The sequence below is a fragment of the Coenobita brevimanus genome, chromosome 53 (assembly GCF_032717465.1).
Source record: "Coenobita brevimanus isolate Jiangsu-jjx chromosome 53, ASM3271746v2, whole genome shotgun sequence".
In the NCBI taxonomy this organism is placed as follows: Eukaryota; Metazoa; Arthropoda; class Malacostraca; order Decapoda; family Coenobitidae; genus Coenobita; species Coenobita brevimanus.
Window position 1 is genome coordinate 12,045,989 of NC_137006.1, and position 144,179 is coordinate 12,190,167.

The following is a 144,179-nucleotide window of genomic DNA, read 5'->3' on the forward strand; positions in this document are numbered from 1 at the left end:
GTATATATGCATTGATGCGTATATATATATATATATATATATATATATATATATATATATATATATATGACTAGGTTTGTAAATATATATATCTTTGACTAAATGACCAGGGGCCTCGGCCTCAATGGTCGATAGAAAAAAAAAAAAAAAAAAAGGGAAAGTCAGTTCAGGGCTGAAATTTACGTGAGCAAGGTCTGTTAAGAGAGTATCTTAATAATTATTTGTTTTCCTGTTATGTAAGCTCCACTGTCGAACCGCATCCACACCCACACACCCGTATACTCGTAATCCAGATAAGTCTTAGTTCGTGTATCATAGTTAGTAATTATTATTATTGTTATTATTATTATTATTATTATTATTATTATTATTAGTGTTTTTATGGGTTTGAAACCCCTTGTGCCCCGCCCAGCACTGTATCTATTGTTTACTTATTTTTAGGATTTCAGGGTATTATCGTGCATAAAATATTTAATTTGTTTTGATAATCTTTCTTTTTTCTGACATTTCTAGTATTATTATTCTAAATTAATTGTTCATTATTGTCCAATTTTTATCCCTTTGTAAAGTTTAATTTGTTATTGTATTAAGTATTTTTTCTTGTTTTTATTCCCCCTAGTTCCCCATGATTTTATTTATGTTATTGATCGTGGGATGAGAATCTGAGCTATTGCTCTTCAATGTGTCTTGCTTTGCTTCAAATTTGGAGGGTGAAATGCCTGAAAGGGTACAGCAGGGAAGAAAGGTTGCTGGTTCTTTGAAAGCGGTGATAAGAAACAGGGAAGTGAGCATGGAAGTGAAAAAGTTACTACATGACAGTATTGTGATACCAACTCCAACGTACGGAAGTGAAGCTTGGACATTGTTGGAAGGACTCAAGTCAAGAGTGAGAGCAGTGGAAATGAGTTATTTAAGAGGAGCCTGTGGAGTCACGTGGAGAGACAGGCTGACGAATGAGGATATAAAGATGCGTTGTGGTGTGGATGTGGATGTGATAGGATGTGTTATGAGGAACACACTGAGGTGGTTTGGCCATGTGGAGAGGATGGAGGGTGAAAGACTGACGAAGAGAGTGTATGTGAGTGAGGTGGAGGGGGGAAGAGGGAGGGGGAGGCCGAGGATGAGATGGAGGGATAGGGTGGAGAGGTATATAAGAGAGGGGGGTGTGAGTTGGGAGCAGGGCAGTGAAATAGCGGGGGACAGGGCGACTTGGAGGCGATTTGTTTGTGGCCACCCCAAACGGGATTGAGGCGTCTGGCAATAGATAGATAGACATATATATTTCTTATTTTATGACAGCTCATCATAAATAATATCGCTTGCGCCACTTCAGAGTCGTAACACTGTACATGCGATAACGAAAGAGAAATATGAATAGGCATGAACACAGTATGAAGATACAATACTGAAATATACGGATAAAACTTGGCAAAAAAAAGTATGCATTTATAGCAAACATGCAAATGAACGAACAAGTGACTGTACACAAAATAACAAGAGCGAAAGACATGAATAAGTTCGAATACAATAAATATAATACAAAGATACATGTAAATTCTGAAACACAAGAGTAAGACTTAGCAAAACAGGGTAACACTCGCGAGCTAAGACACTGACTTCAAGTATCAGTTATGTACAACAGTGTGTTCTTTAGGCTACATGGCTACTTCGACCCAACTGAGGGTTCGACTCTGGTACTAGGTGTTTGTTCTCGGATTAGACCTCTCTCTGACATGCCTCATCCTCTGCGACCCGCGTGACGTTGTGAAGGTGGTACTGGCTTAATATCCTGTTTCTGAGGATGCTACGTTGCTGATGCCATTTATGTGGTTTATTCTAGCACTGATCGGGGGTCTGTGATAAAGCGGGATAATTTATGTCAAGTTAGCTTGGATGTTGATAGCAGGTGTTTGTACTTTGATAAAAACTGCTTCCATTGTCTGTAAATTCCACAGATTATTGCAGTGAACGATTATCTTAGTTCTGTTCGCAAAGGTTCCACGCTGGATTCCGGATCCATGTTCTCGTAAGTTGTGGTTCTTGATCCCTAATTGTTGTAGATGGCAAGTGTGGTGACAACTGAGCATGCTAATTGTGTAGCCTATTTAGGTCACCTTACGATCGCACAGTCTTCAATGTTACAGTTATATTCTTGCCAGCTCGCCTGTCTTTGCATTCATATTGTTTTCATTAACAGGGAGGATGTTCTGGAACTTCTGTGGTAAATCTGAGTGTTGGTAGGCTTGCAGTTCCTGTGCACTATGTCGTGGACAACTTTCTCATCTTCCTTGTAGGCATTAGTGTAGGTGCTTCTGTAGTATACATTGATGTCTTCCGATCAAGCTACATTTTCATTCTTCTTATTACGTACTGAGTAATCAGTTTATCTACACCACTGTCAGTATCTGCATTTGAGTATGAGTTGCGAATTTCCCCAAATCTGTGGGTTTGTTATATACATCCAAAGTAATGTCATGTTGCATTGCCTAGTACGTCCAGAAACGGGATACGCCGTCTCACTCAGGGCTGCAATTAACCTGAGTCCTGATAGTTCCCGTAGGAGTGTACGTAGTCTATCATGGATAGTTTCATTATGTACTATGGGTAAAAAAGTATTGATAAGGTGACCAGATTTTCATCATTCATTCATTGCCAGACGCCATGTATCCCAGACAGGGTGGCCAAGGGCTTAGAGCTAATTGTTTTACAGGGAGGGGCACTAATCCTCCACCAACCCCACTTGACGTAGGGATGCGAATTTCATAAAAGAAGGTCATGTTATATCTAATGCAATAGCAATTTTCTAAAAGCAGGACAATTAAGATAATTTGCTAAAAAAACGGGACATTCTAGTCACAATTAAAAAGGCGGAACGGACGTCCAAAAAGCGGGACTATCCCACGTAAAAGCGGAACTCTGGTCACCATATTAGTGCACAGGGAGTCCGATGCCTACCGAAAACATTCGTTCAATACCAACGTCTCATTATGTATGAACAATGTTTATATAAATATAACATTTGTTACATGTGTTTATATATATATAACATTTGTTACATGTTTGCAAGAGGATATTGGTTGTTGGTGATATATGACACCTCCCAACATTTGGGCTACCCACGTTTGGTAAGTCGGACACTAATATTTCCGTGACCTTGGTTCTGTGGTCCCAGATGTTTCATGCATATAGTGCACGGATACTTTTATTTACCTATACTACACTTACAAAAATGTCATCAGTATAACTGCAGTATACCTGGGGAGACACCTCTTCCACTGTACTTGCATCCACATGAGCCATGAAGGCCAGGGCAAACACACACACACACACACACACACACACACACACACACATATATATATATATATATATATATATATATATATATATATATATATATATATATATATATATATATATATGAGAGAGAGGGGTGTGAATTGGGAGCAGGGCAGTGAAATGGCGGGGGACAGGGCGACGTGGAGGCGATTTGTTTGTGGCCACCCCAAAGGAGATTGAGGCGTCTGGCAAAATATATATATATATATATATATATATATATATATATATATATATATATATATATACATCTATCTATCTATCTATCTATATATCTACACATATCTATATCTATATCTATCGATCTATCTATCTATGTATGTATCTATCTATCTATCATATCTATCTACCCACCTATCTAATCTATCTATCTATATACACATATATCTATATCTGTATCTATCTATCTATATATCATGATCATCATCATCATCAGCCATTACATGTCCACTGCTGAACAAAGGCTTCCCCCAACTTTCTCCATGAATTCCGTGACTGAGCCAATCTTTGCCACGTTTTCCCTGCAAATTTCTCTATCTCATCCCTCCACCTCCTGTCTGGCCTTTTTCTGCTACGCTTACAAACTCTTGCTGTCCAGTCAGTCAACCTCTTGCTCCATCGATTATCCCTTATTCTTCCTACATGGCCTGCCCACTTCATTTCTGTTCTTTTATAACTTCTGTAGTATCTTTGACTTCAGTCTGGTCTCTCACTCAAGTTGATCTTTTCCTGTCTCTTAAAGATTTTCCCAACAATGACCTTTCCATTGCTCTTTGAGAACGAATTAGTTTATTTTCCATCGATTTTGTCAATTTCCAAGTCTCACAACCATACGTCATAGCTAGAATTATACATTCGTTATATACTTTTCGTTTCATACAAACTGGCAAGCTACTTTTCATAATGTCCATATGTTTACCGAAAGCTTTCCATCCAATTGTAATGCGTCTTTTTATTTCGCTATCATTATCTTTCGTAAATTTTAGTATTTGTCCCAGATAATTGTATTCCTCGACTTCTTCAAGAATATCTCCACTTATTCTGATGACGCTCTTTGGTGCTTGAGGATTAAACATTAGTTTAACTCCGGTTCATCTTCAGCCCTACTTTGAGACTTTCTCTGTTCAGGACATTTAACATTTCTTGCAATGTCTCTGCTGTTTCTGAGATTAGGACAATGTCATCTGCAAATCTTAAATGGTTTAGCTTTTTTCCATCTTTGTTCACTCCTTTGTTTTCCCAGTCTAACTTTCTGAAAAAAAAACTTTCTAGGCATGCTGTAAATAACTTTGGTGAAATTGTATCTCCCTGACGCACGCCCTTTTCAATCTTAATTTTTTCCGAGTCCTTATGTAATTTAACTGTAGCAGTTCCCTCATTATATATGTTTTGGAGCGGTTTTACAATGTTCTCATTCACTCCTTGTTCTCGCAGTAAATTTATCGCTATGTGCTCCCCTGAACCAAAAGCCTTTTCATAATCAACAAAACCTAAGCACAGTGTTTTATTATATTCTGTGGTGTTCTCAGTTAGTTGATTCATTGTGTGTAGATGATCGGTGGTTGAATACCCGCTTTGGAATCCTGCCTGTTCACGAGGTTGGGTCTCATCCAAAATTGTTGTCATTCTGTTCTTAAGGACTTTAGTGAAGAGTTTGTAAATGACTGATAATAAGCTAATGGGTCGATAGTTACTAAGATCTTTTGAGTCACCCTTTTTGCAGAGTAAAATAACTATTGCATTACACCATGTTTTGGGAATTTTCTTCTGTTTTATACAGTGGGTAAACAAGTGAGCAAGCCTAATTTGTACTTCTACTCCTGCATCCAACAGTAACTCTGGTACTATTGCATATTCTCCCGGAGCCTTCCCTCTTTTCATATTTTTAAGAGAAATATTTACTTCGTCTGGTGTTACCTCAGGTATTTCACTTGTGTCATCTGAAAAGTTAGCTATTGGTACTACTGTCTTTGATGCATACAGTTCTTTGTAAAATTCTTCAACTCTCTTCACCATCTTATCTCGGCATTTAATTTCACCGTTTGTTTCTTTCACTGATGTCATTTGTTGCTTTCCTAGTGCCATTTTACGTCGGACCTGTTTCAGACTTTTTGCATTTTTGATGGTTTCTTTGATCTTATCCATGCTTCTCTTTCTTTTTTCTTCTCTTTGCCTTTTGTTGATAAGCTTATTTAATCCCGCTCGTTCTATTTCGTCTTTCTTTGTTTTTACTTTCCTTTCCTTTCGTGTTCTCATAAGCTCGAGTGCCTTTACTGAATATTTCTTGGCTTGGGTTGTATTAGGTTATCCTACTACCTCCGCTGATTCTTTTAGCACTTTTGTTAGTCTGTCATTCAGCTCATCAATGTCACGTTCAGCATTACTTAAAGCCTGAAATCTGCTCCTTATTTCTAACTGAAAGTCTGCTTCGTTTTCATTTACTTTTACTGGGCATATCTTTTTATCTTTAATCATCTTCTTTCTTTCATTTCTGAAATTGAAGCTGGCTGTGCAACCCACCATTCTATGATCACTACCTATATTTACATTGTTGATAACTGTGACATTTGTGATCGTGTTATTCTTATCTGCTATAATGAAGTCGATTTTATTCTTTGTCTCTCCATTTGGGCTTCTTCAGGTCCATTTTCTCCCTGTTCTTTTGTGGAAGAAAGTGTTCATTATTCTAATGTTAAACATTTCAGCAAAATTTACCAGCATTTCTCCTCTTTCATTCCTTTCTCCCACTCCAAATTTTCCCATACATGCTTCTCCATTTTTCGACTTCCCAACTTTTGCATTGAAGTCTCCCATGAGTATAGTATATGTTGTCTTTTCTTCTTCCATAATCTGGGAGATGTCATCATAGAATGTTTCTATTTCTTCATCTGAGCTTTGAGAAGTTGGTGCATATACCTGTATTATTTTCAGGATATATTTTTTGCACAGTGTGATGACAACAAATCCTGCTCTGTCAGATACACTGCTGAATTTAACAATGTTGTCTGCAAGATTTCTGTCAATTAGAATTCCTACACCACTAACTCTTTCATTTTCCCTTCCCCTATAGTAAAATAGGTGGTTGCTGTCTTTGAGCTGAATTACTTTTTCTTCTTTTCTGTGGATCTCACTCAAACCTACAATATCCCAACTAACGTTTTCCAGTTCAGCCATTAGGTTATCAAGTTTGTAATCTTCTGCGAGGCTTCTTACATTGTATTCGTAGATCTTCATGGATTTCAGGTTGTTTAATATCCAAGAGTCTAATTTTCCAACACAGTGCTTACTCACTTTCAGTGGCACACTGCCCATAATCACAGGAGGCAGTGCGGTTGGACCTTTAGTAGACGATGATCCAATAGGAACGCCCGTCAAATCATTTGCAATAGAACTCATGTTTGGTTGGAAGGATTGTTGCAAATGGTCTCATCTCCCTGCACGTATCTACAAGGGCTTCCCCTCTCCGCCACCCGGGGATGCGCCAGGTAGCAGTAGGATCCTGCCCCTGGATATATATATGTGTATGTGTGTAAATCATCATCCTGTGGGGGTAAACGCTGCATTGCTCCTAGCCTCACTCATCCTTTGACTCCACCCACAATGTCCGTTCTTGCATCCCTCCAGACAGAGGCTCTTCCTCCTCTAAACATCTCCCAGCAGGAACTGTTGACCGATTCCTTGGTCTCATCCACTCCAGGTAGTCTCTTAGAGATCACCGTGTGAGTAGGACCAACCTGCGAAAATGGGTCACGTGCCCATATAACTGTAGTTGGCACTGACCTATTTTGTGGGTATTAGGCTTTGATTCAGTCTCATGGAGCAGTCGCTCATTAAATACCCAGTCGTGCCAGTGACATTCCATGATCCTGTGAAAGCACCTAGTATGAACGGTGTCAGTTTGACACTTCAGGCAGCAGTTTAGAGTCTACGTCTCACAGCATTAGAGTAAGACAGGGAACATCAGTGCACTGAGTGTGCGATTTTCGTACTTTGACACATGATGACAATGCCTAATACCAGAGTTGAGTGAATTTATAACTCCCTGGGCCAGACCAGTGAGATGAGAAATTTCATAGCCTGACGAACCATCGTTAGGTACCACGCTACCAAGATTTTCTAAGACTTCCTCATTTTCACCACATGCTTGGACAGACTGAACCGCAACGTGCAGCAAGCTACCTAATGCCTGGACCTTGGTCTTGGCCCAAGAGATCTTTATTCCCAGTGTCATCACTTTCTTGTGAAATTCTTGAGGGCACTTAGTAATATCTCCAGTGACTCTTTTAGGAGAACTGCATCATCATCATAATCGAGGTCAGTAACCCAGATGTTGCCAATTGAAACTCCACAATGACTTTGGGTCACACCCCGGCCAAGTACCCAATCGATCCACATGTTGAAAAGCGTGGGAACAAGGACACATTACTGTTTTACACCAGTATATACCGAGGAGAGGTCGAATGCACCTTTTTGATACATGATAGCACTCACATAGTTTGATTACAAGCCAACAGTCAGCCAGATTATCCCTGTGGGTATCCCACAGTGTAGCAGTTCCCATTCTACCTCCTGATCAGCTAAGTCAGGTATCATCTTGAGATCCAGATTGGCTGCTAGCAGACTTGCCAGTACTGAGGGAAGTGTTCCACACAAACTCAAAGGGCTAGGATATGGCCAATTGTAGACTTCTAGAACGTGAATCGGAATTGTTTTTGTCTCTGAAAGTATAGCAGATGGTCCCGAGTATGCATGAAAAGCATGTGAGCAAGAACCTTGCCTGGCACACCAAGCACCGTAACAGCACAATAGTTACTAAGGCCACGCTGGTCTCCATTTTCATTTGAGAGAGGGGTGATGAAACACTTTGCCCAATCAGGAAGAATGATGCCAGTCTGCCAATTGCCTTCCATGACTGCATGTAATGCCCTGATCATGGTTTCATCCTCAGCTATAATCCATTCCACGGGAATGCCACAAACACCACCGTTCTACCACATGTCAACCTATGCACTGAGTTCTTGATTACTCTTAGAGATGGCACAGCATTATTGGTTGGTGGGGAAAGCAGTCTATGGTTGTACAACAGCTGATGGAAGCTCTCCACTAGAAGGTTCAGCCATATATTCATACATCTGCTCAAAGTACCTAGGCCAACGAGCCATTCTTATATATTTGCTCATCCTCGAAACGAGCTGTCCATTTTCAGTCTGAACAGAGTTATGTATGAGGAGGGTCTGGAGTAGCGGTCTTCAGGGCTTGGTAAGTGGGTCAATGGTCATTTGCATGGAATTGGCCCTCCACTTCTCCAGTGATTTCCTTGACATACCTCTTCTTGTCCTTTCTTAGCGAAACTTACACACATCGAGACAGAAGTCAGTACTGCTCCCTATCTCAAGCCAGTTTGGCAGCACATCTCTCCTCAGTTGTGGCTAATATTCCCAAAGAGATAAAACTTTTCTTCATCTCAGGTGCTCTTCAGTGCACTCACCAGCTACTGCCAGGGAAACATGCTTAAAGGTATCCCATCGGTCAACAGGGTCATTGAGAATACTGAGCACTTCAGGCTGATTTGAGAATGACACTGCATACTCATAAACACACTTATACCCGAGTTGCTCACGATAGAACTGTTTTTGGTAGCATCTTGAGCTTCTTTCAGTTTTTATCTGTGGCCTCAGAGAAGCAGTGCAAAGTCTGTGATCAGTATCAAAGGAATCTGCACTTCCGAAAGCCCTGCAGTTCTTAACGATAATCTATCTATCTATCTATTGCCAGACTCCACAATCCCGCAAGGGGTGGCCATTTGACTTTGAGTTATTTGTTTTACGGGGAGGGGCACTAACCCTCCATCAACCCACTTGTCGACACGTAGGGAGCACGCATGGTTTGGTTATATGGTTACCACCCGGCGTTGTAAATTGTTTCTTGGCTTACAGGAAACAATTTGGCTTGTCACTCAATGTAAAGCCACCTGTAAAGGAAAGAAAAGCAATAAGAAGTGACAGGAAAGATAGGAGAAATAGGAAGAAAGCAGGGCAGGCACAGAAAAAGAATGATAAAGGCTAAGGAAGAAGTAGGCAGCACTACATCAAGTGAGTGGATGATGGTCGCCACCACCTACCACAAAGGCATTAAATATAGTTTTCAATTTCTTCTTGATCTTCGTCTTGGTCTTGATCTTCTTTAGAACACACCAACAACAGAAACTGGTGTGTGTGAGGAGAAAACATACCAATAGGAACTGGTGTGCGAGGAACTTTAGCTAAATAAATAAGAAAGACGCTTGTAGCATTTTCATATTGGGTTACAAGCATAAAGAACTGAACGAAGTGACATTTGCGCTATTGTTTAAGAAAACCACACGTGGAATCACTCACCGTTCGCGCTTCAGAACTGAAGTTTATGTGAGTCAAGATAGGATACCAGATATTATCCCTTCAGCGGCCACAGACTCCCTTAAGAGGAGCATTTTACTTAGAATGAGACCAGTTTAATGTTATTAATTGTATTAGTAGTAGTAGTAGTATTGTTGTTGTTGTTGTTGTTTTTAAAATTGTGGTTGTTCTTGTTCTTGTTGTTTAGCCTTATGTCAGTCAGTGGTTTAATCAAGTTTGTTTTCACCATTTTGCAAGAGTATAAGAAATTCTATCAGTCCGATGGTCAGTTGAAAAACTTATTTACCAATTAACTAGGACACTTTTTCTCTGGTGAACGTTGTCTGCTTGTAGCATCAGTAGGTTCATATATCGACAACTGTAAGATGGCTGATATTATACCTTTACTCAGAACAGATTCAGCCTGTTTTATTTTTATCTTCCGCCTCTAGCAAGGCAATGTTATATATATATATATATATATATATATATATATATATATATATATATATATATATATATATATATATATATATAGTGTGTCTGTGTGTTTTGCCAAAATATCTCGAAACTCTGTGGGCGAATTTCCATCAAACCTTCAGGAAACGGGAACTATGTGGATGTACAGATGCGTATTACTCTTGGTGAGGATTTAGTTGAAGACGACCGAATTTCTGCCGCCATAATAAGGCTTGGCTTTTGTGAAACGTGGTGAATGAAGTTCGTTGAATTTAGCGATTCTTATTTTCAAATTTGGTTTGTGGTTACCTTGTACTATGCCTTAGCCAACAATATATTTTGACGGGCGATTAGCATCCGGCCCCCGAATGCTTTTGTTTCATTGTTATTGTTGTTGTTGTTATTATTATTATTATTATTATTATTATTATTATTATTATTATACTTGGTAGGTGGTGGCGACCATCATCCATTCAGTTGATGTAGTGCTACCTACTTCTTCCTTAGTCTTATCGTTCTTTTTCTGTGCCTGCCCTCCTCTCTTCCTATTTCTCCCATCTTTCCTGTCACTTCTTATTGCGTTTCTTTCCTTTACAGGTAGCTTTATGTTGAGTGACAAGCCTAATGGTTTCCTGTAAGCCAAGAAACCATTTACAAGGCTGGGTGGTAACCATATAACCAAACCATACGTGCTGCCTACGTGTCAATAAGTGGGTTGATGGAGAGTTAGTGCCTCTCCCCGTAAAACAACTAAAAGTCAAATGGCCACCCCTTACAGGATTATGGCGTCTGGCAATAGATAGATAGATTATTATTACTATTATTATTACACTTCCTCGCAGCTGAAGAAAATCACCTTGTGGAAGCGTAAGTAAAATATGTTAAGGCATTTTGGGTAGCAAAACAATTAGTTAACCCATTTGCAACCAGATTAATATGATGGTGTCTGCTTGTTCTAATTAGAGCAACATCAGGTGGCTGTAGCAATGGCCATTATCGTTGCTATTATGCCAGGATGCATTTGAATGAAGCATTTCTGGGTAATTATAATCTGCCTGATTAATTACCTCAGTTGGTTAATGTGCTGATATACTGTAGGCTTCGATTATTTCTGCTACATCCAGACAATATTACATTAAGAGAGACTTTTCAGACTTGATAAGTTTGATAAAGTCTCTTTCACCCACTGGATGGAAAAGGCCTTTCCAAAATGAGCAAAACCGAAAATTACTGGCTATAATAAAGTATGGAAATCGCAGTGATGAAGCTAACCACTTAACTCTGATGGTCTTATATACAGTATTTAATTCTTGATATTACTGGTCGGTTTTATGAAGATTAATGAGGCGTCTTGTAATGAAGGGACTAATGAAGGCCATAATAACCTAACCTCTCAAATTCAGTAAGTTTTTCCCAAGCTTAATAATATAATCTGAAATTAGCAAGAGTAACATGAAATACATTTGTGGTGAAGTGGCTGGTGCTGGCAGTTATCAGCACTGCTACACCAGTACATTAAAGCTTGCTTGGGTATTAATGTCTGTTCATTGCCCAATTATACTCTCCTTTTTCACTTAAAAATTTTCTAACATTGCCATAAGTAGATAATGGATGTAGAAATGTAACAACAAATCAACATTAGAATATCATGGCAGTAAAAAAAAATAATAATAAATAAATAAAAAAAAGGCATCGAAGGTATAGAGAACCAAAGATTTTTTTTTTTTTAAACTAAGCTGCGTATAATATACTGTTAATGGCACGAAATCCTGAGCCAGATAAAAGTGGAAATAGAGTAGTATATTTAAAAGGGTCATTCCTGACAATAGCGTGATAATCTATATTACTTCCTTTAGACAGGTGACGTTTTTTATACTGTATTCTTGTTTCTACTACTCGACTAAAATCATTAGAAAACAGACTCTGAAAGGTAGAGAAGGTGTTAGACAGTCTTCGTCAACTGCTTCACAACGAATGGTTCTCCAAGACTGCATATGATCATGTGACGTTATCCAAAATAGAACTAAAACTGCGTAATGTTAATAATAACAGACTAATGAGGCTCGTCGTGTTATTACGTTTGGTTCAGTAACAAGTTTAGTTCTTTCACCTTCACTTGCCCAAATTTTTCTTTCGTTTGCAGCTTATTTTACGTAATCAAAACAAATCTACGACTAGACGTATTTTTCATACCACGTGTTAGTGATCAGTACCATATTCAGTGTTAAGCTATTGTTACAACTCTGTATTTATGATGGAGAAGTGGTAGTTTTAGGCTAAATTAGAGCATAAGAAGTATAGATAATAGATTAAAATTGGATATACATTGGACATCATCGAGTATTTTCAAAGACTGATTACTAAATTTCACTGAGTACAGTCGATCAGTAAACTTCTCGGTCCTCTCACTTCTCCAGTATATCATCCCACCTTGTTGTTGAAATAATTCTCTCTCTCTCTCTCTCTCTCTCTCTCTCTCTCTCTCTGATGACTACAGCAAAAATACTAGCACAAGATAACCAGTATAATCTTTAAACTCACTTTGTAATATCCATACGTGGAAAATGGGGTAATGATGATGATAACGATGGTGATGATGATGATGATGATAAGGAGGCTGTGCTCCCATTTGTTCTCGATCTGTTTTTCCATCTTCCTACCTTTTCGTCTTCCTCTCCTCACTCTTTCGGGAACTTGAAAAAGCTAACGGAACTAATGACATATAAACATTATGTATGTATATATGTATGTAAGAAAAGTCAGAGAAAATACATTTTTCACGAAACTCTTCACACGCCAACATTGGGAGTCCAGGGAAAGATATTCTTAGTGCTGTCAAGACTGATGTCCTATCATGGGGATGTTTGGGCCGCTTTTGTGCTCGTACTACAGTTTCTTTGGTATATATATATATATATATATATATATATATATATATATATATATCTATATATATATATATATTGCCAGACGCCTCAATCCTGTTTGGGGTGGCCACAAACAAATCGCCCCCAAGTCGCCCTGTCCCCCGCCATTTCACTGCCCTGCTCCCAGGCTTCATTTGCGCGTCTCTCTCATATACCTCTCCACCCCAACCCACCATCTCATCCTCGGCCTCCCCCTCCCTCTTCCCCCCTCCACCTCACTCACATACACTCTCTTCGTCAGTCTTTCACCCTCCACCCTCTCCACATGGCCAAACCATCTCAGCGTGTTCCTCATAACGCTTCCTATCACATCCACATCCACACCACAACGCTCCTTTATATCCTCATTCGTCAGCCTGTCTCTCCACGTGACTCCACAGGCTCCTCTTAAATAACTCATTTCCACTGCTCTCACTCTTGACTTGTGTCCTTCCAACAATGTCCAAGCTTCACTTCCGTACGTTAGAGTTGGTATCACAATACTGTCATGTAGTAACTTTTTCACTTCCATGCTCACTTCCCTGTTTCTTATCACTGCTTTCAAAGAACCAGCAACCTTTCTTCCCTGCTGTACCCTTTCAAGCACTTCACCCTCCAAACCTCCATCCTTACTCATCACACTACCCAAGTACTTAAACGTACTCACATTTTCCAATTCCTCACCATCCAACCTCGCTGTACATTCACTGACTTCACCTCTCTCAAAGACCATCACTTTACTCTTCCCTACATTCACCTTTAGATACCGTTTCTTACACACTCTCTCAAACTCATCCATAAATATATATATATATATATATATATATATATATATATATATATATATATATATATATATATATATATATATATATATATATATAAAGTATTCAGTCTATGCATACGTATTTTCTCATTCCTTAATTCTTGGAAAGAAGCCAATATCTACACAGTTCCGAGAAAAGGAAGTTCCTCTGATATCCACTAATGAAAGACCAGTAGCTATCACCTCTCTTAGGAAAATATTTAAGGCTGTAGATAATAAGCACACTCTCAAACATCTTGAATCCAACAGCTTCATTAGTGACCGATCGTACAGCTTTCGCCACAACAGATCCACTGTTGATACTTTCAATCTCTTAACTCATACCATCCATCACCCTATTGACCAGAGTGGAGAAATCCATGCAGTAGTCCTTGATATTTCTAAAGCTTTTGACAGAGTGTGGTACCGTTCCTTTTTATCCAAACTCCTTTGCTATGGCCTATCATCTTTTGTTCAACTGATTTCCTCACACCTCAGCATCAGAAAGATAAATGTTGGAAGTAGATTATGTATATTCCAATTTTCACTTGATTAATGCCTGTGTGCCACATGGATCAATCCTTGCTCCAACCCTATGCCTATTCATAATAATGGTCTCTTATTCTATCACCTATAGTCCCATTCACTCATATGCAGTTGACTCAGTTCTTCACAGTTCATTCATACCTAAAGACCCATTCACATGAAACTCCTCTAACACGCAGATTAGTGCAGAAATCTCCATAAATCAAGAGTTATTTAATATCGTTCAGTGAGGACAAAATAAACCTGACTCATTAAATGCTAGGAAAATCAATTTTACAGTTTACTAAATGCTAGGAAAATCAATTTTATACAGTTTACTAAAGGACAGACACATATTGCATAATTCCTGTACTGCATACCTTCACTGATGCGAATATTCCTATGTCTAAAAGCATTGAAACTGTCGATGTTTCACTCAGTAATCTCCTCAGGTGAACCTCTCATATTAGATCGGTCGCTAAAACCTCTTCAGCGAAACTTACATTACTATACAGAATGTGTAACTTCTTCACAGACTAGCAGTTAGCTACAGTCTACGAGAGTCATGTGCACTCTCACCTGAAATATTGCTTACCCTTCTGGAGTGGATGTGGAGAGGTTGGACTAAAAGATCTAGAAAATTGTCAAAACAAAGCTGTTTGAATTATTAATAACCCTCCAATTACAAATGAATTACCTCCTCTACAAATGAGAAGGAATGCTGCCTTCCTTGCATTACTTTACAGATACTTTTATCGCAAATGATCAAGCAAGGTTGCATTCATTGTGCCACCTCTCCACGCCTTCTCCCTGTGCCACTCAGGCATCTGCTAGCGCTCATGACTAGTCTGTCACACTGCCATATTGGAGAACTTCTGCCTATAAGAATAAAAAAAAAAAAATGGAACTGCATCTTTTTAGAATTCGCTTCCCGGTAATAGTTTAACCCCAAACTTCAACCTACAGCAATTCAGGTCCAACTGTTTCAGAATTTTAATGAATGGAGGACTCCTGCATTGTGGTGCATGGACTATTTTTTATATTTTTAATTAGTTTTCCTATCTACCTACCTATTGCCGGACGCCTTAATCCCATACGGGGTTGCCACAAACAAATCGCCTCCACGTCGCCCTGTCCCCTGCCATTTCACTGCCCCGCTCCTAAATCACACTCCCCTCTCTCATATACCTCTCCACTCCATCCCTCCATCTCATCCTTGGCCTTCCCCTCCCTCTCTCCCCCTTCACCTCACCCACTCTCCTCGTGAGTCTCTCACTCTCCGTCCTCTCCACATGGCCAAACCATCTCAGTGTGTTTCTCTTAATGCATCCTATCACATCCACATCCGCACCACAACGCTCCTTCACATCCTCATTTGTCAGTCTGTCTCTCCATGTGACTCCACAGGCTCCTCTAAAATAACTCATTTCCACTGCTGTCACTCTTGACTTGTGTCCCTCCAACAACGTCCAAGTTTCACTTCGGTATGTGAAAGTTGGTATCACAATACTGTCATGTAATAACTTTTCACTTCCATGCTCACTTCACTGTTTCTTATCACTGCCTTCAAGGAACCAGCAACCTTTCTTCTTTGTTGTACCCTTTGAAGCACATCACCCTCCAGACTTCAATCCTTACTCATGACACTACCCAAGTACTCAAACGTACTAACATTTTCCATTTCCTCATCATCCAACCTCACTGTACATTCACTGACTTCACCTCTCCCCAACCCATGACTCTACTCTTCGCTACATTCACCTTTAGAGTTCGTTTCTTACACACTCTCCCAAACTCATCCACCAAGCCTTGCAGCTCCCCTTCGTCTTCACTTAACAACACAGAATCATCCGCAAACAACAGTACAGGGAGTTTCCAAACACTGTCCTCTCTCATTAGGGCCACTCCAACATCTACTGCCCTACCTTGTATCTCTTTTATAAGCCCATCCATATATAGATTGAACAACCATGGAGACATGACACATCCCTGTTTCAACCCAACCTTCAAATTGAAAAATTCACTCGGTTCACTATCCACACGCACTGCAGCCTTAGCACTCTCATACATACTCTTCACAGCATTCAACAACTTCTCATCTACTCCATATATTCTTAATACTTTCCACAATCCTTTTCTATCCACCCTGTCATATTCTTTCTCCAAGTCCATGAAGGCCGCATACAACTTCTTTCCCTTCTTTAGAAACTTTTCCATTACTGATCTAAGGATGAATATCTGATTACACAACCTCTTCCCTTCCTAAAGCCTCCCTGTTCTTCTCCAACTAATTCCTCTGTTATTTCCCTAACTCTGTCAATAAGTATCCTACCATATATATTTCCTAATACACTAAGAAGACAAATGCCCCCATAATTAACACACAGTTCTTTTTCCCTTTTCCCTTTGTACAAGGGAATAATTATACCTGACTTCCAATCCTCCGGGACTCTCCCTTCCTCCCAGGCCAATCTGCACATCTTCCACATCCATTCTACCACTATCTCTCCCCCATGCTTCAGCGTTTCACCAAACACTCCATCAATTCCTAGGGCTTTCCCCTTTTTGACTTTCTTCATTGCTTCCACAACTTCCATCATACTGATTTCATTCCTGTTTTCTCACCTCCCTATTCTCTCAGCCATTCCCCAGCCACTTATACTCGCATTACTTTCATTCTCTATGTTCAACAATTTTTTAAAGTGTTCTCTCCATCTGCTCACTTTTTCTCCCTTCTCAACTAGTAATCTACCATTTTTATCTTTCACTCCCCTACTAACTTCATTGCCACCCTGTCTGACTCTCTTTACATCTTTCGAGAACATTTTCTTACATTCCCTCCACTTGACACTCAAATTCCTTCCAAATTCCTCATCCACTCCCTTCTTTCTCTTACTAATCTTTTCACCTATCTCTTCCTGTCTACATATAACTCTCTCTTAGGTCCCGCAACTGCTTCCATGCCGCTATTTCTCATCCATTCATTATATGTTTTCTTCTCTTGTGCCACAGCCTGTCTTACTTCGTTCCACCATGGTGTTCCTTGCACCCCTTTTCTTCTTCTCTTCACCCCACACACCACCTCACATGCTGCACATATTTCTTCTGTGAATATCCTGCACACACCTTCCACGTCCATCATCTGCTCCAAATTCATATTTACCCAATCGTTCCTCCAGTTCTCTCTTATATTCTCCCTTTTTCTCATCCTCTTGTAACCTTTCCACTCTCCTTGCATCTACTCCTTCCTCCCGTCCTTCCCTTCATCTATTTCTCCATTTTACTTGGACCTTGATTCTGACCACCACCAAGTGATGGTCAGAAAGTCCACTTCCCCAACTTCTATGCATCCATTACACATCTTCGCATCCTTTCATCCACTCACACAAAATCAATCATTGCCTTCCTTTCATTCAGTTCACCATCCACCCTTCTCATCAGTCGCCATATATACCTGTGGATCATTTTGTGCCTGAAGAGGGTATTGGCTATCACCAACCCTCTCCCGGCACAAATGTCCACTAAAGCACTGCCATTCTCATCTATCTCAGCAGGCACACCCCACTCACTAGCTACTCCATCAACCTTCACATTCCCTACTTTACCAGTCATATCACCAATCAAAAACACTCTCATTCCTTTCAAACTTTTCCATGCACATTCCACATTTGTCCAGAACTCTTCTCTCACTTTGCTTGCACGATCTTGCACTGGCGCATGCACGTACACAATCGCCCACATTTTGAGTCCAACATTCAGTCTTACCCACACAATCCTTGAGCCAACTGATCCATACTCTCTTATGTTCTCCTTCCATCTGTTACTCACAACAATACACACTCCTTCTTTTGTCCTCTCATTCTCACCCACTCCTTCACATATACCCCATCCATACGCCCATTCTCGCTCTCCTTTCCATTTAATTTCGGTTAATCCACATACATCCACTTTTGCACCCTCAAGCACCTGGACAAACTCTCTCTCTTTCACCTCATCATTTGCACCTCTTACATTCCACGTCGCTATCCGTATCATGTCCTTTTTCGGTCCTTAGTCGTCATCCTTAGGTCAGTACTGGTCCGAGGCTTCTTGTTCGTATTTTTTGTTGAGTACACCACTTCCCATGCGATCAGCGAAGTTAAGCAACGTTGGGTCTGGTTAGTACTTGGATGGGTGACCGCCTGGGAACACCAGATGCTGTTGGCATCCCTACGTGTCAAGTGGGGTTGGTGGAGGATTAGTGCTCCTCCCTGTAAAAACAATTAACTCTAAGCCCTTGGCCACCCCGTTGGGATACATGGCGTCTGGCAATGAATGAATGAATGAATGAATGTTTTCCGGGAAGGGGCCCTAACCCTCCGCCAATCCACTTGGTGTCACGTAGGAACACGTGCCGGTTGGGTATAAGGTTACCACCTATCGTTGTAAATGATTTCCTGGTTTACAGGAAATCATTTGGTTTGCCACTCGATGTAGAGCTACCCTAAAAACAGGGTACCACCACAGCAAACTCTCATCCCTTTTCTGTCCAGCTCTCTAATGCAAGAGTTAACCGTTACTCCCAGTCTTTCATTTATGCAACAGGTCAACTCTGGAACTGTCTCCCTCTGTCTGTATTTCCTGCTGCCTATGATCTTCAGTCTTTCAAACGCAGTGTGTTCAGGCATCTCAAAATGATCGGATCTTGAATTTGGCTCTCTATTGTATTTTGTTTCTCTCTTGGAGGGAACTGTTACTGCGGGCTCATGGCCTTTGGTTCCTTCTTCCTCGCATTAAAAAAAAAAAAAAACTAAGTGGGTGGATGATCGGTGCCCCCACCTATCATCCTTTTCTCTTCCTCTGTTCATCTTTTGTAATATATATATATATACTGTATATATATATATATATATATATATATATATATATATATATATATATATATATATATATATACAGAGAGAGAGAGAGAGAGAGAGTGGATGGATATGACAGACGCCAGAAGTTTTCTTTAAATTATTTTCCTCCAATTTTCCGGACACTTCACTTGGCAATCATCAGGGAACAGATATGGGATCCTAGTAAGGAGCATATGCCCGTTATTTTACTCCAGTTATGGATCTAAGGTTTACTACTTTTCTACTATATTTATGTCCCAGACATTGTTAAGATCGTCAACAAAGAATACAGAATAATATAAACGAAAATCACCAAATCAATAGTCTTCGTTTAATTTTAATACAAAATTAAATGCCACAAAAAATATAAATATTCATAAAATGCCCATAAAACATTGAACAATAATAAAACTCATCAAAAAAAAAAAAAAAAAAAAAAAAACTAATCTGACTGGACTAAAGCTCAATAATGATGAGGACTCGAAAAGGAACAGGTCAAACAACAATGTACAGGTCAAACATCGACAACGGAACGCAGAGTAATAAACACTGAATCATAAACAAACCCCAACAAACCACTGTGTATTGACTGCAAGCTTTAATTCTGGATTAGGCATTTTGATTAACAGTTTTTCTCCCAGTAACTCCTCCTCGTGATTCCAAAACCCACCAATAATTTGAAAATATCTATCTATCTTTCTGTCTGTCTGTCTGTCTATCTATCTATGTCTATCTATCTATCTATATCTAACTATCTATCTATCTATGTGTGTGTGTGTGTGTGTGTGTGTGTGTGTGTGTGTGTGTGTAGTCAGGGAGTACCACCAGTCGAGCATGGCAGTACTACCAAGTTGGATGGACAGCTGATGAATTTCGTCAGCCCTCGGGACTAATTCCTGACCATCCCCCTTTTCTCTACTTATTCAGTGCTTCAGTAACACAGATACTAGGCCAGCATCATCTACAAGTTTCTCTGTCAACACCAAACTACACGCATATTACACAATACACGGCGTACTCAAAATTTAAACCAAAATGACGTCTAATAATCAACCCTTGAAATCCCTAGGGGGGGGGGACCATAAATGTCCCCACTATCCGCCCCTATCCCAGTGACGATTGGACTAGTTACCCGGAACCACTGCCTGGCTTACCTCTTCTTCATATCTGCAGCATTTGCTACCTTTCCTCTAAATTTCTCTCTGTTGAGCACCACCTCTCCTCCTCTATACCTTACCTTCTCTTCCTTACTGAGACTCAGCTGTCTGAGGCAACTGACAGCAAACTCTTCTCTGTATCCTCCTACTTTCTCTATACTCATTTCAAAACCAAAGATGACCTATCTTGCTGTCATGTTATAAAACTTGATTCTTCTGAATTCCCTACTCTCTGGCTTCGTCTTTCCTGTCATTCTCTGACTAAATATATCTGTGCTGTTTACTTATCCTTTCTACTGCCTATGAAAAATTCTTCAACCATCTTACTTTTACGATGTTTCTCTTTTCTCTGAAATCTCCATTCTAGGATATTTTAATGTTCACCACCACCTTTGGCTTTCCTCTCCTCTCACTCATCTACCTGGTGAACAAGCCTACATCATTTCTATCCTCAGTGACCTAGTGCAGCTTGTACAGCACCCTACCTGTAGAGAGTTCCAAGATACTTGACTATTCCTTCTGCTTATGCTGTTACTATTTCCTCTCCACTGGGCTCCTCTGATCACAACGTTATTACACTAACCTGTCCTGTCGCTCCAGTACAGCCCGTGGACGACCCTCCAAAGAAACTTCGGTTGGGGCAGTTTGAAGCTGCTGATTGGAAGGCTCTCAGGCAGTACTTCTTTGATTTTCCCTGGAATGATTATTGCTTCCATGGCCGAGAGTTATGTGAGTGTGCGATGTGCATTACGGAGTTTATTCTCTCAGGAATGGAAGCATACATTCCTTTCTCTCATCATTTGACTAATGCAAAGAAACCTTGGTTTAATCACGCTTGTTCTAATGCTGTCCACAACAAGGAGAGGGCCAATAAAAGGTACCAGAGCCAACCAACCCATGAATCACGTCTTTTGTATGTTTTTATGCCCGGAATCATGCTGTCTTTTTCTTCGCTCTGATAAAAATAATTTCATCTGTATTAAATGCTCTGAACTCCCCAACTTGATTTTTTCCCGCTTTTTCCGACACCTTGACAAAAACCTTTCTAACAACATTACCACATCATTCTTCCCTCCTTTTTTCCACTCTGATGGCTCTGTAACTATTTCTTCTACTGATAAAACAGGTCTCTTCGCCCAGATATTCTCTTCCAGTTCCACTTTAGACGATTCCTGTGCTGTTTGTCCATCACTTCCCCTCTCTGACTTCCTCATGGCTGACACAAACATTCCTTCAACTGGTGTATTTTCTGGTATCCGTGGCCTCAGTGCCAACAAGGCATGTGGGCCTGATGGGGTCCCTCCTGTTCTCCTCAAGAACTGTGCTTCTGTGTTTACGCCTTGCCTTTGTCTATCACGTTGTTGCTTTCATTTTTGCTGCAGGTTTGCTTTCATTCATCTTTAAAGACATGAGAATCATCTTTAAACATATGTGGGGTTTCATTCTCTCGGGATTTATCTTGGAAAGATCATAGTACCCCTCTTGTAAAATTTGCTTCCAAGAGATTAGTTGTGCTACGCCGACTCCACACCCTCTTTACGCCTGAACAGTTGTTAACTTTATATATGGGTTTTACTCACCCCTCTGTAGAGTACAACTCTCACGTGTGTGGAAGCTCCCCACATACTGCTCCTCTCAACAAAATGGAGTCAAAGGCTTTTCTTCATATTACCTAGTCTCCACTTACTGGCCCCCTTCAACCTCTGTGTCCTTGTCACACTTTTTCATCTTTATCTCTTTTCTATCATTACATCAATTATCACTGCTCCTCTGAACTATCTGTTTGCACCCCTCCACCACTACAACAGGCAAACAGCACCTGTCTAGCAACAAACTCTCTCTCAACCCTTTTCTGTCCAACTCTCTAATGCAAAAATTAACCATTACTCTCAGTCCTTCATTTATGCAACAGGTCAACTCTGGAACTCTCTCCGTCTGTCTGTATTTCCTACTTCCAACGACCACCAGTCCTTCAAATGCAGTGTGTCCAGGCATTCCGAAATGAATGGATCTTGAATTTGACTCTCTGTGGTATTGTTTTTGTTTTTTTCTTGGAAGGAATGGTTTGTGGGCTCCTGGCCTTTGTTTCCTTCTTCATTGCACACACACACACACACACACACACACACACACACACACACACACACACAGACTGGAGATGGCTTTTCAGAATGAGATTGATGAAATAAAGAAGCAGATTCACTTGCAAAAGGAAGAAATAGAAAAACTGGGAAGGGAGATCAACAAGAAAGACACAACCATATGTGAACTAACAGTGGAAGTGAGTACACTTAGGAGGAAAATGAGTGAAATGGCGAGTACAGTAGTCAACCACGAGAGTATTATGGAAGAGTTCAAAAATGATACGGAGACAATTAGGCAAGTAAGCAGTCTGATAGACCACAGCAGTGATATTGAGGAGAAGATAACACAGGTGAATGAAGCTGTACAAAGCTACAAAAATGATGTGGAAACCACGTATGCTGAAATGGTGAAAGTAAAGAAAGGCTTAGAAACAAGGGTGGAAGAAAAAAGCATCAAAAAGGAAGTGAAAAGAATAATCCAAAACAATCCAAAGTTAGTCAGAGATTCAGTAGATATCAACAAATCTATAGTAATCACTGGTGTAGAAGAGGAAGAAGTAAAAAACAAGATCTCAAGAGACAAAAAGGAGATTCAAATGTAATGAGCTTATTGAAAGAAGTATCAGAGGAAATCTGTAGTAAAGACATAGAGGAACACAAAAGGTTAGGGAAATACGAGAAAAGCAAGTCAAGACCTCTAAAGGTAACCTTCCAGAGTGTAAACACCGTGGAGGAGAACTAAAAAATGCAAAGAATCTTATGGAAAAAGAGGAGTTCAAAAATGTATGGATAAAAAGATGCCTGACACAAGAGGAACTGGAATTACTGAAAGAGAAGAGGGAGGAAGCAAAAACAAAAAATGAAGGAAGATCAGAAGAGGAGAAGAATACATTTTTTTTACAAAGTAATAGGATTGCAGGTACGAAAGTGGTACATAAACAGGAGGGAATAAAAAGGAGGAAGGTAGTAGAACCATGTCATGACAAGTATATAAACAGATTGATTAAGTTGATGTACTCAAATGTGGATGGAATGGTATCTAAATTATTAGAGATGAATGATTGTCAGAGAAAATGAACCACATATAATATGCCTAACTGAAACAAAATTAACACCAAGGATATCATATGACATACTAAACTTAGAGGAATATAATATATGGAGAAGAGATAGGAATTTTAAAAAAGGAGGAGGAATTATAATATTAACTAAGAAAAATCTAAAAGTCAAAGAAATAGAACTCACAAGTAGAACTGATTGCAGTAGAGATCAACACATCTGAAGGGAAAGTAATTGTAGTCAATTTGTACATGCCACCCAGATCAAACACATGGGAAAGAGACGAATATGAGGACCTAGCAAAGAGTACAATTCAGAGTTTAAGAGCATTACTAAATAAAATGGAAGAGAAATCGGAAAGAATTATACTAACTGGAGATTTTAATACAAATATAAATTGGAATACTCTAGATATAATAAGCCAAGAAAGCTGTTGCGACCAAAAGCTCCTGGATCTCGTGCAAGAGTTTTTCCTAACGCAAAATGTGAGGGAAACCACCAGAAAAAGAGGACTCGATGTACCGCCAGTGCTAGATCTCATATTTACTGGGCAAGAAAATGATATTGACAAATATATCACCCTCCACTCAGCAAAAGCGACCATGCAGTACTAAATTGCAACTTCAGGATAGCATATGACATACTTAACAGCAATGAAAGTTACAAAAAGAGCCTAAACTATAAAAAGGGAAATTATCATGACCTAAAGAAGTATTTCTTAGAAACTGATTGGGAAAATCAGCTTAGAGGACAAGATATAAATGCTGTATATAAAAAATTCTGTGAATTTTATGAAATAGGAGTCCAGAAGTACATCCAACAGCACAACGAAGCAGAAAAGAAAATAAAGAAATGGTTTAATACAGAATGTAAAAAATCAAAAGAAAGAAGAGATTTGTTGTGGAATAGATACAGAAGACACAATAGTGAAAGGGCATATAATAATTACAAACAGGCAAGAAATGTTTATACAAGAATAAGGAGGGAAGCCCAAAAACAGTTTGATGAGGATATAATAAACAAAAGTAGTGATCAACCGAAGCTATTTTACAGCTACATCAGAAGCAAAACCAAAGTAAAAGATAAAATACAATCCATTACGGACGAGGGAATCACCTATACACAAGAGAAAGATATTTGTGAAGCACTAAATAAGAATTTCCAATCAGTTTTTCAGAAGAAAAAAAATTTGAGAGGGACTATGTGGAACATGAATGCCCACACATACTACCAGATATACAAATATCAGAAAAGAGTAATACAGGAGGAGTGAAGTAAAATAGACAGAGGAAAAGCAAATGGTCCTGATGAAATTTCATTTTGGGTGCTACGAGAATGTGCAAAGGAGTTAAGTAAACCATTATTTTTAATTTTCAAGAAATCCTTGAGTCAAGGTAAACTACCTGATATTTGGAAAAAAGCAAATATTGTCCCCTTATTCAAGAAAGGATATAGACAAAATCCACTCAATTACCGACCAGTATCACTGACCAGTGTTGTAAGCAAGGTATTAGAAAAGCTTATAAGAAAAGCTTGGGTAAATCATCTAGAAGAACACAATATAACAGAAAGACAGTTTGGTTTCAGAAAAGGAAAATCATGTGTTACTAATCTGTTGAGCTACTATGACAGTAACAGACACAATACAGGAAAGAAAAGGATGTGAAAACTGTACCATCAAGGAGGAATTCGAGGCAAACTGTTTTTTTGGATGCAAGATTTTCTCATGAAAAGAGAAATGAGAACAGCACTAAGGGGAAATTACTCATCATGGAAAGAAGTGACTAGTGGAGTACCACAGGTCTTAGTGCTGGCACCAATCATGTTTTTAGTGTATATAAATGATATAAACAGTAACAATGGAAATGAAAGCTATCTAAATATGTTTGCAGATGATGCAAAAATACAAAGGAAAATTACTAACACAGACTCTTGTAAAGAGCTACAAGAAGAATTAAATAAACTTCATGAATGAAGTAATACATGGCAAATGGAATTCAATGTGGACAAGTGTCATGTAATCAAGTTTGGTAAAAGTGGAAAAAGACCTGATTGGGATTATACGTTAGGAAATAAAACCGTAGAAAGAGAGAAGGACCTAGGTGTGATTATCAATAACAGACTATCTCCGGCTGACCACATCAGTGAGAAGGTACGGAACATGTATACACTGCTTGCAAATATGAGAATAGCATTCACATATATAAATGAAGACATGCTAAGAAGGATAATAACATCATTCATCAGACCAACCCTGGAGTATGCATCAGCAGTCTGGAGTCGTCATCTCAAAAAACACATAGACAAGATTGAAAAAGTTCAAAGGGCCGCTACAAGATGGATACCAAGCTTAAGGGATCTAAGCTACGAAGAAAGACTAAATAAACTGAATCTACCAACACTACAGGAGAGAAGGAAAAGAGGTGACATGATAATGCTATATAAATGCATATCAGGGAAGGAGAAACTAAACATAAATGATTACTTAACATATGGGGAAGCATCAGCAAGAGGACACTGCAAAAAACTGCATAAGAAGAGAGGTGATAAAGATGTAAGGAAATTTAGTTTCCCAAACAGAGCAATTGATCAGTGGAATGCACTACCGAATGAAATAGTGTGTGCCAAAACAATTCACAAATTTAAGGATATGTACGATAAATATGGTTTAAGACACGAGACAGTATGAGCTTGACTCATTCCTGTAAAGATACTATTAGGTAAGAACAATTAGGTAAGAACACACACACATACATATCATGATCATCATCATCTGGACCTCCTTTCCCACCCAAAGGCAGGGTGAGGACATATATATATATATATATATATATATATATATATATATATATATATATATATATAAGTAGAATCTTGCCAATAACGATTTTGACAATAACGTTTTCAGCAATAATGGTAAGTTAGAATAGATACCCAGTTTCCATAAAAACGTTTGAGTTCACTTGATTAACAGTTATTTTGTGGGCAATGTTAGGGCGCATCTTGGATAGTGTTAGTTGGCCACCATCTTGATGATGTTGCTGCTCCCTCAGGTAAAGGTACATTTTACTTGAAGCAGAAGAAGGACCTTACCAACTCAATTCACATTCCTCCAGTTCATTTTCTGTATATTTCTGACTATTTTCGGGGTGGTAATTTATCTTTTCCTGATGAATGATTTCTATGGAAAATTCTTTTCCCCAAGAGCAGTTGCGCTCTTTACCTTTTAAAATAGTCGTCCCTGGTTAAAGGCAGAGGAAAACCTGGAGAGCATTAATAACTCTTCAAGAGGTTTTATAACCCAGAGATTACGTTCCCTTTAATAATCCTTATTATTAACCCACAGCGTCCCGTTGACGTATATGTACATCAGAACGTTTTGTCACTGTGAGTCCTGTTGATGTATATAAACGCGCCACAATTGCAAGGTCTGTCATTTGCGCATTTTTCAAATTTCGTGCGTGATTTTTGGTACGTATACACGAGACATCTTCCTCTACAAGATGCCAGACAGGGACAATGCCTTACCCTGCATGACCTCCCCCCCCCATGCCATTGTCTCGGCAATTCACCTGTTACCAGTGACCCAGCCAGTAAAGACATGTTGTGCCATGGTACGAAACTCAAGGCCAGAGTGATTCCCCAATCGATGACAATATGGAGAACAAAGTTTACGTAGCATTAACGGAAAAAACAGTCAGAAATGATGATCAGGTAATGTCGCCAAAAAAGGTCAGGTATGTTGATGTGTTTGGTGAGTGAAACAATGCTTATATTGTCTATATTACTGTGTGAAAACCAAAATACTCTCGTACTACATATAATTTCATACCAAATAAATAAATAAATACCGTTTATGAGTGGTGTGGAATAGTTACCCTCCCATAGAACTCGTTCTCTTTGGAGCCAGCCTGATAGAAAACCCAGTAAGATAAGGGGTACTGCTACCTGTACTTAGTATTTTAAATCTCAGGTGAGTGATTTCTCTATGAATTTTCGATGTTTCTCACCAAAAGTGGAGGTTTGAGCCAAAAAAATTTTTTTTCCAAAATTGGTCTGGACTGGGGGGAGTCAGTGGTGGGATATCGGTCAGGATGGGGCGGCTTAATAAATTAAATGCTACTGCGTTTAACCCTTGTGGACAACTATATTGTAAATACATGTAAATACTTTGGAAATTTCCATTGACCTCACTGTGCTTGCGTCATGAGTATGAAATGCATCACGTGAAAAATGAATGAGGGTTTAATACATATTTACATAGATAAAGAGAATATTTGGCTTGGCTTTAGTTTAAGTAAAACTAAGATTAATTTTAGTTACATTCACCTTGTATATATCATGAAGTAATCTGGCTGTACTTAGCATTGTAATTAATAAATAGTTGGCACCTCATCAAACCCAATGTGGGAGAAGATGCTCGCCATATTCACTCACTCTGCAACAAACCCCATTGAGTTAGCACGTTGTAAATACGCACCTCAAGGACGCTTGGAAGCCCAGGCAACTGACCGTAACATCAGGCTCGTCATCATCTGCTGTCCGACTCTTTCTAGCTAAGTAACCTTTACGATTTGGCCAAATCAGTGGGGAATTAGCTAGGAGATAGGAGAATTATAACTTAGGTGAGTTGGAATATCAATTACACCTTATCCTCCTAAGGGACATATGTGAATTTACTTAAGGTCATGTTAGACTAGCACTCGTCAGACAAAGGAGTGTATAAAAATTTCTGACATATTTTTTGGTGCCCCAAGTGAGGATAACAGATGTGTGCTGAAGCACTGAATGATTTTAAGGTTGCGTTTCTTGGGCACAGCCTACTCCCACGTTCTGTAAAAGTGGATGCCGTGGAAATGCTTATATACAGAGCTCCGGGTGGAAGGGCAAGTACTTTTTTGATGATGCGAGGCTGAGTGCCGTATTAGATTGGGAGCATGACCGCACTATCCTTTTCCTGGGAGGAAATGATATTTATGAAGATGTGGAAGTTAATGAAACTGTGGAAAACATTTTAGCCGTGGTAGGAGCCATAGAAGGTTCATGTAAATCATCGGTAACCATAACCCTTCTTGAGCCTAGAAACCTACCATACGGTTCACCAGTTTGCTATGGTACGTATAAATTAATTAGCAGAGCCGTGAATAGGAAATTGCAGAGAATTAGGAAAGGGAAGGATTTTATCCACTTTAATGCAAAGCCTTTCCAAGCAACTCTAAAAGCCGATGGTATACATTGGAATCATCATGGCAGAGAAGCAGTTCCGCAGAAATTTATAAATTACATAGAATTGAAGAAAGGACAGTTCTATGCTATACGAGCTATGGGTGAGCCTATGTTATACTAAGATGTTAATAGTCCTGAGCTCTGGGAAATATGGGTAATTTGGAAACTGAGTGTGGAGATAAGGTATAACCCTAGAGGTTTAACAAACCAGGGAGACAGGTTTAATACCATAAACCCAATCCCTACACTCCTCAAATTTTAAAATAATTAGATAACTACTGACCTGGGGTAAATTTTTGGTTGAAATTAATAGTTCATTCATTCATTCATTGCCAGACGCCATGTATCCCAGATGGGGTGGCCAATGGCTTAGAGTTAATTGTTTTACAGGGAGGGGCACTAATCCTCCACCAACCCCACTTGACATGTAGTTAATCTAGTAAATTAGAAATCAGACAACATGTCTATTTCCTTGTTAAGGAGATCCTCAAGTAGAAAGGCAGGATGGGTAACGAGAACCATAAATGATTGCAGACAATCAGATGAAACACCTCTGTTAAGGGAAAAATTAAATAATCTCCTGAATAAATTAAAGGATAGATGGACTAAGTATGAAGAAGGTTATGTAAATTTAGAAACAGCCATAGTAAAAGCTGATGATAAAGATCTCTTAGAGTTGGAGACTACCAAAATTGAGAGTAAATTAGAGGAATATTTAACCTTAGTTAAGCTATTAAAGTCAAAATTGGTCGAGACTGCCGTGGACATACAAGTTGTGGAACAGCGGAGTAAAGCTGTACTACCACAAATTACTGTTCCAGAGTTTGATGGGGAGCAAAATTGGAAATCCTTTTGGAATCAATTTAAATACTTAGTTCATGGTAGAACTGATCTCCTGATGCGAGTAAACTCACGTACAGTATCTGTTAGGACAGGTCAAGGGGACGCCTTAAAAGCTGATAAAAGAATTACCAGTGGAAGAAAACAGTTATTATGAGGTGGCATTGACTATCCTTTGACAGAATGACGAAGACAGGGAGCAGATTATCACCCAATTACTGAGGGCTCTAATTGAATTACTCATACCTAAACATAATTTTGATTCCTTGCAATATTTTCGAATTGCAGTGAGTCGTAATTTAAGGGCTTTAGGTACTTCCGGAGGTATTAAAGCAGCAGATTGGGTGCTTCCTGGAATTGTGTCCTTAACCTGCGGCGTCCTGTCGACGTTCTTTAACGTCCTCACATTTTGTCACTGCCAATCCTGTCGACGTACTTTAATGCGCCGCAATTGCAAGGTCCATAATTTGCACAATTTTCAAAATTCGCGCGAGATTTTTGATTCGCCCACCTAGGCAAGCCTCTCTTACCTGCCACCAGGCGGGCAGCCTCCCAGACCCTGCGTGACCCATGCGCGCCCTTGTCTCGGTCACTCACCTGTTAGCAGTGACCCAGGCCAGACACGGAGCGTAAAGGTCTCTCTGAGGACGAATACAATCCGCCCTGGATGCCTTCACTGGAGATTGACGATGTGGAGGATCGGGATTATGTGCAGCCTGAGAAGGAAATAACCAGCAGTGATGAGGAGGTCCCTTCGCCGAGGAAAAAGCAGTATGTTATGTATCGAAAGGCGATGGAAGGTCAGCCTGGACCCCATACACATGCACGGACCTCTCTCCAGCCCCTAGAGAGAGATTCTGATGAGGACGAGGAAGAGGACGAGGATGGCAGCGTAGGTGGAGTAGACTGTAGCACCAGTCGAGCAGGGCAGTACTCCCGAGGTGGATGGAAAGCTGATGACAGGGAGTGCTAGAGCTCCCGTTTCATCAGCCCTCAGGACTAGTTCCTGACCATCCCCCTTTGCTGAACTTTTTCAGTGTCTCAGTTACACAGAGAGTAGGCCAGCATGCTCTCCTGTATAAATTTCTCTAACTATCTTCACCAAACTATATGCACAGTACACACTACACTTCCTATTCAAAATTACCAAAAATGGCATCGATTAATCAAGCCTCGGAGTCCCCAGGGGGGGGGGGACCATAAATGCCCCCGCCATCTGCCCCTCTCCCGGTGACGACTCGAGGTGCCTGGAACCACTGTCTGACTCTCTTCTTCTTCATTTCTGCAACATTCGCGGCCTTTCATCTAACTTTCGCTCTGTTGAGCACCACCTCTCCTCCTCTAAACCTCACCTTCTTTTTCTAACGGAGACTCAGCTGCCTGAGGCAACCGACAGCAAACCCTTTTCTGTATCCTCCTACTTTCTCTATACTCATTTCAAAGCCAAAGGTGGCTGATGTGTATATATACGCAACGACTTATCTTGCTCTTGTGTTCCTGAACTTGATTCTTCTGAATTCTCCACACTCTGGCTTCGGCTTTCCTGTCATTCTCTGGCTAAATATATCTGTGCTGTTTACTTATCCCCTAATTCTACTGACTATCAAAAATTCTTCGACTATCTTACTTCTGTGATGGAACACATTCTGTCCATTTCTCCTTTCTCTGAAATCTCCATTCCTGGAGATTTCAATGTTCACCACCACCTTTGGCTCTCCTCTCCTTTCACGGATCCACCTGGTGAACAAGCCTACATCTTTTCTATCCTTAATGACCTAGAGCAGCTTGTACAGCACCCTACCCGTATCCCTGACCACCTTGGAGAGAGCTCCAACATACTTGACCTCTTCCTCACAACTAATCCTTCTGCTTACTCTGTTAATCTTTTCTCTCCGTTGGGCTCCTCTGATCACAACCTTATTACCTTAACCTGTCCTATCACTCCGGTACGGCCTGTGGACCCTCCAGGGAAACGTCGACTGTGGCATTTTGGAGCCGCGGACTGGGAGGCCCTCAGGCTGTACTTCTTTGATTTTCCCTGGAATGATTATTGCTTCCATGGCCGTGAGCCATCTGAGTGTGCCTTGCGCATTACGGAGGTTATTCTCTCGGGCATGGAAGCATACATTCCTTTCTCATATCCTTTGACTAACGCAAGAAAGCCTTGGTTTAATCACGCTTGTTCTAATGCTGTCCGCAACAAGGAGGGGGCCTACAATAGGTACCGGAGCCAACCCACCCCTGAATCACATCATCTTTACGTTTCTGCCCGGAATCGTGCTAAGTCTGTTCTTCGCTCTACTAAAAATAATTTCATCCATTCTAAATGCTCTCAACTCTCCAACTCGAATTCTTCCCGCTCCTTCTGGTGCCTTGCCAAAAATCTTTCTAACAACTTTACCTCATCATCCTTCCCTCCTCTTTTCTACTCTGATGGTTCTGTAGCTATTTCTTCTACTGATAAAGCATATCTCTTCGCACAGACTTTCTCCTCCAATTCCACCTTAGACGATTCCGGTGCTGTTCCTCCATCACTTCCCCCCTCTGACTTCCTCATGGCTGACATTAAAATTTCTTCAGCTGATGTATTTTCTGCCATCACTGGCCTCAGTACTAACAAGGCATATGGGCCTGATGGGGTCCCTCCTGTTGTTCTCAAGAACTGTGCTTCTGTGCTTACACCCTGTCTAGGCAAACTCTTTCGCCTTTGTCTGTCAACTTGTACCTTTCCTTCTTGCTGGAAGTTTGCTCTCATTCAGCCACTCCCAAAGAAGGGTGACCACTCCCAACCCTCCAACTATCGTCCAATTGCTTTAACGTCCTGTATTTCAAAAGTTTTCGAGTCAATTCTTAATAGAAAAATTTTAAGGCATCTTTCCTATCACAACCTTCTTTCCGATCATCAGTATGGGTTCCGTCAGGGACGCTCCACTGGCGATCTTCTCACCTACCTTTCAGACTCCTGGTCATCCTCCTTTCGGGACTTTGGCGAAAGCTTTGCCATTGCACTTGACATCTCAAAGGCTTTCGATCGAGTCTGGCATAAATCTTTAATTTCCAAACTGCCCTCCTACTGTTTCTATCCTTCTATCTGTGCCTTCATCGCTAGCTTCCTTTCTGGTCGTTCTATAGCCGCTGTTGTAGACGGCCATCGTTCTTCTCCCAGGTCTGTCAACAGTGGTGTTCCTCAGGGCTCTGTCCTATCACCAACTCTCTTCCTTTTATTCATCAATGATCTTCTAAGCTGTACATCTAACCCTATCCACTCATACGCTGATGACTCCACCCTTCACCTTTCCATTCGGTTCCCGCAATGCCCATCTCAACAGTTACTTCAAGAAACAAGGGATGAGGCTATGGCACACCTAATGTCTGACTTGGCTCGTATCTCTGACTGGGGTAAAAATAATATGGTTGTCTTTAATGCATCTAAGACTCAGTTCTGACACCTATCAACCCGACAAAATCTTCCACAGGTATACCCATTAATGTTTAATAATATTCAGCTTAATCCTGCATCATCCTTGAACATGCTTGGGGTTTCATTTACTCGGGACTTATCTTGAAAAGATCATATTACATCTCTTGTAAAATCTGCTTCCAAGAGATTGGGTGTGCTAAGCCGACTCCGCTCTTTCTTTACCCCTGCACAATTGTTGACTCTATACAGGGGTTTTATCCGCCCCTGTGTGGAGTACAACTCTCATGTGTGGGGAGGCTCCCCACATACAGCTCTTCTCAATAGGGTGGAGTCAAAGGCTTTTCATCTCATTAACTCTCCTCCTCTTACTGACTCCCTTCAACCTCTGTCTCTTCGCCGCACTGTTGCATCTTTATCTCTTTTCTATCGCTACTTTAATGGTCACTGCTCCTCTGAACTGTCTGCTTGCATTCCTCCACCTCTACGACGGGCGCGTAGCACCCGTCTGGCAGCAAACTCTCATCCCTTTTCTGTCCAACTCTCTAATGCAAGAGTTAACCGTTACTCCCAGTCTTTCATTTATGCAACAGGTCAGCTCTGGAACTGTCTCCCTCTATCTGTATTTCCTGCTGCCTATGATCTCCAGTCTTTCAAACGCAGTGTGTCCAGGCATCTCAAAATGATCGGATCTTGAATTTGGCTCTCTATTGTATTTTGTTTTTCTCTTGGAGGGAACTGTTACTGCGGGCTCATGGCCTTTGGTTCCTTCTTCCTCGCATAAAAAAAAAAAAAAAAGGACGTGATGTTGCCTCGTGGTTGGGGAAGGAGAAAATTTCACCTCGAGGATCAAAATGTGCGGCAAGAAGGCAAATCTGGTATGGTCCTTCTTTATTGTCTGGGGAAGGCGAAAGTGGTGTGGCAGAAGTGAGGGGTGAAAGGGAAAGTGGTGTGGCGGGAGTGCGGGGTGAAAGGGAAAGTGGTGTGGCGGGAGTGAGCGGTGAAAGGGAAAGTGGTGTGAGGGAGGCAGCACGAGCACGTGGTGTACATGGGCATAGGTGAGGCGAGGTGGAGCCGGTCCCCACCACGTCTTTCACCCCACAATATTCCCTCACTTCTTCCCCACAGCCCCAGGATGTGGGGAAAGGAAGGAAAGGGAAGGGAAAGGGGAAAGGAAAAGGAAGAGGGAAGAGAAGTGTGAGTGATGAAGGGCGCCGGTCTCCACCTCCCCAACCTCTCCCACCACCCTCCCCTCCCCAACCTGACGAAGGCGATGATGGGGACGAGGCTGGAGACGGTAGTGTGTCATGGAACTGGGAAGATGGGAGTAATTTTACTCCCAGCATTCACCCTTTCACTGAGGAGTGGCGGTCTGGTTGCATGGCTCGAGGTGTGCATGCGGGCTCCACTAGAGTGGATTTCTTCCAACTGTTCTTTGGGGAGGTGTTTGTGGGCCACATAGTGGAGCAGACGAACCTCTTTGCAAGAAGCCAGCACCATGAAAGTGAATGTCTGGGTACAACCAGCAGGCACCCCCAGCAATATGACTACCCTGTTACCCTTGCTGAGATGTTCTTATTTTTTGCCCTGGTTCTCTTGATGGGTGTTGTCAGGAAAAATCAAATTCCGGCATACTGGACCACTGACCCAATGACCAGCACACCTTTCTTTGGAAAGGTAATGGGTCGTAATAGATTTCAGCAGATTCTCGGCCGCTCCACTTTTTTTATGCAGACGACCCAGCTAATGCAAATAACACTGATAGAATAAGGAGAATTAGGCTTGTTTTTGATCACCTACAGGAAATGTTCCACTCCCCATTTTATCCTTACAGAGACCTCGTCATAGACGAGAGTCTTGCGTTGAGGAGAGGCAATATTTCCTTTCGCCAGTACATACCCAGCAAGAGACACCGTTTCAGGTTCAAGATCTTTGTTATGTGTGACTGTAAGACTGGTTATGTGCAAGACATAGTCTTGTATACGGGCGCACAGACAGACATAACAGAAGATAGTAGTATTGGACTCTCAGGGGCCATGGTGAAGACAGTGATAGAGGAGTACCTTCATTGTGGTCATGTGTTGTACCTGGACAACTGGTACACTAGCCCTCTTCTCGCTCGGTTCCTCCACCAACATGACACCGGAGTCTGTGGTACAGTAAAGAGAAACCGTCACCATATGGTCAAGGTAGGGAGGAAACTTGACAAGAACGTGGTGGTTTTCTTCCAGGCAAATAACATCCTTGCCACCCTGTGAAACCACAACAGGGAAGTTTGCCTCCTGTCGACTGTACACAGCCCCCTGATGCACCGCACAGACTCCGTTGATCACTGTAGCGAGAGGAGGCGCCACGTCTGGAAACCTGAGTCGGTACTTGACTATAATCTCAACATGAGGCAAGTGGATCAGTCAGACTCCATGATTTCCAGTGTGGACTGTGCCAGGACCACGATGAAGTGGTACAAAAAGCTCTTTTTCCACTTACTCGACATCACGGTCCTCAACGCACACTACCTCCGAGCCATGACAATGGGAAACTCTGAGACCTTTGAGGGGTTTGTGAAGGAGCTGTCCTGTGAAATTATCACCAGGTACGCACAGGACAGGCCCACACACCGCACACGCACCCCCATGGCTGCCCAGACTCCCCTACACCTCGCAGGACGCCACTACCCAAGCACTATCCCTTGCCAACCAAACCATCGTAAACCCCAGCGCCGCTGCCATGTATGCAAGCACTCGACAGTAAGACCAGCCACTCAGAGAAAAGACACAAAGTACGAGTGTGCAGAGTGCAATGTTGCGTTGTGCCTTCAGCCCTGTTTCAAAGAGTATCATAACTACCTACACTACTGATACTGTGTGGGATGGCAATATGACGCTCAGTATAATGGTAAGCCCAGTAAGTATGTGATAAGATTTATATAAAGTTGAAACGTGGGTAATGTTTGTGGTAAAATATTGTATAAGTTGAGAAATAGTGTAAGTTGAAAGAAGTGATATCACAACTACACCCACTGTGTAAATCTGCGAAAATATGACGCTCAGTATAACAGTCTGGTCTGTAAATATGTGATAGCAATAATATAAAGTAGAAACGGGTGTAATGTTAGTAGGAAAGTAATGTATAAGTTGAAAAATAGTGTAAGTTGTAACAATTGATATCACGAGTACACCCACTGTGTAAATCTGCGAAAATATTACGCTCAGTAGAACAGTCGGGTCTGTAAATATGTGATAGCAATGATATAAAGTGGAAAAGGGTGTAATGTTAGTGGGAAAGTAATTTATAAGTTGAAAAATAGTGTAAGCTGAAACAAATGATATCGCGATTACACTCACTGTGTAAATATGTGATAATATGACGCTCAGTAGAATAGTAAGGTCTCCAATTATGTGATAGCAATGATATGAAGTGGAAACATGTGTAATGTTAGTAGAGAAGTATTATATAAGTACAAAAATAAGTTGTAAGTTGAAATAATAGTCATAGCGACTTCACCCGCTGTGTTATTATGCGCTATTATTACGCTAAATATTATCGTAAGTCCTGAAACTATCTCAAAACAGTTCTCTAAAGTGGAAAAGAGTATAATGTTATTAGGAAAGTATTATGTAAGTTGAAAAAACACAATGCAAGTTGAAACAACAGTCACAGTGAGTTCACTCACTACGTAAATATGCGCTAACATTAAGCTAAATGTTATCGAAAGGCCTGTGAATACGTAAAAACAGTTCTCTAAAGTGGAAAATGGTATAATGTTATTGGAGATGTATTATGTAAGTTGAAAAAATGATATGTATGATGAATCAGCAATGTTAGCAATTCATCAGTGAACAGTTTGGCCGATTTCGCTTGGTTCACCCGTTGGAACAATGCTTATTTCACCTCTATTTTTGTATAAAGTCCAATTTACTCTTGTACCACATGTTTTTTTGTTTGTAATAAATACATATCTACCTACTTTTATTGGTTTCCCAGACTTCTAATACCATAGAAAACGTGAGAGCCACAGACCACCTCCACAGAACACGGTACCAGGTGTAACGAAAGTATACCTGTTTAGGCCACTTATGGACCCTGGTGAACACTTTCTTTGTGATTGACCATTGTTTCTCACCAAAGCGGAAGTTTGAGCCAAAAAAATTTTGGTCCAAAAATGGTCGGGATTGGGGGGTGTCAGTGGTGGAAAAGTGGTCGGGATAGGGCAGGTTAACCCGTCACATCCCGAGCTATTTCGCACCTCTGACACCCCCCAATCCTGAGGTATTTTCGGAAAATTTTTTTTTGGCTAAAACCTCCGCTTTTGGTGAGAAATATCAAAAATTCATAGAGAAATCGCTCACCTGAGGTTTAAAATACTTGATCCAGGTACCAGTACCTACTTACCTGACTGGGTTTTCTAACAGGCTGGCACCAAAGCAAACGAGCTCTATGGGAGGGTAACTATTTCACACCATTCATAAACGGTATTTATTTATTTAGTTGGTACGAATTTATACATAGTACGAGAGTATATTGGTTTTCAAACAGTAATATAGGCATTATAAGCATTGTTTCACTCACTAACTCATCACCATACCTGACCTTCTTTTGCCACATTACCTGATCATTATTTCTGACTGTTTCTTCCTCTAATGCTATGTAAACTTTATCCTCCACATTGACATTGATTGGGGAATCACTCTGGCCTTGAATGTCTTTACTGGCCAGGTCACTGGTAACGGGTGAATTGCCCAGACAATGGCGTGAGGGGGGGAGGGGGGAAGTTATGTGGTGTAAGGAATTGTCTCTGCTTGGCATCTTGTAGAGGAATAGAGGAAGGTGTCCCGTGTATACATACGAAAAATCACCCGCAAAAATTGAAAATTGTGCAAATTAGGGACCTTGCAATTGCACGACGTACCAGTACGTCGTCGGGACTGGCAAATGCAAAATGTTGCAACGTACCAATACGTCAAAGGGACGGGGCGGGTTAAAGCTTCTATCAAGAACCAAGGATTCCCTGTATGGTAGGTACCAAAAGGATTATTTCTCCTGTGAGGAAATTGAGGAAGACTTAATGCAACTCTGTAAACATTTGCAATGAACATTAAAGCCTGCTGAGATTAAACCAAAGGCTGAAATAAAGAAAAAACCTGTAACCAACTGGTTGGGAAATCTAAGTCAGAGAAGGCTAAGTCTGTACCTAAGGCAGAGATAGGTACTTTCCTAAGCTCTTTTAAGGCTGAGGATAAAATATTAAAGACAAGAAATAGACAAGATGATGAAAATAAGGAGGTATAAATTTCCATGGTAAGGGACAGGAAAGTTTGTGCATTTTGTGGTAAGCAACATTCCAGTGCATCTTGTAAACATTATCCTGATTATGCTTCTCGAGCAGGAAAGCATCAGGAATTGGGGTATTGTTTAATTTGTATGAATTCCGAACACACTTCCATAGACTGCAGAACTAAACTCAATCTTTGTGTTAAATGTTAAAGGGATCATCATCATAGTGCTTTATGCCCAAGGAAGAAAGATGAGGTTCCTAAACCTGCAAGTGTCATTATGACAACTGCTAAGGGAAATACGCCAGTAGTAATGCCAGCTGCAGTTCCAATAGCAAATGTGTAGGTAGTGATTGAGAATAGAAACCTATTAGCATGTACTCTTTTTGATAAGGGTGCTCAGAAAACCTTAGTTTCTGCAGACACTATGAAGAAATTAAAGTTACCTATTATTGGCAAGGTAAATCTAGCCATTACAGGATTCTTAACTAGGCAGATATTAATGCCGTATAACAGCAGCTGTAGTGGATAATATGGAGAAATCATCATCATCATCCGGACCTCCTTTCCCACCCAAGGGCTGGGTGAGGAGAAGAAATGTCTAGACAGCACAAAACTTGCCCAATCCAAATAGGCCACATTTCCCTTCACTCATCATTCAAGCCCCCAGAATCCTGGCTCTACCGGATACGCCAAAAAACATTCACCACATTCTGCAGCTTCACACAAACATATCCGGTTGAGCGGTTCAGTTAATATGGAGACAAGTATATATATAGCGGCTGAGTTAATATGGAGAGAAGTATATATATATATATATATATATATATATATATATATAACAGGACTGAAGGCAACCTCTGATCATCTACAAAGCTCAGGGATAAGGTTGGCTAAAGAGAATGTGGAATCAGGTACTGTGGGCCCCATAAAAATGATAATTGGTTCTGATTACTGTGGAAGATTCCTACATAGGACTTTCAAGAAGAATAAGGTACACTTGTTCAAGAGTGCAGAAGGTAACCTTATTATGGGTCAGTTGCCTTTTCCAAAACAAGTTAAAGGAGAGGCTAAACTAGTAGACTCAGTGTTTGTTACCCTCACACAGTCATTAATGATAGCTTTAGGTGCAGAACTAGAACCTACTCAGATAAATGACTTGCTGGATGAAAAAATTGAACCTGTACACAATTGTGGGACGTGGACAGTGTAGGAATGCATTCTGAAGAACCAACCCCTGAAGATAAAATAACTTTGGATTTGTATAACCAGTCAGTGGAATTTAAGGATGAACAGTACTGGGTAGGATTACCATGGAAATTAAACCATTCGAAGTTACCAACAAAATACCAAGCAGCTAAGGCTCAGTTAAATAATCTTCTAAGAAAGTTGAGAGACAAACCAGAACATCTAACCATATATGATAATATTATAAAAGATCAATTGAAGAATAAATTTATGGAAGAGGTAGAATTCCCTGTTAACCATAAGGAGGGACATTATTTACTACATCATGCTGTAAGCAAGGATTCAGTAACTACACCCATAAACATAGTTTTCAATTGTTGTAGTAAAGCGTCCAAAGGATCAGCTAGCTTGAACGATTGCCTATACTCTGGACCTACTCTAACAGAGAAGTTAGGGAATGTGTTACTAAGATTTAGAGAGAAACCTTATGTTTATACGGCAGACATTAGTTAGGCTTTTCTCAGAATAGGATTGAGAGAGGAGGATAGGAAATTTACAAAATTTGTCTGGTCTCAAGATCCTCAAAATGAGGATAGTCCATTGAAAACTCACTGTTTCTGATCAATGCTCTTTGGCTCCTGTGCTACTCCTTTCCTACTTTGCAACACCTTAAAGTACCATTTTGAAAGTGCCAAATGCCCAGAATAGGGCAGGCTTTTTACATGGATAATTTGCAAGGTGTTGCTGGCACAAAGTCGGAAGCATTGAAAGCTTATGATGTAACCAATGCCGAATGTGGAAAAGAAAATTTACCATTACAGAGCTGGAATACAAATTCACTGCTTTTGAAGAATAAAATACAAGAGGACTGTCCAAATATTGACATTCCCAAAACTCAAAATGTGTTGGGTCTTAACTGGGATACAACAGCTGATGTAATAAGTTTGAAACCAGTTAATTTTTTTTTATGTCACTCTCACCAAGAGGGCCTTGTTAAGTCAGGTCTCCATGTTATTTGACCCATTAGGATTAGTCAGTCCTATAGTTATTAGGGGCAAATGTTTACTGCAGGGGGCTTAGTGAGAAAAGTTAGACTGGGACACTGAATTAGGTGAGACATATGCGGAACAATGGGAACAGATCAGAAAGGAGTTTGAAACCACATCAAGCATATGTGTTCCCAGGAAAATATCAGTAATGAGAAGTCGCACTTACCCATTTTTTGTGATGCTTCTCAAAGGGCATATGGAGCAGTACCTTACTGCGCTCAACAGGAGAGGATAGTAAGCTTATTATGTCCAAAGACAAAGTTGCGCCAGTTAAAAGAAGAACCCTACCCCAAATGGAATTTTCTTCCATACAAGTAGGAACTAAATTGGCCAGGTATTTGACTGCTACTCTTGATACTCAGTTTGAGGATATCTATATATGGACTGACCGTGAGATTTGTCTTTACTGGATAGGGAAGGAAGACGTAAAATTCTTTCGTCCACAATAGAGTGAAGACTATTGAAGACCTGTCTTCTAAATTTAAATTTATGCATGTATCCTCCAAACAAAACCCAGCTGATCTGCTCTCAAGAGGTTCGACTGTAAAGAGACTGATCAAGGATAACCTGTGGTCTAAAGGTCCTAAATGGTTACTCACTAAAGATTGGCCGGAGCAGAAACAGTATAGTATTGCTGAGGTTGGTGTAGTAAACTTGTATCCTGTAGTACCTGAGCCAGAAGTAACAGACATTAGCAGATTCTCGTCACTAAGACAACTTATTAACACTACTAAAGTAGTTGTTAAATTTTTGAATAAGAAAGTGGGGTTTCAGAAGTTTGATCCCATGGAATATTGGCTGAAAAGGATACAAAGGATTTATTACGGAGAGATATATGACCATTTTGGCAAAGACACTGGGAACAAGAATAAGCTGATAAGAGATTTAGGCTTGTTCTTAGACGGAAAGGGTCTAATTAGATGCCGGGGCCGAATAATAAAGGCTGATTTGCCTCTCCAAACTAGACATCCCATATTATTACCTAAGAGCGATTATTTTGTGCAGTTAAATGTAAAGGAAACCCATGACTCTTCCCGGAGGTGTGCTGCAGACTTTGGCCCGAATCCAGGAAAGGTATTGGATCCTTAAGGGCAGACAGGTCATAAAGAAATATTTCAAAGGTTGGATTACATGTAGGAGGTATGATCAACGACCATATGACTATCCAGGACCACCTGCCTTACCAGGGGATAGGGTATGTGTAAGTCGGCCCTTCAAGGTAACTGGAGTTGAGTACACTGGGGCTATAACTGTTACGGGTGAGGGAACTTCCTATAAGGTGTAAATATTTCTGTTTAGTTGCATCTATTCAAGGGCAGTCCATCTAGAAATGGCAGAAGATTTAAGTTCAGAGACATTCCTGAATGTATTTAGAAGATTTGTCGCTAGAAGGTCTTGTCCTAATAAATTAACCCCTTAACCGCAGGGCGTCACTTTCGTGACGCTCGGGTGCAGTGGATCATACTGTGGGGCGTTGCTTTTGTGATTCTGTGTTATTTTGGATTCTCCTGGGCTTACAAGTGGTGGCTTGTATTATCTATCAGTACTGCCAATGTCCAGCGCTAGTCACCACTCCTAATCTCACCTGTACTCCCATCCATTATTGACAATTTAGCCATTTTTCCCTGTTCTGGACTCTCCTCCCTACCTCCCCTCCATTACCCTCTCCTCTTGCCTGCCTGACCGTGCTGCGCTAAGCAAATCTTCCCTGGAATTTTCCACTGATTTCATCCATTGAAATAAGCCCTATGACCATTTCTTATACAAAATAATATACACAAAAAAGAAATAAGGTAAGTGATAGTGCCATACACCTGGAATTGGCTAATTATCACCTGACAACACCTCACGTGCACTCGTTTGCTAATTTCTCCCGGTAATTTCCCCTTGAAATATGCCGTATAATCTATTCTTGTAATAAAAATATATATATGAAAGGAAGGGAGAAGCCTAAGTGATATTTACATTCACCTGGAACTACCTATTTTTGTAATGTATTGTCAAGATTTCCTACCAATCATTTCATAGCATGTAAATTAGCAGCTGTCACCATATTGACCTTGTCAACCTTTGCCTGCCCATATACGCCACGGGAATCAGTTCCTTGTCATCCTCTAAGGTGAAACCATGTCGCACTCGTGCCCCTCCATTTCCGCCGCTTCTGCGCCCATTGCAAAGGGCCGTGACCTCTACCCCTAGAAAAACTCGTGTAGGAAGCAGTAAAGGACTTAGTGACTCGGCAGTGGAACGTGAACTGGCAGAATTATCTGTGATAATAACGGATAGTGACTCTGATCCTGCCCTTCTCTAACAACGATGTACCTTCCCAAACCGACCCACTCTGGAAGATCCGGGAGATTCTGAGCAGAATGAAGGATAAGTTTATGTCATTCTTCCACCCCTTTCAGAAGGTTGTCATAGACGAATCCTTGGCTTTGTTCAGAGGACATCTTAGGTCTGTACAGTACATTCCAAGCAAACTCCATCACTTTGGAATCAAGTTCTTTGTACTGTACTGTGCGACTGTAAGACGGGGTACATCCTTGACTTCGTCATCTATTCAGCCAGCACTGTCGATATGGACGAAACACACCCCCTTGGCTTCTCAGGCTGTGTAGTGAAAGTGCTGCTTGAAAGGTATTTTGGTGAGAATCATGTGCTGTATACTGACAATTATTGAACAGCACCAAATCTTGCTAAATATCTTTCAGAGCACGGCATCGGCTCCTGTGGCACTGTGAAGAGCAATCGTGCCCACTTTCCCAAATTCCCAGAGGCAGGAAACTCTTAGCGAGGAGACGTGCACCTACGCAAGTCTCAGAAGATGCTGGCAATACGGTGGCATGACAAGAGGGTCGTGCACATCTTCACCACCGTACACAAGAGGGAAATGAAAGACAGTGGGAAGGTCGACCGTAGGACAGGCGAACCTGCAAGGAAACCTGATGCTGTCATAGACTATAATATCAACATGTGGCTGGTGGACAAGTCCGACATGATAGTTGAAGAGATCGACTGCCTCAGGAAGTACACTAGGTGGTACAGGAAAGTTTTTCTGCATCTCATAGACATGACGATGCTGAACGCCTTCATCCTGTACAAGATGAAGGTCAAGCCACCCAAGTCCTTCTCCCTGAGGTTGTTCGCCAGGACTTGTGTTCAGCAGCTGCTTGAGAGATATGGTAGGGTGACAGCAGCAACTCCAAGGCGCCATGCAGTAAGACTTCCCAACAGACTTGAGCAGAGGGCGTACATGGATCAGCACAGACTGGTGCAAATGCCTGCCGCAACCAAGAGGAAGGCTGCGATCCGCAGGTGCCAGGTGTGTGCACATACCACCCGACGCACATCTGAGCACAAACGCACCTCTTGGCAGTGCGCTGAGTACCAGGTTCCCCTCTGCATTACCTGCTTCTTTGATTACCACAGCCTGAAGCAGTTCTAAATGTGCAAGTGGAAAATGTAAATAATGTGTAAATAATATGTAAATAGCAAGTGAAAGCAATGGATGTAAATATGATGGAACCGTGTAATATAGTTTTATACGTTACTGCAAGTGACAGTGCATTACATGGTGTAAGTAAAACAGAAATGTAAAGATTGAAAATACAACAGAAAATGTAAATAGAAATGTAAATAATTAGTAATAAAAGAATATGAGTACAAATACTTGAAGTTATGACATTGAAAGTGAAACCGTGGCTCTCTATGTATTTTACTGAAAGAGAAATTGAATGCCTACAGTGACAATAAACTACTATTACTGAAGGAAACTTATGGATAAAGACTGAAGATATATGTGTTATATAGTAATAGGAATATAAAGTGTAAGTGTTTTTATGAATAATAAATGACAGAATACCAGCAGCGAAGGAGCGCAAGTGGGAAGGTCATACGTGCCATTAATTTTCATTGCTTTCAGTGTTTTTTTTGGAGTATGGATTGGATTCCAAACTATTTGAAAATCATAGAATAGTGTTTCTAGTGATAATATAAGGCTGTGGTAATCATATTACGGGTTGTCGGGAAGTGTAAAATGGAGACTTCGTTACCCAACTTCAGAGGTCTCCACAAGTCCTACGGTACTCGACGAAGACTAAACAAACATCCCAGGAGAAAGCTGAAAGTATCTGCCATAAGCATAACTAATTTTAATGTTCTACGACTAATAACTGATTTTTGGCAAATATTTTTAGAAAGTCTGTCGGAGCGCAAATATCCCTGCAGGACACGCAAGTCGAGCGAAAACAACCCCGCTGTTTCGGGGTTAATAAGGGACAACGGAACCAATTTTGTTGGAGCAACACCTCTATTTTTAAATTTAATGAATGACCCAAAGGTTAAGTCGGCACTGGGAATCCGAAATTGTACCTGGCAGTTCATAGCTCCAAGAGCACCACGGCAAAATGGATTTATCGAAAAATGATTGATATTGTGAAGAATTGCCTAAGGAAAACCTTACACAGAACTAAGATCACAAGAGAGGAGCTGAGAACAGTGATAACTGAAACTGAAGCTAGGATTAATGATAGACCCCTAACCTATCTAGATGACACTAGCATTTTGACTGAGGCATTGACACTGGCTCATATGTTATATGGCAGAAAGCTCTATCCGGTGCCTTGTGTGGATATCCAAGAGGAAACAGATGATCCTACCACAGAAAATAATGAATTAAGACAACATCTGCAGGAGGGATATCAACATCTGAAAAAAGTATTAGACACTTAGAATTGACATTGGAGCAAAAAATATCTTTTGAGCCTACATGAAAGATTTTATATAAAGGAGCTCAGGCTGCCAGCAACAAGTCTGTTATAAACATATGAAGTGTGGTCTTAGTAAAAACAGAACAACCAAGATCCCATTGGCCATTATCTAAAGTGATCTCCATGCACCCAGATTCAGAGGGGGTGCTGAGACTCATAAAAATAAAAAGTAGGGGACATACCAGCATAAAAACTATTGATAAACTGGTACCCCTTGAGTTAACAACTACCCCAGAGACAGTGGATGATGGAGAGCAATAGGGTCAAGAAGCGTGACCTAGAAGGGCCACGGCACAGGGTTCTCGAGACCTATGGTGAGAGCTCCTGGCTAAGGGTCACATTACATGATACAGCGTAGCATTTTCCGCATTCCCCCCAAAACTGTGGAAAATATTTTCCCAAGAGCGGTTGCACTCTTTACCTTTTAAAATAGTCGTCCCTGGTTAAAAGCAGAGGAAAACTTGGAGAGCGTTAATAACTGTTCATGAGGTTTTATAACCTAGAGATTACATTCTCTTTAATAATTCTTATTATTAATAAATTAAATGCTACTGTGTTGAACCCTCGTGGACGACTATATTGTAAATACATGTAAATACTTTGGAAATTTCCATTGACCTCACGGCGCTTGCGTCATGAGTATGAAATGCGTCACGTGAAAAATGAATGAGGGTTTAATACATATTTACATAGATAAAGGGATATTTGGCTTGGCTTTAGTTTAAGTAAAACTAAGATTAATTTTAGTTAGATTCACCTTGTATATATTATGATGTTATCTAACTGTGTTTAGCATTGTAAGTAATAAATAGTTGGCACCTCTTCAAATCCTGTGAGGGAGAAAATGCTCGCCACGTCACTCTGCTGCCAAACCCCATTGAGTTAGCACGTTGTAAATACGCACCTCAAGGACGCTTGGAAGCCCAGGCAACCGACCGAAACATCAGGCTCGTCTTCATCTGTTGTCCGACTCTTTCTAGCTAAGTAACCTTTACAATTTGGCCAAATCAATGGGGAATTAGCTAGGAGATAGAATAATAACTTAGGTGAGTTGGAATACCAATTACACCTAATCATTACGGTCCTTAAGCCATACCTACGGTTGTTTGTTGATGGTGTAATGGAAGAATTTTTCTCAGGGTACTGAAATGTGAATTTTGTTTCCCAACTTCCCAACTGAATGCTAGGTTAGGTTAGGTTAGGTTATTAGGTACAGTGATGCTAGGTTAGATAAGGTTTAGATAAATGCTTAGGTTAGGGCAGTCCCTTCCTGGCATTACGATTTAAAACTCAAATAAGTTGACACAGTGGATTATTGCTAAAAACGGGGGAAATAAATTTCAATAGAAACGTTTATCTACCACCCGAGAAATAATGAGAAAAATATAACGGACTATCATGGAGAAGAAGAACTGATTTCACATGGTGCTTCTATTGCTTCAAATAATGCATACCTTTACTCTCCTTTTGCTCAAACGATTACACAGCCCACACAGAGTCACACATGCAGCACAAGTTTACTGGGCTCAGTGGAGTACAACCGTACTGTGCAGAGATGCGTGTATTACTTTCGCCTCTACAGTATAACCAGTGGTTGCAAGGGTTGGTGGTCGATAATGGCCTCTGCTATACTGTACCTGTGGGGACTGGGGGTGGGGGTGGACGAAATGATCAGCCGTCAGAACACCCGGGAACTTCTAAAGCGACTGCCAAAAAAGAACTCAAAGGTAAAAGACAATGCCACAAGAAGCGTGCATATTCGGTCAAGGATAAGGAAAAGGTTGTTGAATTGATTGAATGTGGTGCACAAAACATTGACACTGTGAAAAAATTGAACTGTACTGAGTCTGCGGTGTGAAATATAAGGAGAAACTTAGAGGAGACAAAGAAGAGTATTGCACTGGCTAAGAAATATTACAATAGTGATGGAAATGCCAGGTGAGCTATGAATAACAAAGGTGATAGAAACAGGTTGTTAGAGATAACCAAGTATTATCCAATGAAATGGTTAGTGCAAAGAATGAGGGAAAATGCAAGTGTTAGTGGCCCTCAGATATGAGATCAGCCAAGGGCCTTGTACGCTGCAGTTGCACAAAAAAACAAACATAAATTCTCCCCCTCCTTTCAATGCCTCAGTAGGGTGGCTCCACAAATTTAAGGATAGAAATGGCACAAAACATGCAATATATCAAGGTGAGGTTTCGTCAGCTGACTAGGTGGCCGCAGATTCTTTCCTTGCAGTTGCCACTCAAAATATTATGAAGGGAGGTTATACCCTAGATCAGATTTTTAACTGTGATGTGACAGGATTATATTGGAAAAAATCACCCAGATCAACATTTATTTCAAAGAAAAAACAAGCAAAAGGTGTGAAAATGACCAAGGATCGATTTAGTCTCCTCTTAACATGCAAGCATCGTGTGACTGTCTCATAAAGCCTATGGTGATTTACAAACATATAAGGCCAAGGGCATACAAAGGATGAGATACGGCAAAACTTAATGTCTATTGGGAGCAGACAGAGAAAGGCTACATGTGCACTGAGTTGTCGAGAAAGTAGTTTGATGAGTCTTTTGTTAAAGATCCTAGAGAGTACTGTCGGAAGAAGAATCTAGACTTCAAAGTGGTGCTATTTCTAGACATTGCCCCCAGTCATGCACGATTTCCAGTACGATGACACCCTGGAGTTGAGGTTGTTTTTCTTTCCCCTAATACAACCTCCAAATTACAACTGTTAGACCAAGAAATTATAGCTAAGGCCAAGTTGTATTACAAATACGTCCATGACAACATGAGGAATGAAACAGACAAATAAGAGGAGATGAAGGAAATTGCCGAAAAAATGAGCAGTAGCGAGGAGATGGAGGATCCTCCCCTCACTGCCAACTCCTCCACCTCCACTACCCACCTGATTCACCTGCCGCCTGCTCCTCCACCTCCACAGCCCCACCTGACTCACCTACTCTATCTGGCATACCTGCAACCCCCCCATAATGACTGTTGCAGCATTCTGGAAGAATTTTTACATTCGACAGGCCGTAAATTTCTTCATCAAAGCCTGGAATAATACAACAATGGCAACTGTTAAACACGCCTGGTCGGCACTCCTGCCACAACTCGTGTCCGGTGAGACGGAGAGAGAGCGGCCATCAAAATTAATGATTCAAGTCTTAGAAGTTGTCCACAATATCTCAGCTCCAGGATTTGAAGAAGTGACTCGCGAAGAATTGGGAGAAGTGCTATACGATGGCAATGCTGACAACATCAAGGATCTAGTGCAGGGGTCGGCAACCCTAGGCACGCGTGCCAGACTTGGCACATGAAGTGCTATACTATGGCACTCAATGTGATCCAGTGTAACAAAGAAAATATTGAAAATGCAAAGAGAGAGAGAGAGAGAGAGAGAGAGAGAGAGAGGTGGGCACATCCTTTCTTACTAAATCAGTTAACACTGTCACTACAGTGTTAAAAAATCTTACCTGACACGCAAAGTGGCGAAAAAATTGGCATTAATTATAAATTGGCACACCATGTTCAAAACGTTGCAGACCCCTGATCTAGTGGATGAAGAAGGTGGTGATAGTTGTGAAGCAGTGAGTGATTCAGAAGAGCCTGAGCAGAGAAAAGTGACGACACAGAAGCTGTCACTCCTACTGGGTGTCTGCTCCAGCCTTCAAGAGATGATTCAAGACACTGAGAGTGACTCAAGCGAAAGGGAGCAAATGATTGGACTTGTAAATCAGATTTCAAGCAAATACCAGAAACGGTATTACGACCGAGTTAATGTCCATCAGCAGTTACTCATCACTTGCATTCCTTCACAACGACAGCCAGCCGAGGAAGAACAACAGAGGGGGGTTGAAATAGATGAAGACATTGATGACACTGGGGACTTTGCTGAAGATTTCAACTTTGTGGGGTTTGACGAAGTATTGACGGAAGTGGGTGACCCTGGCACGAGAGGCAGGAGTGGGGACGAGACCAGCAAGGGGTCATGGGCACAGTCTAAGTAATATACAGCCGTCTCACACGCAGGTTGATGATGTCATGAGGATGACGTCACCCAGCCTTCCAGATAGAAAACGAAAAGTAAAGGGATATTTCAAGTGACAAATAGTGGTAGTGATAGAATGCAAGACTTAAAAATAGTACTCTCTCTCTCTCCTGTGCCACTGATGCACTGTATATATCAGCTAATTTGTAGTGACTGAAAATTTGAGGCAATACATAAATTGCCAAAAAAAATTTCAGCCATTTTGCAAATTACCTTCAAATTGCAGGGTGTTCAGGTACAATATATACAGTAATCCCTCTACTTTCCGGATGCCCACTTTCCGGACATCCTCACTTACGGGACATAATCGTCCTGGGATCAAATATTCCCAAAATGGTTCAAAAACTGCAAAAATTCGAAAAATAAATTTTTTTTTTTCCTGTCTGTAATTTGAACTTGGCGTGCGCAGTGCAGAACAGCTTTGTTGTGGTGCATCATTCCTCCGACATCCGCTAGAGCGCCCCTGCATCCTCCCCACTGTTCACCCGTCTCTTGTCGTAAGTGAACGCTCGTCATCATGGCTGCCCACTTGCTCGCTTTTGTGGTGGTGCCTTACCTGCTGCAGGCACTCCTGCTGCTCTCGTGCCTCTCCTTCGTGTGTGTGATGATGGCCCCACCGCCTGAGAAGAGGAAGAGACTGGTGTTGACTTTGGAGAAGAAGTGGGAGATATTGGAGAAAGTAGATGCGGGATGGTCTTCGTCACGCATCCTTCGTGAGTTCAACTTGGCCCGATCTACTTTGTTTTATATTAAGAGATCCCGAGACAAACTCATGCAGTACACAGCTGACGTCTTGTCGAAAAGCAAACACAACGTGGAGAGGAAGATGTTTACTCCCAAGTTTGCTGAAGTTGACTGCTCCACGTTGATTTGGTATCGACAGCAACGTGCTGCTGGTGTGATTGTACGTGGTACGGAGCTGAAGGCTGCTGCTGAGAAGTTCGCAAGGCTTCACGATGCCCTAGACGTCAAGGCATCTGAGGGTTGGCTCTTGCGTTCAAGTTACGAGATATCCTTACAAACTGTAAGTCTCATGGCGAAGCTTTGGATGCTGCTAACGAGGATGGAGTAGAGGAGTTTCGGCACAAGGTGAAGGGCTTGATCGACAGGGAGGGCCTAATTCTCGGTCAGGTCTACAACACTGATGAAACTGGTTTATTCTATCGCTCTTTGCCTACGAACACTCTAGCCGAGGAGACGGAGAAATTTTGTAAATGGCCGCAAGCTCTCCAAGCAACGGCTATCTGCTTTGTGTTGTGCCAATGCTTACGGCATGCACCGGCTAAGCCCATTATTGTTGGCCGTGCAAAGCAGCCTCGGTTTCTTCGTGGGGTGATGGATGTCCTTCCTGTCATCTGGTACCATTCCTTGAAGGCATGGTTCACAGCCCACATCTTTAAAGACTGGTTCCACCACCATTTCGTCAAGGAGGACATGCATTACCAGACGGAGAAACTGGGAATCCCACGCGACCAGGTAAAGGCCCTCCTTCTCCTCGACAATGCACCTGCCCACCCTTGCAACAAGGACTTGGTGGCCGAGAATGGCCACATTAGGTACATGTTTCTTCCACCTAATACTACTGCTTTCATCCAACCAATGGACCAAGGAGTGATCGTGGCAACGAAGCGCCTATACCGACGGAAGTTCCTGGACGAGGTGATGGTTGTTCTCGAGGACGAGGATGAGCGCAGAGAGGGACGGGACATGCGAGGCCAGCGGACTTTGGAAAAACTTTGCCGCTACAACATCAAGTCTGCCATTTACAACTGGGCCAATGCATGGAAGGAAATCCCTGTCAAGACTCTAGAAAATGGTTGGTCTCGTCTGCTTCTCGGAACGGATGTGGAGCACGATTTCCTAGGTTTCGATGTGAATGACTTCCATGCATGTCAACGTGCACATGGCGACGATGTTGAAGTGGACGAAGTGCGTGAGTGGTTGGATGACGACAAGGGCGATCCTGGGTAACAGACTCTGTCTGATATCGAGATCGCATCTTCAGTTGCAGGTGTCAGTACCCAGCTTGAAGATTCCGACGAGGATGGCGACAATGATGCGGACTCCTCTCAGCATGACACAATTCCAGCCAACCCCAAGCTGAGCGGACTCCGGGAACACCTAGAGTTCGTTCTGGACTACCTGGAACACCCGGACTGCGACAGGGAGATGGGGCCCTTGGGACTTGTGGAGGAAGTGCGTGCTTTCAGGCAGTGCATCATAAATCGTCAGAATCGTCGTTCCTTGCGTCAATCAACAATTGACAGCTTTTTCAGGCCCGTGACCCCCGCTGTGCCCAGCCCTGGCTCCACTCCGTTGCCTCCTCAAGACAGGCCCTCATGCTCTGAGCCACAGCCCAGCACATCAGCCACGGTGGAGTCACCGCTCGACATGAGTTTGCATCTATCTTCAGAGTCGTCTGCAGTGGGTACGCCATCACCACGACCCAGCGACACACCCCTAGGTCACCTGCCAGTGATACTCTCAGACTCTGACAGTGATTAAACGGCAAGAACTTCTCCACTAGACCACACGGGAATTTAGTATTGTGCAGTGAAAGAAAAACAGTGCATACAGTATTGTTAAGAAATTAGAAATTTGAGTGAAAAGACAAACAATTTTTGGACTAAATTTAACATAAACTTGTGTGATTTGTTTTAAAATTGGTTTTATGAGTGGAAAGACTTAAAGTGCAGAGTGCAACACTTATTAAGTTACAATGGAGCATACAGTAAGTAAGACAAGAGTGCGCAGTGTGAAGAGAATGGACTTTGAGTGCGAATGACTAAGTTAACTGCAAGACTTCATGAACAGTGTACTGCAAGTGCTTCAGGAAATCCTTCTTACTGTCAGAGTCTGAGAGGAGGCGGTTATTCATCGAGATGGCCATGGACTTGCTGTAAGTAGGCAGAATGTTTCATACTGTACTATACTGTATTTTCCATACTGTACTTACCTCAAACACCTCCTTTTGCTCTTTTATGTCCCTTATTGGTGTGAATATGTAGTGTCTTAGGTGCTATGCATGTGCAGAAGGGAGGTGTTTTTCTGAGTTAGGCTAGGTTAGGGTCCATAACTACCAGTCCAGGAGCCAGGGACTTGTAAGTTCCCAGAACGTTTAATATTGTATAAACCTACCTCAAAAACTTAATTTTATGGTTCTTTTGCATTTATTTCAGTCTTTTATGTCCCTTATTGGTGTGATTTCGGTCTTAAATAGGTGTTATGCATGTCCAGAGGGAGTTGTATAGGTGTTTTTCTGAGTTAGGGTTCATAAGTACAAGTCCAGGAGACTGGTGCCCACTATCCGGACAGGACCACTTTCCGGACATGCCTTTGGCTCTGTTACGTCAGATAGTGGAGGGATTACTTATATATATATATATATATATATATATATATATATATATATATATATATATCAGTAGGATAGAAGTTGTGGAAGCAATGAAGAAAGTTAAATCGGGGAAAGCCCCAGGAATTGATGGAGTGTGTGGTGAAATGCTGAAGCATGGGGGAGAGATAGTAGTAGAATGGATGTGGAATTTGTGCAGATTGGCCTGGGAGGAAGATAAAGTCCCGGAGGATTGGAAGTCAGGTATAATTATTCCCTTGTACAAAGGAAAAGGGGAAAAAGAAGTGTGTGGTAATCATAGGGGCATTTGTCTTCTTAGTATAATAGGAAAAGTGTATGGTAGGATACTTATTGACAGAGTTAGAGAAAGAACAAAGAAATCAGTTGGAGAAGAACAGAGAGGCTTTAGGAAGGGAAGAGGTTGTGTAGAGCAGATATTCATTCTTAGATCTTTAGTGGAAAAGTTTCTAGAGAAGGGAAAGAAGTTGTATGCGGCTTTCATGGATTTGGAGAAAGCATATGACAGGGTGGATAGACAAGGATTGTGGAAAGTGTTAAGAATATATGGAGTAGATGGGAAGTTGTTGAATGCTGTGATGAGTATGTACGATGGTGTGAAGGCTGCAGTGCGTTTGGATGGTGAACTAAGTGAATTTTTCTCTTTGAAAGTTGGGTTGAAACAGGGATGTGTCATGTCTCCATGGTTGTTCAATCTGTACATGGATGGGGTAATAAAAGAGGTACAAGGTACGGTAGTGGATGTTGGAGTGGCCCTGGTGAGAGAGGATAGTGTTTGGAAACTCCCTGTACTGTTGTTTGCAGATGATACTGTGTTGTTGAGTGAAGACGAAGGGGAGCTGCAAGGCTTGGTGGATGAGTTTGGGAGAGTGTGTAAGAAACGGAATCTAAAGGTGAATGTAGGAAAGAGTAAAGTGATGGTCTTTGAGAGAGGTGAAGTCAGTGAATGTACAGCAAGGTTGGATGGTGAGGAATTGGAAAATGTGAGTACGTTTAAGTACTTGGGTAGTGTGATGAGTGAGGATGGAGGTTTGGAGGGTGAATTGCTTGAAAGGGTACAGCAGGGAAGAAAGGTTGCTGGTTCTTTGAAAGCAGTGATAAGAAACAGGGAAGTGAGCAAGGAAGTGAAAACGTTACTACATGACAGTATTGTGATACCAACTCTAACGTATGGAAGTGAAGCTTGGACGTTGTTGGAAGGACACAAGTTAAGAGTGAGAGCAGTGGAAATGAGTTATTTAAGAGGAGCCTGTGGAGTCACATGGAGAGACAGGGTGACGAATGAGGATATAAAGGTGTGGATGTGAATGTGATAGGAAGCGTTATGAGGAACACACTGAGGTGGTTTGGCCATGTGGAGAGGATGGAGGGTGAAAGACTGACGAAGAGAGTGTATGTGAGTGAGGTGGAGGGGGGAAGAGGGAGGGGGAGGCCGAGGATGAGATGGAGGGATGGGGTGGAGAGGTATTTGAGAGAGGGGTGTGTGAGTTGGGAGCAGAGCAGTGAAATGGCGGGGGACAGGGCGACTTCGAGGCGATTTGTTTGAGGCCATCCCAAACGGGATTGAGGCGTAATATATATATTATATATATATATATATATATATATATATATATATATACTGGTATATATATATACATCCATCCATCCATCATCCAATCCTACATTGCCCCAATATATATATATACTGTATATATATATATATATATATATATATATATATATATATATATCCATCATCCAATCCTACATTACCCCAAGAGGACCGTAGGAGCTCGGGGCTTGGCAGTTGGCCTCAACATTTAAGATGAGAGTGACCAGCCTTACTCATCCCTGAGTGGCATTACATGAGCAATCAACCACAACCATCTCTTGGATATAAACCTTCACCAGCTCAATCCGATTGGAGTGCAATAATTAACCACTAAACCACCAGGTGCCAAAATTTGGTTATATGGTTACCACCCAGGATAGTAAATGGTTTCCTGTTGTACAGGAAACCATTTGGCTTGTCACTCAGTCTAGAGTCACCCACAGGCAGAAGGAAGAGGAAAGAATGAAGGAAAGAAAGACAGAAGAGGGAGTGTAAAGTCACCCGTAGGAAGAAGGAAGAGGAAAGACTGAAGGAAAGAAAGACAGAAGAGGATGGAAGGAAAGAAAGATGGAAGAGAGGAAAGGGCAGACACCCGAGAGCAGCAATACATCGAGTTAGTGGATGGTGAGCGCCCCCACCTCCTACCACTATATATATATATATATATATATATATATATATATATATATATATATATATATATATATATATTCACAAAAACCACACCAACAAAACCAGCACCAGCACCGGCACCAGTAACAGGCCAAAGAACAGGAGCTTCAGACATCACAGCAACACCTGCCAAATCATTATCAAGGGGACAACAACATGAGCAGGAGCAGTAACAAAAGAAACACCTTCAGTTGCAAGCAGGACCACAACAGGAATGACAGGTGCAAAATCAACATAAGCCACAACAACCCCAACAACAATACTTGCAGCTACAAGAGGGGTGGCGGCAGAGACAGCAGCAGCAACAACAACAGGGAAAACATCAGCAGCTACCAATGCAACAGAGAGTTGAACAACAACTATACCAACAACAACAAGAGCACCTTGGGCAAGAGACTCAGCATTAACAGCAACAGCAATCATCAGATCATCCACAGCACCAGTAATAACAGTCACAAGAACTTCCAGGGTTAGGGCCAGGACAACAAGAGACACATTAAAGACTGTCCAGTACAGTTACAGCTACAGTGACAATGGAAGCTGCCAGCAATCATGAGGAGGAAGCAGTGGCCGACTCAGACCCATGGTTGATCAAAGCCAAAGTCAACACCAAATCGCACATTGTCAAAGAGGGTGAACAAATCCACCAGAGCCCCAAGAGATAACTGGGCATCATGGCAAGGGCAAAGCAACCGGCCTAACTACTGTTAGAAGTATTCCCAAACTCCATTAAGCCCATCGTATCCAATCTAATCTGGTGTTTGGGGGTACTGACTGAGATAGGACAGGGGAAATTTGCTATTTGTGTGTACCTACCTTATCACTGTGTTGAATATTAAGATAAATACATACACAACCTTGGAGAACTCGGAGCCCTAATTCCTGAGCTGGATGTGACATGTTTCTCTGTAACTGGAGACTAGAATCCAACCCCACATGAATTAGGAGGGTCTATGTACTCTGGACCCATGCTAAATTTTTGTCACAAATATAACCTAACCCATACTTCATAATTTCATAATCTATACTGCCAGCGGACTCACAGACTTACATCAATGCAGCCCGGAAAACTAAATCCTAGCTAGATTCTATAACAGATATATTATAGTACAGATGAAGATCACATACCACAGTCAATAACAGTTCAACTTGACGGAGCACCAGAAATCACAAATACCATCAACAGTGAGTCCTAAGCGTCAATGGAATGTACTTTCAGATACTGGGTAGTACATCTAACACATATGACACTGGCCACGGCGCAAATGACTGGTAGTGGTGCAGCGCAATGTACATACCGTAACTGTTGTAACCCTAAGCACAGAATAGACACGGCAAAATTCTACAATAGCATCATCGACAGTCTCATTAAATGTGATGAGTCAGTATTTGGGAATCATAGACATAAAAGCCCCTTTAACAGGCCAAGGTGTACAGATTATGTGGCTGACTTATATCAGGCCTCTAGAGATGCCAGAGTAGTATGGCTGAATACTGGTCAGTCCAGGCAGAGGCGTCTATTTGAACACCACAAGAGAGCAAAAGCACAATGTAAATATGCTGTGAGGTTATTCAAAATACAGTAAGTGAAAATCAACTTAGGCGGGAGGGTCTTGCTAAGAGCCTAGCAATCACAGACACTGACAGTTCCTGAAAAGAAATTACAGCCATGCAGAATTGTAACACACAACTGCCTGTCAGTGTAAAGGGCGTCACTGAGAAAGAAAATATTGCAAATCTATGGAGATCCCATTTCAAAGAACTGATGAATTGTAAAGATCATCCAGCACCTAGTATACTAGAGTAATGTGATCCACAAAGTACAATTGATGATACATGTGTAATGTCAAGGGACACTGAGGTTGTAATAAGAAAACTGGACTCAAACAAAGCTTGTGGGCTGGATATCATATATGTTGAACATCTCAAATTTGCATCTAAAATCTTGTTACATAAACACAATACTTCCACAAGTTTATATATACATGGATAAATTTGTACATGATATTTGTTATATTGGTGAGAATAATAAAAGATAAGACTGTCAAAATAATATCTAAAAAGTTAACTACAGACCAGTAGCACTTGCCAGCAAAGTTCTGCAAATAGTATTACTTGATAGAATGACAGCTTATATTACAGCCATTAGCAACCTGTTTAAGTTCACGAAAAACCATGGTACTGACCAATGCATATCTATATTAAAAGATGTAATTGATTCATGTAACAGGATAAAGAGCTTTTCCTGTATTCTCCTGCCTTCTGGATGGAAGTAAGGCCTTTGACAGAGATGTTATTTGAGAAATTGGTGAACAGGGGAATACCTGACAACATTATCAGGCTACTTAAATTCTGGTACACCAAACAAACAATTGGCATAAGATGGGACAGTCCCCTCTACATCCTTTACTGTTACGAATGGTGTAAGGCAAGGGGGGATACTGCCTCCATACCTGTTTAATATGTACATGGATGACATCAGCATGGAACTGAACATGAGTCAAAGTGGCTGTTGCTACAGTGGGTCGGTGATAAATCATCTCATGTATGCTGACAGCCTAATTTTAATTGCATCCTCTGCAGCGGGACTCACCAGCTTATTAAAGATGTGTGAAAACTTTGGCAGTAAACATTCAAACATATTTAATCCTCAGAAAAGTGCTGTAATGATCGTCAAGTCTATCTATATACCTAGGCTGCTTCCCCCAAGGAAAGGGAGGTAGCCGAGACAGGACGACACATTCATTCGCATCTTGGCTCCATATGGGAGAACAGACAGATCCTCACCGCACCACACCGCACAAGGGTCAACTGTGCAATGCAATCAGTGACATCCGCAGCAGGGCCCGACAACAGAGCTGGTTTACCCCTGCCACATCATAATAGGCTCATCCCCTTACCTGCACCACACCTGACTAGCTAATCAGACCAAATGCGGGAGAATATCCCCTCAGGGCTGCGTCATCACTTATTCACAATTTCTCTCCATCTATTTCTGTCACGCACAGCCATTCTTCCTTGCTCAACAGACATCCCTCTCGCATCCAGCGCTCTCTTCACACTGTCCATCCATCCTATTCGTGGTCTTCCTCTCAGCCTTACACCTCTCACATCAGATCTAGTTATCTTTTTCACCAATCGCTCATTATCCATTCTCCCCATATGCCCAAACCATCGCAACACCCTCTGCTCAACTCTACCAGCCATCTCCTGAACAACTCAAGTTCTCCTTCGCACTTCATCATTTCGCACTTGATCCATACGCGTCACTCCACACATACTCCTCAGACACCTCATCTCCATTACATTCAAACTTTTCCTCTCTGCTACACCCATATTCCATGTTTCAGCCCCATATAATGCAGTCGATACCACAACACCCTCATACAGCCTTCTCTTTACATCCATTCTAAGTGAACGACGTCGAAACACTTTTTTCATTCCTCCCAGCACCTTTCCTACTTCATTTATTCTAAACTTCACTTCTGCATCTATTTTTCCATCCACAGCAACATGTGACCCTAGATATTTAAAACACTCTACCTCCTCAAGCAATTTGCCATTCAAAACTATATTCATCCCCCTACCATCTACCAACCTCGTACACTTCATCACTTTACTCTTATTCTCATTTACTTTCAATTTCCTCCTTTCACACACCCTTCCAAACTCCTCTACCAACTGTCTCAATCTCTCCTCTGAATCAGCCACCAGTGCAGTATCATCTGCAAACAGCAGCTGCTTCAGATTTCACTCTCCACCATCAACATTCACCAGACTCAGACCTCCACCTAAAACTCCTGCATTCACCTCCCTTACAACACCATCCATGCAAATATTAAACAACCAAGGCGACATCACACATCCCTGTCGCAGCCCCACTCACACAGGAAACCAATCATTCACAGCATTTCCCACTCTTACACATGCTGTACTATTTACATGAAAACTTTTCACCCCTTTTAGTAACCTACCATCAAGTCCATACAATCTTAAAACAGTCCACAAAGCCTCCCTATCAATTCTATCATACGCTTTCTCTAAATCCATAAATGCCCAAATACATCCTTGCCTTTTGCTAAATACTTTTCACACACTTGTCTCACCGCAAACACCTGATCCACGCATCCCCTCCCTCTCCTAAAGCCACACTGCTCATCACCAATCACTCCCTCTGTACCATCTCTTACTCTCATAATTAACACTACCATACACCTTACCTACAACACTCAACAGACTTATACCCCTAAAGCTAGAACATTCATACTTATCACCCTTGCCTTTATACAACGGGACCACACAAGCACTTGCCCAGTCAGTTGGCACAATACCTTTCACAAAGCACACATTCAACAATCTTACTAACCAGTCAACGATAGTCACTCCACAACCCTTCAGGCATTCCACAGCACACCCATCCATACCTGCAGCTTTCCCTGTTTTCATCTCCTTTACTGCCTTCTCCACTTCCTCCTTCGTGATCAAAGAATCATTCAACTCTCCCAACACATTTATTCCTTGCACCCTTCCATCTACCACAATCTCAGCCACCCTTTTCTCCTCTACATTTAACAATCTTTCAAAATACTCTGACCATCTCTTCCTTACTGCATCCATCTCAGTTAACATCCTTCCATCCTCTGCTTTTACTCGTTCTTCCTTCCCAGACTCTCCCTTTCGCACCCTTTTCACCTCCTTCCAAAACATTTTCTTATTCTTTTGAAAATTCTGTCAGCCGCCTACCCCACCTCTCATCTGCTGCCACTTTAGCATCACGCACTGCCCTTCTCGCCCTATTCCTCTTTTCCTTATACCTTTCATATGACATCTCATCCTTCCTCTGCAGCCACACTTAATATGCACGTCTCTTCTCAGCCACAGCCATACTTCCTCGCACTACCATTCACTTCCTTTTCTTACACCACCACCCACACGTCTCACACCACACACCTCTTCTGCATGCCCCACCACAGCATTCTTAAATAACTGCCATTCCTCCTCCACACTGCCATTTTCCCAATCTTTCACTGTGTTCCACTCATCTTTCAGTTTCTCCTGATACTCTATCTTTTTCTCTTTTATCCAACTCACTCACTTTCAAAACCTCCCTGCCACACCTAACCCTCCTAGCTCTCACCCATCTCTTACCTACTCTTAACTTTCCCTCCACCAGGTAGTGGTCAGAGATACCTCCACCCTCCCCTCTTAGAACTCTCACATCCAACAATCTTCCTATTACATTCCTAGACACAACCACATAGTCCATCAAAGCTCTATCAACAACCCTTCTACCCTCTTGTCTTACCCATGTATACTTATAAATATCTTTCTTCTCAAACAGCGTATTTCCAATCACCATCTCTCGCTCAACATACACAGCTATCATTCGTTCCTCATTTTCATTTCTTCCAGGCACACCATGCATACCAACTACACCTTCAACTGCTACATTTCCCACTCTAGCATTCAGATCTCCCATCATTACCACATTCACATTCGCTCCAAAACTCTGCAGGCACTCATCAACATCATTCCAGAAAGACTCCCTCTCTTCTTCATCCCTTTCACTACCAGGCCCATATGCACTCACAAACACCCACAACTCACTTTCAAATTTCGCTTTCACCCACGTCAGTCTCGATGACACCTCCTTCCATTCAATCACACACTGCTCTACTTCCGGACTCACTAACAAGACCACACCTTCTCTTGCCCTTCCTCTATCAACACCTGACAATCTTCCATTCACACTTCCAAACATAGACTCACCCTTCCCTTTCATCTTCGTTTCACTCAAAGCTAACACATCCAAATTCCTTCTCACAAACATTCTCCCAGTCTCCTCCCTTTTAGCCTCAATTGTACTACATCCACGCACATTCATAGACCCAATCTTCAGGGTACGGGGATAACTCAATCCCCCATCCCTTTCTCTGGCCTGTCTCTTTTTAGGAACTAAAAAAGCAGAGGAGGGGGTCCCTAGTCCCCTCACCCCGCCTCTTTTAGTCGCCTTTTACGACACGCAGGGAATACGGTGGCAGTATTCTTCCTAACACAACCTGGCTGCAGGGTAGTAGTACCACCCCATAGTGCCGCCAGATTGTGTCCCCCCCGCCACATGGGGGGGGACACGATCTGTCACGTCCCGACAGATTTTGCACGTCCGATACCCCCCAATCCCAAGCTATTTTGGTTTTTTTTTTTTTTTTGGCTAAAACCTTCGCTTTTGGTAAGAAACAAAGGAAAATCACCAAGAAAGGGCTTACCGGGGTCCATAAGTGGTTGGAACAGGTGAGGTACCCCATGCCAGGTATCATAATCTGTCACTGACGGGTGAGGCGCTCACGTTTTCTATGGTAGGTAATTTTGGGAGAAACATCAAAGAACACATCTACATTTATTGATTTTGAACTCATAAACAATAACAACAACAACAATATAAAGGTTTTCAATGATATATTAAAAAAAAATAAGCATAGTTCCATCACATGAGCATAGTGAGTTTGGTCATATTGGTCACGCGCTAGTTGCTAAGTTTCTTGTTTCAGCAAACGTATAATTTTTTCTACTTGCAAAATACTGATTCAATGCCATTTTATCCTTTTTTACGGTATGTAAATGTTTTCAGCTGTTTTCATTCATTACGATGACATTTAGCATAAGTATTGTGCACATCTGCTTACTCAGCGCACTCACTATGACTCTTCTATCAACATACATTATCATTTTTCCACTTTCATAGTATTGTTTTTTTTTACATTGAACCTTTTAGCAACCAGTGTAGATGTTTTCACCTATTTACATTCCTTATGAGGGTATTTAGCGAAATGCTAGCACATATTCATGTAGCAGTCACGCTCGCTACCACTCGTGTTTCAACTTCTAGTTTATTTCTTCACTCCCAATATACTTCCCCACTTACAATACACCCGTTTCCACCTTATACTACTATTTACATAATTACGGGCCTTATTTATTCCACTGAGCATCAGAATATCGCATCAAAATACCCTCGCTAGGAATGTTTCGACTTGGGTAATATTTATACACTTACATAATAACTTTCCATTTACATTATACCCCTTTCCACTTTACACAACTATTTACATATTTACGTGTCTTATTTATTCCACTGAGCGTCAGAATCTCGCATCTATATACACTTGCTTGGAATGTTTTCACTTGGTAAGTATTTATTCACTTACAAAATAATTTTCCACTTATATTACACCCGTTTCCACTTCCATACTACTATTTACATATCTACGGCCTTATAATTACACTGAGCGTCTGTATGTCGCATTTATTCCTGAGTATGAGCGTCATATCGCATTCACACCTGATCAGAACTGCATCAAAGTGTGATACACACTAAAACAAGGGTGAATGCAGAGTCCCACGTCACACTCTACTCACTCATAGCGGGTGTCTTTTCTCTGAGTGGTGGGTCTCACACGGGGATTACTACACACACCTGCGTTGGGGCCTAGCTCTGTTTGACTGGGGAGGTATAGGAGTGGGAAAATGGCGGACGGATATTCTCAGGGGAGTTTGGGCGGCAGGGGCAGTGCGTGTGCGTTGCTGGGGCCTCTCGACTGCATACCTTGCAAAAATCTCACGTGTAAGCTCCCTCACAAACCCTTGAAAGGTTTCCTACACTCCTGTTGTCATGGCGTGCAGATGGTGGCAACTGAGGACAGTATTATCTAGCAGATGAAAGAATAGCTTTTTGTACCACTTCATCGTGGTCCTGGCACACTCGACAGTGGATATCATGGAGTCTGACTGGTCCACCAGGCGCATGTTAGTTATAATCAAGGACACACTCAGGTTTCCAGATGTGGCGCCTCCTCTTGCTGTGGTAATCCACGGACTCTGTATGGTGCATGAAGGGGCGGTGAACCGTGGACAATAGGATGACTTCTGTGTTGTGATTCCACACTGTAGCTAGGACATTGTTAGCCTGGAAGAATACCACCTCATTTTTTTTCTAGTTTTTGCCCCACCTTGACCATGTGACGCCGGTTCTTGACAGTACCACAGATTCCCGTGTCATGCTTGTGTAGATAACGAGCGAGAAGAGGGCTAGTGTACAAGTTATCCAGGTAAAGGATGTGACCACGATGAAGGTAGTCTTCAATCATTGTCTTTACCACTGCTCCAGACAGTCCAATACTCCAATCCTCTATTATGTCTGTCTGTGAACCGGTGTACAAGACTGTCTTGCACATAACCAGTCCTACAGTCACACATAACAAAGATCTTGAACCCAAAACGGTGCCTTTTGCTGGGTATGTACTGCCGAAAGGAAATACTGCCTCTCCACAACACGAGACTCTCGTCTATGACAAGGTCTCTATAGGGATAAAATGAGGAACGAATGTTTGCCGTAGGTGATCAAAAACCAACCTAATTCGCCTCATCTTATCTGTGTCATTTGCATTTGCAGGATCATCAGCATCATAAAAGTGGAGGCGATTTAGAATTTGCTGAAACCAATTACAAACTCATAACTTTGCCAAATATTGGTGTCTGCATGATGGGGTCCCTTGTATAGTATGCTCGAATTCTGTTTTTACGTACAATACCCATCAAAAGTACTAGGGCAAAAAACAAAAACATTACTGCAAGGGACACAGGATAATCATAAATGATATAATGCCTGCTCCTTGTGCCCAGTCTTTCACTCTCACGCCACTGGCTGCTAGTGAAACGGTTGGTTTGTTCCACTTTTTGCTCCACAAAACCCTCACTCAAAAACAGGTGGAAAAAATCCAGCCTAGTGGAACTATGGTGAATTCCTGGAGCCGTGCAGCCAGCGCGCCCCTGCTCAGTGAAGGGGTGAATGATTGGAGAAAAATCACTGCCATCCTTCCAATTCCAATTCACATAACCCTCGCCCCCATCGTTGCCTTCGTATGGGTGAGGAGGAGATGCTGGTGGGGCAGGTTGGGGAGGAGCAGTGCAGAGGGCTTCCCCACATGCACTCCTCATCCCTCGGCCTTTACCCTTCCCCTTTCCCTTACACTTACGGCTGTCGGGAGGAAGTCTAGGAATATTGGGGAGCATAAGACGTACTGGGGAGTGGTTTGTCCTCACCTTCCCCCTCCATCACCACACCACTTGATTCATCATGCACCCTCACTGCCCCACATGATACGCCCCGCCGCCTCACACCACCACGGGAGAGCGATGACTCATCCCGCCACTCTCACTTTCAATTGTCGCCCCAGAACTTTAAATTCCACTCCCTACTCCTTCCACACCACTTCCGGCCTCCCCAAAGAAAACATTAAGCCCATACCTGCTAGGACGACATGCTGTGCATTCGGGGCCGCGATGAGTGATAATTTCGCGGCCATACCACGTGGCAGCATGTCCCACTGCTCCGTCCTCCTCCTCCTCCTCTTTGTCCTCGAAATCGGGCTCCACATCACGTAGGGGCTGCCTGGAGGTGGTTGCACGCTGCTTTGGTGCACGCTGGCCCTCTCTAGCAGCACGATACGTCACGTAGCGCTGCTTCCTGGGGGACGGGACCTCCTCATCACTGCTGCTTGTTTCCTCCTCCTCTGGTTGGACATAATCTTTGTCCACCACCTCATCATCAAGTGGCAAATCACTGTCGCCTCTGAAGGCATCCAAGGCGACTTGGATTTCCTCCTCCGAGAGACCTTTGTGCGCCATGTCTGACCTGGGTCACTGCTAACAGGTGAGTGACCAAGCCGAGGGTAAGTGTGGGTCGTGCGGGGTCTCTGAGTGTCCCCACCTGGTGGCAGTTAGGGGAAGGTCGCACGACCCTACATACCAAAAATCAAGTGCGAGATTTGAAAATTTTAAAAATTATGAACCTTGCAATTGCACGACGTACCAGTATGTCGACGGGACTTGCAATTACATAATGTTGCAACATAGTGATACGTTGATGGGACGCCTCGGGTTAATAAATTCAGGATTGCAAAAATTTTTCCAAAACCAACCGGTACTACAAGAAACCTGCAAAATATTTAGGCCACTATATCTCGAACGACTGCTCAGATGATGCAGACATAGGACGACAGCAAAGGCAACTCTATATGCAAGGTAATGCAAAATTAAGGAAATTTAATATTTTCACATGAGGAACAAAAATATCACTATTAACTTTATACTTTCCCCAAAATATACAGCACAACTGTGGTAGAATTTCAAAATATCAACCATAAATGAACTAAATACATCATACCATAATATATAAAAGAAGTTCCTCGGACTCTTTAAGAATGAGAGTACAAGTGTGCTATGTGCTTTCCTTGATGTACTTTGCTGTCAGTCTCTCATTAGGAAACTTGTGTACAGATTTACTCAACGTATACAGTTAGCTGATAAAATAATAAATTCTCTCCTAGAAGCATTCATAGCTCACACCTCGAAGATACAGGCACATGAGAGAATGCTACTCAGTGTGTGACCTGCCTTTAAATAGTACAAAGATCAATTAGTCACTGGGCTGTGATACGATCATGCAATGTGGTATCGTGTAGCAGTACACTGGTACTAGGCTGATAACGTTTGGTGCTCTTTTTATGCATTTTTGTGCACTTTTGCTTTTCCTCGGCACAAAAGTATGATGTTATTAATACTAGCTCTTGAATATGGACCCCTGAATATATCAGTGTATGTACTTTGAGTGTCTGGAATAAAGCATTATATATTATATTGTGCAACTCTTCTTTCTGTAAGTGTGACCTGGAATAAATTAACAGCTGACAGGGATGTGTCAAGAGCATTGGGGAAAGCCTTTACCCTGCAGTGGACTGACCATGGCTGCCAATATTGATGATGATGATTATGACAAAAGCAAACAAGCCATCCATTCATCCATCATCCAATCCTATGTTGCCCCATAAGGAGCGTAGGAGCCCAGGGCTAGGCAAGTTGGTCCTGACATTTAACATGAGTGACCAGCCTCACTCATCCCTGAGTGGCATTACGTGAGCAATAAACTCCAACCACCCCTTGGATATAAACCTTCATTCATTCATTCATTGCCAGACGCCATGTATCCCAAACGGGGTGGCCAACGGCTTAGAGTTAATTGTTTTACAGGGAGGGGCACTAATCCTCCACCAACCCCACTTGACACGTAGGGAGAACGTTATGCCAACAGCATCTGGTATTCCCAGGCGGTCACCCATCCAAGTACTAACCAGACCCAACGTTGCATAAACCTGCACTAAATAAATCTGATTGGAGTGCCTTAATTACCCACTAAACCACCAAGTGCCATAATTTGGTTATATGGTTACTACCCAGCATAGTAAACGGTTTCCTGTACACCAGGAAACTATTTGGCTTGTCACCTAGTGTAGAGTCATCCATAGGCAGAAGGAAGAGGCAAGAATGAAGGAAAGAAAGACAGAAGAGGAAGAAAGGAAAAGTGGAAAGGGTAAACATACAAAGCAACACTGCATCGAGTGAGTGGATGGTGAGCGTCCCCACCTACTACAAGCTGTTTAACATTTTAACCTTTCTTTATGATACTGCATACATTCTGCTAGCTTAAGCACGTGTTCATCCTACATTTTTGCGTGCTTTTTTGGCTTCATTTCGCCATGAGGTCAATTTCCTGTTTAATATTAACATTCTGAAGAAAGTTCGGCATCGAACATAGAAGAAAACTACATCAGCAGGTAAATCAACGTACTGACATATATCTTCTGCAAGCACCTTTATGCTTCCTTTCCCAGGTTTTAATTCTTTTTCACCATGGTAGCACGTAAACAGCTGACCCATTATTTTTAGTTTTTGTAAGAATTCAGAGTTTGGATGTATGAGACTACCATTTTACCTAGAGAGTGCATCCGTCAAAGTTGATTTTCAACTTTGCTCACTTTAGAGCCAAGGACATATTCTGGAAATTTGTGTGCAATATACCCACCAAAGTATATCAGGCCTTCTTCTTCACTGGCATGTTGCAAATCAATTTCAAAGGGGAAAATATTATCACTTTCCTCTGGTTTCAAATCATTCTCAAGTAGGAACCTATATTCACTTTCCTCTGGTTCTTGGCTTCTGAGCACAGATGAGAAAACCATTGCTGAGAGAGTGAGCTCACTTTGAAGTCTTTCATCTTTGTCCATTGTTATATCTGTTTCAGCCCCTGTCAATGTTGCATCTTTTAGATTACTTCCAATGCTAGATTCATTACAGTTCACACTCATAAGAGATGAATCTGTACCATTCTGAGCCGATGCTTGACAGAAAGTGGGGATGGATTATCACATAACCCTCCCCTTTTTCTTAGATTGCCGAAAAAATGTTCAAGCCCATCTTGATTTAATCTATATGTCAGTAGGAATGAGATACTGTATTTATCCCTTAGCATTTAGTAGAGTTTTGGCAAAGACTGACATGATACAAGTAAGCCCTTTTGAAACTGATACATTTTGTTGGAACCACAAACTTTCATTGAATTCAGTGTTAATCATTTTGGATAATATTAGGTTTTGCTGTGACAAATCAGTTCCATATGCATTTCTACTTTTTTTAAAGTCATATAAGAGTCTTGCATTAAAGACATCGAACCATGAATCGGCTAACAAAATGAATTCACTTGTACTATCCCAGTTGGATAGAAGACCTTTTTCTCCAAAGTACCTTATGGCCTTTGCTGTGGTTTCTGAAAGCAGTTGAACGGCCAATTTAACATTCATTTTACTGGTCCCTGTGATATGAATGTGTTTATCTGACAGACGATGTGTCACCTTTAAGTCACTTTTACTGTATGTAATCAGTTCTCGGACACATCCACTGTGAACACATCTTCCACTTGACAGCAGAAATCCATGGGCAAGGAAATTATTTCTTAATAATTTTATAAAGTGGGGGGCATCTGCAAATACATAAATGTGTCTATCAGTAGCAGATGGATTTGTGAAGTAGGTTTTTTCTGTTGTTATTTCCAAGGTTTTCCAAAGCTTCACATTGGTTGGCCCAAGGTCACTCACAATTGCTACAACTGGGAACCCAGCAGCCTCTACTTCCTTTATCAAATTAAAGAGAATATTTTTTGTCATTGGACAGTCAAATTCATAGTAGATTATCTGTTTCCAATGCTGTAGTAAACCTAGCAGCATTATGCACTGAACCCTCTTCTTCAGTTCATAAAGTCTGTCTGTAGCTTTGTCATAGGACCATTCTCTGGAAATGCTGCTCTCATCGAATGATAGCATGCAAATACGGACACGCTGTGTCATAGCCTATGCTTTGTGCTTTAAAAGATTTATAACACACACTAATATACCTGGCTCCACATCAATATTTGCTACCCAGCGACAGAGTGTTGATTTTGATGGAAGAGAATATTGCCACTTTTTTCTTATAAATTCATATGTCTTATTGCTTAAGGATTTCAGAATCAATGCCCGACTAATATCTTCCTCAATCCAGTGTGTAATGGGTTTACCGCTGAAAATGGATATAACTTGGGTTTCCGATAAAAAGTAACTTAATCTTTCCTTTGCATAATTACCTTTTTCATACACACTAGACAAGTCTGAATGCAACTTTGCAATATCATCAACATGTGTAATGCATCCTACCTCCCTCCTGGCACTGATTTGAAGAAGAGTATCCCTTTCCTTCCTTAATTTTCTTGAAACTGCAGCATCTCAACGCTTTCAGTGGTAGCAGCCGCAGGAACTGGCACTTTGTCTTGCACTGTAGTATCTATAAGTACATTTAATAACAAGTAAATAACTACATCCTTTCCAGAGTCATGTGTGGAGCGGGGATGTGCCTGTATGACTAATATATAGCATTAACTAGAATGAAAGGAAAGGTGAAGTGGGTATTTGCGTATTTTTCTAAAATAATCACCAGTATATCAGAGTATCTGTGTGAAACTGTTATTTCTCATAATATTACATTATGATTAATAGTATTTTAGTAGAAAAAAAAAAAACCCTACCTAGTTGTCCATAGTCGCATTACTGATGTTCTGCAGAGTATCTGGCATGATGTGTGGCTCATCCTGTTGCACGGCAGTTGCCTTTGTGTCTGTAAAAGGGCAAACAGATAAATATTCATGTCATATCTAAGGGAATATGGGTGTCTAAAAAATAAGGTACTAAAGCAGAAAACAAATGTTAGTAGGCTATATCCCACTGTGTAGCTACCTGTATGTCTCTCTTCCTTCTTTCTGCATGACTTGTAGAGCATGGACTTAAAGAATTAGTGTGAATTTATTGGTAGTTCACATATTAATACATCATGACTACTAGTAATTCTGTTGAAGAGAAAAAACACAACTACCTAGTTGATCATAGTCTGCATTAGGCATATTCTGCATGGTATCTGGTATGATGTGTGGCTCATTCTGTTGCAATGCAGTTGCCTCTGTGTCTGTAAGAGGGCAGACAGATAAATATTCATGTCATTTCCCTGGCAATATGCGTATAGCCTACCTAAAGACATACCGTACTAAAGCAGAGAACAAATGTCAGTCTGTCTGTGTACTTCTATGTCTGTCTTTCTTCCTTCTTTATGACTTGTCGAGCATGACCTTAAAGAATTTGTGTGAAATTGTTATTTCAGCAAATGGTATTTTGATTGTGTAACTTATCCAAGACTGTTAAGAAACTCCATCTTGAATGATTAGTACGGGTCATCTGACTTCAAGTGGACCAGTTTTGAATAAGGTTCTCACCTCAGCATCTGATATTTTCAATTTTTAAAAAGATGTTCTCATATATATACCTAAGTTTGAGCCTCATATCTATTACGGCTGTGCCAGCAGGCATGTCACAAAAATGGTATCTTTATCAGTGATGACAATCACCGAATTACAGATATATTCTCGTTTTGAAGTGCTTGCCATTCCACAATGAAAGCTCTGACTCCTCAAAATTTTATTCCTGGATCAGTTTTTTGTGTAGTTTCAGAAAATCTGGTTGGCAGATCTGAAGAAAGCACGGATTTTTCACAAAGAATTTATATTTAAGTCTATGGTAGCTATCCCATTTTTAGTCACTCAGAGATTATCATATGGTTAGCCCACCAGACTCATACTTTACAGCAATAAAATGCCACTAATGTACTACTGAATGCTTCAGATCTGATCTCTCTACCCCTACTGGTTCTTGAGATATGAGGCCTTAAAATGAGTGAAATGTAAAATGCGTGAAAGACTTTTTCTCATTAGAGCCCAAACTGGCCATGTTGCGAAAGCTGCCCCAATTTTTAACCAAAAACCGGTGGAATGGGCATACCATGAAATGCTTAGGACTGAATTTTGGTACTGGTGTCTTGCTTGGTTTTTAGTTATCAAGAAATTGCAAGAACTATATGAAAATGCATTTTTAAGCATTTCAGTAATTTTTTTCCTGCACTGGTCCATTGTGGCTGAGCCACAACCAATTGTTCATAATGCTTGTTTTCATGGATCAGATAATAAATAACTTACTTGTCTCACAAAATTGAACTGGTAACCCCATCACCAAGGGCCCTTGCCTAATAGCCATGCAGGTCCAGCCACAGGTAAACCCACCCACCAACCACCTTTTCTCAAGTATCTATGTAGGTCAAGCGCTCTTCAACTCATGTTCAAAACTGTCAAATATATATATATATATATATATATATATATATATATATATATATATATATATATATATATATATATATATATATATATATATATATAATCAACCAAAAACCAAGCAAGACACCAGTACCAACATTCAGTCCTAAGTATTTCAGGACATGCTCTTTCCACTGGCTTTGGTTGAAAATTGGTGCAGCTTTGGCAACATGGCCATTTTTGGCTCTAAAGAGAAAACGTCTTTCACGCATTTTACATTTCGCCCATTTTAAGGCCTCATATCTCAGGAACCAGAAGAGGTAGAGAGATCAGATTTGAAGCATTTAGTAGTACATTAGTAGTATTTTCCTACTGTGCAGTACGAGTCTGCTGGGTAAACCATAAACAAATCCCTGGGTGTCTAAAAATGTGATACGATGGACGAAAATGATTGTTTTTGCCTCTTTGGTAAAATTATAGTGAAAAATCCATGCATTCTTGAGGTCTGGCGACCAGATTTTCTGAGTGTACAAAAAAAAAAATAAATAAATAAAAAACTGATCCAGGAACCAAATTTTGAGAACAGTCAGAGCTTCCATTGTTGAATGGCAAGCTCCTCAAAATGGGAAAATAATTCGGTAGTCGCAGACATTGACAAAGAAACCATTCTTGATGCAGCCCTGCTGACAACCACAATAGATATGAGGTTCAAACATCACAAACTTTCACTTTAAGTATGTAAGAATCACTACTAATCTGAACTCACCTTCATTTCCTGAAATGTGAAGTGTTGGTAGGGTACCAGTCTTCATTATTCTTAGTTGTTTGGGTACTGGCAGGCGTAGCAGTTCATATTTTACATTTCTCTCGTAGTCACTTTCATTAAAATGTAACTGGCAAATTCGTGCACTCTTTGGATTTATGATTTCATTCTTGCAAAGCGAAATCCACTTTCTTCTAAGATCTTCCTTCTTAGGAAATCTATGAAAAATTATGCCAGTGTGACGTTTGTAGGAAGAAGCACACCCAAGCACTGCACAGTTGGATGGCATGTCTTCAAATGCCGCACGGTTGAATTTCGCACACGAGATGATGAGGGGAGACACACTGACACCTCGCTGCTGCCCCGAGCCAACTGACGGCTCTGGGACCCCGTGACGTCATGCGCGGGTTGCTCCAAAATTTGAACCAAGCCTGAGACACCTGTATATTACTTAGACTGTGATCAGGGGGTACACCACAGTAGCCTCCATGCTCAAGCCTCGGAACAATCATCACACCAAACACTTCATTAACTCCTTTAAGGTGAGTTTTATATTACTCATGATGATTTAATAACTAATCTTATTATTTCACCTAAAAAAAGTAGTGATAGGAAGGCTTCAAATGGGAGAAATGGGTAAAAGTCCTGGGGTGGCAGCACCAATAAACCCTTTATACATGTATTTTAATGTCATGCAAATAACGATTTCGCTAATAACGGCGTTTCTCTGGCACCAATTAGACATTAATAGCGAGATCCTATATCTATCTATCTATCTATCTCTCTCTCTCTCTCTCTCTCTCTCTCTCTCTCTCTCTCTCTCTCTCTCTCTCTCTCTCTATATATATATATATATATATATATATATGTAGGGTGGTTCTTAAAAAATGAAAGTTTGAATGTTGAGTTTCCCAACCCTCATATTGTGCTAATGAACACTTGATATACAATGATATTTTTTTTTAAATCGAAGTATAAATTTATTTAGGGGTCGTGCGCAGGGCTAAAGTTTCAGAAATTCTAAATTTCTGATGAAATTTCAATATAACTTCAACACCATGCATTTTTAGGCATTGGATTACACGCACAACATTGTGAATGAGCTTTACTGTGGTAAATTGTGGTCTGTTTCTGACCTAAGGAAGGCGTAGGGGATGGCTTAAACTAGTGGGGTTTTCACGTTCCAGCCACCAGGGAGAGGAGGTTGAGAAATGCTTGCCAGGCCTAATTCTGCAACCATTGTAGATCATAGAGCGTGATTGGTTTCTTATGAAAGCATTCACTGGATAATACTTGCCACACTTTAATTTGGCCTGCTACATGTACTCATCATCGTAATAACCCCAAGTGTAATGATCATTAGCCTATTATACTCTCTTCCTCAACTTTGAAAAGTCCAGGCATCCCAGTTCATGAGTCATGATGAATCAGCATAGTACCCAGACAAACCACACAACAGCTGTGCAGTCTTACTGGAACTGATCTTATATCCTGGCTGTGGATGTGTGCATCCCAAGTATTCAAGCACAGAATCCTTGATTGGCTGGACAAGCTGACATAGCGTGTATGAGATCCGTGTTGCGACATTGCATATTGGTGATTATACCTAATAATTTTTTCTCATGTCTTCCAGTAAGTGAATGATTATGAATTATACATCGAAACGGACGAAGCAGGAACCTCCATAGATGTTGGAGCTCTGGCAGGATAAGCTTCTTGGTGCTAAACTGCCCTCAAATGCAGAAGTTCTCCCTACTTTCCTCCATCTCCACCTGATCCAAAACATGCCTGTGGCAAAAGCTGTCCAGCAAGTCCCGCTTCAATCTGAAGAATTTTATGAACGTGCCCACATCTCCATGAAGAGAATAGACCATTCAGTGGAGAAGCTGTAGAAGCTCTAAGCAGAATCGCAAAACCTAACGAAGAGGTCCGAGAGACATGGCGGACAACGGTTGAAATATTAAGAGGACTTCAAATTGTTGATGAAGAATCTGTTCGACATCGCCAATGAAAGTGCTCTCAACCTCATGAGCATTCCCAACGACAAGGAATTCTTCAAGGCCCAGCATGAACCAGGATGCAGAGGGCACATGGCATGCATCGACCTCACTTTGGTTCATCTGATGCAGGCTGACATGCAGAGGAAATTGAAGTATGAAAAGTACAGGGAATGAGTCGCTCATCGGACAACTGAGGCAACCACTACAGGCCAACTGGAGTACTCTTCCTCCAGTACTGAAGACACAAGCGAAACTGAGAGGGCTGACGGTGGTAAGCCCAGCAAAACACACAGCCTACTAAATGGCTGTGTGTCAAAGTCGGTCATGAACCCTTGTGTCGCTGCTGCTTTTGACAGAATGAAAGTCAGTGATCGCAATGCCCCCCATACATCCTTCCAGAGAAGGTCAAAAGTCTCGGTCACGACTTCTTGAATTACGCCATCAACCAGTCAAGAGTCAAGTGGTTCAAAGACAGACATTAGTCAGTGGCTACTCTCACGAGCAAGGAGAGTTTTTCCCTTAAAGGCCTATTTGTTGTTCATTGGGATGGTATGCTGCTTGATGACCTCACAGGCCATAAAACCATGGACCAAATACACGTTCCCATCTCAAAAAAGGACACTTTACAGCTACTCCATGTTCCCAAGATTCCAGCTGCAACTGGAGAGACCCAGGCTGTAGCTGTCGCAGATGAGCTTGAGCGATGGGGAATCGCACATCACGTGGTAGAAATGTGTTTCAACACAACAGCTAACACTGGTCATCAAAGTGGGGTATGTGTGCGCCTCATGCAGAAACTCGAGAAAGAGTTGTTTTACTTTCCATGTAGGCACCACATCATCAACTGCTATATGGAGCCATGTTTCGAGCATACTTCATTGCCACTTCCAGCACTGATGTTTCGCTGTTCAAGCAGTTCCATAGTTTTTGGTCATACATTGATCACGCCAAATATGAACCTGCTGGTAGTGAAAGCATCCCAGAGGAAGGAAGAGAGAAGCTGGTAGACCTTGCTCTTGGCATATTCCGGAAGGGAACAGTCTGGGACGATTGCAGAGATTTTTTGGTTCTCGCCCTCCTGTTTCTTGACATCTGAGCGATTGAGGGGAAGTAAAACTGCCTTAAAACGAAAGTTTCCATGCATCTTGCCCGGTAGATGTCGAAAGTCATCTATTCCATCAATGTCCGGCTCTTTCATAGCAAGGTTAAGCTTGCCAGGAAGAAGGAAGCTTTGAAGGAGATGACTCGCTTTGGTGTCAGGGTCTACATGGGGGCGTGGTTTGCTGAGTTGAACTCTGTGGCATGTGCCCGTGAGGACCTCCACCTTCTTGAAGTGGTTTGTGCATACCCAAACAAGATCATTGGAGAAGCTGTGGAGATGAAAAGCTGATCCCTCTGGTGCTTTTGATCTTGAATTATCCGTGGAAGAAGGGCTCAGGATCGTCACAGGCTTGAAGACCAAATAGGACAGTGATGACCCTCTCAAATGCATTCCAGCTTCACAGGGAAAAGGTATTCTTGAAGATCTCGCAACTCATGTCCCATAAAGTCTTAGATGGGATGCGAATCAGGAAATCATTCCTAGAAGAAGACCCAGAGTTCTGGCTCGGCATTGAGGATTACGTTACGGCATAGGAGATCGTTGCGGGCATTCATGTGATGAGCGACAATGCAGAGCAGGCTGTAGCTCTAGTCGAGGAGTACAATGGCAAGATCACGCACAAGAAGCAACAACTACAGTTCCTATTGCAAGTCGTTGCTGAACATCAGTTACGATTTCTTGATTCAAGGAAGACGACCTTCACTTGAACCGAGCGGATTTACTTATCCCTTACATTTTGTTTGGTATATGAATTGAGTTGTGGCAGAGCCATTCACACAAAGGCATAATAATATCCAATGAGAGCTTTAAAAAAGAAACCAATAACGATATACTGTCTATAGTAGTTGAAGAGTTTGCCTGGCAGGCATTCCTCACGGCTCTCCCCACTGGCGGCAGGAAAACGAAAACCCGACTAGTTGAAGCCATCCCCTGCTATTCCCTTAGCTCGGAATGAGACCAAAATTTGCCACAGTTAACATTGAGAACTCCTTCCCGACTTAGCGTATATGATGCAATACCTAAAAAATGCTTAGTCCAGAAGTTATATTGAAATTTCATCAGAAATCATTGAAATGCTGAAACTTTAGCCGACAGTACTGTGTGACCCTTAAGAAAATTAATATTTTGATAATTTGTCATGGACATCGTGTCCGTTAGAGCGAAATGAGGAGTAGGGAGACTCAGCTTTCAAATTTCATTTTTTTTTTTAAGACCCCCCCTATTTTATTTACATCCATCCATTCATCCATCCATCCACACACACACACACACACACACACACACACACACACACACACACACACACACACACACACACACACACACACACACACAGTGTTTGCAAACAGCAGAGAAGCTGGTAACCACTTAACAATGATAACATTATGTCAGTCAGGTGGCCCCTACATGATAAGGTTCAGCTTCCACGAGATCCACAGCCCCCTCGATATTTTTTTCTTCTAAACAGAGCGAAAACTGCCAGTTTTTAATTGAAATAAATAATGAATAAACATACCAACTGAACGAAGGGATGAATGGAAAATGTGCAATAATTTTACTGTGGAAGATGTGCCTGTGAACCTCCAGACCCCACGTGAATACAGCCCATGAGACTCATACAGCTGCACTTACGAATATTACAGTGTTCTCAGTAAATGGTTGCCAGAGCAGTAATGCTGTGACGGGTGAAGGTAAACGTCGTGGCACAGAGGTCGTTAACTAATCACGAAGATTATGATAGGCCAAGGCTTTATATCTATATTTTCTATCTACATACCTATCTATATATCTGTTAGTCTGTCTCTCTCTGTCTCTGTCTCTGTCTCTCTCTCTGTCTGTCTGTCTTTCTCTCTCTCTCTCTCAACTATATAAAAATATATATATATATATATATATATATATATATATATATATATATATATATATATATATATATATATATTTATGTGTCCGACTCTGAGCATAAGCTTCATAGCCTGCTATCAAGGCCCAGCAGTCCTCCTATATACCATACACCTGTACATGTCACCACTTCGGCGCTAACACCCACCGTCCATATTGAATACATGCTAGGGCTGTTTCATACAGGACTGGTGTATTGGTATTAGCGGGGGTATTTTTACGACATGCCGGCGGGTCTCCTGGTAGATCAGTAAAGCCTGATTTAATGAAATTCAAATCCTTAAACTGTTCCCTGCCCCAGCCGGGATTCGAACCTGGGTCCGTTAGGACTGCAGACCACCTCTCTACCGATTGAGCCACCGCATCCCCCATAGCTATCTCTACATGCATCCATATCTGATCAAATATGCATCAATCTATATCGATATCTATGTCAATTTGTTCTCTCTCTCTCTCTCTCCTTTGTTTACGCAAGGAACGGCCTCTCGTAATGCTAAGAATTATGAACGTTGTCTTCACTCCCTCCAGTTCGAAAATTGTCTCCCAAACTGATAAAGGAAGCGAAAATCACCTGAGGAACGTAAGAATAAAATAATAACCACGCCATTTGCTAATATTCACATGACACATAAACGTCTCTCCTAAGGTCCATGCAACCGTTGGGTGATAGCAAGAAGCGAGTAAGGTATCATGACATTGCAGGAGCTAATGGGGGGGAGGGGTAAATGGAATTAATTTACTATGCGAGGGGAAATCCAGGGATCCTCCTAATACCATGAGAATATGATCCACAATGTACAAGCAGCGGCTCTTAGGAATATTGCAATATTTTCTTTCAGTTGGTAGGTTAAGTAACCGTTTAAGCATCAACGTTTTCATTTTGGGAACATTAAAAAAAAAAATGCCATTAATCGGTGTTTTTAACAAGTTTTATTGTGCCTGCCAAAACTGATTCCGGGGTGTATGATTAAGTGTATATATTGGTATATTGCATGTGCTTTAAGATTTACACCTGTTTATACTGATTTATTTTCGACGAACTTCTTAGTTCTGATTTTTATTTCAATATTTTTTTTTTCACTGAAATTACAGTTGTTCAGCCTGCATTTATCTATCTATCTATCTATTGCCACGCGCCTTAATCCCATACGGGGAGGCCACAAACAAATCGCCTCCACGTCGCCCTGTCCCCTGCCATTTCACTGCCCTGCTCCCAGTTCACACCCTCCTCTCTCATATATCTCTCCACTCGATGCCTCCATCTCATTCTGGCCCTCCCCCTCCCTCTCTCCCCCTCCACCTCACTCACATACACTTCCTCGTCAGTCTCTCATTCTCCATCCTCTCCACATGGCCAAACCACCTCAATGTGTTTCTCCTGCATTTATGCGTACATTAATTTGATTGAAAGTCTCTATCAATAACCAAACGCCATATTCCGGTAAAGAGTGGCCGTTTGTCTTTAAGTTCGTTGTTTTACGGGAAGGGACACTAACTCCCACCCAACCCACTTGTTTACACATAGGGAACACGTGTGGGTTATAACCTATGGTTACCACCCAGAGTTGTAAATAGTTTCCTGGCTTACAGAAATCAATTAGGTTTGTCATTCAATGTACAGCCACCTGAAGAGAAAAGAAGAATATAAAGTGGCAGGAAAGATGGGAGAAATAGGAAGAGAGGAGGATAGACACAGAAGAACGATAAAGGTGAAGGAAGAAGTAGTGAGCACTACATCGTCAGTTGATGATGGTCAACACTTGAAGGAATATTTTAAATTTAATTCAAAATATACCTGGTATGATTTATAATGAAAATGGACAAACATTTTATGTTCCCAAAAGGGGAACGTTGGCATATTTCTCTCTGTAATTAATTAGTCAGTGGATGTCAGAAGTATCCATATGAAAATTGTTCATGGTTTCCAAGTGAGGACATGGAAGCTCTATTGTTAGCAAAAAAAAAAAAAGAAAGAAAAGAAAAAAAAAAAGAAATAGACTTCGATCTATCAAGACATATATGTACCCTCGCTGACAAAAATAACTTACATGATTCACAGGTAGCCAAAGTATTACCGTTGCTGAACTGGTAAAAAAAAAAATGTCAACAGTTTAGTATATTTCATGAGTTATTGGGTACAGATGAATCTTTGATCCCTTAACATGGTCACCATAGTGCAAAGCAATTCATAAAGAACAGATCTCTCAGATTTGAATACAAAATTTGGATGTTGTGTAGTGCCCATGGTTTCCCTGCAATTTTTACATCTACTGCAGGAAACAGGGGCAAGAGAGAGATACTAAATTTGCCTTTGGGATCCCGTATTGTCAGTGAAACGTTACAGCCATTTGAGAATGTCAAGCGTCATAATGTATTTGCTGACAATTTTTTCACAAGTCGTTATTGGCTGAGAGAGTTCAAAAGAATATTCGAACCTGTGGAATAATCCTTGAGAACGAAAATGGGCACAGTCCTTTCCCAGTAAATGAAACTGAGAAACATGAAAACAGATATTTTCACTTTAAGTCAAATGGGACAATAATATGTGTGAAGTGGAATGACATCAATGCTGTGACTGTATCTAGTAATGTATATATTTTTTAAACAGGGAAGAAGGAATCAAAGGCCAGGAGTCCACAGATTCTTCCCATCAAGAAATAACTAAAACAAAACAATACCTCGTCGGACTCCTTCCAGGTGAGGTAACAACAGAGAACCAAATTCAAGATCCGTTCATTTCGAGATGCCTGGACACACTGCATTTAAAAGACTGGAGATCTTAGGCAGCAGGAATACAGACAGAGGGAGACATTTCCAGAGATGACCTGTTGAATCAATGAAGAACTGGAAGTAACAGTCAAGTCTTGCCTTAGAGTGTCGGACAGAAAAGGGATGAGAGTTCATTGCTGAAAGGATGTAAAGCACCCACCCCCCACCGTAATGGTGCAGGGATGCAAGCAAACAGTTCAGAGGAGCAGTGACCATTGAAGTAGCAATAGAAAGAGATCAAGATGCTACAATGCTGCGAAGAGACAGGTTGAAGGAAACCAGTAAGAGGAGGAGAACTAATGAGACTAAAACCCTTAGACTCCACCTTGTGTAGAAGAGTTTTATGTGTAATGCCTCCCCATGCAAGAGAATTGTACTCTACACAGAGGCGAATAAAACCCGTGTATAAAGTCAACAGTTGTGTAGGGCACGGAGTCAGCTTAGCACACCTAATCTCTTGGAAGCAGATTTTATCAAGAGAGGTAATATGATTTTTCCAAGATAAATCCCGAAAGAATAAAACCCTAAGTATGTTTAGAGATGATGCAGGATTGAGTTGGATATTGTTAAAAATTAGAGAATACTCCTGCGTAAGATTATATCGGGAAAACTGATAGGATGTATTCCATCTTAGAAGTAAGATAGTCGAGGAATTTTCATAGTCAGTAGAATTCGGGGATATGTACAGAGCGCAGATATATTTAGTCAGAGAATGACAGGACAGACGAAGCCAGAGAGTAGAAAATTCAGATTCAAGTTCAGGAAAACAAGAACAACATGTATTGTTGCATACATATTCACAACACCACTTTTGGCTTTGAAATGAGTATAGAGGAAGTAGGATGATACAGAAAATGGTTTGCTTTCAGTCACCTCAGATAGCTGAGTCTCAGTTAGGAAGAGAAGCTGAGGTTTAGAGGAGGAGAGGGGGTGTTCGGGAAAGAGAAAGGTGGAAGAAAGACCGTGAACGATGCAGAAGTAAAGAAGTGAGGCAGACAGTGGTTCAGGCATCTCACTTGGTCGTCACCGGAAGAAGAGCAGATGGTGGTGTGATTCCACTTCAGACAGTAGGAAGACATAAAACAAGATAGAAGTAACTCTTCCAGCCATATACTGAACATGTCATCAGTTGCATTCTTTAAGTTTTACGAGCATGTCAGTCCCTCTACAGCTACAACTCACCGGAAACTCATAAGAAAAATCACACGAGCCTTGAGAAATGTTAAAAACGTGAGGCGGAGGCATGGAGGGGCATCAGTACCCCCATCCTGAGCTGTTTGTTGTGATTCAGTAAATTGCTTCTCAGAGCCACGATCTCAAGGTAGATGAAAAACCATCCGAAGTGTTCAAAATGTGAAAAATACTGCATAAAAAGTGAGCTGACTTCTTGCAGAAAAATAAAAATATATTTTGAACTAAATTCTGAACTGTAAGTGGTGAATTATGATTCTAGTAATACTAAATTTTCCATCGTTAAGTTGAATTTCAGCATTTTTTAATGCAAGGAAGAAGGAAACAAATGCCCGAGGCCGGAAAGATTGCCACTCCAAGAAAAACCAAAAGTATGATAACAGAGCCAAATTATGATACGTTCATTTCGAGATGCCCGGATACACTGCATTTGAAAGACTGGAGGCCACAGGCAGTAAGAAATTAAGGCAGAGGGAGACAGTTCCGGAGCTGACCTGATCTAACATGTAGGACTGGAACTAATGGTTAACTGTTGTATTCCTGAGTTGGACGGAAATGGGATGAGTGCTTGTTGCTAGACGGGTGCTATGCACGTGCCAAAGTGACACAGGGATGAAAGCATACAGTTCAGAGGAGCAGTGACCCTTGAAGTAGCGATAAAGATGCAACAGAATGGGGAAGAAACAGGTTGAAAGGAACCAGTAAGAGTAGGAGATTAATGAGACGAAAAGCCTATGATTCCTCCTTGTTGAGAAAAGCTGTATGTGGGAAGCTCCCCCAGAAATGAGAGTTGTGCTCTACACGGGGGCGAATAAAAACTGTGTATAAAGTCAACAGCTCTGCAGGGATAAAGAATGCAAGGAGTCAGTGTAGCACACATATTCTCTTGGAAGCAGATTTTAAAAGAGAAGCAACATGATCTTACCAAGATGAATCCCGAGGGAATGAAACCCCAAGTACGTTTAACAATCACAGAGGATTGAGGTGGGTATTGTTAATAATTAGAGGATACTCCCGTGGAAGATTTTTCCGGGTTGAGATGTAAGGGCTGAGTTTTTGAAGCATTAAAAATGAGATTGCTTTTACCACAAGAAAAAATATGAAAACAGTAATGATCACTTCAAACCGATCTGAGACTGCCACTACATAATCATGTGCAGATTTCTCATCCCTGAGTTTCTCAAGATGGAACCTTTTTTGGGTGGCATCTTGAGAATCTCTCAGTTTTCAGTTGTAGCCTTAGAGTAGCAACAAGTTTGTGATCAGTAGCAAAGAACTCTTCACTCCTGAAAACGCATGAAGTTCTGAAAGATCCTCCAGCGAGTACTAACCAGAATGTGATCAGTCTCCTTAGCAACCCCCCAGGAACTGGGATAATAAGGCCAGCGGTGACGATTTGGCCATTGGGACCAGGATCCAGCAATTCTGCAAAATTCAGAAGGTAAGAAGTATTGGAATTCCTGGTTCCAGGGCCATGAGGACCTACACAATCCATGAAGCCGTCCCTGTCAGTGTCAGTAACTGCAATACAGTTGCCGAAGACCAGGAGTGAATCCCGCAAGGGGCATTGTTCCACAACATACTGTAGTCAAGTTTGGTGTAATGTAGCTCTTACTCTTCAAGATCACTCATCTCAGTTTGATCGTACACCACAGTAAGAGTGATAAAGTCCAAAGATTGCTTCATTCTCACCACCATTATACGCTCATCCACCGGAGTAACCCTGCCGACACAAGAGACAAACTGAGCAGCAATTGCCACAGTGACACCCGTAAGATGGGCACCATAGTCACAGCCAGACCAGTAGTATGTGTAACCATCGCTACTGATCTCACTATGCCTAGGTTGCCTCGCTTCAGAGAGTGTGCCTATCCTGATCCCCACTCGCCCCAGCTCTCGTGACAACAAAGGCAGTCGATCATCCTTCAAAAGGCTTAGAACATGACAAGCCCTCACCCACAGTGCCTTCCGAAAGTTAAATCCAAACATGGAGCCTCAGGCTCGAGCGTCATCTGCACCTTTATGACGTAAATCAAAAGGAGGATCTGGGCTAGGGGGTCCCCCCTATCATCCAGTTGCTGGGGTCGTGTAGGCTTTACTGAGCAATCATCATGGTGGGCACCAGCATGACAAGGTCCAAAAAGTCCTGCCAGGCACATACCCGAGGGAGGACCCCTCCCGCCTGGGAGGGGTCATGATCAGGCAATAAGCACTGATTGCTATCCCTCTTCCTTCTCTTGTTATGGGCGAGATGTCTTTTACTGGGAGGGGACGCAAACCCCACCCCAACCTTCCAAGTCAAGAGAGAGGTCACCACTAGCCTATGGACAGGGGCATGCAATCACTAACTATGGCTATCCAGGTTTTACGTTAGAATTTTCCTTTTCCTAGGTGGACTGCCAACCACAGCTAACAAGGTCCACCTGCCCTACTAGATGGCCCTTGGCATAAATTGCTCATCCGCCCTTTGACAGGTCTTGTTTTTCATCCTGCGGGGTGTCTAGTCACCCTCCTATCTGGCCTGGACCAGTTTGGGTGCCAGTTAAGTAGCCAACGATCTGACCTTGAGACAGGTAGTACTGGATTTTATGGTAAAGTAACTGCACAGTGTCTGACCTGATATACAGTATATATATATATATATATATATATATATATATATATATATATATATATATATATAATGTGAAAAGAAACAAATTTGCAAGTCATTATATATATATATATATAGGAGCTGTAGAAACCATTATGCGACGCAATACATGAAGCTTTTTGTCATCATCATCATCTTCATCACCATTACTTTCCATCTTACTTTGGTAATCAGAATGCAGTTCTAGGAGAGAGAGAGAGAGAGAGAGAGAGAGAGAGAGAGAGAGAGAGAGAGAGAGAGAGAGAATCATCATAATCATCATCATCAACACTCCACCTCATTATAAATTTTGGAGGAGGATGCACAAGCAAGATTAATGACGCAAAAACAGAACAGTACGGAACGTGAAAAGGGAAAACATGAATGTGAAAAAATGAACCTCACCTCCTTTCAGTCACCATTCACTTTATTTATTTCACATATGATGAGTTGACGACAGTGTGAGTAGTGAAGATGTTTATGAAGATGATGATGATGATGATGATGGACTATTTTTGCATAATCCAGTCATTATAATACTCTTGGTTCCACCCTTTCATTTCAAATCGTAAAGTAAAATTAGTAAAATCGGCTAGGTGAGAATGGAAGGCTCCGTCACCGCACCAAATCATCAGGAATCATTCACACGCAATGAAACCTGGGGCCTGGAGAGTTGGGTGTCATATTTCATTCATATATTCAAAGCCTACGGCTTGTTCGATAGAAACTTCCTGCCTTACACTTGAAATAATAGTTATGTGAAACCTGCTATATCACTTAATGTTAATGGTTGATATTCCTCTCGGTGGATGAATGTGAATGTTTTGGGGGTCATTTTAACCTTTGTTTACCTCTCTGCTTGTCCGTTTCTTTCTCTCCCAGTCAGTATGTCTGTGTACTCGTATGCCTCTCGGTGTGAACGTGTGTCTGCCTGTATCTGCGTGTATCGTCTAATTTATGCTCAACAAGGATAGCTCTTACAGTACCAACCTGCTAAAACATGTGTAGTGAAGGGACTGGCATGTGAATACTGTTCGTTGTTAACGCTTAGTATTATCCCTTCGTTTAGAAAGAGCTAGAATATTTCACTTACTACTAAATTTCGGGGAGCATGCTATATACCTGTATTACTTTGTCTGTCTGTCGGCATTTTCTTATCCGTCAGTCTATCTGCTTGTGTTTCCATCTGTTCCTCTGCCTGCCTGTGTTTCAACCTGTCTCTGCCTGCCTGTTTTTCTGCCTCTCTCTCCCTTTCTACATGTCTATGTTGTCTGTCTGTTTTTCTTGTTTTCTATATTTGTATTTATGTCTGTCTGTGTATCGGCCAGTGTGTACTTACCTATATATTTCTGCACTTGTTTTTCCCTTCCCTTGTGCTTGTTTTGCGGGACTGCTAGTTTGCTATGTCATTTTTGTTTACTTGTCTGTCTTGTCTTCTCATCTCCATATTTTCTTTTCTTGCTACATTCATCAGGTCTCGGGATGTATTTAAATAGTTCCTGTCTTCTGTCTGACTTGTTATTTTCTCTCTACCTACTGCCCCATGTGTTATATTTTCTTCGAACTACATGCCCAGCACTTCTCCGTAGCAGCCCATGGAACACTTTTAATATTGCTGTAAAGCACCATGTGCTCTCAGAATCTTAGCTTGTCCCTAGCCTCGACACTCAAGTGGATTTTCCCTCCAGTCCCTTGGTACTTTGGCTTTCCCTTGTAGAGCACACTGGTTGGAGAGTGAAGGAAAGGGCGTTTTAAATAGCACGGAAGCATTCCCGAAGAGGAAGTCAAGGGCCCTTGAACATTTGAAACTGGAGAACAGTTCTTCTTCAGTCCGTTGGCGCTCTAGCGGCAGCAATTATGGACTGGTTTTGACGAAAGAAGTGTCAAATTAATCCTCTCCACCTGAAGGTGTGCCCTCGTCTAAGTGGTCAACACGCTCCAAGCAATCCTAGGTAAAATACAGTAGAGTATAGGCATGACACTGTTATCATTTGGAAGGGCATTCAAAACGAACTAATTTACGCTCTCGTCACAATTTTTATGAAACCCACTAAAAACTAGGAAATTGAGAAAAGTAAATAAACGTACGGCTATGCCGCTGATTTATGGGGTGGTGGAGGCAAGCAGAATGGTAGGGAGGGTGGTAGATCGTTAGGTATGGTGGGGGGTTGGTAATTACAATGTAGGGATGAAGGTGGATAAGGAAGTGGGTAGGGAAGCAGGTGTAGAGGTGGGTAGGAAGGTAGATAACGAGGTCAACAACAATGTAGTGAGAGAGAGCGGTAGATAGGGAGTCGGGTTTGTAGGTAGCTAGGTGGGTAGGCAAAAAGGAAGGTAGGCAAGGAGATAGATAGCGAAGTAAGTAGGAAAATAGCAAGGTAGGTAGGAAAGCAGGGAGGTAGGTAGGTAGATAGGAAAGTAGGCTAAGGGTTACGATAGGTATGAAGGTATGCATGTAAGGAGGCAGGTAGGTAGGCAGCCTGGGAGGCAGGCTGATAGGCAGATAGGGAAATAGGCACACAGGTAGGTAGGTAGGCATGGAGGAAGGTAAGCACATACATAGCAGATGTAGGCAAGGAGTGGGTAAGTAGGCAGAAAGGTACGGAAGGTAGATTGGTAATAAAATTGCGAGGTAGATAAAGAGGGGAAAAAAAAAGACAAGAAGAGGAATTTAATTCTCAGTCTGCTAGAGGAATAATTTGTAGCTTAATACCTCCCGGTTGAAGGATCGCATTGACGGCCAAAGGGTACAAAACCTGTGATGATCACATAACAAAGAATATACAATACATGGCACGAACTGCACGAGATCTCCTCGGGACACGCAGTTATTACTGATTAACTTAGCTTTTGGGAACACCATACACTTTCATACAGCTAAGGAAAGTCCCCTGTGGCTGGAGGGGTAAGAAATGAAGTAATCGGCATTAACCATATCATGGCTAAAACAGTATTTTATCCGAACTGACTACAGTCGACTTCAGGTCACGTCCTTCATAGAACAGAAACAGATGGCCAACAAGAAGCGGTGCCAAGGCACAGCAAACCCGTCCTCGGCAGTCACTGTAGTGCTAACGTATAATCACAACATGATATCTAGTCAAAGATGTCACATATCAAATTTGGAGCAAATCGATTGAAAATATACGATTTTATAACCATTTGAAATTTTAGGCCCTACCTACCTGACATTGACCCCCTACCGCTAACAGGGGGGGTGACCCCCCTAATGTAATGAGGCATGTTATATACAGGATGCATATTTGAAAGATGCACCTTTAGGTTTTGGTTCCATGTCGATATGACGAATTTGAAAGGAGTTATGGGGAAAAAACGATTTTTACCCGTCCCCGTATTTTACATTTATTGGGCCTACAGCCTGGGTCTTGGCTTAGTTTGGCCCACAATAATAAGGTGATCAGAAGACCATAGCCCATCATCCTTCTAAGTTTAGTCAAAATCGCACCAGTACTTTTAGCATAAAGTTGTTAACAGACAAACAGACAGACAAAGAAACAAACGCCAGACAAACCGAGCGAAAACAATACCCGTCCCCGAGTCCCTCCAGGGCGGGGAGGGGTAACTAGAGCAACTGAATGGTAACCCAAGGACGGTGTGAGAGAAGATAGACAGAGAACAAGATGCATTTATTTTTATTTTTTTCAATTTTGCTGGAACTGGATATAATAGGTTTGGAGACCTTTATGGACAGGCAGTTGTCAATATGAATCACAGGAATACTTACTTCTTGCAGTGGACTAACCCAAGCCCCTCTCTGTTGCTGCTGTTGCTGATGATGACGATATAATGATGATTCTGTTCATGAGCAATCTCCATTAACCTTTTCATTATGATTCATTTATATGATTTAACTCTATACGATTTTTTCGGGCACATAAGTGATCTCATTTGCAAAATGGCAGCTAGGAACCCGTGGATGTTCCTGGAAATATTGCCAGGAATGCACAACAAAGGGCTGGAATGGCACCAGACGGTGTTGTTTTAAGGCCGTGAGTTTCGTCATTATGATTACTATATTTTGGCTGACTCAGACGATCCAGCTACAAAGTCAAGTAGAACACCACGAAATTTATTGTCCAGAAGCCATAACAAAAGCATGGAATAGCATGATACACTGGACATGAACCTTATCAATATGATTAATTTATTGTTTTACTGACTGCAGACAATTTTATTCACTATGGAAGAGACCTCACTGCCGGAAGAAAGGATGGCGTTGTCCGTGGTTATGGAAATGGCTTCCGGGTGTCATAAGAAGGGAACGGAATGGCAGCAGATAGATATCTTATGTGGCCCTTAATCGTGTCGCCTTGTCAGTATCAACTTCTCGAGGCTAGAGTCAGGGTCAGGGGTCTCCTTAGTCTTTTTTATATTATTCTTTTAATTCCTTTTTTTTTTTTTTTTTTACCTGCACCAACGAAGCTGGAGGAAGTTACGTATTCACTCCTGTTTGTTTGTTTGTCCGCAAGATATCTCAAAAGTTATTGATAGATTTCATTGAAATTTTGTGGATATGTCGGTCATTGGCCAAGGAAGACTTGTTTAAACTATGAGGCCGTGATCTGAGCTGTCTGATATAGGCGTTGAAGGAGGTATTCGCTCTTTGGGTCCGCTGAATTTGTCTCTGCTGGATCCATAGGAACGGTAAAATACAGCGGTTATCCCTAACTGTGTCACTCGCAACTCACTGAGTTACTGTAGCTTGTGGAAGAATGGGTTCCAGATCTTACAAAGTGCTGGAGAGTAAAATTTTGTACAGTGGCAGACATTTACCCAAGCCAGCTTTTAGGCAATGTGAGAATGCTAAGGTCCACCTTTCACATGAGGTGCGGGTAGGAGGGAGAGGACGGAGGTCCTGGCTAATATTGGTATGTGCAGCCATATTATCTTACCTATGAACACATAGTCGTAGACTATGTCTACACAGTCGTAGACTGTCTCTTTGGGTTTCAGGAGTACGCTGTTATGTATGGCCATAGTTTTTACCTAGGGAAATGAAATTTTGTTCACTGGCAGACATTCATCCAGAATGGGATTTAGGAAGAGGGGTTTCCCCGTCCACCTAGGTGGAGAGCCGACCCTTGGGTGAGAATATTTTTGTTTTGACCTAGGAATACAAAATTTTGCACACTGGTAGACCTCAACCTGGTCCAACTTTTAGGCAGAGTGGGACCATTGAGGGCCACATGCACGGAAGGCCGGACCCCATGGAGCTGGTCAACGCTGCTATGCATAGCTATCTTACCCTCCTCTCTTCCTATTTCTCCCATCTTTCCTGTCATTTCTCATTGCTTTTCCTTCCTTTACAGATGGCTTTACATTGAGTGACAAGCCAAATGGTTTCCTGTAAGCCATGAAACCATTTACAACGCGGGGTGGTAACCATATAACCAAACCATACGTGCTCCCTACGTGTAAACAAGTTTGTTGGTGCAGGGTTAGTGCCCCTCCCCGTAAAACAAATAACTCAAGAGTCAAATGGCCACCCCTTAGGGGATTATGGCGTCTAGCAATAGATAGATAGAAAAGAAAGCAAAATTTCGCTATGCTATACCTTTACCAAGACGATGTTTTAGGAACGGTGGATCCTCCGAGGAGCGTTCCCCCCCCCCCATAAACAGTTATTTCTTTTCCCTCAGAATGCTATAGGGGTGGAGCGGCTGTCAAAGCTATCCTTTGTCTTGTTTCTTCTTTCATCTTTTTGCCTTCGTGTTTTGTTTTGCATCCCTCAATTTATCAATCATAATTCTTTTCCTCTTCCTTATAATTTTCGTCTTAGTCTCTTCTACATTCCTATCAATTACCTCAATATTCTCGTTCCTTTTTTGCTCTTTTTCTCGGAATAGATATTTTATGTCGCCGTGAACCTCGTTGCCTCAGCATTATGACGTTGAGGCTCAGGTCAGGGTAGCAGCTACCTTCGTCATCGTCCTCTCAGGGGAGTGTGAGATGATAAGGGATGGGAGAGGAGGGGAAAAGAAGGGTGCTATTTCCTTACCCCTCTTTCCTGTTTTACTGTTTTGCTCATTTACCTCTCTTGCACCTCGTTCATTTTATCTTCTTCCTTCGCGTTCTTCCCCTCATCCTCGTCTGTCTCCTCTTTTCCCTTCTCCATATCATTCTGTTTTAATTCTTCCTCTTGATTTCTGTCAGTTTTATTTGCTTTGTTTCTTTCCTCATTTCAACATTTTTCCTCCTATTTAAATGAATTTCTTCGTCCTCTTTTTTCTGCTTATTATTTTTTTTTTTCAACATCTAAGCCCATGAGAGTGCGAAGTATAATCCATTATTTAAAAAATTTGTGAATGGCATATATATATGTATATATGGTGCTGTATACAAGATGAAGAGGTAAGAGGTGCCAGATTGCCTTCGATGGTCACAATAATACAATTACTACAGGGTAATTTACAAGTCTGAGACACCAGAATCATTTCAGTAGTTTGCTTTTAATGAAATGGTTAACATTCCCTATTTTTGTGTTCTATTCTTCATTGTTTCTTGTGTCTTACTAACCCCATCTAAGGTGGTAAAAAGAACAGTTGCGGTGGTGATGATGATGATGATGCAGTCTACAGAACGATTCACTACTTTGAAATCCCCCAATAACGCCAATATATTCGTTATAACTGAACAGATTTCAATGTAATACCGCACATGCACAGTACACACTACACTTCCTTTTCAAAATCAAAAAAGAAAAATGGCGTCCAATAACCAAGCCTCGGAGTCCCCGGGGGGGGGGCATAAATGCCCCCACCATCCGCCCCTCTCCGTATGACGACTCATAGAGCTGCGTAGAACCACTTGTCTGACTCACTTCTTCATTTCTGCACCATTCGCGGCCTTTCCTCTAACTTTCTGTTGAGCACCACCTCTCCTCTAAACCTCACCTTCTCTTCTTAACTGAGACTCAACTGTCTGAGGCAACTGATAGCAAACCCTTTTCTGTATCCTCCTACTTTCTCTATACTCATTTCAAAGCCAAAGGTGGCTGTTGTGTATGTATACGCAACGACTTATCGGGCTCTCGTGTTCCTGAACTTGATTATTCTGAATTCTCTACACTCTGGCTTCGGCTTTCCTGTCATTCTCTGACTAAATATATCTGTGCTGTTTACTTATCCCCTAATTCTACTGACTATGAAAAATAACTTCGACTATCTTACTTCTACGATGGGACACATTCTCTACATTTCTCCTTTCTCTGAAATCTCCATTCAAGGAAATTTCAATGTTCACCACCACCTTTGGCTCTCCTCTCCTTTCACTGATCCACCTGGTGAACAAACCTACATATTTTCTATCCTTAATGACCTAGAACAGCTTGTACAGCACCCTACCCGTATCCCTGACTGCCTTGGAGAGAGCTCCAACATACCTGACTTCTTCCTTACAACTAATCCTTCTGTTACACTGTTAATCTTTCCTCTCTGTTGGGCTCCTCCCATCACAACCTTATTACTTTAACCAGTCTGATTGCTCCAGTATGGCCTATGGACCCTCCAAAGAAACGTTGACTGTGGTACTTTGGAGCTGCGGATTGGGAGGCCCTCAGGCAGTACTTCTTTGATTTTACCTGGAATGATTACTGCTTCCATGGCAGGGAGCCATCTGAATGTGCCTTGCCCAATTCGGAGGTTATTCTCTTGGGCATGGAAGCATACATTCCCTTCTCATATCCCATGATTAAGGCAAGAAAGCTTTGTCCTAATGCTGTCCGCAAGAAGGAGAGGGCCTATAAAAGGTACCAGAGGCAACCCACCCCTGAATCACATCTTTTTCATGTTTCTGCCTGGAATCGGGCTAAGTCTGTTTTTCGCTCTGCTAAAAATACTTTTATCTGTCCTAAATGCTCTCATCTCTCCAACTCGAATTATTCCCGCTGCTTCTGTCACCTTGCCAAAAACCTTTCTAACAACATTACCTCATCATCCTTCCCTCCTCTTTTCTACTCTGATGGCTCTGTAGCTATTTCTTCTACTTATAAGGCAGATCCCTTCGCTCAGACTCTTTCTTCAAATTCCACCTAAGACGATTCTGGTGCTGTTCCTCCATCACTTCCCCCTCAGACTTACTCATGGGTGACATTAAAATTTCTTCAGCTGATGTATTTTCTGCCATCACTGGCCTTAATACTAATAAGGCATATGGTCCTGATGGGGTTCCTCCTGTTGTCCTCAAGAACTGTGCTTCTGTGCTTACACCCTGCCTAGGTAAACTCTTTCGCCTTTGTCTTTCAGTTGTACCTTTCCTTCTTGCCGGAAGTTTGCTCTCATTCAGCCAGTCCCAAAGAAGGGTGACCATTCCTAACCCTCTAACTATCGTCCTTGCTTTAACATCCTATGTCTCAAAAGTTTTTGAGTCTATTCCTAACATAAAAAATTAAAGTATCTTTCCTATCACAGCCTTCTTTCTGATTATCAGTATGGTTTCCATCAGGGACGCTCGACTGGCGATCTTTTCACCTACCTTTCAAACTCCTGGTCATCCTCCTTTCAGGACTTTGGCGAAAGCTTTGCCATTGCACTTGACATCTCAAAGGCTTTCTATCGAGTCAGGCATAAATCTTTAATTTCCAAACTGCCCTCTTACGGTTTCTATCCTTCTAACTGTGCTTTCATCTATAACTTCCTTTATGATAGTTCTATAGCCGCTGTTGTAGACGGCGATCGTTCTTCTCCTAGACCTATCAACAGTGGTGTTCCTCAGGGCTCTGTCCTATCACCAACTCTCTTCCTTTTATTCATGAATGACCTTATAAGCTGTACATCTAACCCTATCCACTCGTACGCTGATGATTCCATCCTTCACAGTTCCATTCGGTTCCCGCAACGTCCATCTCAGCAGTTACTTCAAGAAACAAGGGATGAGGCTGTGGCACACCTAATGTCTGACTTGGCTCGTATCTCTGAGTGGGGTAAACATAATTTTGTTGTTTTTATTGCATCAAAGGCCCAGTTTTTACACCTATCAACCAGTTAAAAATCTTCCACAGGAGTACCCATTAATGTTTAATAATATCCAGCTCATTCCTGCATAATCCTTGAACATGCTTGGGGTTTCATTCACTCGGGACTTATCTTGGAAAGATCATATTACATCTTTTGTAAACACTGCTTCCAAGAAATTAGGGTGTGCTAATCCGACTCCGTACCTTCTTTACCCCTATACATTTGCTGGCTTCATACACGGGTTTTATTTGCCCCTTTGTAGATACAACTCTCATGTGTGGGGACGCTCCCGACATACAGCTCTTGTTAATAGGGTGAAGTCAAAGGCTTTTCGTCTCATTAACTCCTCCTCTTACTGGCTCCCTTGAACTTCTGTCTCCTCGCCACACTGTTGCATCTTTATCTATTTTCTATCGCTACTTCAATGGTCGCTGCTCCTCTGAACTCTCTGCTTGCATCCCTCCACCTCTGCGACGGGCGTGTAGCACCCGTCTAGCAGAAAACTCTCATCCCTTTTCTGTCCAGCTCTCTAATGCAAGAGTTCACCGTTACTCCCAGCCCTTCATTTATGCAACAGGGCAACTCTGGAACTGTCTCCCTCTGTCTGTAATTCCTGCTTCCTACGATCTCCAGTCTTTCAAACGCTGTGTCTCCAGGAATCTCGAAATGAACGGATCTTGAATTTGGCTCTGTTTTGTGTTGTTTTCCTTGGAAGGAACGGTTTGCGGGCTCCTGACCTTTGTTTCTTCTTCCTTGCATTTAAAAAAAAGTTCAGTTTCTTTCAATCGTATATTTTGTCTGATAAATTCTTCAAACATTTCAAATGAAAGAGAGCTGCAGGAAATATTTTGTTTTTTTCGTGTCCTTATTAGAGGGAGCCTAAAGCACATTCACGAGTATTACTTCACCAAGAATCGAACCTGGGTCGCTGTGAAATTGGGCTCTAGGTAAAAGAGTCACATTCTCGCTGGCATACGAGGCTACATAACACCCGATCCATTCCGAGACATTAACGCCTTAAAATGTCTATATATGTGTTGTTAGTAGCACAAGGATTAAAATTGCTAACATATGCTGCTCTTCTCGCTTTATGTCATCGTCCATGAAGAAAACATAAATGGAAATATATGTATTAAATTATGCCAGTTTTGAATTGTTTATTGAAGCTATGTACTTGTCAGTCTTCGCTGGTAGACAGTTGTTGGTTTACCATATTTGATTTATTCATGTCCACCGTAGAAGATTCTGGTGCTATTCCTCCATCACTTGACATCTCTGACTGACAGGAAAATTTCTTCATCTGAGATGATGCATTTGCTACCATTGCTGGCCTGAGCACTAACAAGGCATTTGTGCCTGATGGGGTCTCTCCTGTTGTCCTCAAGAACTGTGCTTCTGTGCTTGCACCCTGCCTAGGTAAACATTCTTGCCTTTGTCTGTCTACCGTTTCTTCTTGCTGGAAGTTTGCACTCATACAGCCTGTCAAAAAGAAGGGTGATAATTCCCAGCCCTCTGACTATTGCTGAATTGCTTAGGTCCTGTATTTTAAAGTTTTTAAATCCATTCTTAACAAAAAAATTAAAGCACCATTCAAATCACAACCTTCTTTTCGATCGTTAGTATGGGTTCCGCCAGGAACACTCATCTGGCGATCATCTCACCTACCTTTCAGGATCCTGGTCCTCCTCCTTTCGGGACATTGGCGAAATCTGTTCCATTGCATTTCACATCTCAAAAGGTCTCAATAAAGTCTGGTATAAATCTTTAATTTCTGAACTATCCTCTTCTGTCTGTGCCGTCATCTCTAGCTTCCTTTCTGGTTGTTCTATGGCTGCTGTTGTAGATGGCCACCGTTTTTCTCCTAAAGCTATCAATAGTGCTGTTCCTCTGGGCTCTGTCTTATCACCAACCGTTTTCCTTCTAATCATCGATGACTTTCTAAACTGCACATCGAAACCTATCCACTCATATGCTGCTGACTCCACCCTTAACCTTTCCAACTGCTTCCCACAGCATCGAGCTCAGAAGTTACTTCAACAGACAATGGATGAAGCTATGGTACACCAAAGGTCTGATTCGGCTCATATCTGTAATTGGTGTAAAAGTATTCTTGTTGTTTTCTGTGCTTCAGAAACTCAGATTTTACATCTTTCAGCCCATTAAAATCTTCCGTAGGAGTATCCTTTATTTTTTAACAATATCCAACTTAATCCTGCATCATCTATAAACAGAAAGATCATATTAATTCTCTTGTAAAATCTGCTTCCAAAAGATTAGGTGTGCTAAGCCGACTCTGTGACATTTTTTTTTTCCCCTCTGCACAGTTGTTGACTTTATTCAAGGGTTTTATTTGCCCCTGTGTAGAGTACAACTCTCATGTATGGGGAGGCTACCACATACAGCTCTTCTTAACATGATGGAGTCAGAGTCTTTTCATCTAATTAACTCTTCTCTTCCTGGCTCCCTTCAACCTGTGTCTCTTCACCACATTTTTGCATCTTTATCTCATTTGTATTGCTACTTCATTGGTCACTGTGCCTCTAAGCTTTCTGCTTGTATCCCTCCACCATTATGGCGGGCGTGGAGCACCCGTCTAGCAACAAGCTTTTATCCTTTTAATGGCCAGCTCTCTAATGCAAGAGCTAACTGTTTCTCCCAGTCCTTCATGTATGCAAAAGGTCAGTCTCTGGAACTGTCTTTCCTCTATCTGTATTTCCTACTGCTTATGACTTCCAGTCTTTCATATGCAATGTGTCCAGGCATCTCGAAATGAACCGCTCTTGAATTTGACCTTCTGGTAACTGGTTTTCGCATTTTTCTTGAAGGGAACAATCTTGCAGGCTTATGGCCTTTGCTCCTTCTTGCTTTCTTGCTTGCATAAAGAAAGAACCCTGCAAAATATTCCTGACTGTCCCTGAGTGATGGGTCTGAATTTTCAAGTAGTTTCGTTTGTAGATTTCCTAATATCGTAACAAACTCATTCCTACAGACAAAAATTGAAATGTTAAAGTATATTGATATTGCATGGCTGTTTTCTATTACATTTTTCTACATAAGGATTCACCTCATAAAGATATAAGGGAGAATATGTATACACAGTATTACTGACCGAAAATTTCTGGAAAATCTGCCATCGCTTCTTTGGGCGACTATAACAGCTGTTTGATTCGGTTATGGCAGAAATTCGTCTATTAAAAGATTGATTATCAGAGAGAGAAAGGGGGATGAGATCCTGAACTTGATTATAGCATGTAAGGCAAATTAATTTATCGCAAGAACTGTTTCCCGACGAAATTAACGAAGTTAGGTCTTTGTATTTAATTACTACGAAAGTGATGCTTCTCTCTCTCTCTCTCTCTCTCTCTCTCTCTCTCTCTCTCTCTCTCTCTCTCTCTCTCTCTCATAGAAATCATTGTTTCATTATCTAAAATTATTCTTAAACCACGACATAAGATTGTTAAAGCCTGTAGTAGTTTAAGTTATTCTTCGCCAGACTTCTGCAAGAAACAAGGCGGTATAGCCTACCATATCACTGTTTTATCAACTTGGAAACTGGTGCATGGTTATTTAATTATTCTGGATACTTCAGGACGGTTTTATTTACCTTTGTAAATAGCTCTCGAATTAATGAAGTCTATATTAACCCCCCCCCCTGTTCGGATAGGCTTTACTAAGATTTATAAAGTCGTTAGGTGACAGCAAGAGAACTTAAAACAAAAATGGCTTCAAGCTCACGACGTAAGCACTCATGGAAGAAGTCTGCAAAATTAGTCAATAAAAATTGTTTTAATTCTGAGTGTTTGTTTGTTTGTTTGTTTTTTCACTGACGAATACAATAAAGAAATACATTTATAATATTTCCATCACATCACATTTCAATACAAAATAAAAAAGACATTTAATTAAAATATAACAAATTTCAGTCGGTCTGTAAAATATTGTTCAAAATTAACTGAAAATTTAAATATTTAGTCAACTTAAGTTTTTAACATATACATAAAGGAAACAACACTATACAATCAGCGACTCACATACTTCTCTAGTCTTTGTAACTGAGTATTTTTCTTCCAAAACCTCATTTGGTAGCCAGTCGCTTGTACACTTTTTCTGGTGCGCCCCTGTGAATTATCCAGCAGTAGCCCTCCATCATACTGACATCTCAACATCCATGGTACCTTCTTTCCATGTCCTTGATATCCTGATGGAATCTTTCACTCTGTTTATCACTCACCGCTCCAGGATTTTCAGGCAAAAATTCCGAATGTGAATCCAAAAAGTGAACACTGAGACTCATATTGCAACCCAACGCCTTAAACATGACCAAGAAACTTCTGACAGTTTCTTTGAAAATTGGATCCTTGTTGTTACCTGAAAACTTAGAAATTATATACTACTTTGAATGATACCCAAGCCTCTCATTCCAGGTTGTTCATCGCACCATCAGATTCTGCATCAGAAATCAGTTTTCTAAACTCAGGTCCAGTTAATACATCTTCTTTCAGTTTAGCTCTAGAAAGCCCATGAAACTTTCGGAACAAATACATAAAACAGGCTCCATCTTTCAACTGGGCTTTGACAATTTGCTTCATGAATCCAAGCTTAATATGACGCGGTGGTAGCAGCACTATATCTGGATTCACAAAGCTAGGTCTGATGATGTTTTTGGCATCAAGCTGAAGATTATTTTCTATTTGGTTCAGTGCATATCCTTGGCTCTGCTGTTCCACTCAGAGACAAACATGGGAATTTTGTATACCCTGACTGCCGACCCTATACGATATAGAGAACTTTCAGGTCTCCACTTATGAACCAACGGTGCTTATTGTAATTGAATTTCTCGAAATTTCCATAATTCAGGTACGTTTCTTTTAAATGCACAGAATGAACAACAGTTATTGATGCATATTGTTAAGAAGCGAGATTTGCCAGTTAGGTAGCCGAGATTTTTCTCGACGTTTCCTGATGTTTATGGCAGCTAATTCTGGTACATGTCGGTTGCCAGTTTGCCTGCTGTTTATGAGCATAGTTATTTTGTAAATTGTATATTAATTTTTGTGCTCTTTTTCCTTATAATAATTCATTTAAGTGATTGCTTGCAAAATTATGTAATTGAAGCTCGTATGGTAAATGGTTTAGAGAGTTATGTAAGAAAACTCTAGCATGTTTTAATGTCTGCTAGCTGGTAACTGTTGTTGCTAGGGGCTGATGCAGGACCAGCATGTCCTAGAATGTTGGAGAAGTAGAACTTTCTAGTACATTGCAAGCTTATATAAGGATGGATAAGAGACTAGAACAAGTTCAGTCGGTTTTCAGTTCAGTTTGAGTGTAGTGTAGTGCTGTTGGTGATGTTCGTGAAGTGTTGCTGGCAAGCATTAAGTGTAATTGCAGTTAGTGAAGATTATTTTTGGTACTTGTGAAAACAGTGAAGTGTTGTCAAGCATTAAGTGTAAAAACAGCAAATTATTGTCAAGCGTTAAGTGTAACTGCAATTAGTAAAGTGTGTATAGCTCCAGTGCTTGTGAGAATAGTGAAGTGAATTTGGAATGCATTAAGTGTAACCATTTGGAAAAGACAGTGAACTTTATGAAGCCAGTGTTTATTTTCGCCTCAGCTGACCATAGGAAGAACAGTTCACTGGGCAATGTCCTTCCTGTACTGAACTACTGCTGTTGGAGCCTCTGGCAGTGTGGGGTGGGAACGTAACACTGGTGTCAGGAGTGTGGATAATTTCAGTGCTGCAGTGAGCCTAACTGTTGACATGAAGGCAGAAGGTGTTCAGACACGAAACCATGCAAGGCAATAGGAGGCAATGCTGGCCACAATTATGAAGCTATTGCAAGCACAAAGGCTACAACTACAAGCACAATTACAGGCACAGAATGAAGGACAGAAAAACTCCAAGCACAATTAATGGTCCAAAGTGAAGAACAGGAAGAGCTCAGACACACACACACAAAAAAAAATACAATTACAGGCACAGAATGAAGAACATAAAGAACTCCAAGAACAATTACAGGCCCAAAGTGAAGAACAGAAAGAGCTCAGGCACGAAATCAAAGAACAATTGCAGACACAGAACGAAGAACAGAAAGAACGATACAGACAGCTTCAGGAGGCATTACAGGAGCAACAGAGGGAAGTACTACTGAGGGTGCAAGGGCAGCTAGATGCATACATGGGGAAAATGAAGAAAGAACAGCAACAGCTTAAGGAGGAGGTAGATGCCAAGCTAGAGTAGAAGTATGAGGTAAGCAATAATGTGATGGAGTGTAAACAGCATGTAGATGACCAGTTGAAGACAATTAGTGAGGAAATAATGATGGAGTGCAGACAGCTTATAGAACACCAGCTGAAGCATGTAGTTGACCATGTGAAGATAATTAGTGAGAAAATTGAGGCTGTAGAGAAATATTGCACTGTTGAGCCTCAGGTTAGTGTACAGGGAACATATGAAAGGAATGGCCAGTGTATGGTGAATCTTGATGGATCCCAGGCATCTAAAGGTAGCATTACAGGGTTGAATAATCACAATGCAGAAGGTTTAAGTCCTGGCCTTAATTATGATGCCCCAGTTTTTAGGCCCTAAACCAGTGAAGTGCATGGCTATAATGGGAGTCCAATTAAAAAGAAACCTCAAGAAATTGATGATAGAGTATCTTGGGAAGCTTATCGTGCACAGTTTGCAGATCACAATAGTTGGGATAATAGGCAGAGGGTGATGCAGCTTGCTACTAGCCTTAAGGGTGCCGCAGTGGAAATTCTGGGCCAGACGTCAGTCATAAAGAGGAACAGTTACCAGTCCCTTGTAGAAGTGCTGCAGCACAGATATGGAACCATGTACCAAACTGAGATTTACAGAGCAAGATTCCAAAGCCGTGTACGGGCTCGAGGAGAATCCCTACAGCAGCTTGCTCATGACCTGGACAGTATGACACACAAGGCATACCCTGAAGCAGCACCGAACCTGTTGGCTATTCTACAGAGGGACAAGTTCATCGCTGCTCTTGATAGTGCAGAGTTGAAAGTGCAAGTGAAGCTGGCACAACCAAGAAGCATGCAAGAAGAACTAGCCAGGGCTGTAGAATTTGAGCCCTGTGTCAGGTCCACTACATCCACCTTTCATCGTAGTGCAAGATTCAAGGCAAGAGAGGGGCAGGCATGTGAAAAAGAAAAATTTGAGGGAAGTTGCTGGTACTGTGAATAGCCAGGACACAGAAAATAGAACTGCTACATGTGGAAGAGGGAAAGGAGAAGACTGGAGGAGGCTCCTGGTTCTGCGTGAAGTCGGGGCACAAGAAGGAGGATTGTCACAAATGGAAGCAGGAACAAAAACAGAGCAGTGCAAGGAAATCTTCAATTGTAACAAAAGCATGTTGGACATGTAATGAGATGGGACACTTCAGTTCTGAGTGTCCGAAGAAGAAAAAGGATGATAACAAGGAGGTTGTATAAGACCAGAATGAAGTGGAAAACAAGTGGAGGCTGGTGTGAAGGGGCAACCACCAGCCAGTTAATCCCAAGTAGCCCCACGATTGAGAAAATGCAAGAGGATGGCAATCGACAGTGTGAATAGATGGAAGGGTAGCGGAAAGAAGTGTTCCCTGGTGCTTGATTCGGCCTCAGAACAGACTTTCATGAGGCCTGATGTGTTACATCATTGGTATTTGCCTGAGTCATCAGAACAACCGTGTGGTGTAACTGGGCACCGTGTGGAACTGAGGGGACCCCTGGATGTCCTGACTGAAGTGGCAGGGCAAGAGGCTACTATACCAGTCTACGTGGCTGACATGGACCATCCTTGCCTTCTGGGTCTGGAATACCTTATGTACATGGGATGTGAGCTAGACTTCTGCTCCATGAAGCTGAAGGTTCGGGGAAAGTCAGTTCCTGTCACAGCAGTGAAACGTACCAGTTCTGGTGGCGAGGTGAGGGGGCTCCGCACTTCAATGATACCTCCAAAATCAGAACTGTTGCTCCAGTGTGAGGTGAGTGGCTCTTTTGATAGCTGCATAGGGATAGTGGAGCCTGATGTACAGTGCAAGACGAAGGCCAAAGTGATGGTGGGGAGAACACTATTGGAAACTGGCACAGGTGAAGTGCCGGTTGTAGTGGCCAATTTCTCCTATGAGCCACAGAAGATCAACGAGGGAGAAATTGTGGGACTGTGCCAGGCGGTGGACCCTGAGTGGCATCGGAGGAAGGCCTGTAAAAGAAGCGTAGTCAAGAAAGTTGGGTATGTGCCAGACCACCTACAAGACCTCTTCTGAAGGAGTTGCCAATGCCTGGATGGTTCACAAGTGGTGAAGTTGAGGCACCTGCTGATAAAATATGCTGATGTCTTTTCCACGGGAGACCTAGACCTGGGGTGCCCTGATCTGGTGGAGCATAGTATAGACACCAGGGATCACCACCCAATTAAACAGGCAGCGCGGAGGATGACGCTAGCCCAACGGCAAGATATGAAGGTGATGGAGAATCTCCACAGTCAAGGAGTTTTAGAGAAGTCCAGTAATCCTTGGGCATCAGCAGTGGTTCTGGTAAGGAAAAAGGATGGCTCAGTAAGGTGCTGTATAAATTATCGAGCCCTGATTGAAGTGTCAGTGAAGGATGCATACCCCCTTGCCAGGAGTTGATGACACCCTGGTGTCTCTGTCAGGTGGTAAGTGGTTCTCCATCCTAGACATGAAGGCAGGATACCACCAGATCAAGGTTGCAGAGAAGGACAAAGAGAAGACAGCCTTTTCATATGGGCAGGGTTTATGGCAGTTTAAAGTGATGCCATTTGGCCTATGCATTGCCCCAGCTACTTTTGAACGCCTCATGGACCGTGTACTTGAAGGCCTGCACTAGCAGGCGGCTCTCATCTGTCTGGACGATGTAATTGTGTTTGGATGGACTTTTGACCAGTAACTGGAAAGGCTGTCAGAGATGTTGAATAGGATCTGTGCAGCGCATCTCAAGCTGAACCCCAAGAAATGCTACTTGATTCAGAAGGAAGTAAAGTACCTGGGACACACTGTAGGCGAGAGTGGTGTCCGTACTGACCCAGAGAAGGTGGCAGCTGTGGAAAACTGGCCATGTCCAACTTGTGTGAGAGAGCTACAAAGTTTCCTGGGCTTGTGCACCTACTATCGGCGTTTTGTCAAAGACATTACAACAACAGCTACACCTCTTCACAAGTTGTTGGGGAAATGGCAGAATTTTGCATGGACAGCAGAGACTTGGAAAGTCTTTGACGAACTCAAGTATGCGTTGGCAAGGTCTCCAGTATTGCCGTACCCAGACCAGAATCAGCCATTTATCTTGGACTGTGACACTAGTGACCATGGTATTGGTGGAGTCCTGTCACAGACAAAGGATGACAAGGAGTATATGGTTGCTTATTACAGCAAGAAGCTCAGCCCATAAGAGCAGAACTACCGTGTGACCCCTAAGGAGCTCTTGGCAGTGATGAAGAGCCTTGATTTCTTCCATCCCTACCTGAATGGGTCAAACTTCATCATCAGGATGGACCACGCGGCACTCAAGTGGCTGAAAATGCTAAAGAATCCGGAAGGACATCTGGCATGCTGGCTCGGGAAGCTAGACCAGCACAATTATGAGGTGCAACACCATCCTGAGTGGGTACATGGCAATGCTGACAGCCTGAGTTGTCGGCCTTGTGATTCAAAGTGCCAGCAGTGTAGTTGAAATGGAAGATCATGATAAGAAATGCAGCTGTACTGTAATGACAGGGCCAGCGTCAGATGAGGACCTTAAGAGGATGCAGATGGAGGATGCAGATTTACAACTAGTGCTGCATTAGAGTGGCTGCAGCAGAATACAGTGCGACAATCTTGGGAAGAAGTTTCCAGGTTAAGCCCTGTGACCAAGAGCTACTGGAGTCAGTGCGACCTTCTTCATTTGAACAATGGACTACTTGAACGTCAGTGGGAGACACCCGATGGCATCAGCAAGTTCTGGTAACAGGTGGTTCCGAAGAAGATGAGGTCCGAGATCTTCTATGAGTCTCGTAACGAGATCACTAATGGGCACCTGGGAATGAAGAAAACTCTAAGCCAGCTTTGACAGGTTCTGCTGGATTGGCATGTATCAGGATGTTGAAGAGTGGTGTCGGGCCTGTGATGTGTGCTGTCCCAAGAAGGGACCAAGAAACGTGGTTGCGCCTCTCTCCAGCTGTACCAAGTGAGTGTACCGATGGAAAGAGTTGCGGTGGACATTGCTGGAGCTTTGCCACTCACTGAAAGAGGAAACTGGTATATACTGTATGTGTCACCATGGACTACTTCACAAAGTGGCCAGAAGCCTATGCTATCCCTGATCAAGAGGCTGCGACTGTTGCTCAGGTGTTGGATGGTCAGTTTTTCTGTCATTTTGGGATGCCACAAAAGCTACATTTAGGCCAGGGGAGAAACATCGAATTTGCTGTGTTCCGCGAGTGCTGCAAGTTATTGGGGATCAAGAAGACCAGGACGATCCCCACTCCCAAAGGCCCACAGTGATATGGGATTGTGGAGAAATTCAACTGGACCCTGGAACAAGAACTGGCCAAGTCCTGCATGGAGGGACAAACAGAATGGGAACAGAAATTATCTGCATTGTTGATGGCATATCAGTCTGCATCCCGTGAGTCTACTAGCTTCACAGCTGCAAAACTGATGTTGGGCCACAAGCTACACTAACCCAATGACTTGTTAATGGGAAGACCATCTGGTGAAAAAGTGGCTTCAGACACAACCGGTTATGCGAAGCACCTTCAGGAAAGGCTGGCTGAGGAACATCATCAAGTGAGAGGAGCCTTCAAGTTTTCAGGAAAGGTGATGAAGTGCAAGTATAATGTCAAGGGAAGTGAGGTGAGCTTCAAGGATGGTGACCAAGTTTGGTTATACAATCCTCAGCAAAAGAAGGGACAGTCACCGAAACTACAGAGCTCATGGGATGGGCCTTGCACTGTGTTGGGCTGCCTATCAGACGTAACAAATCGGATTCAGGGAGGCAGGAAGTCTTGCCCAAAGGTGGTACACGTGAGTCTGCTGTGGCAGTACCATGGGCCAGTAGAGTACAGCTGTGACGTCTCTGAGGAATCGTGCTATCCCGCAGCCGAAGATATTGAGGAGAACCAAGGAGCTGAAATGCAAGAGGATGGTGACAGTTTCCTGAGAGATGAAGCAAATCAAGAAGAGGACCAAGACCTTCCTTGAGGAGTGGACTGTGTGGGGGAGCAAGGACATCATCAGAAGTGGCATAGAAGAAGACCTGATAAGTTGAAGGATTATTTTGTGTATAGTTAGATGTTCCATTAAGATTAAGGTTTGTGTTTGTATATATTGTGTAGTTTTGTTGGGATGACGAAGAACTAGGGAGAGGGTACTGTTAAGAAGTGAGATTTGCCAGTTAAGCCGAGATTTTTCTCGACGTTTCCTGATGTTTGTGGTAGCTAGTTCCAGTATGAGTCAGTTGCCAGTTTGCCTGCTGTTTGTGAGCGTAGTTATTTCGAAAGTTGTACATTAATTGTTGTGCTCTTTTTCTTTATAATATTTTATTTAAGTGATTGCTTGTTAAATTATGTAATTCAAGTTCGTATGGTAAATGATTTATAGTGTTATGTAATGCAATAACACTCTGGCATATTTTGATGTCTGCTAGTTGGTAACTGTTGTTGCTAGGGGCTGATGCAGGACCAGCATGTCCTAGAATGTTGGAGAAGTAGAACTTTCTAGTACAATGCAAGCTTATATAAGGATGGATAAGAGACTAGAACAAGTTCAGTCGGTTTTCAGTTCAGTTTGAGTGTAGTGTAGTGCTGTTAGTGAAGTTCGTGAAGTGTTGCTGGCAAGCATTAAGTGTAATTGCAGTTAGTGAAGATTATTTTTGGTACTTGTGAAAACAGTGAAGTGTTGTCAAGCATTAAGTGTAAAAACAGCAAATTATTGTCAAGCGTTAAGTGTAGCTGCAATTAGTAAAGTGTATATAGCTCCAGTGCTTGTGAGAATAGTGAAGTGAATTTGGAAAGCATTAAGTGTAACCATTTGGAAAACAAAGACAGTGAACTTTAAGAAGCCAGTGTTTATTTTCGCCTCAGCTGATCTTGTGTGCTGTACACCAAAAGACTGACCATAGGAAGAACAGTTCACTGGGCAACGTCCTTCCAGTACTGAGCTACTGCTGATGGGGCCTGTGGCAGTGTGAGGTGGGGACGTAACAATATTTACTACCACTATGGAGAAGTAACTCTTTTAGGCTTCTTACAGATGAATCTATAGTGGGAGTACATACTAATGTTTAATAAAATCCAGCTCAATCCTACATCATCCTTAAACATACTTGGGGTTTCATTCTCTCGGGATTTATCTTGGAAAGATCATACTACATCTCTTGTAAAATCTTCCTCTAAAAGATTATGTATGCTAAGCCGGCTCTGCTCCTTCTTTACTCCTGCACAGTTGTTGACATTATACACGGGTTTTATTCGCCCTTGTGTAGAGTACAACTCTCATGTGTGGGAAGGCTCCCCTCATACAGCTCTTCTCAATAGGGTGGAGTCAAAGCCTTTCATCTCATTAACTCTCCTCCTCTTACTGGCTCCTTCAACCTCTGTCTCTTCGCTGCACTGTTGCATCTTTTCTATCTCATTTCTATCACTACTTGAAAGGTCACTGCTCCTCTGAACTGTCTGCTTGCATCCCTCCACCTCTGTGATGGGCGCATAGCACCTGTCTAGTGACAAACTATCATCTATTTTCTGTCCAACTCTCTAATGCAAGAGTTAACCGTTACTTCCAGTCCTTCATTTATGCAACAGGTCAGCTCTGGAACTGTCTCCCTCTGTCTGTATTTGCCGCTTCCTATGATCTCGTCTTTCAAATGCAGTGTGTTCAGTCATCTCGAAATTAGCGGCTCTTGAATTTGGCTCTCTTTTGTATTGTTTTTGTTTTTTTCCTGGAAGGAACGGTTTACAGGCTCCTGGCCTTTGGTTCCTTCCCCCTTGCATAAAGAAAGAAAACTAAAGTCTCCATTCTTCTGGATTATAATCTCTGCCGAGTTTCTACATCAGTCCACTTACGTCAGTGCAATAAGTCAAGGATCGATTTTTCTTGAAATATGGTGCAAACTCCTTTTCTCTATTTTGGAACCAAGAGAGACGTGCGCATGAATTTATAATGCTTTTATCTTTGAAACTGGACCCCAGGAGCTCTGCAGCTTCTTTGGGGAGACCGAGGTCTCTTACTAAAGTATTAAGTTCATCCTGAGAGAATGGCTGTGGCTCATGGCTTGAACATGTTGGGAAAATTTTTTTCATTGTCTACTACAGCACTTTATTCCTCTGAGTGAGTTTCTAAATAATCAAGACTGTCAGGTGCAGTAGGCATTGGTTGATCATGTCCATGTGGCACTGGTCTTATTCCTGATGGAAGATTAGGATAAACAAAATCTTTCTAATTCTTTTTGTTTTATCCTTGAATTTTGCATGAACAAAAACAACAATTATTTCTATGATTTGGGGGTTCCCTACATATCATCGGAATACCAAAAGCAGACACATTCTTTTTACCTTTTGTCCATTGTCTAATTTCCTCAACACAGAGCAGACACTGTCATGGGCTAACTTTTTCTCCTGGTCACCAAGTTTTATTACGAAGTAGGCGTATTTTTTCTTTTTCTCTTAATCTGTTATGTCCTGTCTGTTTTTCTCGTCAAAATTTTTCAACAAATGTAGTAAAAAAGATAAGGACTGTTCATACAACCTCTGGACACTGTAGTATGATCGTTAACAGTACAACAAAATTTTATTTTATCTGCAAAGTAAAAAAGACTTCAATTAATATCACTACTTCTTCAGTAAAACATCACTGTTTTTAATAAATATCACTGTGATAAATAAAATAGAAATACTTTACTGAAAGTAATTTCCAAGTACACTAGTCAACTATCTGTGTCACACTGAGATGCGTTTGCTGAACTTTAAAACTGTGTCGTGTTCCAGCTGTATTCTGGCTTATTAACAAATGAAATAATTGTGTTGTTTTGAACGTGGATTTTAATATGATAAAATATTAAATTTAAACATATTATCGGTGTTTTAAAATATCAGTAAGTGAATAATTATATAGTCCAAAATTTAAAAAAATAAAATAAAATAAAATTTAAAACTAAAAATACCGTTTTCTTATAAAAGATTTTCATGATAGAGATTTTTTTTTATTTTTATTCAGTGCCCAACTATATATACTGTAAAAATCACGTAGGATAATCAAAACAGTTTTTTCAGTGTACATCTGTTTTTCTAGTTATTCTTGCCATAACTTTTAACATTCAAGAAGGAACAAAGTACCTGTTTAATTTTATCACGAAATAGTGAGTGATACAACAGTGATAAAATTTTCGCTCATTTCCTCATTGCCAACAAGACAATGAACAACTTTGAAGTTACACAAACCCTCAAGATATTCTGAGGGGAAAGAAGTAATTAATGACTGGTTAATACTTAAATGGCTCTGTTCTGGGTCACAGGCCGTCCCAGTACTGCTAACTGTCTAGTGCTCTGCCATGCCCTTCCGAGTTATGATCATGTCTCTTCGTGCACGACGCGGCTACACGGTCGGCTCTTACTCTTGTACTGCAGTATGTACTTGTATGTGTATATATGTATATAACTATACATTAATCGTTTTTTCTGCCCCTCTGTCATATTGTGATTATATAGGCATAATGTAAGTACACGGTTGACTAGCACTCTAGTACTGTGTAAAATTGTGTGAATACAAGACCTGTGTAACCCCACTCGCCAGTAAGTCCTGAACTCCCATCTTCAAAAACTGTAATGACTTAGCCAGTGAATAAGTGAGTGAGTTACAGAGTGAGGGGCACTCAATGTATTTGGCTGCTTCGTTGGCTGAGGGAAAAAAATATTTCTTACTAGATAAAAAAAATGTCTATAATGATTGTTAAGAAGTAGGAATCGCAAAGTGCACAGATAAGAGATGAAAAAAAGCACAGAAACAAGTGAGCATTCAGGATGGGAGGAGATTTTAAGATCTCTATCCATTAATACATTCCATCAGGTACAAGTTTTTGGCTAAAGTGTGGAATGGTGTACTTACGGGTGACCGCGATGCGGTTTTCAGGCCGTAACCCGCGAACAGTAGCCTGGATGCTTTTCTAAACATGAAAGACACATCTGCACTTGACAAGCAGCGTGATGGTGTATAGTACTCTAGCGTACGCCTTTTTGTTTTGGAGTTATGAATGATGAAGAAGAAAGAGAGAAAGAAAGTTCATAAGCTTAGAACTGTGGTTTGCGACCGTTTTCGTGCGAATGCTCCTATACCATGTTGTACAGGAAGCCATTTTGAACCCGCGCCATTCCTATTTACTCAGTGCCGCCGCACTCCGTGATATCAAGACCAAGAATAGTTAAGATTATTTTAGCTCACGTGAGTCTAATGGTGTAATCTGTTTGATATGGAAATTGTTTCTAGGAGTGTACTTCATGATTACATGTCGTATACCGGGTGCACGAAAAAAAATTGGTGGTAGTTGATTGGTATGGCACTGTGTGGTATGGCTCTGTGTGGTATGGCACTGTGAAGTTTGCTCTATATGCTATGGCAGTTTGGGGGGGGGGGTGTGTATGTGATGTTGATTCTATGGTGTGGCAACCTCAGAGATTACTGTGTACAATGCTGCAGTGTGAGGGGTGGTAGTGTAAGGTGTGGTAGTGTGTTTTGTGATTGTGTAAAGTTTAGTTTTGTAAATTAAGAGGAGTAACTGTGAGATGTGGTAGATTGTGGTTTGTATATGCGAAGTGTAATATTACAAGGTGTTGTAGTGTAAGGTGTGGCAATATGTGTTGTGATACTACAAAGTTTAGCTTTGTAAATGAGATGAGTGACTGAGATGTGGTAGTGTGTGGTTTCTATATGTGAGGTGTCATAGTATAAGGAGTGGTACTGTGATGTGTAGCATGATGAGATGAGGCAATGCGGACCGTGGCAATGTGAGGCGTGACAGTGTGAGAACTGAATCTGAGAGACGTATAAGTAAGACAATTGAACGTGTGAAGTGTGACCATATATAGTGGTGTGTTGTGTCATTGTTGTGGGGCAGTTTGTGTGATGTAACAGTATGTAGTAGGGCTGTGTGTGGTTTAGTTATGTCTTCTCTTGTCAAATGATTTTTGCAGCTCTTTTTACATATCAACAATTATCTGTTTTGTACATATATACATTCTAGTCCAGTTTTCAATCACATACAATTAGTTTATCAATGCACTGACCCCCACCCATTTATGGTACCATCACTCCAGTAAAATTAATGTTCATGGATGACATAAATCAAATATAAATATTTTATCAAAGCATTGACCCCCATTCATTTTTGGTACCATCACTCCAGTTAAATTAATGTCCATGGGTGACATGGATAATATACTGCTAATGCAGTGCGCTGCTAGTAAATCTGTGGTCAGTAATTTCTCTCTCTCTCTCTCTCTGCTAATTCGTTTACAAAGATAAATGCCGTAAGTATTGGACTAGGTTTAAAAGATGTCTTTTCATCTTTCCATCCATCTATCCTTTCATCCACCCATCTTTCAACCTGTCTGTATACCCTAAAAAAAATTATTACCAAAGGAATGGAACAGCATGACGGAATAAGTCCTCGAAGTATCAGTGGAATTCTGTTTGACTCCTCAACCATTCATCCACCCATCCTTCAATCCACCAACGTATAACAACGAGAGTAACGGGCAAGTGGCATCATTTTGATAAAATGCCCATGGACTCGTATCTGTACACCTACTTACATAGATAATTACTTACCTATCTACTTACCCACTTTTTTACCGCCTTACATACCTTTCCGTTTATGTAAGTATCTGCTATCTATATCTGTCTACTGTCCCATCTATCTGTTTAAATTTCTGTAGACAGGTAGATAGATAGATAAAGAGTGACAAGTCTATAGGCCTAGCTGGATATCCAGAAAAAAATACCGAAATATCACGAAGTGGAATATGTTCTTCACGTGCTGTACCCACTGCATCTGCTATGCCTGGCTTTAACAATTATTTTATTCTCGCTACCAGGCAATTATAAGCAGCTTAGGAGAGAGTTTTAGATCCGGATGGATTATATCATCATTCATTAACACCATCTTTAGGAAGGGACTCTCCAAAGCTGCATAAAATTATCTTATAGCAACGAAAATGTTTTTCACGATTTTCACAGGTTATCGTAGTGAAAGAGTTAATATTAATCAGACCTACGGGCATATCATCTTTATTTCTGCTGCCATTGGACAAATTTATTTAGCTTAAGAAAGAGCTTAGGAACTAGAGGAGTTAAATTTGTCCCTTCTTAACCATTTCAAACTCGTATGACTCACTCTCAGCTGGATAAGAGCATCTGGCGTTAGTTGGTGCAGAATACTGGAGATATCCTGACTGTCGGAGGTTAATGGTGGCAGTATAACTCGCCCAGCTTCTTACGTTCACTTTGACTTCGACGTTACCTGGAGCAGTACACCAGAATTAATGCGAGCATGAGGCAATTGACAGTGATGGTATTAACTTTATGGCATTAGCTGAAATGGAATGCTAGAGTTGTTCCAACCAAAAGTGTGTTAATTGTACCAGTATTTCGACTCAGTCTCATACGACCAATCAGATAAGTAAAATCGTCTGGCATCAGCTGCAGTCCGATAGTAAGTTGGCTCAAACATGGGAAGCTTAATGGTACTTGTACTGTCTATCCCAGACTTGTATTACTCACTGCCGTGTGAAAAGTCTTTAGGCGTTCTTGGAAATATAATGATAAAGTAGTTCCCTCGCTGAGGGGGTTCATCAGGACTCACGGATGTTTTAACACATCAGAGAGAGAGAGAGAGAGAGAGAGAGAGAGAGAGAAAGAGAGAGAGAGAGAAGGGGACCCGAGTGCAGAGTAGCGGGAGCCAAATCACTGCCTGCAAAAATACGCCTATTTTTCCAAGCGTTAATTGCAACATCTGGGTTCCAGGAGCAAGATAAGTGGGGCCGAAGCTAATGGCGGCAAAGACACACCTGGAATCTGTAACTCAGAGATAAACTGTGGAAATAGATGGCGGCCTTGCGGGACTGTGTGAAAGTTTCGTTTGGAATAATTGGATGGATAAATCCAAACGCAGTGGGGATGTAACTAGGGCGAAGGCTCATGGGGTTGAACTTTGTGTGTGTGTGTGTGTGTGTGTGTGTGTGTGTGTGTGTGTGTGTGTGTGTGTGTGTGTGTTTAGGTGTGCGTTTGATAAAGTGTATGTGTTAGTGCGTTACGTCCAAGCTTGGGTAAATTTGAGCACAATAATGCAATCACAGCAGGAGCCTAATAGGGAACCACATAAGTGTGGTTGGTCTGGAGATGCTGGTGGTGTGTGATGAGATTTATGGTAATAGTGATGCTAAAAGTGGTGCGAGGGGTCAGTGTGGGGGGGGGGGTACATGGCCTAAAGCACCTAGGTATATCACTGGGGTATAAGTAATCTTGTTATTTTTAATGCATCAAAGACTCAGTTCTTACACCTATTAAGCGACAAAATCTTCCACATGAGTACCCACTAATGTTTAATAATATCCAGCTTAATTCTACATTATCTTTAAACATACCTGAGGTTTCATTCTCTCGGGATTTATCTTTGAAAGATCATATTACACATCTTGCAAAATCTGCATCCCAGAGATTAGGTGTGCTAAGCTGACCCCGTACCTTCTTTACCCCTGCACAGTTGTTGACATTATACACGGGTTTTATTCGCCCTTGAGTAGAGAACAACTCCCATGTGTGGGGAGACTCCCCACATACAGCTCTTCTCAACAAGGTGGAGTCACAGGCTTCTCGTCTCATTAACTTTCCTCCTCTTACTGGCTCACTTCAACCTCCGTCTCTTTGCCACACTGTTGCATCCTTATCTCTTTTCTGTCGCTATGTAAATGGTTACTGCTCCTCTGAAATGTCTACTTGCATCCCTCTACCTCTACGACGGGCGCGTAACACCCCTCTAGCAACAAACTCTTATCCCTTTTCTGTCCAGCTCCTTAATGCTAGAATTAAACATTATTTCCAGACCTTCACTTATGCAACAGGTCATCTCTGGAACTGTCTCCCTCTGTCTGTATTTCCTACTTCCTATGATCTCCAGTCTTTCAATTGCAGTGTGCCCAATTTTTCAAAATTAACGGATCTTGAAACTGGCTCTCTGTTGTAATTTTTTTTTTCTTGAAAGGAATGGTTTGCGGGCTCCTGGCCTTTGGTTTCCTATTCCTTGCATTAAAAATAAGGTAGCTCTAGAACAAGTGGGAATATGATTATGGATGGGGTAATGGCAGGAGCGTGCTGCGAGCAACAGCAACTGGATGAAAAGCAATACCAAGTTGAGAGTTGGAACATAAGATAGAGATTTAACCAGTTCAGTATGATGTCGATTTTTATAATGTTTAATCATGCTCTCGATGGACTATGTTTTACCTCAAGAGAGACTCTTTAAAGGGAGCAAACTGTAGCACCTGTCAAACAAGGTGGTACTACCGGAGTAGATGGCAAGCTGGTGACAGGGAGAACAGGAGCTCCCGTTTCACCACCCCTCTCAGGACCTGTTTCTGACCATTTCCCTTTGTTGGACACTTTCAGTGTTTTCATTAACACAGAGGGTAGGCCAACATACTCTCATAACACATCTAGGCCTACCTCCAACTGCCTATGCCACACTACATGCACATTAGATATCACACCTATTTCCATCCCCCGTTAGCAATGGCTGCTGCATTATTATCAGCAAATTCGATGGTATCCCGGATTGCCACCACTGGCTGGTTAGAGCTGGTGGCAGTGTCCTCCTGGTCACAATCAAGCGACTGTGTCAACACCAGTTGTTGTAAACACTGTTCATGCTCACCAGCGAAGAAGCGCGGGTTTGGTCTTATATTTCACTAACATCCGTGGTCTTAGTACCAATCTGAATTCTGTTCACTTTTCCCCCCAATCTATATTCCCTCTAGCATATTCACAGAAACCCAAATTTCTCCTTTTACTGACAAAGCTCCATTTTGTTTTCCTGGTTACCATCTCCTCACGAACTTCCATAACAAGGGTGTCACCTATTGTTGTTTCTAATCTGAATTTGCAGTTGACACTGGTTTGAACATCACTCCTACAAATTTCGATTATTCACTATATTAACTAAACTATCTATATATTTCCAAATATTTTGGTATAATTTATCGCCCCCCTCCCCTAATGCTTGTCCAGAACCCAGCATATTTGACTCCATATCCATACAGTTGACTAACCTAAACCTCATCCTTGCTACTGATATTACCGTTTGGAGTGATTTTAATGTCCATAATGTGGAATAGTTATTGCATTCTGCCAGGACTGACGATACTGGTCTAGAATGCGAGGTGTTTGCTGAATCGTTTAATCTCACGCAATTAGTAAAACAGCCAACCAGAATACCAGATAATCCTGACCATAAATCCTATCTCTTGGACCTATTCCTGACAAATAATCCAGATCTATACAGGATAAAAGTTCACTCATCACTAGGATCCTGAGATCACAGTCTCATCAAAGCCTCATCAGTCAGTTGCCCCAAACCTCCCTGTTCTGAACCAGTCAGGGTGACCAGATGGCACTTTGATAGGAAAGAGTGGGATGGATTTAGAAATTATCTTGCTGATATTCCATGGCCATGACAGTCTTTTTTCTCCAATGACATCAATTCTACTCAGTCCCACATTAATGATATAATAAAAACTGGTATGGAATTGTTCATACCAAATCAACAGTTCACTAAAAGATTGGACACCCCCAAATGGTTTGACAGCAATTGTGCCAGAGCAATGATCTAAAAGTCCTTAGCATATAACTTTTACCTAAAATCAAAATCATCTGAATCGCTGTCAATTTAAAATTGCAAGAAACCTTGCAGAACCAGTAATAAATCTCACTAAATCAAACTTTCTTCAAACCAAGCATCCAGATTATTAAACAGTCCTAATGACAACACCAAATTCTGGTCAACTCTCAGTTGTCAATGTTAAGTTTAACAAGTCATCGACCCTTCCCCCACCAAAATCTTAAGATGGTAACACTATAATTAATGAACATCGTGGTAAAGCGAACAACCTTGCCACTACACTTGCCAGAAATTCTACCTTACCTTGCCAGTACACTTGTCAGAAATTCTGCCTTAGAGGAAGTCAGCCAGAGCATCCTTGTACTAGAACTTGACTCTCCCGAAATAGTTCCACAAAATATACAGACTAGATGTGTATAATCCATTCTAGACAATTTACCAACCAACAAAGCTCCAGGTCTAATTGGAATTCCTCTAGCGGTTTCCAATAAGTGTTCTCCAGAACTTGCTCCTATTCTAGTTAAATTATTCAAATTATGCATACGTACTTCTTTAGTGTGTGGATAAAGTTGAAAGTTGGAATACAAATGTGGGCGATTGTGTGTGTGTATGCGCCAACGCAAGATCGTGCTAGCAGAGTGAGAGAAGAGTTCTGGACAAATGTGGAAGTGTGCATGGAAAAGTTTGGAAGGAATGAGAGAGTGTTTTTGATCGGTGATATGAATGGTAAAGTAGGGAATGTGAAGGTGGATGGAATAGTTGGTGAGTGGGGAGTGCCTGATGTGATAGATGAGAATGGCAGTGCGTTAGTGGTCATTTGTGCTGGGAGGGGGTTGGTGATAGCCAATACCCTCTTCAGGCACAAAATGATCCACAGGTATACATGGCGAGTGATGAGAAGGGTAGGTGGTGAACTGAATGAAAGGAAGTCAATGATTGATTGTGTGTGTGTGTGGATGAAAGGATGCGAAGATGTGTAATGGATGCAAGAGCTTATAGAGGTTGGGGGAGTGGACTTTCTGACCACTAGGTGGTGGCCAGAATTAGAATTCAAGTAAGATGGAGGAATAGAAGAAGGGAAAGACGAGAGGAAGGAGTAGTTGCAAGGAGAGTGGAAAGGTTACAAGAGGATGAGAAAAAGGCAGAGTATAAGAGAGAAGTGGAGGAACGATTGGCCAAATATGAATTGGAGCAGATGGGGGACGTGGAAGGTGTGTGCAGGATATTTACAGAAGAAATGTGCAGCATGTGATGTGGTGTGTGGGAGGAAGAGAAGACTGAGGGGAGTGCAAGGAACAGCGTGGTGGACTGAAGAGGTGAGACAGGCTGTGGCACAAAAGAAGAAAGCATACAATGAATGGATGAGAAGTAGGGGCGTGGAAGAGGTTGAGAGTCGGAAGAGAAAGTAGTATGTAGAAAGAAAGAGAGAGGTGAAAAGATTAGTAAGAGAGAGTAAGAAGAGAGTGGATGAGGAATTTGGAAGGAATTTGAGTGTAAAGTGGAGGGACTGTAAGAAGATGTTCTGGAAAGAGGTGAAGAGAGTAAGACAGTGTGGAAGTGAGGTTAGCAGGGGAGTGAAAGATAAAAATGGTAGATTACTAGTGGAGAAGGGAGAAAAAGTGAGCAGATGGAGAGAACACTTTAAGGAATTGTTGAACATACAGGATGGAAGTAATGCGAGTATAAGTGGCTGGGGAATGGCTGGGGGAAGGAGGGAGGTGAGAAGACAGGAAGAAATCAGTAGGATAGAAGTTGTGGAAGCAATGAAGAAAGTTAAATTGGGGAAAGCCCCAGGAATTGATGGAGTGTGTGGTGAAATGCTGAAGCATGGGGGAGAGATAGTAGTAAAATGGATGTGGAAGATGTGCAGATTGGCCTGGGAGGAAGGTAGAGTCCCGGAGGATTGGAAGTCAGGTATAATTATTCCCTTGTACAAAGGAAAAGGGGAAAAAGAAGTGTGTGGTAATCATAGGGGCATTTGTCTTCTTAGTATAATAGGAAAAGTGTATGGTAGGATACTTATTGACAGAGTTAGAGAAATAACAGAGGAATTAGTTGGAGAAGAACAGGTAGGCTTTAGGAAGGGAAGAGGTTGTGTAGATCAGATATTCATTCTTAGATCTTTAGTGGAAAAGTTTCTAGAGAAGGGAAAGAAGTTGTATGCGGCTTTCATGGATTTGGAGAAAGCATATGACGGGTGGATAGACAAAGATTGTGGAAAGTATTAAGAATATATGGAGTAGTTGGAAAGTTGTTGAATGCTGTGAAGAGTATGTATGATGGTGCTAAGGCTGCAGTGTGTGTGGATGGTGAACTAAGTGAATTTTTCTCTTTGGAGGTTGGGTTGAAACAGGGATGTGTCATGTCTCCATGGTTGTTCAATCTGTTCATGAATGGGATAATAAAAGAGGTACAAGGTAGGGTAGTGGATGTTGGAGTGGCCCTGGTGAAAGAGGATAGTGTTTGGAAACTCCCTTTACTGTTGTTTGCAGATGATACTGTGTTGTTGAGCGAAGACGAAGGGGAGCTGCAAGGCTTGGTGGATGAGTTTGGGAGAGTGTGCAAGAAACGGAATCTAAAGGTTAATGCAGGGAAGAGTAAAGTGATGGTCTTTGAGAGAGGTGAAGTCAGTGAATGTACAACGAGTTTGGATGGTGAGGATTTGGAAAATGTGAGTACGTTTAAGTACTTGGGTAATGTGATGAGTAAGGATGGAGGTTTGGAGGGTGAAGTGCTTGAAAGGGTACAGCAGGGAAGAAAGGTTGCTGGTTCTTTGAAAGCAGTGATAAGAAAAAGGGAAGTGAGCATGGAAGTGAAAAAGTTACTACATGACAGTATTGTGATACCAACTCTAACGTATGGAAGTGATGCTTGGACATTGTTGGAAGGACACAAGTCAAGAGTGAGAGCAATGGAAATGAGTTATTTAAGAGGAGCCTGTGGAGTCACATGGAGAGACAGGCTGACGAATGAGGATATAAAGGAGCGTTGTGGTGTGGATGTGGATGTGATAGGAAGTGTTATGAGGAAAACACTGAGGTGGTTTGGCCATATGGAGAGGATGGAGGGTGAAAGACTGACGAAGAGAGTGTATGTGAGTAAGGTGGAGGGGGGAAGAGGGAGGGGGAGGCCGAGGATGAGATGGAGGGATGGGGTGGAGAGGTATATGAGAGAGGGGGCTGTGAGTTGGGAGCAGGGCAGTGAAATGGCGGGGGACAGGACAACATAGAGGCGAATTGTTTGTGGCCACCCCAAACGGGATTGAGGCGTCTGGCAATAGATAGATAGACAGACTTCTTTAGTCCCTAATTCTTGGAAAGAAACCAGTATCCACCCAATTCCAAAGAAAGGAAGTTCCTCTGACCCCTCTGATTACCGATCAGTAGCAATCACATATTCTCTTGAATCCAACAATTTAATTAGTGATAGACAGAATGGTTTTTGTCACGTAAGATCCACTGTTGATATACTCAGTCTCCTGACTCATACCATCCGTCAGTCAACTGGCAAACATGGAGAAACTCATGCTGTAGCCCTTGATAATTCTAACGCTTTTGGCAGTGTGGCACCGTTCCCTGCTATCCAAACTCCTATGTTACGGCTTATGATCTTTTGTTCTTCTGGTTTCCTCATACCACACGGACAGTAAAATAAGAGTAAAAGTATGTGATGTATATTGCAATTTCCACTCGATTATTGCCGACGTGCCACAAGGATTAGTTCTGTTCCCATCCCTATTCCTAATTCATATTAATGATCTCTTATCTGTTGCCCATAATCCCATTCGTTCAAATGCAGATGACTTAACACCACAAATCATTCACACTTAATCCCCCATTCACAAACTTTCATAACTCACAATCAGTGCAACAGTCTCCATAAATCAAGACTTATCTAATATCAGTGAATGGGGAAAAATAACATTGTATGATTTACCGCTCAGAAAACTAAATACAGTATATACAGTTTACTAATATATTGCTGTTGCCTGCTTCCTGTATTTTCTTCAGTGCTACTAATATTCATATCTCTAAAAGTACTGAAATTTTTGGTGTTTCACTTGACAGTACCCTCAGCTGTACCTTTCATGTTTGATCACTTGCTAAAACCACTTCAAAGAAACTTGGATAATTGTGCAGAGTCCGTAACTCCTTCATTGACGAGCAGTTGGCTATAATTTACAAGTCATGAGTGCTCTGAGCTGGAATATTGCTCACCCTTGTGAAATGGGTGTGGAAAGGTTGTACTAAATCAAGTGGACAAAATTTAAAACAAAGCTATTAAAATAATTAATAACCCTACTATTAAAAACGAACTACCTTTCCTAGAAGTAAAAAGGAATGTTGCCTCCCATGCATTATTGTACAGATCCTTTTATGGAAAATGTTCAGACGAAGTTGCATTCATTGTGCAACCTCTCCACTCCTTCCTTTGTACTACGCTGGCATCTGGTAGTGCTCATGACTGGACTGTCTCACTGCCATATTTCAGAACTTCTGCCTATCAAAATTCTTTTCTTCCTCTACTGTATCTCTTTGAAACTCGCTTCCACAGAGTGGTTTGCCCCCAAACTTCAACCTACGGATGTTCAAATCCAACTGTTACAGATTTTTTATGAATGGAAGACACCTGTAATCTGGTGAATGGATTATTTTTCTTCTTCTTTTTTTCTTCCCCTGTTCTGTTATTATAAAAAATGGATTTGTTAGATATATTTTCCATTTACTTCTTAGTTTCGAGGGGTGTCCCCTAAATAGTATGGAATAGTTTGGCGAAAGCATGTGTGAGAAAAGTATTTGGCACTACCAACAGCAGTACTGGATGATGCAACTTTAGTGAAGGAAACTGATGGAGTTCTTATTTTTTCTGATGTTTCACTATTAGCAGTGAAATCACTAGGATTGTAGAGAGAATAAAACTAAAATGACATCGCTGTGCTGACTGGATTAAATGTGAAGCTAAAGCCAGAGAGCATACCCCCAAATTACCCCAAATGTAATGTGACATTAATGACAAATGAGGAAGGCATACTGTGTTAGTCTTTGCTGAGCATGTGCATACCATGGCAATGCTAATCATAGTTATCTCTTGCACCAATAATATAACTATATAAGGGACATGATTTGGGGGCTTGTATATACATTCACTGTGAGGAAAGATATTCTCTCTACCTCCAGACATTTCTTTTCAGTTCATGAGAGCACTTAGTGGTGAACGGGTTATTAAAGATCCTGTATAACCCCTCCAGTTGGAAAAGTTCATGTCGAAGAGGATAAATTCGTTATTATTAATTAAAAATGAAATAAATGACGGCATCTTACCAATGGGATTATATAGAATGCAGTATCACTGACAGTCAATCCATACTATCCCTTATCAGTCCCGGTTGGCCTGAAGTTATGGCGCCATTGTCCGAACCACTTAAGCTAAAGAAATTCACCTTATGTTAGTGGTTGGGTTTACATAATTATAAAAATTAAAGAAACAAAAACATTTGGGGCCGAATGCTATTCGCCCACCAAAATATGTTGTTGGTTGAGGTACAAACTGGCCACACACACACACACACACACACACAATGATATCTCCTTGCTTTGCGAGAGGCGGGCGTTAAAAATTCCCAACAAGCTGGTAGGCAACAATGTCCAGCTCAAAATAGTTCAAGCTTTGGCCCACCCAAGGTACAAACCATAGGTGGCGCTGCCAGTGGCCAGAAGTGGGTTTCAACACTCAGTCATTTTTATATGGAGGTACTCCAGTACAACATGCCACGGCCCTGGCTTAATAATCCTCAGAGCCTTAGCATTTCGTGTGAGCAGGATTGTAATTTTAGCACTTTTCATATTTTCTGCACTTGATGGCCTTTCACCCCTGACCTGGCAGATACAGGTCATGCATATTTGAAGATTGCTGTAGTATTCTTTGAAGTCTATAAGCATGCAAAAATTTCATTCGATTCCATCCATCCTCTGCGGTCTTAAGGAACTTGAAATTCGTTGAATGGCCCACCAGTGGTACAAATTCTAGGTGGCACTGCCAGCAACTGGAACTGAGTTTCGATACTAAATGTTATTTCTGTATGGAGGTACTCCAGTGCAACATTGCCCCCAAGAATCATGGCCCTGACTTAATAATCTTCGGAGCCTTAGCATTTCATACTAACGTAGTCATGATTTTAGCCTAATTCACTGTTTTTGCATTTGATGAACTATTACCCCTGACCTGGCCAGTGTAGTACACAGGTGTACTATAGAAAGTTGTAGTGCTAGTCAGTGTCTATGAGCATGCAAACTTTAATTTAATTCCATTGAGCCACTGGGGAACTAGGGGGACATCTTTGAAAACCAGTATTGGTTGCTAGGGACAGAGACAAACCTTCACAGGGTTGCCACTTAGAAACTAGAGGAGAAAGGGAAAAAAATGGATGGCACACTTGTGACAGGGAATGACCTCAAGATTATGCGTAAAGAAATTAGAGCTTTCTGCATCCATTAGCAATGCTTCTACAGCTCAAAACATGAAAAAAACGATTTTTTTTTTCTAACCATTGCTAGACAACGAGTTGTAGACAAGCAACCAAAACCGTGGGGACACAACTAGGTCATAGGCTGGTCATTGTATCTAGGTTTGGTCACAATAATTTAATTCTGAAAGGTAGATGCACCTGCCACAATTGAACAAGACAGAAAGAAAGAAAGAAATGCAACTAACAATAAGGGTAGCATTGAGCTGGTCCAAAACTATATACAGAATTCAGTAACTACATTTCACAGGAAACTAATCCATATTAAATGAAACAAAATATTCCAGGGCCGAAAGCTAACTGTCCACAAAAGTATATTCTTGGCTAAGATACAAGCTACTTAAAAAAAAAAAAAAAAAATGAATATTTACAAAACTTCGGAATTCAGTCGCCACATTTCAGAAAGAGCCAATCCATATAATAAAATATATGGCGGATGGCATTCAGTCGTCCTTGATGAAATCCCTTACCAAACGTAATTAGCTTCTGCACATACAAATAGTTACTATTTCCTGAAGGCTTGGTGAAAATTCGTCCACACCTTTTTGAGATATGTTGGCAACACACACACACACACACACACACACACACACACCAACGAAAAGTATATCGCCTCGCCTTCCTAAAGGTGTGAAATAAAAATATATGACGACTGGCTGTCGATTGTCTTTGATCAAATCCTCACCCCCCAAAAAAAAATTGCCTTTATTACATCCACCTAGTTGCTATTTCCTGGATGTTTGGTGAAAATTCCTCCACAATTCATTGAGATATTTTGGCAACAGACACACACACACACACACACACACACACACACACACACACACACACACACACACACACCAAAAACTGTATCGCCTCGCCTTGCTAAAGGCACACGATGAAAATCGTCCACTGCAGTTGCACAATAACCTACAAACGTCATCGACCAAAACTCATACATCCATACCACCGAGATGTTTAATTAACACCTTAAGTCCCATAATGCCTTGTCAATTATATTTCTGACATCTCCAAACGACTGTAATCAGAGTAAGGGTCCTCCATCACTTCGAGAAACCATTGCTGTCTAATCAAATTAAAAATGCATATTATATATATATATATATATATATATATATATATATATATATATATATATTTTTTTGTCTTTTTCGTTTTTTTTTTTTTTTTTGCGGGTTGAAATCCATAAAGAATTTAGTACGGACGTGTTCTAGAATTATCCTTTCTCTCTTTTTGCTTTCTTACATCATGTTGTTGTTGGACTGCTAAGAATTTTACCATTAAAAATGAAACACCCTAAAAAACAGTTCTCAAAAGTTTCTGGAATCTGGCGACAAATTTTCTTCAATAATCTTGCTATTAACGGCCGATTTTATTCAACCTGGAGAACACCGTAGAAGTGAAGAGGTTAATCTCTCTGTCTATATATAACCAGACGCCGCAATCGCGTATTCGGTGGCCGTTTGTCCTTGGGATAGTTATTTTACGGGGGGGGGGGGCACTAACCCTCCACCATCCTAATTGTTTATACGTCGGGAACACGTACGGGTTGGTTTTGAGGTTACCATCCAGCGTTGTAAATAGTTTCCTGACTTACAGGAAACCAATAGGTTTGTAACTCAATGTGAAGCCGCCTGTGAAGTAAACAAGAGTAATAAGCTGATGGGAATGTTGGGAGAAAGGGAGAGAGAAGGTAGACACAGAAAGGGAATGATAAAAGTGTAGGAAGAACTAGGCAGCACTACGTCAAGTGAGTGGATGTTGGTCGTCACCACCTACCACTAAAGAGGTTAATGAAGGCTATAATTCTAAGCCCTCAAGTTCCAAATATGTAAGTTGATTTTCTTGTAAGGATACAACAATTTCTTCTCCCTAAAAAGGGTTCAAATCAGGTTAGTGTCTTGTATCCAGAGAATACATTTTTTTTCGTACTCTTCTTCCCTTGTTACAGTATTTATGACGCCGTTGTGAATTCAAGACAAAATCTCTCATGTGACTGATTCACTTTATATTCAGGCCACACACACACACACACACACACACACACACACACACACACACACACACACATTTAGTATATACAGGGCTTCAAAGGGTTTAAAATACTAACTTAAGGCGATTATTCCTGGGGTAGCTCCGTAAAAAATGCTATATCACTGTACCTGTAGGTCCAGTTCTCAGCAATTACGAGATTACAGTTAATGATGACCTTTGGGTAAATTGTGAAGGATACCATTTTCTTCTATAAGGTCATAAGAAATTATTGCTCTGTAACGATCGAGAATGAGGACAGTTTTGATCCAGTGGTTCTCATTAAAAATCTGACGAAGAATCACCTCATACAGTTAGTGTGTCAAATCCCCGGACACCATATCTGTCCACTTATCTCCCCTTCCATCTACCAACATCATATATATATATATATATATATATATATATATATATATATATATATATAGAGAGAGATAGATAGATAGATAGATAGATAGATAGATAGAGAGAGAGAGAGAGAGAGAGAGAGACAGACAGACAGACAGACAGACAGACAGACAGACAGAGAGAGAGAGACAGAGAGAGAGACAGAGAGAGAGAGAGAGAGAGAGAGAGAGAGAGAGAGAGAGAGATGGATGGGGGTGCCCATCATCCACTCACTCAGTGTAGAAATGCATATGATCTCTACACTGAGCGACAAGCCAAAAGGTTTCCTGCTCCCAGGAAACCATTTACTACGCTGGGTGGTAACCATATTACCGGGGTTATTGGCAGGGTTAAGTGTCCCCCAGATTCCCCTATCCAAAATCACTTAATCATGGCAGTTGTTTTAGACAACCTCAGAGGGCCCAATACCTACCCAGGGACCCAACCAAGTGGGCAGCTTCGCATGGCCATGTGGAATGTGAGAGGTGTGAAGAAGGAGAGCAAGAAGGTGGAAGTGGTGAATGTGTTCAAGAGTGCGAGATATGTCATGATGGCACTGTGTGAAACGAAGATGAAAGGGTGTGAAGCGGAGGAGTGGGAGGGTGTGAAATGTGTAAGATCGGGCATGAATGAGCGAGCAAAATGCAAGGAAGGAGTTGCTTTTTTGATTAATGATGTGTGACAGAGTGGAATGAGAGACTACAAATGTGTCAGCTCGAGGTGTACATATATCAAGTTCAAGTATGAGAGGGTGAAAGTGATGGTGATTGTAGCGTATGCACCGTGTGGGGGCAGGAGTGAGAGAGAGAAAGACAGGTTTTGGGATGAGCTGGATGAAGTAGTGGGAGAAATGCCCAGGAGCTATAAGGTGATCGTAATGGGCGATATGAATGGAAGAGTAGGCACTGGTGATGAGGATAACATAATGGGTTGTTATGGAGTACCAGGAGAAAATGATAATGGGAAGTGACTAAAGGATATGTGTCAGGAGAGGAGGTTGTGCATTTTAACTCGTATTTCAAACACATAGATGCATACAAATATACATGGTGTAGAGGGAATGGGGATTGTGTTGTAAGAAGCCTGACTGATTACGTGCTTGTAGGGACGTCGATGTTTGGAAATGGTTGCTGATAGGGGGGCCATGAGAGGACGATGTGGAGGTCTGTCAGATCATACGATTGTGGTATGCAAGATCAAGCTGAGAGGAGTGAGGTGGATCAGGAGAGAGAAAGAGGAGCAGTGAGGGAGAAAAACTGAAAGTTGAGAAGCTGGGGATCATAGAAATGGCAGATGATTACAGGACCAGTAGAGGAGGAGTTAGAAATCAGTGAACTGGAATGAAGTGGATCTGGACAGCCTGTGGAATGCATATAGGGATTTCTTAGTTAGGAATGTTAAAGCGGTTTGTGGTGTGGCAAGAGTAACAACAAAGAAGAAAGGTATGGCATGGTGGGATGATGAGGTTCAGAGGGCAGTGGAGGAAAGAGGAAGAAGTGGCTAAAGTGGTTACAGGACAGGGGTTCAGTTGAAATAAGAACTGAATATATTGAGAGCAAGAAGCACGTAAAGAGACTAATGAAGAGGAAAAAGGAGGTAAATGATGATCTAGGAAGAAAACTTAATGCAAACTACTCTGAAAATACGAAGTTATTCTGGAAAGAGGTGTGGAAATATAGAAGCAAAAGCGGAAAGAAATGTGATGGTGTGAAGGATGTAGGTCGTAGATTATTAACCCATGGGGATGAAGTAAGGACTAGATGGAAAGAATATTTTGAAAGCCTGATGAATGGGAATAAAGAGAGCAGAGCAGATATAAACATGGTTGGTTTTGTGGGTGTGCAGGGAAGGAATGCATTGCCACGAGACGTGACACTCGCACAGGTGAAGGGTGCTGTGAAGCGGCTGAAAAATGGGAGAGCAGCTGTGGTTGATGAGGTGTATGCAGAGATGATTAAGTGTAGTGGAGTGTGGAATGAAATGCATCTTGCAGATATGTAAGAAGGCATGGATGAGTGGAACTGTGCCAGCAGTGAAAAAAGGCTGTGATTGTACCCATGTACAAAAATAAAGGTGAACGAAGTGAGTGCAAGAATTATCGTGGTATAAGTTTATTGAGTGTGCTAGGGAAGGTATATGGAAAAATTATTATAGAGAAAGTAAGAGAGATACCAGAAGTCCTAGTGAGTGATGAACAGGGTGGCTTTAGGAGTGGCAGAGGATATGTGGATCAAATATTTGCAGTGAGACAGAGAGCAGAGAAGGCTTATGAGTTGGACCATAAGGTGATTATGGCAATTATGGATCTGGGAAAAGCATAATGGCAAAGCGGTCAGAGAAGGATTGTGGAAAGTTTTGCACATGTAAGGTGTAAATGGTAAGCTGCGAGGTGCCGACAAGAGTTTTTATGGTGGTAGTGAAGTATGTGTAAGGGTTAATGGGCATCTAAGTGAATGGTTCACGATCGGTGTGGGCGTGTGACAAGGTTGTGTGATGTCCCCATGGTTGTTCAATATACTGGTATATACTGTATGGATGGGGTGATGAGAGAAGTAAAAACATGAGTAATGGAGAAGGGGATGGCACTGGTTAAGAAGGGTGATGGATGGAATATCAGCTAGTGCGGAGTTTTGCTGACGTTTGGGAGCATCGAGCATTAAGAGGAAATGTAGATAAGAGTAAACTGATGGTTATTGTTAGAGAATGTGACTCCCAGTGTGATGTTACAGTGAATGGAGAGAGACTGGGTACAGTGATAGAGAAGAGAGGAAAATGTGCAAAAGAAGTGGAAAGTAGAGTGACACAAGGAAGAAAAGTAGCTGGTGCAATGAAGGTCTTGATAAGAAACAGAGGCTAGAGTGTTGCAGCTGTACGAGGCTTATATGAAGGAGTGTTAGTGCCAACTTTAACATTTGGATGTGAGAGTGGTGTAGCATGAAAATGAATAGTCAAGAGTAAGAGCAGCGGAGATGGGACTGCTGGGGAATGTATGTGGAGTACAGATGGTGGATAGGATACGAAATAATGATTCATGAAAGATGTGGAGTGGGGAAGTCGGTGGACACCAGAGTCGAAGAGAGTGTAATGAGATTGTATGGTCATGAGGAGAGAATGGATAACAATAGAGTGGTGAAAAAAGGTATATCTGAGAGAATTTGAAGGACGGAGGAGGCCAGGTAGGCCAAAGAGAAGGTGGAGAGATATGGTTGGTGAGTGTTTGAGGAAGAGTGGTTTGGAAGTCGGTGAGGCTAGGGAACTAACAAGAGATCGAGCTAGCTGGATGAATGTTGTGAGAAGTGCATGATCAGGGATTTGGCACCCCTTTTTAACGTGGCAGCATCCCGACTGACTCTATCTGCTACGTTTATTTGAAGCTACAGAACATGGTGAATGATTTTCGCATATCCGATAGAGCCAGGATTCCGGGGGCTTGAATTTTAAGTGAATGGAAGCTTGGCCCATTGGATTGAGTAAATTTGGGCTGTCTGGACATTTCTACTTCTCACCCTGCCCTAGGATGGGAAAGGAAGTCCGGATGATGTATATATATATATATATATGCTACCCAAAAGATCCAGTAATTTCAACAGAGGGTGCCAACCGTTTGCATATATATATATATATATATATATATATATATATATATATATATATATATATATATATATGCTACCCAAAAGATCCAGTAATTTCAACAGAGGGTGCCAATCGTTTGCAGTTTTGCCTTTTACCCCTAGGAGGAGTCAGCAGCACCCCTTGTGCATCAGTGTGGCCTCGGCCGAGTCTGTGAGCGGACTTGTTGTTGAGCTACGCTTACAATTGTAACGTGGTGTGTAGGTGGTTTCGCGGTTTTGCAATGGTGGACCTCACGGAACAAAGAACCTGCTGCAAGTTCTGCTTCAAGATCAACAAGATGGCTGCAGAAACTCAACGGTTGCTTCAGCAAACCTTTGATGACATAGCCATGTCCCAAAGCAGAACATTTTTCTAGTATATGCAGGTCACAGAAGGATGAACGTCCATCAAAGACAATGTCAATTCTAGACAACCGTCAACAGCAACAACACCAGAAAATGTTGGAAATGTTCGTCAGACTATCCTTGCAGATCGTAAACAAGCTGTCCATGATGTTTGTGATATCGTTGGACTGTTGTATGGGAGCGTGCAACACATTTTGTCAGACATGTTATGCATGAGGTGCATCGCTGCAAAATTTGTGCCAAGACTGCTCAGTGACGAGCAGAAGGCACATCGTGTTACAGTTTGCAGGGAGCTCAAGAATCAGGTCAAAAATAATGCCACATTCATCTCCAGGGTCATAACTGGTGATGAATCATGGGTTTATGGTTATGATCCAGAGACAAAGCAGCAGTCATCGCAATGGAAGTCTCCCAATTCACCGAGACCGAAAAAAGCGCATCAAGTTCGCAGCAATATCAAGTTGATGTTCATCATTTTCTTCGATATCCAAGGGATTGTTCACAAGGAATTCATCCCACCCAGTCAGTCTGTCAGCGAGAAGTTTTGCTGTGAAGTTTTGCGCATCTGAAGGAGAACATCCGCCACAAACGTTTAGAACAGTGGAAGAACAAGGAATGGGTCCTGCATCATGACAACGCCTCCACCCACACATCAATTGTTGTCCGGCAGTTCCTGGCTTCCACTGACACGGTAGTCATTCCCCACCCACCCTGTTTTTCTGACCTTGCCCTCTGTGACCTTTTCATGTTTCCCAAGCTGAAATTACGACTGAAAGGGCGTCGATTTGACTTGATTGAGGAGATCCAAACAGAATCACAGGAGGTGCTCAGGATCATCACGCCTGAAGCCTCCCAGGGATGCATGGACTTGTGGAAAAAGCGCTGGGGCCACTGTATTCATGCTCAAGGGGACTACTTCGAAGGCGACAGTGAGAACTAGGAGATAAGGTAAATTATCATTCCTACAATATTCAAATTATTGGAATTTTTGGGAAGCACCTCGTGTGTGTGTTTATATATATATATATATATATATATATATATATATATATATATATATATATATATATATATAATGTTTCCAAATTCCTCCATTTTTTTCTCTAAGTGCTCCCCTGAACTTGCTTCTGTTCTAGCAAAATTTTTCAGACTATGCATACGTACTTCTTCATTCCCCAATTCATGGAAAGAAGCCAATATCCACCCAGTTTCAAAGAAAGGAAGATCCTCTGACCCCTCTGATAGGTCTTCTCTTGGTAAAGTATTTGAAATTGTAATTTATAAGCACAAAGTTAAATACCTTGAATCCAGCAACTTAATTAGCGATAGACAATATGGTTTTCGTCACGAAAGATCCACCATTGATATACTCAGTCTCCTAACTGATACCACCCATCAATCAACTGACCAACAAGGAGAAACTCATGCAGTAGCCCTTGATATTTCTAAGGCTTTTGACGGAGTGTGGCACCGTTCCTTGCTATCCAAACTCCCTTGCTATGGTCTAATGTCCTTTATTACTCTGCATTCCTCATATTTCAGAAAAATAAGAGTATTCCAATTTCCACTCAGTTAGCGCTGGCGTGCCACAAGGATCAGTTCTGGCACAAACCCTATTCATAATTTATATTAATGACCTCTCATCTGTCACCCACAATCCCATCATTTATATGCAGATGACACAACACTTTACAGTTCTGTCACACTCAAACACCTATTCACAAAGTTTAATATCTCTAACTCTCAACTCTGTGCAGCAATCTCCATAAATCAAGACTTATCTAAGATCACTGAATTGTTACAAAATAACCTTGTCTCATTTAACGCATGTAAAACCAAATATCTACAAATTACTAATATACAGTTATTGCCTAGTTCATACATAACCTTTAACCCCTACACTGCGGGGATGTTTTTGCATTCCTTGTGTGTCCCGCGAGGATATTCTCACTCTGACAGACTTTTTAAAAATATTTGCCAAAAATCAATTACTAGTCCTAGAATATTAAAATTATATATGCATATGGCACATACCTTCAGCTTTTCCCTGGGATGTTTGTTGAGCCTTCGTCGACAACCGTAGGACTTGTGGAGACTTCTGAAGTGGGGTAACGAAGTCTCTACTTTACACTTCCCGATACCCCGTAATATGGTTACCACTGCCTGATATTATAACTACAAACACTCTTCTATGAATTTCAAGTAGTTTGGAATCCATATTCCAAATAAAAAACACTGTGAAAGCAATGTAAATTACGAGCGCATACGAGCTTTCCTCCTATGCTGGTTCCCTGATGGTATTCTGAGGCGGAGCTGTCATTTATTATGTATAAACACACTCACACTTTATATTCCTAGTACTTTATTACAGTTATTTATATATACAATACTTATCTATAAATTTCTTTCGGTATTAGTCGTTTATTTTCACTCCAGGCATTAATTTCTCGTACTGTATACTAGCGTAGAGAGCGAAGCTGTCACTTTCACTTTCAAACTCCCAGTATTCATACATGCTAGAGCGAAACTTTCACTTTCACTTTCATTACTCCTAGTATATATACTCGTATTCTTGTATTACTACTTATTTACTTTTCTATTTACATTATCTTATTTACAATATTTACATTTCTATTTTATTTACACTATGTTATGCACTGTCACTTGCAGTAACTTATAAAACTATTTTCCACTGTTCAGTTATGTTTACATTCATTGTTTTCACTTGCTGTTTACACATTATTTACACATTATTTACATTTCCACTTGCACTGTTTTAGAGTCACCAGAAAGATCGTAGTCATTGTCCATCATTATCATTGATACATTAGCCAGTTCACGTTCCACAGCAGAGTCACTTAGCCCTTTACCCCTACACACGAGGTTTAGTAGAGGTAGAGGTCACAGGGCCCTCTGCATGGGGCTAAAAAGATGCAGAATTGGACAGGCGCGAATCTGATGTGGTTTCACCTTGAAAGACGACAGTAAACTGAATGCTGTGGCCTAGGGGCAGTGAAGGGTTGCCAGTGTCAGCGTGGTGACAGCTGCTAATATATACGCAATGAAATGATTCACAGGAAATCTAGACAATACATAATAAATTAGGTAGTTCCACGTGAATGTAAATATCACTTAGGCTTCTCCCTCCCTTTCTGATATATATATTTTTATTATGAGAACAGGTCATGCAGCATATTTCAAGGGGAAACAAACAGGGAAAATTAGCGAACGAGTGCATGTGAGGTGTTGCCAGGTGATAATTAGCCCATTCCAAATGTATGGCAGTATCAATTACCATTTCTCTTTCTTTTATATATTATTTTGTATAAGAATAGGGCAAAGGGCACATTTCAATGGATAAAATGAGTGGAAAAATCCGTCCAGGATTTGTGTAGCACAGCACAGCACAGCTGGTCAGGCGGGAGGAGAGGGTAATGGAGGGGAGGTAAGGAGGGGGAGAGTCAAGGACAGGAGAAAAATGGCTAAATTGTCAACAGTGGATGGGAGTATAGGTGACATTAGCAGAAATGAGTATAGCTGGACACTGGTAGTACTGATAGATGATACAAGCCACAATATGAAAGCCCGAGCGAATTCAAAATAACACAGAATCACAAAAGTGATGCCCTGCGGTATGATCCCTTGCTCCTGACCGTCAAGAAAGTGACGCTCCGCGGTTAAGGGGTTAATACCATTAATATTCACGTCTCCAAAAGTACCGAAATTCTCAGAGTTTCACTTAACAGTGCCCTCAGGTGGACCTCTCATGTCAGATCACTTGCTAAAACCACCTCAAAGAAACTTGGATGATTGTACAGCGTCCGTAAATTTTTCACTGACGAGCAGTTAGCTATAATACATTAGAGTCAAGCACCCTCACAGCTAGAATATTGCTCACCCTTGCTATATGGATGTGGGAAGGTTGCACTAAAACAACTAGACGAAATTCAGAACATAGCTTTTGGAATTATTAATAGCCCTGCTATTATAAATAAACTACTTCCCCTACAAGTAAGAAGGAATGTTGCCTTCCTTGCATTATTGTTTAGATGATATTATGGCAAATGCTCAGACGAAGTTGCGTCCATTGTGCCACTTCTCCATGCCTTCCCTCGTGCTACACGGGCATCTGGTAGCGCTCATGACTGGAATGTCACACAGCCATATTGCATAACTTCTGCCCATCAAAATCTTTTATTCCCCGAACTGCATCTCTTTGCAACTCACTTCCCCAGAGTTGTTTCCTTCCAAACTTCAACCTACAGCTGTTGGAATCCAACTGTTACTATCTTTTTATGAATGGTTGATCCCAGTAACGTGGTAAATGGATTTTTTTTTTATTAATTTGTTTTTCCTTCCTCTCTTCTCTTAATAGAAATAAAAATAAGGTAATGTAGTATGATATGCCATACGGTATTTTTTAAGAGATCGGAACCATGGTAGCTCAGCCCTGAGCAAGCTGAGGCATGTCAGACTTTCCCTTGCAATGTGACTTTATTGTAGCCTAGCCAAGTATCCGTGATATATTTCGGCATTTGCATCCAACATACACCGGACACTCTATTCGCTTATGTCCAGGTGCACTTATCATGGCCCTTACGCAACCGTTAATTTATAATTATATCATTGGCGATAAATTTACTAAACTGCAATATCTCTAATATGAATAACTAAACCTTAATTTGATCGTTCCATACCTGCTTCATCCGATCATATGGTAGAAATCCTTTACTCTGTCATCTCTTGTCCATCATCACCAATCCGCATCCTTACATATAAACACCATGTTAATCTTTGTGATATCATTATCGGCGCTATTTAGCCAGGTATCATAATAATAATCATATTTATGCTTGAACATCATATTGTAATCATGATATAATTTTTTTTATGTTAATTCGTGTTCTTCCATTTCCTTATTATTATTAAAGATTAGACCAGTCTTACTTTAACTATACTCGGTAAAAATTAAACGCGATAACAACTACAAAATTACCATTATAACAATGAGCAACAATAACATCCCCATCATCACCATGACCAACAAAACGGAGGTATGCGCTCTCTGAATACATCCTAGTTTCTGTCTTTATTAATTTTTCAGAAGCTGCCGCCTATTCCATTCACAATGATGACGTCCTTTGATATTTACCCTCCAGATTATTTCTTATTACTGGAGGGTAAGATAAAATCTCATTACTGTCTCAACCAAATGTTTTCTCCGCTAAGTCTAGCCACTTTAATCCGGTGACGGAGGTCATTTTATATTTTGCTTCCACTGTAAGACTATTTTCAACTTGGGCAGAATCTTTTTTCGTGAAGGAGTTAAGTAAGGCTATATCTGATCCCTTCTGTTTAAACATACATCCTAACAGAGTCAAATCAAGTAGAGATAAATGGAGTAATGTATACAGCAATAATCGGGTTCAGTGGATTCATAAGATCACCTCGATGGTGGCGACAATAGAAACATGAAATACTAGGACTTATTAAGTTCCTGTAATATATTTCCCACTGATATCTCAACGAATCCCTTGTTCAGATTTACCCTTACTTCTTCTGTGATAAATTTATCTGTGGCCAGGAAGGATAAAATATGCAGCACATCATCGGATGTACTGTATGGCTATTATTTTATTTCCTAGTAATATGTCATACTATATTACAAAATTTTCTTATTCTTTCTTTAATGAATATCTGGAGGCAGCAGGAATAGGATTAACGTGGCCATAACTTTCCATCAATATACCCCGAATTTCCCCTCTTCTTTTCCGTTTCCTCTTTTCTTCTATTTCACCCAAGTGTATTACGTCATCGCCTGGAGCTCCATCATCTCTTATTCACCGTCTTATTTTTAGCCTTTCTTAATCCATGAATTATATGTGCCTTGGAGGACTGTGTGGTTTGGTGTTATAGTGTTTTTTTGGATGAGGAAAAGGAATTGGGGACACAGAAATATTTTGGAAAGGGAAGGGAGAACGAGAGGAGATGAAATGGTGTGGAGAGAGAGAGAGAGAGAGAGAGAGAGAGAGAGAGAGAGAGAGAGAGAGAGAGAGAGACTGGTAACACAGTGCCCAGTGAAATAGCCCACATACTCACTGACGCATCATTTAGGCCAATCTATATTCCATGGTTTGTTTAAGATTCCTTTATTACCTAACAGAAATATATTGTTTAGGAGCAAGAGCACCGATAAAAATAATTCAAGATTTATAATTATTCGTTATGAACTCTGTCATGACAACAGTAATAATTATTTGATCTCTGGTAGTTTTCTTCAATATTTAGAACTCACCATCCTCTGGAGTTCTTGTTAATATTGTAGATATTACTTATTATTTACTTTTGGTGGGAAGAGGGAAAGATCTAGAAGACTGGTATTCCAAAACCTTTCGAGAAAGAGACCTGAAATTTTCAGGAGTTATGTATCTTGGTTGCAGGCTTCTTTTGGCACCATTTTTTTCTACTAGCACTGGCGCAGCAGTAGCGCGCTCAATTTTACTTATTTATTTATGTTTTTTATGTTTGCTCTCCGGCGCAGCAAAAGCTACTGGCTCGATTGCTTTGCATATGCTCCAGTATGTACTCGTCAAAATGTAGGCTACAAGTGCACCAGGGTACTAATATTGAGATCCAACAAATACATTCTGAGGTATTGAAGACATTAGAAATGGCCGCCTCATGCTTGAAAGCGTTCAGTCGGAAAGTATTTGGCAGATTTTGACTAAACACGGTGGAAATGTAGTGGGTCATGAGTGAACATGATTTGCATAGCATGAATGACATTGACTTTTATCTCAAGGCCACAAGTCAAAATCCGCAAAAAATTTTGAGTCATACCACAAATCCCTTAAAAGTAGGTCTACAATGGTGACAAAACTGTTTTCATCTGCAATGTGGAGTTCTTTGTTTATTATTTCAGCAATTTCAGAACTCTAGTTAGTAGTAGTAGTAGTAGTAGCAGCAGTAGTAGCAGAAGTAGTAGCAGTAGTAGTAGTAGCGGTGGTAGTAATAGTAGTAGATGTAGTAGCAGTAGAAGTAGTAGTAGTAGTATAGTAGTAGTAGCTGTTGTATTTTTGTCAATGCCTTCTGTATTTGTATTACTTTCTTGTTATTTATAGGTTGTTTCCTTTGGCATGCAGCGCTGTTTCAGTCTAGTAAAGTTAGACATCGCCTTTTCATTAAACCCTTGAAGAGCGTGCGTCATTGTGTGTGTGTGTGTGTGTGTGTGTGTGTGTGTGTGTGTGTGTGTGTGTTCTTGCTGATAGCAACCGATTTCAACTTTGCGTAAACTTTTTAAGTTGTAAGGGTTAGATGCAGTCCTCACCAGTCCTTTCAGTACAAGAGGTCACTCCTGAGATGATTGAAGTCTGCTGGATGTAGTGAGAATACTCGTATATCAATAACTGTGTTACCGATTTCAAAGGGCAGTTTCCTTCAGTATGAGGGTATGTAACGATTAATATGACATGGATGAGTAAGAGTGATACCTGTCGAGACTTCATCGTACTAAGTAACTTTAAAATCTTCAACACTTGTAAGTCATTTTATTCCTGCTTTCGCCAAACATTGTTATTTTTCCGAGGAGACATCAAACTGGAAGGATTACGTATAGCTTTCACTATCATCTAATTTACAGGGGACTCTTTTACCGAACTGATATGTGAAATTTATATTTGGGATGATTATAACGATGATGATAAATAGATAGATAGATAGACAGACAGACAGATAGATAGATAGATATATAGATGAATAGTAAGATATGTATGCAGGTATGAAAATAAAGATATAAATACTTGAATAGACAGATTAATAGAGACATACGCCAGCGTGCAGAAGGATTAATATGCTGAGATATTGACAAGTAGGTATATACGAAGGCAAAGAGTAGATAGATGCGGTACATGGACAGATATGGTAGATACGCCTACATACACAAGTAGATAGACTGAGAAGCAGACAGATATTAGACTGACAAGCAGATATATAGATAGACAGATTGACAAGAAAATAGATATATTATAGACAGACAAATAGATAGGTGGGAGACAGACGAGGCTAGATAGACAGACAGATTAATGGACGAATATGTACACCCAGTAGTAAGGTTACTATGTAAGTAAATAAACAAATGGTAAAGAAATTTTGTAAATTATAACCAAAAGTGGATTTAAAGAAGTAATCACCAACACATTTCGACTTCTCTCTCTCTCTCTCTCTCATATATATATATATATATATATATATATATATAGAGAGAGAGAGAGAGAGAGAGAGAGAGAGAGAGAGAGAGAGAGAGAGAGAGAGAGAGAGACGGATATATATATATATATATATATATATATATTTATATATATATATTTATTTATACTGTATTTACCTGTATATATACAGTGAGAGTGTGAGAGAGAGAGAGAGAGAGAGAGAGACGGATATATATATATATATATATATATATATATATATATATAAAGTATATATATATATATATATATATATATATATATATATTGTTACGGTTTGCGCCAGCCCGGGGCTATTACAAAAAGACAACAAGTCAGCCTTAGATGATCGGCCTCCACTACGTTGCAAAAATAACACAGACCCCGGCACTGACACTCCGCAAACTAGAGAAAAACTGCGCAACGGAAAAGTACTTATTTAAGAACGCAACACTCTGTACTTTGGTAATAAAACGGAACAGCCTACCTATAGATCTAGCCTACTATCGTCACTACCGGAAGTAATACCGCCCGAGACAGCCTACAGGAACACCTCCCACTTACTTCCGGTGGTGACGACTTTCTACTTAACCCGTGTCCAAGGGGGAACGCAGTTAGTAGCTCACGATGGTTCTCACTAGCCTTGAGCAAAGAGATGGGATTAACTGTGTAGGGGTTAGGGGTGTGTGTGTGTATGTACGTGTGTTGGGGAACGTTAACAAAGGCAGCGAGAAGACCACGGTGAGCCAAACTGGCCCTCCAAAGACAACACGGTTACAAAAACAAAATAACTACTTCCCTCAGTCAGCAACAAAAGAATAAAAATAAACTTAAATGAAAACGCCAGCTCGGCATAAAAATGACTGGGGAGAGAGAAAGTGTGCACACACGCACGATACGGAAGCTAGCTGGGAAGAGACTGACCCTGATCAAGGCTCGCGCACGGCCAAGCGCGAACGCATAATCAAATTAATTAATAAGAACTTATATTCGTGCCCCTCTCTCTCTCTACAATAAACTGGTACTTCTAATGCAAGCAAAACATCATTAAATATACTGGTAGCTCACACAAGACAATCAAAATAATCAAATGCATTCTCAGCATGGTATTAAATAAAATTGCCCTCAGTGGCAGGAACGAAAGAAACAAAAGAACTTGTAACACTCGCTAATGTAAACTCCGCGAATGACACGGATACATACTGCATAATCCCCTAGCCCAGCTGTAACGGCTGCATCCGTGGGAACGGAAAGGCGGACAACGTAACACGCCCTTCCCCAAGGGAAAATTTTGAGCCCTGGATCAAAATTTTCGAATCAAGACCCTGACCCCTCCCTGGATAAACAATCAGCAATTACGTTATCAATCCCCTTAATATGCTTAACTTCTAAATTGTACTCTTGCAAAAGCAAACTCCAGCGGGTCAAACGCTGGTTCTTGAATTTAAACTTGTTCAAAAACTGCAGGGGATGATGGTCTGAATAAATCTTGATCACAGGGCCAAAAGGGGGCAGGTAGACAGCAAAGTGTTGCAGGGCCAGGATAATCGCTAATAACTCCTGCTCTATGACGGAATAGTTCTTCTGGGCTCTATTAAACTTCTTTGAGAAGTATGAAATGGGATGTTCAACCTGGCCCTCATCCGGCTGCATCAACACTGCTCCTACCCCTACTCGGCTAGCATCAACTGCCAGCACAAAAGATCTGTCAAAATCTGGTGCACGCAATATAGGGTGGTGGCACAGCAGAGACTTAACAGTAGTAAAGCTTGCTCACACTCGGCTGTCCACTGCCACTTCTTATCCTTGCGCAATAAGTCAGTAAGAGGGGCAAGCACTGTGGAGTAATTCCCAATAAATCGTCTGTAATAGCCGATCATGCCCAAAAATCGCTGGAGGGCACGGCGACACTGGGGTGCTGCAAAGTTGGAAATGGCATCCACCTTAGCCCGAGGTGGAGCCACTTGCCCATGTCCTACAACAAATCCAAGGTACTGGACCTTAGCACGTACGAACTCGCACTTGTCTAAGTTGACTACTAAGCCAGCTTCCTCCAACCGCTTAATGAGCATTTCCACATGATCAAGGTGCTCCTCCCACTTGGTGTCATACACAATGACATCATCGATGTAAACGACACAATTAGGTATGCCATCCACCACTTTATCCATAAGCCTCTGGAAAGTGGCTGGAGCATTCTTCAATCCATAAGGCATCACCTGGCACTGATATACTGCACCACTGACAACAAAGCTAGCCACTTGTTTAGCCCGTTCCGTCAGCGGGACCTGCCAGTATCCTTTTACTAAGTCAAGCTTGGTGATATAAGTGGCATTTCCCACCTTGTCCACGGAGTCATCGACCCGAGGCAAGGGATAAGCATCGGTCTTAGACAGTGAGTTAACCTTCCGGAAGTCCACACACAACCTAACCTTCCCATCTGGCTTCGGCTGCAAGGTAACTGGTGAACTCCACTCACTGAAACTCCTCTTAATCAATCCATGGTCCAACATATACTTGATCTCATTATCGAGAGCTTTCTGTCTGATAGGGTTGATGCGGTAGGGAGCTAATTTTACAGGCTTACTATCCCCAACGTCAATGTCATGAGTAGCCCAAGTTGTCAATCCCGGTGAATCTCCAAAAACTTTTGGATGTTTCCATAATCTGTTGCACAGCTCTTGCTTTACTGGATCAAGGTGTCGCAATTTCTCCACCAGAGCTGCATAACCATTGCCCTCCTATAGGTCAGCTGGTAACATCTCACCACGACTAAACACTTCCTCCTGCTCCTCCAACTCACTACCAACCACCAAAACTACAGGAGCGCTCTTATCCCTGGTTCCCTCAACGTCCACTCCAAAGTCACCTTCCAGGAACTGTGGCTGTAACCCTGGTCCACCACTCACATCACCGGCACCAACAGCTCCCTCCACAGCACGTTCCCTTGATGCCACGTCCTCCCTTCCCCGTCCTTCACATCCCAGGTGAGAGACATCAGCAGTCATCCCACAATGAGAATCAACTGGGCGGTAGTATGGCTTCAACATATTAATGTGGCACAACTGAGTACTCTTCCGCCTGTCTGGGGTAACAATTAGATAAAGTTCCCCAACTTTCTTCTTCACAATATAAGGACCACTGAATCTAGCTGCCAGAGGTTTTCCTTGCATGGGCAGCAGTGCCAAAACTTCATCTCCTTGCTTAAACTCACGACTTCTGACCTTCTTATCATAATGAGCCTTCATTTTCGCTTGAGCCCCGATTAGATGGTCACGGGCAAGCTCTAAAGCGCAATGCAGTCTCTCCCGAGTGCGGCAGACATAGTCAAGCATGGATTCCTGGTTGCCAGATTTGTTGTTACTCCAGGCCTCTCGCACCACATCCAAAGGACCACGAACTCTGTGCCCAAACACTAACTCATTGGGTGAAAACCCTAACGACTCAGTTGGTACCTCTCTCACTGCAAACATAACAAAGGGTACCGCTAGGTCCCAATCCTTTCCACTACCATAGCAGAAGGTGCGCAGCATGGTCTTTAAGGTCTGATGATGCCTCTCCAGGGCACCTTGTGACTGCGGATGGTAGGCACTGGACAAAATGTGTTTGATGCCCACCTCTGTCATTGTCTGCTTAAACAAATCAGATGTAAAATTCACTCCACGGTCTGACTGCAACTCCTTGGGCAGGCCAAAATGAGTAAAGAACAGGATAAGTTGCTTGACTACTGACTTCGCCTGCATGCTTCTGATTGGTATAGCCTCTGGGTATCGCGTTGTAACATCCATTATGGTTAACAAATACTTGTTTCCAGCAGAAGTAGGAGGTAAAGGGCCCACGATATCAATGATTACCCGGGTAAACGGAGGTTCAACTGCAGGAGTGGGAGTCAAAGGGGCCACAGGAAGAACTTGATTAGGCTTGCCCACTATCTGACACGTGTGACAGCTCTTGATGTACGCAGCAACTTATCCCGGCATACTTGGCCACCAAAAATTATATCTTAAGCGCTGCACTGTTTTTCTGTTTCCTAAGTGACCTGCTAAAGGTCCCTCATGTGCTAACTGTATTAACGGCACCCTATACTGCACAGGCACCACCACCTGCACTAACTCACCCACTCCTCCATCCACCGTGGCGCCAGTGGGCGTCCATCGGCGATGTAAAACATTGTCTTTAATCAGGAACTCCTCCTTACCACACTCCATACTTCTTTCTTCCCCTACTCGAGCAAACAAGGGCTTTAATGTTACATCCTCCTGTTGCTTCACCCTCAATTCTGCTGATCCAACACCCGCCAGCTCTACCGAGGACTGAGATAAGGGGCTGGCCGGGACACTGGATTGCGAAGGGCGATCAATCTCAGCGTCACCTCTAATACACTCGACAGGGGGAGGAATGTCAGACTCCACACTGACATCATCACCTCTACCCTCAACAGAGGCACTCTGTTCCTCAGGCGCGTTTGACGGTGGTCCTGCATCCCCGCAGTCGACCCCAGCGTCCTGAAATTCTTCTAATTCAGTCGGTGGGCTGGGTTCAGTCTCCACACAGACACACTCAGCACCACCTCTAGTGTCCTGAGTGGGAAGTGGGGCGGCGCCCATGCACGCATTCCCACTCTCCTCACCCACTACAGCAACACTCTGCTCACTAGGTTCCTCCATTGGTGGCCCTGCCTCATCACAGTCGACCCCAAGAACCTGTGACTTCAGTTCTTCCTCCCGGGCTGCAACCTGTGCCATAGATCGTGTAATTGCACAGACCGGGAACATGGCTTCCACTTCTGCATCAACTTCAATACCAATTTCTGGGGCGTCAAAACACTTCTCTGCCACAACAACTGGTGGGGGAAGAGATGGAAATACTTTCTCCCCAGCCAGGTCGTTCCCCAGCAGAAAATCAATCCCCTCTACTGGCATTACATCAGCAACAGCTACTTGAGCTGCAGCCTGAACAATGGGGCAATCGAGTTCCACATGAACATAATCATAGTATTCATCTGAGTTCATGCCCCTACACAGCACATACTTCCCTGAGTTTACAGGCCCTCCAGTCACGTTTCTGCACACAGACTGTTGTGCACAGGTATCACGAGCCACAGTAACTGGATAACTGATCCCATGAATTTTCACTGTGCCGTGACACATAAAAGGTTTACACCAGTCTAGAGACGATTTCTGAGGCAGTTCATCCGGAGGTGGCGTAGCATGTTGGGTAACTTTTTCAGCCTGAGCTGGCAGCGAGCACAGCCGGCTACACTCCAGCTTTCCACAGACTTCCCCCTCACCGTTACCACTCTCCCAACTCCTCTCGTTCACCTGACTCGAACCTATAACTAGTGCCACTGGTTTGGCATTTTGGGAGGCCTTCCACTTAGGACAGTTAGGCTTGATGTGCCCACTCTGCAAAAGTAACAAACTAGCTTCGAACTGGATACAGGGCTCTTTCTCCCTGCATTCTTTTTCTGCTCTGTACTTCCCTTGGACTGATTCACGGGAGATTTATCCCAGGCAGGGCCACTCACAGTCCTCTCCCTGGAATACTGAAAATTAGCATACTTGACCCCCATACTCCGCAAGGCAAACACCCGGTCATCAGCCCACGTCGCTGCTTCCTTCAAGGTCTTAAATCTCTTCTCCCTAATTTTAACACCAATTTCTTTGTCAGCCATGTTAGTAAAATGTTCCATCAAAAACAGTTCACGCACCTCGTTATACGAAGTGGCGCTCTCACTCAGCAACCACTCGTCTAACCTCTCCTCCAGATACCTAGCGTAGGCCATATAGGTGTCAGCAGGCCTTTTCCGAGCACCACGGAACAACAACCGATAAGCCTCTGGTCTAAGTTCATATGCCTTCAGGATGGCTGTTTTAAATAGTTCATATGCCTTCAGGATGGCTGTTTTAAATTCATCATAATCATCTACATCCTCAGGGCTCAACCTATTATACACTTCCAAGGCTTTTCCCTTCAGCACATTAGATACCAACCCCACCCAGCGCTGCCTTGGCCACTCAAACTCCCTAGCCTTCTTTTCAAATCTAACAAACCATTCTGTCACCTTCAACTCATCAAATGCTGGCACTAATTTTAGACTCCTTGAGAACCAACTCTCCCTATCCTCTGCACGGCCTGAGGTTTGGGTATCTGAAGTTGGTCTATTAGCAGTCAGCTCCAAGCGAGTCTTCAGCTCAAATCGCATTTTTTCACGCTGCAACTCCATCTCCCTCTCTTCTTTTGCACGCTGCATTTCCCTCTTCTTTTTCACGCTGCATCTCCCTCTCTTCTTTTGCACGCTGCATTTCCATCTCCAACTTTTTCAACTCCAACTGCAACTGAGCCTCCGGTGACAAGGCTCCAGGGTATATGGGAGTGGAATGAACAACTCCAGGGAAAGCACTAGACATACCTGGGGGAACTGCTCTAAACTGGCTCGGCGGCATCATAGATGGTAATAGTGGGGTAGCAAAACGAGGCATTTCAGCACCATAGTCAAACTCAGGGCTCACACGGGGAGTACCTTTGCTATGCCTCTCGTTGTTCCATATCCACAGGTGACTCAGCACGTACGCGATCTGGTGTAGACACGCGTGACTCCATGGCGACAAATCAATGGCAGTACTAAATAATGAAATACTAGTGCTGACTGAGAAACTACAAAACACATCAACTTCACCTCAAAGCACAGAGAACGCCAAGGTAACGATATCCTAGCAAGAAGAAGGCACTGTTAGGATATCCTGATGCGAGGTCGCCACTGTTACGGTTTGCGCCAGCCCGGGGCTATTACAAAAAGACAACAAGTCAGCCTTAGATGATCGGCCTCCACTGCGTTGCAAAAATAACACAGACCCCGGCACTGACACTTCGCAAACTAGAGAAAAACTGCGCAACGGAAAAGTACTTATTTAAGAACGCAACACTCTGTACTTTGGTAATAAAACGGAACAGCCTACCTATAGATCTAGCCTACTATCGTCACTACCGGAAGTAATACCGCCCGAGACAGCCTACAGGAACACCTCCCACTTACTTCCGGTGGTGACGACTTTCTACTTAACCCGTGTCCAAGGGGGAACGCAGTTAGTAGCTCACGATGGTTCTCACTAGCCTTGAGCAAAGAGATGGGATTAACTGTGTAGGGGTTAGGGGTGTGTGTGTGTATGTACGTGTGTTGGGGAACGTTAACAAAGGCAGCGAGAAGACCACGGTGAGCCAAACTGGCCCTCCAAAGACAACACGGTTACAAAAACAAAATAACTACTTCCCTCAGTCAGCAACAAAAGAATAAAAATAAACTTAAATGAAAACGCCAGCTCGGCATAAAAATGACTGGGGAGAGAGAGAGTGTGCACACACGCACGATACGGAAGCTAGCTGGGAAGAGACTGACCCTGATCAAGGCTCGCGCACGGCCAAGCGCGAACGCATAATCAAATTAATTAATAAGAACTTATATTCGTGCCCCTCTCTCTCTCTACAATAAACTGGTACTTCTAATGCAAGCAAAACATCATTAAATATACTGGTAGCTCACACAAGACAATCAAAATAATCAAATGCATTCTCAGCATGGTATTAAATAAAATTGCCCTCAGTGGCAGGAACGAAAGAAACAAAAGAACTTGTAACACTCGCTAATGTAAACTCCGCGAATGACACGGATACATACTGCATAATCCCCTAGCCCAGCTGTAACGGCTGCATCCGTGGGAACGGAAAGGCGGACAACGTAACAATATATATATATTTATTTATTTATTTATACTGTATTTACCTGTATATATACAGTGAGAGAGAGAGAGAGAGAGAGAGAGAGAGAGAGAGAGAGACTGATTGATACTGATACTGATATTTTTATTGTGTGTGTGTGTGTGTAGGATATAAAAAACAGGTGTAAAACAAGGATGGGTCATGAGTAGTGTATGATAAAATGGACATAAATCAGGTAGTACAATACTGGAAAAATTTACATATATGCAGAAATAGGATCGATGAGTCAAGACTCTCTTACGGACGGTACGGACCTCATGCAATAGTTTAGTAAGAAGCATTCGTGATTGAGCTACTGTAATATATATCCATCTGTCTATCTATATCTATCTATCTATCTGTCTCTGTCTCTGTCTCTGTCTCTCTGTCTCTGTCTCTCTCTCTCTCTCTCTCTCTCTCTCTCTCTCTCTCTCTCTCTCTCTCTCTCTCTCTCTATGTATATATATATATATATATATATATATATATATATATATATATATACACACACACACACACACACACACACAAATACATACCATGTATAACACCAAGGACTCACATATACATATACGCAATCTTCATGTCCTCGCCAACAAGTACATACTTATGCTTTTTCATTTACTCATTAACATACATCATATCGATTGTTGAATTCAGTATACGTTGAATTAATAATTACTGGTAACTTTCTGCCAGTTTCTGTTTTAACTTTAATTTAAAACCCGTCGATGTATTACTTTTCTTTATGAGAGGAAGAGCCCGCAAAACGTTCCCTCCAAGAAAAAAAACAAAAACAATACAAAAGAGAGCCAACTTCAAGATCCATTCATTTCGAGATGCCTGGACACACTGAGTCTGGAAGACTGGAGATCATAGAAAGTAGGAAATACAGACAGAGGGAAACAGTTCCAGAGTTGACCTGCTGTATAAATGAAAGGCTGGGAGTAACGGTTAACTCTTGCATTAGAGAGCTGGACAGAAAAGGGATGAGAGTTTTTTGCTAGACGGGTGCTACGTGCCCGTCGTAGAGGTGGAGGATGCAACAGACAGTTCAGAGGAGCAGTGACCATGGAAGTAGCGATAGAAAAGAGTTAAAGGGTCCTACTACAAAAACTAAACGCCAGTATTGACGAAAGTGAGCGTCTGACGTTCCTGTTTTTCGTACCATTAATAAATTTCCTATTCACGCCAGGCGTTCGTCAGCGTAAAATAGTATTGGAATGTGACAGGAGGATAAACGTCACGGGAGACCCCCCTTTCGTGTAACAAATTTAAATATTCATGAATACGATAATTTTCCATCTATAAAAACTGAAGAATTTAGAAATCAAATTTTCCCTAGCACGCTAAAATATTGAGAAAAACACGGCTGTTCATAAGATTTTACAAGACTAAGCGCTTCCGTAACGAATACGAATAAACAAAAACTTCCATGGTGGCGATGTGGCGCGTAATATTGAGTTAGGATATTAAATTAAGCTTTCTGGTTTATTTCAGTACCTGTGTACTTTCTGAATAGATTTTTGAAACGGCAACTGTTTGAAAGTTTGTGTGTAAGCCAGCTCAGTGCTTTAGTTAGCACACTTGAGGGCAAGCCAGTAAGCTTCTGCCTCTAGTCCAACATCATTGTGTGACACTTCATGCCTATGAAAAATCATGAATAAATGACGTGTAAGAAGTGCATATACAGTATTATATTACATGGCAGAAATTACACATATCAGAGTTTGGTCAACGTTGGTAAATGGTTAGTCTGGTTTGTATTTTTCAATTGTTTTAGTGTTCTCTCTTACAGTTAAGTTTTAGAAATTGATAAAGCAGACACAAATTTCTCGTCGGCACCGACAAGTATGTGCAATCACTTAAGTTCTTTCTTGAAAAAAGTGATTCGTTTTTGCACCAAAATAAATTGATAAGCTGATGTAGTTAAGATAGTTGGGTAAGGTTACCAGGTATTATTTTACAAGTGGACAATATGCAGTTTTGGAATTTTAGCACCATTAACGTATAGTATAGTCCCTAAGAATCACACACACACAAAAATATTACTCCATTCGGAAATTGATATTTTCAGAGATAATGAATTTAATTTAAAATTCCAAAAAAACCCTACCTTGGATCTTCACTCGGCCACTCCGGGTAAAAAATGCATGCGTTCGTACGTTTGTTTCTCATCCCTTCGTCTACGCACGCGTCTCGTAGGTTTGTATCACCCACTCATATGCCTACTTTAGGTCACGTGATGGAATTCTGTCAATAGATTTGGATCCCGCACATTGATTCAATCTGGATGGAAAATTCAAATCCTTCTCACTATGGCCTCTGAAGAAGAAAGACGTGCTGTGTGTCCCGGGTGTGATATTGATTATTTACGAGTGATTAAGCGTTTCCACTCTGAACCTGAAGAGGCCATTGAGTTTTTTAGAAGACACGATGTATTACCTTCCGAAGTTTA

The 144,179-nt window shown here is 41.6% G+C and overlaps 1 pseudogene; it reads left to right on the top strand.

The window, feature by feature from the left end:
- The first annotated feature begins 18,495 nt into the window (after nucleotides 1–18,495).
- On the top strand, nucleotides 18,496–18,615 carry LOC145400861 (5S ribosomal RNA; annotated as a pseudogene).
- Nucleotides 18,616–144,179: the final 125,564 nt, after the last annotated feature.